A 118,599-nucleotide genomic window follows, 5' to 3' on the forward strand; every position below is an offset into this window, starting at 1 on the left:
GAGATGGGACACCTGGGGGGCGGACCCTGGTGGCCTGTCAGGCAGACATCAAGAAACCCACTGGGTATTGGAACCCCCTCCTGGAACCTCATTGGCCGGAAGCCAGAGAAGTTTCTGGAAAGGCAAGCAGGCTGGGGGATAAAGGGACACACTTGGAGACACACAGGAGCGAAGATTCGACTAAGGAGATGGCCTTGCCCATTCGGAAGAATGACCGAAGAAGGAAGGAAGGAAGAAGCTGCCATCGAGACTCACCTTCATGACGACGGACCAGAGGGACTCAGAGAATCGGGCCTGCAGTTCAACCAAACCATCTTTACGGGTAGTATACTCGAATCTGGGGTATCCTCTTGTTTTATGTGGGTAATTTAAGGGTTAATAGTGTTATTATTAATAAACTTGTTGAACCTTTACTTGTGTTTGTCCTTTGTCCATCTTGCAAATAAGAACACCGGGGTAAAACCTTAGAGTAAGCAAACTGGTCGAAAGTATCTGAGAATTAGCAGGCACAACAGTCCTTAAATATATCAGCCTTGCCAGGTCTGGGCTACATGTAACATTTAAGAGTCGACATGTGGTTGACTCTTAAATGTCCTCCGAATTGATTTCGCAAGCCATTCAATTTGTGGGCAATTAGGGATGGATAACAAATGCTGGCCTAGCCAGCAATGCCCACATCCCATGAAAGAATAATAAAAGCAACTGACTCGCTGTATTTTTCAGATGATACATTGAGACAAAAGTGGCAAATGTAGTCCTCAGCTAACGAAAGAATAAAAAATGCTGAACATACAGAGTAGGACAATTGACATCTAATTGGGAAAGATAACTTAATGTTTACAGGTGGGGACCTTTATCTCAGTTCTTTTGTAGGAAAGAGGCAAACTAAATGGTGCTTTTGTATTACTCTAACACCATGAATATCTGACTTGTGGATCTCAGATAATCAACAAGAAAGTATAAACGAGCTGGCCTCCACTCACCCAATGGCAGCAGTAACCCATTAAATCATGGACTTCTTTATCCAACATTAGAAGAATCTATAAATGGGCCAAGCTTGCACAATGTTGCCAAACAGTAACACAATGCCATTGGACTGACCTTGTATCAGACGAAATAGGAAGGAAAAGAAAAGCTGCACACCACAGAGAATAACATCCTCTGAAGAAAATATAATGCTGTCATGTGTCATCACTCTCTGTAGATTCATTGCAGGAGGCAATGAAAAGATAGCAATGAAACCGATTCCTGTGTCTATTACACCCCCTTTGTGCCCATGCATTAGGTATAAAGGACCAGAGAAACAGGCAGAATCTCTGCCCCTTTAACAAATTGACTCAGAGTTCTGTGTAAATTCGAGATTAAAACTTCCTTTTAAATATTGAAAATTGGCTTGCATGAAATATCTCAACAATGGTATATATTGGACATGATGTGGAGATGCTAACGTTGGACTGGGGTAAGCACAGTAAGAAGTCTCACGACACCAGGTTAAAGTCCAACAGGTTAATTTGGCAGCACGAGCTTTCGGAGTCTCAGGCTCTTTCTTCAGATGAGTGAGGAGTTGTGTTCACAAACAGGGTATATACAGATACAAACACAATTTACAAGATAATGATTGGAATGCAAGTCTTTACAGGTAATCAAGTCTTAAAGGTACAGATAATGTGAGTGGAGAGAGGGCCAAGCACAGGTTAAAGAGATATGAATTGTCTCCAGCCAGGATAGTTAGTGAGATTTTGCAAGCCCATGCAAGTTGTGGGAGTTACAGATAGTGTGACATGAACCCAAAAATCTGGCGTCTGTTTACCTGTATGTCCATCATGGACTTGTCGAGTCTGTGAGGCTTGGCCTGGTCCAGGATGATTGACGCCACCGTTGGTTCGTGGGTGCAACTGCAGGCAGCTGAGATGGTTGATGACGGCCCCTGCTGGTCATTCGCGGTCGGTGCCGACCAAAATGGCTGCCCCCATAGGTCGCACGTGGACGATGGCGCCAAAACCTGCGGCCCCTGCAGGTCACACGTGTCTTGCGACTCTGTCGTTAGGAATGGCGATGTCCTGGAATCGCACGTGGTGGAAGACCTCGAAGACGCAGAAGCCAAGGAGGCCGGCTTCGGGGAGTCACACGCCGCACTGCTGTTTTTGGAGGGAGGTTTGGTCCGGCATACTTTGGAATAATGTCCCTTCTTGCCGCAGGCGGAGCACAACACCGCTTTAGCTGGACATCGCTGCCAAGGGTGTTTCACCCCCCCCACAGAAGTAACACCGCGGGCCACCTGGAGCTGCTGCCGTCGTCAGGTCCGAGGCTGGAAACGCAATCGTGCAGTTTTTCGGTCCCGCTGAATAAAGTGGAGTCTGCGGCTGCCCCTGCCACAATGTCCCCACGCGGTCGTCAGGGTACATCTCCAGACTTTTGGAGGCCATTTCTAGAGTGTCAGCTAACTCTATGGTTTTAGTGAGATTGAGGTTACCTTGCTCCAACAGCCGAAGGCGGATGTACGACGAGCCGATTCCCGCCACGAACGCATCTCGAACTAAGTCGCTCATGTACTGGGCTGCCGACACTGACTTGCAGTTGCAGGCTCTGGCTGGCTGCTGAAGTTCACACACGTACTGTTCCGTCATTTCGCCGGGCTGCCGCCGTCGAGTGGCTAGAAGGTGTCGAGCATGGATCTCATTCGACGGTTTGTTGTATCGCTTCTTGAGAAGCTCGAGGGCCCCTTTGTAGTCGGGGGCCTCACGGATCGCTAAGTATACAGCGTCGCTTACCCTCGCGTGGAGGACCCGGAGTCTGTCGGCGTCGTCGGTGACCGCTGTGGAGGCGTCGAGGTAATCTTGGAAACACTTCAACCAGTGGTTGAAAGTGTTCGATGCTCCCGCCACACGTGGGTCCAACGTAAGCCGTTCGGGTTTCAGCATTTGCTCCATGTTTTCTTTTGTTTTTTTTTCAAAAAAGAATTTACTTGTTGGCAATAAAATTGATGTGTGATAAATCACACGGGAGGCAGGATGTACCCGGGAAATAAAGGCTTTTATTGCCAACAATAACGGAGCTACTATATCTAATATACAATCCCAGACTAAGGGGTCACCAGGCAGAGCAGTGACCTTTATACCTCTCCCAGGAGGCGGAGCCAACTGGGGTGTACCATAGGACTATATTAACAGGTAGAACAGCCCAACCCTAACTCCAACAGTAACATATCTACAGACTCATAGTACTGGCCAGACCATGGCTCAGCACTCCTGGTGGTAACCAACAATGGTTCACCACACCTGTAAAGACTCACATTCTAACCATTATTTTGTAAATTGAGTTTGTGTCTGTATATGCCCTGTTTGTGAACACAACTCCTCACTCACCTGAAGAAGGAGCCTGAGACTCTGAAAACCTGTGCTGCCAAATAAACCTGTTGGACTTTAATTTGGTGTTGTGAGACTTCTTACTATATATTGGACACTCAGAGCAGTGCAGGGTGAAGGCTCTGAATTTTCAGAGTTCCTCGGGGTAGTGTCCTAGGCCCAACCATTTTCAGCTGCTTCATGAATGACCTTCATTTCATCATTAGGTCAGAAGTGGGGCTGTTCACTGATGACTGCACAATGTTCAGCACCATTATTTGAGATCCACCAGTCAGATATTCATGGTGTTAGAGTAATACAAAAGCAACACAACTCCTCAACTACTGAAGCAATCCCTGTCCAAATGCAGAAAGACCTGGACAATATTCAGGCTTGAGCTGACAAGTGCCAAGGAACATTCATGCCACACAGAGAAAACACTGGAAAATCTCAGCAGGTCTGGCAGCATCTGTAAGGAGAGAAAACAGCTGACGTTTCGAGTCCAGATGACCCTTTGTCAAAGCTGAAAGGCATAGAAAGTGGGAAATATTTATACTGCAGGGAATGAAAGATGAGTCATAGCCACAGAAACCAAGGGCAAAGACTGTCTTTTCCCCTGGTTTCTATGGCTATGACACATCTTTCATTCCTTCACCGTGCAGTATAAATATTTCCCACTTTCTATGCCTTTTAGCTTTGACAAAGGGTCATTTGGACTCGAAACGTCAGCTGTTTTCTCTCCTTACAGATGCTGCCAGACCTGCTGAGATTTTCCAGTGTTTTCTCTTTTGGTTTCAGATTTCAGCATCTGCAGTAATTTGCTTTTATTCATGCCACACAAGTGCCAGGCAATGACCATCTCCAACAAAAGAGGATCTAACCATCGCCCCTTGACATTCAATGGCATTACCATTGCTAAATCATTCATTATCAACATTCCGGGGGTTCCCATTGACCAGAAACTGAATTGGATTAGCCATATAAACACTATGGCTACAAGAGCAAGTCAGAGGCTTAGAATCCTGCAGTGAGTACCTCACCTCCTGACTCCCCAAAGCCTCTCCACCATCTGCAAGGCCCAAGTCAGGAGAGTTATGGAATACTCTCCACTTACCTGGATGACTGCAGTTCCAACAACATTCAAGAAGCTTGACACCATCCAGGACAATGCAGCCTGCTTGAATGGCACCTCTTGCACTAACATTCGCTCCCTCCACCATGGACAAACAACAGCAGCCATGTGTATCATTGACAAGATGCATTGCGGATACTCACCAAGGTTCATTAGACAGCACCTTACAAACCAAAACCACTACCATCTAGAAGGACAAGGGCAGCAGGTACTTGTGAACACCACCACCTGAAGGTTCCCCTCCAAGCCATTCACCATCCTAACTTGAAAATATATTGCTGTTCCTTCACTGTCATTGGGTAAAAATCCTGGATCTTCCTGACAGCACTGTGGGTGTACATACACCACAGGGATTGCAGCGGTTCAAAAAGACAGTACACTACTATCTTCTCAAGAACATTTAGGGATGGGCAATAGAAGCCAGTGACACCCACATCCCATAAATTAATTCAGAAAATCTGTCCATGGTGGAGGAAGATTTTGTGGTGTTGTAAAAGGAAGCATCAATGGGATCAGTGAGATGCACAAATGGATGTAGTTTGAATAAGGCTTGGATATTTTGAGAGCAAGTCCGGTTCTAGACCAGTACCTTCAACCATTTTAGCAGAACCCTTATCATGCAACACACCTTCAAACCAACTTCCTAATCTGCTTTGTGCACTGAGCGCATCATCGCTACCATTGGTGTTGTGGAGCTTTCTTTGATGTTCCACCTGTTAATATTTACTACTTTGATCCCTTCAAGTAGCCAGACAAAGTCACAGAGTGTTTCACAATGGTGGTTTATTCTCCAGCCATAGCACTTTGGAAGGTCAGCTGCAGTCAGCTGGAATACAGAATTCAGGAATACACAAGCAGATATAGTTTCAGATTCAATTACAAGAATTTAACGCCAATCAAGGTATAGGAGTTATCTCGATCCACGTACAACTATTTATTAGGTTACATCATGCATAAGATACAAATGTTAAACACCAATCACTACCACCACACACTTGCTTAATGTAATATCCAATCACCATGAAGACTAAGCATGTTAGCTAATTCATTATTGTTACAAGTTATCCCTGGTGTCCCAGTTTGTGTCTGTGTTTGTGGATATCAATCACTCCTCCCATTTCCAGATGTCTAATTTAATGAATTCCGTCAGACTAAGGGCCTTGACGCTTATCTGGGTTGACTTTAATAAAAACCTCTGGTTTCTCTCAAAGCAGCTAATGTGATTTTTAAATTTGTGTGATTATTAGTCCTTTCAACTGGCATAATGCTCAAAATTGCCTTTGGCACCTTCCATGGGTGATTCATCGTCTCCGATATTGAGCTCAGAGGGCAGACATGCTGGCAATCTCCAATGTCATCTCAACTAATTGAATAGCTCTCAGCCACATTGACTCACCCCCAGTCTGGACTATCTCTCTGATGTTGTGAACCTTCTTCTCCTGCAATTACAAAGTACAGACTGATGTAAGCCTACCCTATCCTGCATCCAGGAACAAAGCTCATCAATGTGATGGTGGAATGCAGTGGGCAATCACATGTCACCCCATAACTACATGGACTTACATGATTGCCTTGGCCATACCTCCCCTATAAAAATGGATGAGATATCTTTAAAGTGTGCTCCGGGTATGTAGGTCATTCAGCTGTCAACTATCACAGTGACAGGGACGTCTGTGTGCTTCTGTCAAACAACTCACCCTTGCCAGAAAGCACTGTGTCATAGAACTACTTTCAGCACTGGATCTATCATCAATGGTATTCCCCTGCTGTGCTCACTATGGCTGTTATCGCCTGCCAAGCTCACTTGCTGACACTGGGAGAGTTCCTCTTTCCTCTTGGATATAGTACTACCCTCCCTTGTTGCACCTCCTAGATCAGAATCTCAAGACCCTGGTCACAGAATGGAGGTGTCATCCCTCCCACACTTTCTGGAACTGTCCTCTTCTCTGATATTCAATGAAGAAAGCACACGGACAAGTAAAGTTTCTTACTTCATTTGAGGCAACATATGTCCAACCACATGCAGGAACCTGATTATCTGGTTGTTCACAGGCAGATGTTGCTGGGGGCGGTGGGGGAGGGTGGTGCAGCATGAATGCTGGGGTGTCTGGCATTTGCTGTCTTCATTCTGACACGTATGGTGCATTTCCGATGGCACATCTCCCTTCTGGTCTGCTTCCTCTGAGTCACACACATCTGCAATGACAGTCTGTCATTGTCAAGGTAATGTACAAAGCACGGTAGGTTGCCCGCACATGTAAAAACCAGCCACCGAGACATTATGACACACTCACTAAGTGCAGAGTGCTGGGACCTGTTGAAGCTGCCAGGATGCTGCGATCTGCATGGCTGGGTTTTATGGAGCTTAACTTTCTGTTGTGTGGTCCCTCATTAAACAAGGTTAATTGGCAACATTAATCTCTGTAGTTTCTTATGGGAGGCCCATGATCTCTTTCAGTGCAACTAATCAGTTGATTAACAATTTCAATTACAGGACGGCCCTTTACATCGAGTTCGAGGTGTGATTCCCCCCTCCCCATTATCAGTGCCCACCTCCCCTCTGATCTGATTCTGGGTTCAGGGCGGACCCTGATGGCCAAAGACGAATGACCACATCATGGGCTTGACATAAAGGGCCACCCTGGACATTGTTGATCATGCCTCTGACACCCAGTGGAATGAAAGTGCACAAAGAAGAGCTCTTTTAACTGAGGCAGGTCTGCCCAAGTCGACGATTCTCCTGATTCAGCTACTCGCCTTGATAATGGAATTCTGGCCCTCGGCATAAATGACATCCACTGAATAACTGTCCATGGATAGTAAGGCCTGCAAAGTGATTTGGAGGTTCCTTTACAGTGCACAGTAATATCAAGATCATTAGGAGGATCTAATGAGCTCAATTTACTGAGCTAAACTACTCAGGAGACGTTTCAATTTCCCCACAAGCATCATTATTGTAATGAATGTGTTTTCCAGTAGGAATCACTCATTTCAGCCTTTTGGAAGAAGCAAAGGACCAAATGCAACGATACCAAGCAGGCCAGGCTGCACTGGAGGAGGTCTGTGCCCACTTGCCAGCAAATGTGCATTCTTGCAACCGCTTGCTAGTTTACTTGTCATATGATCACTGCGTGCATTATATCCTATTCTCAAAGGGAGTCTGTGAGGAACAGAATCAAGGCCACAGATATGAATTAAAGTCTGATTAACTCTGATGTTGAGAAAGCTGCCTGGACACATTCCAATCCTGTCATGCTTTCAGCGATAGTGCACAGAAGAAGGTAGGCCAGAGCGATTACCACGAACTAAACACAGAATGCCTACAATGCAGAAACAGGCCATCTGGCCCATTGACTCTCCAAAAGAGCATTCCTCCCCTTCGCCTTATCCCCACGCATTTACCATGGCTAATTGCCTGAACCTACACATGTTTGGACACTGAGAGGCAATTTAGCATGGCCAATCCACCTAACCTACATATCTTTGTATTGTGGGAGGAAACTGGAGCACCCGGAGGAAACCCACACAGACAGGGGGAGAATATGCAAACTCCACGCAGTCACCCAAGGCTGGAACTGAACCAAGGTTTCTGGGGCTGTGAGGCAGCAGTGCTAACGACTGCGCCATTGTGCCTCACATTTACTATTCTTAGAATCATAGAATCCCTCCAGTGCAGAAGGAGGCCATTCAACCCATTGAGTCTGCACCCACAACAATCCCACCCAGGCCCTATCCTCTTTATGGAGGATTTTAAGTTCGGTAAAGATTGTGTACTGCTGTATGCTACAGAGCAGTGCAATCAGATATGTAAAAATATGTGAAGAAGGTTAGCATTTTGATTTGGAGAGGGAAGCAATGAACTGTTGGGAACAGGAAAAACCTACAGAAAACAGGGGGGAGGAGGGTCAGTTTGCTAGTGTCTGAAATGGATTGCAATTCTTAGTTCTGTGCCTTTCCATTTTCTGTTTTATTTTCAGATTTCCAGGATTCGTGATTTCATTTTTTTTTTACAATTGTTTTCAATCAAAATAAAGCTATTGGTTCTGAAGGCCGATCATCCCAATACTATTTATAGCCCCAGTGAACCATAACCCCATTGAACAAATGGCCTTATATGTTTCCACTTTCAGAAATATGTACCCCGGGCACTGTTGCACCAAGCAACACTCACAAATATTTTACAAAATGAAAATGTTGGAAGTGCTCAGCAAGTCTGGCTGCATCTCTGGAAAGAGAAACAGAGTTAAAATCCTTGACCTGAAACGTTAACTCTGCTTCTCTCTCATGCCAGACTCAGCGGGCGGGATTTTACGGCTGTGCTCCGAGCAAGGCCGGAAAATCCCACTCGAGCTCAATGGATCTTTGCACGGTCTGTGTCCCAGCCGCTGCAATTCCCATGGCGGGGGCGACGGGAAATTTCGACTCAATGAGTATTTCGAGCATTTACTCTTTTCATTTCAGATTTGCAGCATCTGCCGTATTTTACTTTTGTTTTGCAGATGTTCATTCGGCTGCTATCAAAAGGGTTTAGCCAGGATAAAGACACTGATTGGCTGCAGAGAACAATTCATTATCAACCGCCTGGAGCAAAGTGTTGGGCCCAAATGTACAAATGTCCTCAAACTTCAATTAATCTGATTGCCAGAACTGAATTATTCCCTCTTCATTGATGGAAACCATTTCACTGGGTGAAGTGGGGACAAGCTATCATGGATAAAGTGAGGAGTCTGACTGAGTATGAATGTACATCATCAGTGCAACACTGCAATGGACAGCAGGGTAAGTAGCACAAACCTGTGAGTTTAAATAAGCAATTATCTCGTCACTGTCCGAACTATTGCTTGAAACATATTTGCCTTTAATCGGTTACAGCTTGGATTTCCTGGTGCAACTTTACTTTTTGAAGGGAACCCTTTGTTTTTGATGCGCTCATTATTGCTTTTCCAGAGGAAAAAAGCCCTCAATTCTCACTGTCCTGACAGAGAGGGCGTTTGAAATGTCTCCAAGTAACTATAGCAACGCGTGCTGCAAAGGCAGTGCAGGCAGCAGCTAGGAGCACAGCTGGGAAAGAAAAGAAATAATCAGGGTTAATACTTTGTATTTCAATTGCACAATGAATACAATGTCGAGCGAGGAGAACATGATTAAACTACAAAGAGAGCATTGTTTTAATTCTATCGCTATTCATGTGGTGGTGGGAGACATGATAAACTCCTCATTTTTTTGGAATGTTTTCATTTGAGAATAGGATGGGAAAGTATGGAGTTGAGGTCAAAGATCAGGCATCCTCTTATTGAGTGGTGAGGAAGGCTTCAGGGGTTACATGCTCTCCTTCGCTTTCCTGGTCCTTATGTTCTTTTTTGCACCAGACAAATCCTAAAAGCAAGCAGTTCATCCTAACTGACTTTTCAGAGGTTGATTTGTGTGTGTGTGTGTGTGCACACCAGTCAGCTTTTTCCTGATCTAGAGCCAGGAAGATGAGTGGCTTCATTGGCTCACTGGGCAAACTGCTTTTATGCATCTGGCACTAATGGTTTTACTAGTGTCATGTTCAGCTGCAGATCATCCTTCAATTAACTCCTGCTGGAGAGGGCCTCCATCCTCTCTCTCATTTTCTTTTGGGGAAATCAAGGACATCAACTCAGAGGTCTTGGAGCATGCTAATTCCATCAGCATACACTCATTGCTGGGCCAACAACATTTGCGCTGGCTTGGCTACACACATAAAGACTTTTGGTATGGTGATATGGCCATGATCTCCTGGGCATCCATACCTCCATCATAAGGATACCTGCAAGCAAGATATAAAGATGGCGGATGCTGACATTGACAACTGGGGGACAGTCACCGACAGCCATGACCTCTGGAGGGTCATTGTTTGGAAGGGCATTGGAAAAGGTGAGCAGCAACAAGAAGTTCAGCTGGTTGAGAAGGCGGTCCAGAGAAAACAGTGAATCATGCACCTTCTCAGCCCACTGTCTTCCACTGCAGCAAATGTGGCAAAGACTGCCAGTATGAAGGTAATAGAGTGGAAATCTAACAATGCTTTTCATCCCTTCTGCAGTCATATAACCAGTGATTAGTGAGGTGGACATGCATTTTCTTGGAGCTCAGCCAAGCATTTATGATGCGGGATATCTTTTTCCTTTGTGAAAATCTGACCAATTTTGCTAGATAGCATCATTATGAATGCCTGCTGAGCTCCAAGAATGACTGATAGACTCAGTCTGGTGGGGAGTTGTTTACACACTATTATAAAGGAGACTGCTAGTTCTGGTTGAGTAACAGTTTTATAGGCTTGTCATAAATTTATTTTTCTTTGAAGTGATTTTTCAATGCTTTGTGTGCTTAATTGTTTAAGATTAGAAGGTGTTAAGAGGATGAAAAGTTTCTTCAAAGAGACTTTCACTGGCTGTGCTTGATTGACAGTTTTATGAGAATGAAAGAAGGGAGGTTTTTTCAAAGAAAATGTTGAATGCCTGATTTTTTTTTGTAAATTCCATGAAAGTTTCAAAAACTTGCCAGTGTTATTATATAGCTCATGAGTTATGTACCGAGTAGATACTGGGTGAATGGGCATGGAGGATGCATGGTAGATTATAAAGAGGCAGAGGGGATGCATGAGAGATGATGACCTAACAGCCGTGAACTGAACTGGACCGATATCCCAGTAAACAGAGGTGGCCTTCTAACCTGCTAGCCTCACTATCCGCTCGCCTCTATTACTGTCTCAGGAGGCAAAAAGCCCGACTCCAGCCCTTACCCAACACCCAGAGACCAAAGTACTGGGTGAGTGGGCTGGGTTTTCAAAGTCAGGACTGTGACATCAGGAAATTATATGACTCGTGGTTCCTGAACTGAAGATGAAAATCCAGCCCATAAAGTCTGAGGCCTAATGATGCGAGTCATGAAGCCCCTGAAGAAGCACATGAGGAGTTTATGTTCATGCAAAATTGGGCCTTGGATGTTTTTCCACTTTTCACCTACCAGGAACATTAGAAGAGTATCCTCTCATTTATTTAGTTTGTACTAACTGGTAAAGAGCTACAGAGGAAGAGGGTCTCCGTGTGCGAAATGTAGTGCAATCATCACACACTATTTGGCTTGTAGTAGCTAAGTGGGGTGTGAGAGAAGAATACATATAAATGTTACAGTGAGGTTTTATCCTGTTGATACCAGGATGGGGCTGCAAAGTAATGGTTCAAAGAAGGTCCCAAAATATTTCCATCTGCTGTGGTTGAGATGAAGCCAACTTCAAACTTGTCTTGTGCCTAATATTGGAAATAAAATTGCCTGAGGGAAATTTTTACACCAGAGCACTAACTACTAACCTAATTTTCTCAATATTCTTGGGCAATTCTTCAGGGAAGAATATTAAACAGTTGTTCCATTTCAGCTGTTGCCACTATGGTATGACATGACTCATACATACTGGCAACAAGAAAATGATCTCTGACTTCTTCTGTACATTACCTTTTAGGATTCTTGGATATTCTGGCTGGGATAAATTCCTGCATGCACTACTTTCCATCATTCATTTAACAAGTGAAAGTGCACACACACAAATTTACCCAAATGCGTTAACTAGTCCAATGAAAATGGCATGCAGAAGAAAATGAAGGCCACTCGTATATATTACCAATAATTATTTTGTCCATAACACTCACCAATATAGATGTTGTTTCTGGTTGGAGATAAAGCATTGTAATTTTGGTCTAACGATCCTGACAATGCAACAATGATGACCGGATAGACTGTAAGTGTGTAGCGCACATACTTATCAAGTAAAAGATTTTCTAAACAGAACCTGTGGGCAAAAATAAAAATCGTTAATAATTTATTAGGCAATACAGCAGTGTGGTAAGATATATTATATCGCATTATTGCTATAGTTACTCTGACACAAGTATAGTGGCATGAAGCAGCAAGATTAAATTATACTGTAGCTCTATAGTACCCTGTAATAAAGGAAAAGAACAGCTTTGTTCATGTTACTATCTATGCAATATTATTCTAATTGTTATCCATTATCTGTGAATCTTTTAACGCAGTTCTTCATCCTCACCCTCCCTCTTCAGCTGATGGCATTGGTTCCCTCCGTGGTATGGGTACAGCTCACCATTTACTATCATCCCATTCTTCCAATAATAAATCAAATTAATAATAAATATATGACCCTCGGCAGTGAGTAACGATAGACCAAGTGATAGAGTCATAGAGGTTTACAGCATGGAAACAGGCTCTTTGGCCCAACTTGTCCAGGCCGCCCTTTTTTTTTTAAACGCCGAAACTAGTCCCAATTGCCTGCATTTGGTCCATATCCCTCTATACCCATCGTACCCATGTAACCGTCTAAATGTTTTTTAAAAGACAAAATTGTACCCGCCTCTACTACTACCTCTGGCAGCTTGTTCCAGACACTCACCACCCTCTGTGTGAAAAAATTGCCCCTCTGGACACTTTTGTATCTCTCTCCTCTCACCTTAAACCTATGCCCTCTAGCTTTAGACTCCCCTAGGCTAGTCTAGTCTAGGGTAGGCTAGTCTAATTCCAACATCCACATGACATGGATTACACAGAGGGTGTAAAACAGAATTCTTGGTCAATTTCACCACCAATTGTTTTGGGTTAGTTCCAACTGATCCTTCAGCTAAAATCAGCTGGGATAAAATTGAGCATTGAATAAAGATACTGGGCCTGATTTTACCATTTTGATTCTAAGTGCTGAATCTGGGCGTGATTCAGATCCGACATGTAAATGCTGTTCTCAAACGCCCCCATACGCACTCAACCTGAAAAAAAAGCAGCGATTCTGAATCGCGCTGCACAAGCCTGTGGGCGGGGCTTATCGCACCCGAAACGCTGCTTCTCCGATTGAAGCCTTCAACTGCGCATGTGCAGTAAAAAAAATTTGAAAAACACTCCCCTACCACATCATCTGTGGGGGCCATCTGTGGCCATGACATAACTGCCTCCCTATTTCCATGATGTGGACACTGGCATTAGCAGTCACGGGCATTCAGCCTTGGATCTTCAGGTAAGCGTTCTCCAAGGCGGCCTTCACGACACACGACAGCGCAGAGTCACTGAGCAGAAACTGATTGCCAAGTTCCGCACACATGAGGACGGTCTAAACCGGGATGTTGGATTTATGTCACATTATCAGTAACCCCCACAGCTTGACTCCTGGACTTGCACAATTTCACAAGCTGTACTGTCTGGAGACAATACACATCTCTTTAACCTGTGTTGAATGCTCCCTCCACCCACATTGTCTGTGCATTTAAGACCTGGCTGGCTGTAGAGATTTGCATTCTAATCAGTATTCTGTAATTTGATTTCTGTGTCTGTGCCCTGTTTGAGAACAGAGACCACTCCATCTGACGAAGGAGCATTGCTCCGAAAGCTTATGGTATTTGCTACCAAATAAACCTGTTGGACTTTAACCTGGTGTTGTGAGACTTCTTACTGTCCCTATTTCCACCCAGCCCCCCGGCTACCCAGACCGATCGTGACCCCCTGCCCCACGTCCCCCCCACCGATCGCCCACAGAGTGGCAGCAGAACCCCCATGGCCTGCCCCCCCCCCACCTCCCCCACCACCAGTGATCCATCTGACCCACCTCCCTCCTCCTCCCCCGAACCAGAGAACAATCTGGCCCGCCTCCTCCCCTTCCCCCACCAGAGAACGATCGGGCCTCCCTCCTCCTTCCCCCCACCAGAGATCCATCTGGCCCGTTTCCCTCCTCCTCCTCCCCCCGCCCCACCCCCACCAGAGAGCAATATGACCCATCTCCCTCCACCACCGATCTGAGTTAGAGAGCCGCTGGAAGCTCTGAACTTACCTCTTCAGAAGCTGGAGCACCCGAAACAGACTTTTGCCAAGCATGTCTGTTTCGTGCTGAATCTGGACGGGCGAACGCGATGGTATAGGGGGAAATACTGATAAGTTTGGGTGTCCAGCCCATTAAGTCAATTTAAATGTATACAAATGCATTTAAATTGCCGTCGCGGCTGTTTCAGGCGCGGTCCCGATAGCGTCCATTTTCGGGCCTTGGTAAAGGGGGAATCGGCGCAGGCGCGGATCATGTTATTTGCCTCGCGTCCGACTTTACCAGGTTTTCACGCCCGAAAACAGGCGCAGCGCAATGGTAAAATCAGGCCCACTGGCTAAAATGTAGCAGTATACTGGCATTGGTTAAAAGAGTACTGTCTGGGTGAGAGCAAGGACTGAGAGTTGTACTCGAGGGACCTGTGTTGGGCCAATTACTCTAATATACATTAATGACTTGGATTCTGGAATTCAATACAAATTGGTTGAATTTCAGGATTATACCCAAACTGGGAGGGACAGTGGAATTAAGAGGCATCTCAGAAATTAGAATGAACAGAACAAGATATGTGAATATCTGAACAGTGGCAGATTACATTTATAGCAGACATATTGCACATGGCATAAAAATTGGACAACATACATATTTCATGAATGGTGTTGAAGTAGCCAAGGATGAAACTGAAAGAGACTGGGGAACCTAAGTAGACTCTTTGCTGAACATGTGAAGTCAGGGTAGCGCAGCAGTCAGCAAAGCTAATAGGATGATGAATTATAGAACCAGACTGTAGAACATAAGCTAGAGGAAGTCATGTCCAAATTGTACAGTACTCTGGTCAGACCACATCTTAAATACTGTGTCCATTTCTCATCATCCAAAAATAGGAGAGACTTTCAAACAGCAGAGGAAGTGCCAAGGCTGTTCCATGATGTTATGAATTTGAATTACAAGGAAAGATTGGAGAGTTAGGCTTTCAGTTTGGAAGAAGTGGGGCGAGATTATCCGGCCTCCCAGTTGCATGTTTCCCATCGGTGGGAGGTGGCACATTGCTTGTTTGCGGTGAAATTTCCAGGTCCCACCGCTGTCAATGGGAATTCCCATTGATGTCACTCCATGCAGGCAGGAAACCCGCAGGTGAGGGTGCACTGCCGGCGGGACTGGAGAATCCCACCGGCGTGAACAGCCGGAGAATTCTGGCTGTGATCTTATAGATGTATAAAAAATAGTAAATGACTTGTAAACGTTTACTCCAGAATATTATTTGAAATCAAACTATGGGAATAGGTCAAGGTTCAAAACTAGTAAAGGCAATCTTAGGATAGATAACAGTTTGTTCTTCTTCATGCAGAGAGCGAGCAGCATGTGGAATGAGCCTCTGGTGTAGTAGAGGCAAAATTTCTAGAATCATTGAGGAACCAATTGCTGTAGCGATGGGGGAGAGGGGGGGAGAAATTGTAGGGTTGTTCTAGATAGACATAGAAGATGGGCTGAATGGCTTTCATTATCAGTAAGTATCTTGTGGTTTTGCAAATTGAGCAAAGGTTGTGAAATTTTATGCAGGATGATAGTGAAAACCATCTCAGCTTTGATCTCAGTGCCTGACAAAAATCAGCAGTTCCATAGCTAACTAGGCCATTAGGAAAGCTCTTCACTGTTATAAAGTCATTAAAACCCAATCTTTTAAACTTCTTAAATCTCAGCATTAAACTAATAGTCAGAAATCCTGCCTGTATTTCCCCTCCCCATTTCAAGGGCACTGTAGTAGTGGTGTCCCAATGGTGATAAGTGAACATGACAGACAAAAAAGCAATCCTAGGGACCTTCTGCTTTCTCAGGGTTAGAGTCACACATTGTGATCCATTCACTTACAAAAACCGAGAACTCTAGTAATGAAGGTTTTACTACCAGATAATTGATAAATAATAAATTGATACGGATAATCATTAAAATTGCACATACCATAAAACTACTTCAAAGGCCAGGATGGAAAGTGAAACTGTACCAGATGTTACAGTTGTAATACTTCCACTGTATGTTAGTACAATAGCAAAGTTAAGTAGTGTTGCTATGGTTGTCCACGTTGCATAAACTGCCACTCCATTCTGTATCTATAAAATATGCAGCACAATAACAGTAAGGAGACAATCTTTCTCAGTAAAGTATATGCATTTGTACAGTAACAATTATTTTTTGCTGCTGCTTTTGCAGAATAGCAGAAGAAGCAGAAAAGCAATTTTAATATCCTGAGAAGTTAAAACGTTCTATGACATAACTGAGATTTTCGATCCATGTGCAGATACGTCTTATGTTTCCCAAGCATCATAACAGCCTAGAAATTAACTGTTGACCATACCAGCAGATGGGTGCTTTAGATGCATTCAAACTATCTCTCTGTCCCCTATTAAGTGAGAGCATCATTTAAACTAAACAGATTAATGGCCATGTTATAGTCGTGAACAGCAGGATTTCATACAAATGTGTTCAGCATTAGACCATTAATATTTGCAGCAGTAGTTGACAGGTCGTCAGAATTTCATGAAACAATTTCTCCCTTCAAGAGGATCAAGGCTGTTGCTGGAAATCCCTCACAAGAACGTTAAAGCAGTTCTGTAACTAAATTCCGTAACATATTTGGGAAATGAGTTTTCCAGATTTCCTGACCTCACAAGAGCAGCCCCTCACCCATATCCAGGCCCAGGTTTCTGTCAAGGCATGCCTTATTTTAACGATTATTGGTCATCATTCTGTCACATGCCCCATTTTAACTATTGCTTCCAGATTCCTGTGTCTATGCTTTAAAAATTCATAGATAAAAATGTTGTACTTTGTTACCTATCATGGTCATTTTTTAAAAAGTATTTCCTTCACTATCTCCTAACTGTCCTAAGGCCCACAAGACCCAAGCTGGATATTTTAATATTTGCTTAATATCTTAGACACTTTCACTGTTCTTAACCCCTCCCCAGTATGGAATCATAAAATAGTGATATATCCTGAAATTTAACCCACCCCTCAATCAATTGCCCCAAAGCTCCCAGAGTACTCCTGGTGCACTCCCACTGTTAAATTATTTGTTCCTGGGATGTGAGCGTCACTGGGCGTGATAGCATCATTGCCCATCCCCCAAGAACAGTGCTGTGGAGTCACATGTAGACCAGGCCAGGTAAGGATAGCAGATTTCCTTTCCTAAAGAACATTAATGAACCAGATCAATAATGGTTACACACTCATCATTAGACATTTTTTAATTCCAGATTTTTACTGAATGCAAATTTCACCATCTGCCTTGGTGGGATTCAACCCAGGTCCCTGGAGAACTACCCTAGGTCTCTGGATTATTGTCCAGTGAAAATAGTACTACATCACTGCCTCCCCGACTGTGACAGGAGTGAAGGTCAGGCACCTCTAGAGCTACTACAGCCAGTGACAAAAAGCCTTTCTCTTTGGGTGGATCTCTGAAAATTCCGGCTTTATTTTTTAAAAATACCTGCGGCTCTCTTAAAAAGGGAGAGGCAGCTACAGAGTTCACAGCTTTCCAAGGTGGAGATAGTTTGGTTTACATAACACACACTGAAAACGTGGAATACCAGACTCAGCTGGATCCCAGGGGATGTGGGTACCTGTGATCCACTCCTGGTGGATTGGACTTCTGCCATCATATAAAACAGATGCACTCCCTGTGCCCTCACATGTTCTGGCAATCAGTAAGCTTAAGGTTCATCCAAAACTCTGCTGCCCGCGTCCTTACTCACCAAGTCCCATTCATCAAGCATGCTTGTGCTCCCAGACCTACATCTGGCTCTTCTAACTCTGGCCCCTTGAACATCTCTGATTTTAATTGTTCCACCATTCGTTGTTGGCCGTGCTTTCAGGTCCCTAGACCCCAAGTTCTGGAAATCAATCCGTTTACCTCTCCGCCAAAGTCTCTCTCTTTTCCCTTTAACAGCCTCTTTAAAACATAACTCTGACCAAGCTTTTAACCATCTGCCCTGTCATCTCTAATGTGGCAGTTTCAACTGTTGCTTTATAGCATTTCTGTGAAGTGCCTCCTATGCCCATTCTCCTGACCCTGTGGTTTACCCGGCTAAACCACAGAAGTTGTGGTGTGTTGCACGTGTTGTGTGGTGCAATATGAATTGGGTCCTCACAAAGCAGAGACCTGGGAAAGTAAGGCAAGGGACATGATGATGCCACTCACATCTAATTTATTTACTATTACCACCCTCACCCCTCGTCCAGGTAACGGGCTCCTCTCTCCCTGCTCTACCCTGCTTCTCCTCTCCGTCAACCACTGGAAGCCCCTAAGCAATGCAAAAAAGCATGAATGGGCATAATAGACCCAACTTTCCTCACTTTTGCATCCAGAGATGAGCGTTCCCTGGGTGGACATCATTCAAAACTGACTCTTGTTATTCCACAACAACAGGTTAAAGTCCAACATTATTATTATTTATTTGGTAGCACAAACCACTAGCTTTCGGAGTGCTGCTCCTTCATCAGGTGAGTGGGATTTCAGTTCACAAACAGGGCATATAAAGTCACAAACTCAATTTACAAAATAATGGTTGGAATGCGAGTCTTCACAGGTAATCAAGTCTAAAAGGTACAGACAATGTGAGTGGAGAGAGGGTTAAGTACAGGTTAAAGAGATGTGTATTGTCTCCAGCCAGGACAGTTAGTGAGATTTTGCAAGCCCAGGCAAGTCATGGGGGTTACAGATAGTGTGACATGAACCCAAGATCCCAGTTGAGGCCATCCTCATGTGTGCGGAACTTGGCTATCAGTCTCTGCTCAGTGACTCTGCGTTCTCGTGGGTCGTGAAGGCCGCCTTGGAGAACGCTTACCCGAAGATCAGAGGCCGAATGCCCATGACCTGAAGTGTTCCCCAACAGGAAGAGAACACTCTTGCCTGGCGATTGTCGAGCGGTGTTCATTCATCCGTTGCCGTAGCGACTGCATGGTCTCCCCAATGTACCATGCCTCGGGACATCCTTTCCTGCAGCGTATCAGGTAGACAACATTGGCCGAGTTGCATGTGTATGTACCGTGTACCTGGTAGATGGTGTTCTCACATGTGATGATGGCATCCGTGTCAATAATCCGGCATGTCTTGCAGAGGTTGCTATGGCAGGGTTGTGTGGTGTCGTGGTCACTGTTCTCCTGAAGGCTGGGTAGTTTGCTGCGGACAATGGTCTGTTTGAGGTTGTGCGGTTGTTTGAAGGCAAGAAGTGGGGGAGTGGGGATGGCCTTGGCGAGATATTTGTCTTCATCAATGACATGTTGAAGGCTCCGGAGAAGATGTCGTAGCTTCTCCGCTTCGGGGAAGTACTGGACGACGAAGGATACTCTGTCCACCGTGTCCCGTGTTTGTCTTCTGAGGCTGGAGACAATACACATCTCCATTCACATTGTCTGTACCTTTAAGACTTGACTACCTGTAAAGACTCGCATTCCAACCATTATTTTGTCAGTTGGGTTTATGTCTTTATATGCCCTGTTTGTGAACTGAAATCCCACTCACCTGATGAAGGAGCAGCGCTCCGAAAGCTAGTGGCTTGTGCTACCAAATAAACCTGTTGGACTTTAACCTGGTGTTGTAAGACTTCTTACTGTGTTTACCCCAGTCAGTTCCAACGCCGGCATCTCCACATCTTGTTATTCCCCGATTAATACACTAAACCAATAATAAATCTTTTTCCATCCCTTAAGCATAGAATCATAGAATCCCAACAGTGCAGAAGGAGGCCATTTAGCACATTGAGTCTGCACCAACCACAATCCCACCCAGGCCCTATTCCCATAAGCCCACATGTTTATCCTGCTAATTCCCTAATACTAGGGTCAATTTACCATGGCCAGTCAACCTAACACGCACATCTTTGGAGTGTGGGAGGAAACCAGAGCACCCGGAAGAAATCCATGCAGACACAGGGAGAACGTGCAAACTCCAGTGACCCGGGGCTGGAATTGAACCCAGTTCCCTGGCACTGTGAGGCAGCAGTGCTAGCCACCGTGCCACCATGCCACCGAGTGTTAAGTGGGACAGTTTTATGATATTCTGGAAACACTTACCAGTATTCTGACAAGCCACAAATCAACCTTTCTGTACTTTTGCATCCAGAGGCACTGAGTATGTAGGGCACGGTAGGAAAGGAATAAAACTACGTAATTGGTGAATGCAATTAAAGCCAGAAAAATGAGTGCCGTGATAATGCATCTGAAATGAAAGAAAACTCAGATCAAACACGGAGCTGATGATAGTGGAACCCAATGGTCGTTGGGAGGTCTGAATGATTGACAACACTTTTCAGGAGCAGGAACACATTTATCCTGTTCACTTACCTAGAAATACTCCTACATTTATTAGATGCTTCCTTCTATGTACAGTTGGGTTTCATCTATCCTGCTTCATGTTGCAGAAAATAAAAGACTCTCTCTGTCTCATCAATATGGTTGAACTTTAACTTTCTGAAACCATCTGGCTATAAATAGCAATTCAATTTCAACCTATGCCATCATAATATTTAACTGAGGGATGAGTTGGAAGTATATGTGAAAAGGATGTTCAACAAAAATGAAATTTACAATAGAGTAACCTGCATTGTTTTATACATGCAAAATATATTAGTAGCTCACTCACAGTTATTCCAAATTATTATAGAAATCATAGAATCCCTACAGTGCAGAAGGAGGCTATTTGATCCTTCGAGTCTCTAACTGATCACAATCCCACCCAGGCTCCATCCCCGTAACCCCACGTATTTACCCTGCCAGTCCCCCGACACTACAGAGTAATTTATCATGACCAACCCACCTAACCCACATATCTTTGGACTGTGGGAGGAAACTGGAGCACCCGGAAGAAACCCACACAGACACGGGGAGAAAGTAAATTCTACACAGTCACCTGAGGCTGGAATTCATAGAAATCATAGAAACCCTACAGTGCAGAAGGAGGCCATTCGGCCCATCGAGTCTGCACCGACCACAATCCCACCCAGGCCCTACCCCCACATATTTACCCGCTAATCCCTCTAACCTACACATCCCAGGACTCTAAGGGGCAATTTTTAACCTGGCCAATCAACCTAACCCGCACATCTTTAGACTGTGGGAGGAAACCGGAGCACCCGGAGGAAACCCACGCAGACACGAGGAGAATGTGCAAACTCCACACAGACAGTGACCCGAGCCGGGAATCGAACCCAGGTCCCTGGCGCTGTGAGGCCGCAGTGCTAACCACTGTGCCACCGTGCCGCCCATTTCCTTTCTGAAGACTCTGCTCCGTAATTCCGCAAGATTTATTTACCTCCTACCTCAGCTGATGTCAGACCTCAGCTCGGGTACTGAGTCCATTTCTGGGCACTACACATTATGAAGGAAACCTAAATCTTGGAAAGCCTGCAGGAGATATTTACTAGAATATTACCAGGGATGAGAATCTTATACGGAGAGACCAAAGCTGAGTTTAACCGTCTCTGTTCCAAGGAAGACAAAAAAGACTTAATAATGGTGTTCAACATGTTTTGGGGTTTTGATCGAGTTTATAGAGAGAAATGATTCCCACTGGCAAGTGGGTTGGTAATCAAAGGATTCATAAAAAGAAATTGGCAAATGAACCAGAGGGAAGAAAGATAGATTTTTTTTCCCCTCACTGAATTATTACTGTTAACTATCTCATCTGAAAGATGGTCACTTTCCAGTGCATTGGGGTGTCAACCTTTATGTTTTTAAACTCAAGTCCCAGGGTGGGATTTGAACCCGCAACCTTCTGACTCAGAGGCAAGGGTGCTACCGAACAGCCAAAGTTAGCACACACCCAGGACAAAATAAATCGAGATAAAGGGAGTAGTGTTAGGGTATTGGACCAGAATCCCAAGTTATATTAGGAAGCCAGACCCCAACAATTATTCCTTTTCAGCAAAATGTGAAGAGAGGGTACTTGGCCCCTGGATTGATTCCACTGACAAAATATGGATCTTTTATAGTAAAGCAAACTTCATTTAATAACACAGTGTAAATAAACTCTAACAAATGAATCAGCTGAACCATTAACAGTTGAACAATCCATGTCAGAAGAGTTATATACAACTCGAAACGTTAACTCTGTTTCTCTCTCCACAGATGCTGCTTGACCTGCTGAGTATTTACAGCACTTGCTGTTTTTATTTATTAAACATTTAAGAGCACTGATGAAAACTTGACTGAAAACATTATCCATACTGGAGAGGAAGCTCTAGTCCCCTTCAGCCTGTATATTTTTGCACTGCATCTTTCCATTAGTGCGAGCAATGCGGAGAGAGAAATAGGCAATTGGGATCCCAGTGAATGGTGGGACCAGTAAGAAGTCTCACAACACCAGGTTAGCGTCCAACAGATTTATTTGGAATCACAAGCTTTCGGAGAGCTGCTCCTTCATCAGGAGAGTCACCTGAAGAAGGAGCAATGCTCCGAAAGCTCATGATTCCAAATAAACCTCCTGAACTTTAACTTGGTGTTGTAAGACTTCTTACTGTGTTCACCCAGTCCAACAACGGCATCTCCACATCATGGTGGGACCAACAGTGTGCCTCCTTATAACTAATGAAATTTAAGAATTGTGGAAGAAACAAGAACAGAGAAGGAGGCTGAATTACAATCTGATGCAGCAAGAGAATAAAGAGAAGGTTGGATTAAGTGAGAGAGGGAGAAAATAAGAGACCAAGGGAAAGTAAGAGAAGGCTCACAACACCAGGTTAAAGTCCAACAGGGTTATTTGGTCGCACAAGCTTTCGGAGTGCTGCTCCTTCGTCAGGTGAGTGAAGAGTTGGGTTCACAAACAGGGCATATATAGGCACAGACTCAATTTACAAGGTAATGGGTGGAATGCGAGTCTTAACAGGTAATCGGGTCTTTACAGGTGCAGACAATGCAAGTGGAGAGAGGGTTTAGCAAAGGTTAAAGAGGTGTAAATTGTCTCAAGCCAGGACAGTTAGTGAGATTTTGCAAGCCCAGGCAAGTCATGGGGGTTACAGATAGTGTGACATGAACCCAAGATCCCAGTTGAGGCCATTCTCATGTGTGCGGAACTTGGCTGTCAGTTTTTGCTCGGCGAATCTGCATTGTTGTGTGTCTTGAAGGCCGCCTTGGAGAATGCTTACACGAAGATCAGAGGCTGAATGTCCTTGACTGCTGAAGTGTTCCCCAACAGGAAGGGAACACTCCTGCCTGATGATTGTCGAGCGGTATCCATTCATCCGTTGTCGTAGCGTCTGCATGTACATGTCAATGTACACTGCCTCGGGACATCCTTTCCTGCAGCGTATCAGGTAGACAATGTTGGCCAAGTCTCAAGAGGATGTACAGTGTACCTGGTGGATGGTGTTCTCACATGAGATGATGCATCCATGTCAATGATCCGGCACGTCTTGCAGAGATTGCTGTGGCAGGGTTGTGTGGTATCACGGTCACTGTTCTCCTGAAGGCTGGGTAGTTTGCTGTGGACAATGGTCTGTTTGAGGTTGTGCGGTTGTTTGAAGGCAAGCAGTGGGAGGGGGATGGCCTTGGCGAAATATTCGTCTTCATCAATTACATGTTGAAGGCTCCAAAGAAGATGTCGTAGCTTCTCCGATCTGGGGAAGTACTGGACGACGAAGGATACTCTGTCCACCGTGTCCCGTGTTTGTCTTCTGAGGAGGTCGGTGCGCTTTTTCACTGTGGCGCGTCGGAACTGTTGATCGATGAGTCGAGCACCATATCCTGTTCTTTTGAGGGCGTCTTTAGTGATCCTCCTCATCTGAGCAGATCCTGTGTATACGGAGGGCTTGTCCGTAGGGGATGGCTTCTTTAACATGTTTCGGGTGGAAGCTGGAGAAGTGGAGCATTGTGAGGTCATCCATGGGCTTGCGGTACAGTGAAGTGCTGAGGTGACCGTCCTTGATGGAGATGCGTGTGTCTGAGAATGCAACCGATTCCGGAGAGTAGTCCATGGTGAGTCTGATGGTGGGATGGAACTTGTTGATGTCATCATATAGTTGTTTCAGTGATTGTTTGCTGTGAGACAAAGGAAGAAAATGTCATCGATGTCTTCCTTTGGACTCACGGCGAACAATCACTGAAACAACTGTATGATGACATCACCAAGTTCCATCCCACCATCAGACTCACCAACTACTCTCCAGAATCGGTTGCATTCTTGGACACACGCATCTCCATAAAGGACAGTCACCTCAGCACTTCACTGTACTGCAAGCCCACGGATAACCTCATGATGCTCCACTTCTCCAGCTTCCACCCTAAACACGTTAAAGAAGCCATCCCCTACGGACAAGCCCTCCGTATACACAGGATCTGCTCAGATGAGGAGGATCGCAACAGACACCTCCAGACGCTGAAAGATGCCCTCATAAGAACAGGATACGGCGCTTGACTCATCGATCGACAGTTCCAACACGCCACAGCGAAAAACCGCACTGACCTCCTCAGAAGACAAAAATGGGACACGGCAGACAGAGTACCCTTCGTCGTCCAGTACTTCCCCAAAGCGGAGAAGCTATGACATCTTCTCCGGAGCCTTCAACATGTCATTGATGAAGACAAACATCTCACCAAGGCCATCCCCACACCCCCACTACTTGCCTTCAAACAACCACGCAACCTCAAACAGACCATTGTCCGCAGCAAACTACCTAGCCTTCAGGAGAACAGTGACCACGACACCACACAACCCTGCCACAGAAATCTCTGCAAGACATGCCAGATCATCGACACGGATGTCATCATCTCACGTGAGAACACCATCCACCACGGTACATACTCTTGCGATTCGGCCAACATTGTCTACCTGATAACACTGCAGGAAAGGATGTCCCAAGGCAGTGTACATTGGCGAGACCATGCAGATGCTATGACAACGGATGAATGGACACCGCTCGACAATCACCAGGCAGGAGTGCTCCCTTCCTGTCGGGGAACACTTCAGCAGTCAAGGGCATTCAGCTTCTGATCTTCAGGTAAGTGTTCTCCAAGGCAGCCTTCACGACACACGACAACGCAGAATCGCCGAGCAAAAACTGATAACCAAGTTCCGCACACATGAGGATGGCCTCAACTGGGATCTTGGGTTCATGTCAGACTATCTGACTTGCCTGAGCTTGCAAAATCTCACTAACTGTCCTGGCTTGAGACAATTACACATCTTTAACCTGTGCTTAACCCTCTCTCCACTAGCATTGTTTGCACCTGTAAAGACCCGATTACCTGTTACGACTCGCATTCCACCCATTATCTTGTAAATTGAGTCCGTGCCTGTATATACCCTGTTTGTGAACCCATCTCTTCACTCACCTAATGAAGGAGAAGCGCTCCGAAAGCTTGTGAACCTGTTGGACTTTAACCTGGTGTTGTGAGGCTTCTTACTGTGCTTACCCCAGTCCAACGCCGACAACTCCACACCAAAGTAAGAGAAAAGAAAGAATATTAAAATAAGCAGGACGTTAAGGAGATTCTTGAATCACGGTGTAGCTCTTAATCTTCTGAGATTGCTGGTTGAATAGTGCATTAATAAGGCTGTGTTAGTAACATGCCAATATTTATAGCAGGAATAGAATTGGCAGGAAAGTGGCTCTAATGATGAAGATAGGAACACTTGCCACAGACAGGACTGATGAATTAAATTTAAAAAAAGATTCACAGACAATCACTATGGCTGAAGATCAATAATAAGAAAGGGATTGTTATATTGGTGTGGTTGGACTTCAGAGAGAAGGTACTGGAAAAGGAAATCTGTAAACAGGTCTTTGGATTAATAGGATCTGAAATATTAAATTCAGTCTGGACACCACACCTCAGGAAGGAAATGTTCACCATTTAATTAGATCAACTCTATTTCAACTCCATTTACCCAGCTTAATCCAATACCCCTTGTTACCCCTACCTAACAATAAAACTATGTCTCTCTATCTTAAACTACCCAATTGTCTGAACATATACAGCATTTTAGGACAGAGAATTGCAGACTTCAATCACCAGTTGTGTTGATCTGGCACTTTCACAGCTGACCCACTGAATTTTCAATCTGCTACATCAGTGAATGCTTATTATCTGCATTGGTCTTATTCCTGCAGATCAGCCAGTTGGCCAGACTAAGTTGGTTGAAGAGGAGACTGCACAGGGATCAACCTGCTACAAAACACATAGGAGACATTATTTTTTCATAGAGGATAGAGTAATTAAAAACCTTAGGCTCAACCTTGGGTCTGATCCACTATTCTGAGTAATGTAACTAATAGGTAGGTCGCATACAATTCAATTGATTTCTCTATGGGTGACTTTCTTCCCCTTTCCCAATACGAGATAAATGGGAAAAAGAAGGCAGAGGTGAACTTTCCAGGGAACACCCATACTTTGAGATGTTCCTTTGTGCTTTGACTATTGCTTTACAGCACAGTCAATAACTTCATTTTGCTATCAGGCTTTCTGCATGTATAACTTGAGATAAGACCATAAGGCATAGTTGCAGAATTAGGCCACTCGGCCCATCAAGTCTGCTCCGCCATTCAATCATGGCTGACACTTTTCTCATCACCATTTTCCTGCCTTTTCCCCATAACCGCTGATCCCCTTATTAATCAAGAACCTATCTATCTCTGACTTAAAGACACTCAATGACCTGGCCTCCACATGCTTCTGCGGCAAAGAGTTCCATAGATTCACCACTCTCTGGCTGAAGAAAGTCCTCCTCATCTCTGTTTTAAAGGATCGTCCCTTTAGTCTGGGGTTGTGCCCTCTGGTTCCAGTTTTTCATACTAGTAGAAACATCTCTCCATGTCCACTCTATCCAGGCCTCACAGTATCCTGTAAGTTTCAATAAGGTCCCCCCTCATTCTTCTAAACCCCAACGAGTACAGACTCAGAGTCCAGAGATAAATAACATTGGGCGGGATTTTCCGGCCGTGCTCACTCCAATGCCGGAAAATTCTGCCTGAGGTCAATGGACCTTTGCATGATCCATGTCCCACCCGCTACAATTCCCGTGGCGGGCGGGACAGGAACATTTGGTCATTCTGTTTGCTTCCATTGCTAGGAGCATAATATGACTCCATCATTGTTGAATTAAACAGTAGATGGTCTGTTGTTCTACTTTTCGTTTGGGAGTACTCTTTCCCTCGCCTATCCCAATGTAAGTCTTTTGAGTGACAGCAAAGTTGTGCAGAACAAACTGCTTCAGTGAAAATGCAGTGTTATTTCCTGAGAGCACTGCTAAAATTGATGAAGAAAGTAATCATGTAAGCTCAAGCATTTTGGTCGAGTACTAACATGCAATGCTATATTTCAAGCAACCACATTTTCTACAAGAACAATCAAGATCATCTTATTGGATTTGGTGGAATAGCTTCCTGTACTTACTCTCTATCCCAGAGGAAAATCCAACCTATGTTCAAAAGATTGTTTATAATCCAAACTAGATAAAATGGACAGGGCAGTACAGAAGGCGTCCACGTGAAGGCATTCCTGTGTGAACAAACATCAAAAAGAAACAGGATATTAATGGCAATGGTGCTTTACTTTGTAAAACAAGGACATTTGTATATATTAAGGAACACATTGTATTTATATAGCACCTTATCATATCAATCACTTTGCAATCTAGGCAAATATTAATTTTAGTTGGAATAAATAATTACTCAAACTTCCTTATCCAATAATCTGTTAGATAGGTTCAATAAGTTGACTTATGAACCCAATTCAACTTTGAGTGAAAGGTGTAGATAAACTCTCCAGAATTATGCTGTTATACCTCAATCCTCAGCATCTCAGCAGCCAACATCCATCAAACAATTTTTAACATGAGCTACAGCCCATATCAATCATATGTGATACAGCATTATATAAGATCCTGTACACTCCATTTCAGCCGATGGTGCATTACTTTTGAATGCTCCTTCCTATATTCAATGTTCCTAAAGAATTTACCAGGTTACTTTCAGTATTTTCTCTCATCTTTTTAAAAGCTGTGTCATGTACATCTCAATGGTTTAACACATTACGTGTTATACAGCAGAGGTAGAATTTGGGAGTATGCTTACAGATCCAACCAGATGGTGAGTTCCTGATATTATTAGAAACATAGAAAAACTACAGCACAAAACAGGCCCTTCGGCCCCACAAGTTGTGCCGAACATATCCCTGCCTTTTAGGCCTACCTATAACCCTCCATCCTATTAAGTCCCATGTACTTATCCAGGAGTCTCTTAAAAGACCCTATTGAGTTTGCCTCCACCACCACCGACGGCAGCCGATTCCACTCGCCCACCACCCTCTGTGTGAAAAACTTCCCCCTAACATTTCCCCTGTACCTATCCCCCCCGCTCCCCCCCAGCACCTTAAACCTGTGTCCTCTTGTAGCAGACATTTCCACCCTGGGAAAAAGCCTCTGAGAGTCCACACGATCGATGCCTCTCAACATCTTATCTACCTCTATTAGGTCTCCTCTCATCCTATGTCTCTCCAAGGAGAAAAGACCGAGCTCCCTCAGCCTATCCTCATAAGGCATGCCACTCAATCCAGGCAACATCCTTGTAAATCTCCTCTGCATCCTTTCAATCTTTTCCACATCCTTCCTATAGTGAGGCGACCAGAACTGAGCACAGTACTCCAAGTGGGGTCTGACGAGGGTCTTATATAGCTGCATCATTATCCCCGGACTCCTAAACTCAATCCCTCGATTGATAAAGGCCAGCACACCATACGCCTTCTTAACCACCTCCTCCACCTGCGGGGCCGATTTTAGAGTCCTATGGACCCGGACCCCAAGGTCCTTCTGATCCTCCACAGTACTAAGAGTCTTTCCCTTTATATTGTACTCCTTCATCCCATTTGACCTGCCAAAATGGACCACTACGCATTTATCTGCGTTGAAGTCCATCTGCCACTTCTCCGCCCAGTCTTGCATCCTATCTATGTCCCTCTGTAACTTCTGACATCCATCCAGAGTATCCACAACCCCACCAACCTTCATGTCGTCGGCAAACTTACCAACCCATCCCTCCACTTCCTCATCCAGGTCATTTATGAAAATGACAAACAGCAAGGGTCCCAGAACAGATCCCTGGGGCACACCACTGGTGACCGACCTCCATTTAGAAAAAGACCCCATTGAGTTTGCCTCCACCACCACTGACGGCAGCCGATTCCACTCGCCCACCGCCCTCTGTGTGAAAAACTTCCCCCCAACATTTCCTATTCTTTTTGGACATTTTTGGTCCTTTTCAGAGCACAGTTTTTTGTATTTTATACCACTCCAATAGGCAAACCTTAAGGGCGATGGTCTGAATTTTAGGTTTGGGGTGTGCTTGAAGTCAATGCGATGGAAGCGGATCTCAAACCCACTCTCAGCCGGGATCACGTTGTTAACACGATATTATGCTGGGTGTCCAATTAAGGCCTCCCTAATGTGTAACATGTCTGCCAGCTAAGCTGGCACTGAGTGGGGGTCGGAACATGGCAAGGGGAGGGGGGGTGTGATAGTTAAAAACGGAGGAGGCAGCTCCCTGAAGGCTGCCAGGAGTTGAGCGGGAGGCTGAGGAAGCAAGTTATAATAACGTTCCTGCTCTCTGGCAATGGCATCAGCACCTGGTGGTCATGGAAGGCAGGAGGGCAAGTCACGTGGGCACTCTGCTCCCTGTTTCTCTAATGAGTGCCCGGGAGTTCTAGTGGGGGAGGTCAGTGCCAGGCAGCACATTCTCTTGGCCAGGGATGACAAGAAAAGATGGCCCCACCTGATCAAAAAGGCCTGGTCAGAGGTCACCGCCCAGATCAGTGGGCATAATGTGGTACACCAAACAGTGCTCCCGTGGCCCCAGGTTCAGTGATCTTCGGGGATGGGAAGATTACATGCAGCGATGGCATAGGCCTGTACAGAGAAGAGTGGCCAAGTGTCCATTTCCCTGTGTGCTCAGGGGTCTGTGTATGCATATCAACTGGCACTGAAGCCTGCCAAAGCTGGAATGTCAGCACAATAGGCCTCAATGCACCAGAGGTTGAGGTGTGCCACAGTGAAATAGCTTGCTAAATGCATGTGTTGGCGGAGGGGGGATCTGGAGTGATCCTTCAGGGAGATGGAAAACAAATAAGACTTTCTATTGTTCCCGGTCAGGAGGAGACTAATCACAGAGTGCCACAGGACTGGTGGAGGAGTGCCAGATTTCCAAGTGTGAACAAAGCATGAAAATGATGCACTGGAACTGGAGGTGCCACCAGCCAGCTCACTCTTCCGGTCATGGTGAGGCAGGGGTCTCGAATGAAGGTAAGAGTGCAGGTCCCAGATGTGTGCTGTGGGTACAGGAAACATCACGGGCGCCTCTTAACAAAAAGTAAACTATCACAGTCAGAGTGCCCACTGAAGTTCCAATGCACATGGCAGCATGCAACAGCTCTTCATTGTCTCTGCAGTCCATCACCATGCACAGTGATGATAGTGATTGAATTTACTGATCTTGTGCCTTCCTTGCACAGATACATCATCCACAGGAGCCCCCGGTGACCCCAAGGACCCCCATTAAGCTTCCAGGAAGACATCACTCCTGCATCAGCATCTCCCAGAACTAGGCATCAGTGGAGATACTCACACATCAGTGGGTATTAGGTTGTTGGCTCCAGGTATTGCACAGTGATAAGGGCACGTCACAATAAACATGAAAGGGTGGCAGAGGCAGAGAGGTCTGGACAGTGGGAGCACCAGGATCATGCTGAGTCTGAAGCAGATGACAACTCATGGAGTTGTTCATCAGGCAGCAGATGCTGGATGTCCTGCAGGATGTGTGGAGATATCTGGCTGAGATCCATGAGGGTCTGTGTGCCACGGAAGTTGACCTCTAATTCTGAACGTACAGCCTCCTCCACTGAGGTAGTGGCGACTCTCATGTAGAGGCAATTCCAGGAGCAGAATCAGGGGTTCCAGGGATGCTGCTTGAACCTGAAATCCAACACACCGGCTCTGATCTCAGGAGGTCACTGCCATTGTGACAGATGGATGAAGCACCTAGTCTCTCTGCTAAAATGAGCAAAAATTACTACATTCTGCACCCTCTCCTTTCCTTCTCTACGAACGGTATGCTTTGTATAGCACACAAGAAACAATATTTTTCACTGTATACTAACACGTGACAATAATAAATCAAATTAAATCAAATCAAACAAATACTGCAGATGTTGGAAACTGAACAGGTCAGCAGGTCTGGCAACTTCTGTCGGGAGAGAAACAGAGTTAACATTTCGGGCCCAATTCTTTTTTCTCTTTCTACAGATGCTGTTATACCTGCTGAGTTTTTCTGTTTCAGTCTCATTGATAGGTGCCCGTTCTTCATGGTGAGCAGCAAGGTCCAACAGCACCTCATCCTAGCAGACGAGAACTGGGCAAAGTACTCCAGTACCATTGTCGATTGTCAGAAAAACCCATCTGGTTCACTAATGTCCTTTCGGGAAGGAAATCTGCTGTCTTTACCTGGTCTAGCCTACATGTGAGAGCCACAGCAATGTGGTTGAGTCTTAACTGCCCTCTTAAATGGCCCAGCAAGCCTCTCAGTTGTATCAATCGTTACAAAGTCTCAACAAAGAAATGAAACCGGACGGACAACCTGGCATCAACCTGGGCACCGGAAAAGACAACGGCAAAACAAACAGCCCTGTCGATCCTGCAAAGTCCTCCTTGCTAACGTCTGGGGACTAGTGCCAAAATTGGGAGAGCTGTCTCATCAACTAGTCAAGCAACAGCCTGACATAGTCATTCTCATGGAATCATACCTTACAGATAACACCCCAGACACCACCATTACCATCCCTGGATATGTCCTGTCTCACCGGCAGGACAGACCCAGCAGAGGTGGCAGCACAGTGATGTACAGTCGGGAGGGAGTTGCCCAGGGAGCCCTTAACATTGACTCTGGGCCCCATGAAATCTCATGGCTTCAGGCTAAACATGGGCAAGGAAACCTCTTACTGGTTACCATGTACCGTCCTCTTCCGGCTGATGAAGCAGTATTCCTCCATGTTGAACAACATTTGGAGGAAGCACTGAGGGTGGCAAGGATGCAAAATGTACTCTGGATGAGGGATTTCAATGTCCACCACCAAGAGTGGCTCAGCAACAGCACTACTGATCGAGCTGGTCAGCTCCTAAAGGATATAACTGCTAGACTGGGTCTGCAGCAGGTGGTGATGGAACCAACAAGAGGAAATAACATACTTGACCTCATCCTTACCAATCTGCCGGCTGCAGATGCATCTGTTCATGATAGTATTGGTAAGAGTGACCACCGCACAGTCCTTGTGGAGACAAAGTCCCACCTTCACATTGAGAATAACCTCCATCGTGTTGTGTGGCACTATCACCGTGCTAAAAGGGACAGACTTCGAACCGATCTAGCAACTCAGAACTGGGCATCCATGAGGCATTGTGGGCCATCAACAGCAGCGGAACGGTACTCCACCACAATCTGCAACCTCATGGCCCAGCATATCCCCCACTCAACCATTACCATCAAGCCAGGGGATCAACCCTGATTCAATGGAGAGTGTAGGAGGGCATGCCAGGAGCAGCACCAGGCATACCTAAAAATGAGGTATCAACCTGGTGAAGCTTCCAAACAGGACTACTTGCATGCCAAATGGCAAAAACAGCAAGTGATAGACAGAGCTAAGTGATCCCACAAACAACAGATCAGATCCAAGCTCTGCAATCCTTCCACATCCAGTCGAGAATGGTGGTGGACAATTAAACAACTTACTGGAGGAGGAGGCGGCTCCACAAATATCCCCATCCTCAATGATGGAAGAGCAAAAGATAAGGCTGAAGTATTCACAGCAATCTTCAGCCAGGAGTGCCGAGTGGATGATCCATCTCGGCCTCCTCCAGTAGTCCCCAGCATCTCAGATGCCAGTTTCCAGCCAATTCGATTCACTCCACGTGATGTCAAGAAACGGCTGGAGGCACTGGATACTGCAAAGGCAATGGGCCCTGATAACATTCTGGCAATAGTACTGAAGACTTGTGCTCCAGAACTTGCCGCTCCCCTAGCCAAGCTCTTCCAGTACAGTTACAACACTGGCATCTAACCAACAATGTGGAAAATTGCCCAGATATGTCCTGTACACAAAAAGGACAAATCCAACCCAGCCAATTACCGCCCAATCAGTCTACTCTCGATCATCAGTAAAGTGATGGAAGGAGTCATCAACAGTGCTGCCAAGCAGCACCTGCTCAGCAATAACCTACTCAGTGACGCCCAGTTTGGGTTTCGCCAGGGTCACTCAGCTCCTGACCTCATTACAGCCTTGATTCAAACATGGACAAAAGAGCTGAATTCCAGAGATGAGGCTACCAGAAGGATGTGGAGGCTTTGGAGAGGGTACAGAAAAGATTTACCAGGGTGTTGCCTGGTATGGAGGGCATTAGCTATGAGGAGAGGTTGGAAAAACTTGGTTTGTTCTCACTGGAAAGACGGAGGTTGAGGGGTGACCTGATAGAAGTCTACAAGATTATGAGAGGCATGGACAGAGTGGATAGTCAGAAGCTTTTTCCCAGGGTGGAAGAGTCAATTACTAGGGGGCATAGGTTTAAGGTGCGAGGGGCAAGGTTTAAAGGAGATGTACGAGGCAGATTATTTACACAGAGGGTGGTGGGTGCCTGGAACTCGTTGCCGGGGGAGGTAGTGGAAGCGGATACGGTAGTGACTTTTAAGGGGCGTCTTGACAAATACATGAATAGGATGGGAATAGAGGGATATGGTCCCCAGAAGGGTAGGGGATTTTAGTTAAGTCGGGCAGCATGTTCCTGTGCTGTAAATGTCTTTGTTCTTTGAGGCGAGAGTGACAGCCGTTGACATCAAGGCCGCATTTGACCGAATGTGGCATCAAGGAGCCCTAGCGAAACTGGAATCAATGGGTATCAGGGGGCAAACTCTCTGCTAGTTGGAGTCATACCTGGTACATAGGTAGATGGTTGTGATTGTGGAGGGTCAGTCATCTCAGCTCCAGGACATCTCTGCAGGAGTCCCTCAGGGTAGTGTCTTAGGCCCAACAATCTTCAGCTGCTTCATCAATTACCATCCCTCTATCATAAGGTCAGAAGTGGGGATGTTTGCCAATGATTGCACAATATTCAGCACCATTCATGATTCCTCAGATACTGAAGCAGTTGATGTTCAAATGCAACAAGATCTGGACAATATCCAGGCTTGGGCTGACAAGTGGCCAGTAACATTCGCACCACACAAATGCCAGGCAATGACCATCACCAATAAGAGACACTCTAACCATCGCCCCTTGACATTCAATGGTGCTATCATCACTGAATCTCCCACTGTCAACATCCTTGATGTCAACATCATTGACCAGAAACTCAACTGGACTCACCACATAAACACAGTGGCTACAAGAGCAGGTCAGAGGCTAGGAATACTGTGGTGAGTAACTCACCTCCTGACTCCCCAGAGCCTATCCACCATCTACAAGGCACAAGTCAGGAGTGTGATGGAATATTCCCCTCTTGCCTGGATGGATGCAGCTCCAACAACACTCAAGAAGCTTGACACCATCCAGGACAAAGCAGCCCGCTTGATTGGTACCATATTTACAAACATTCAAACCCTCCACCACCAACACTCAGTAGCAGCAGTGTGTACTACAGTGTGTACAAGATGCACTGCAGCAATTCACCAAAGGTCCTTGGACAGCACCTTCCAAACCCACAACCACTTCTATCTAGAGGACAAGGGCAGCAGATACATCGGAACACCACTACCTGCAAGTTCCTCTCCAAGCCACTCACCATCCTAACTTGGAAATATATCACCATTCCTTCACAGTCGCTGAGTCAAAATCCTGGAATTCCCTCCCTAATGGCATTGTGAGTCAACCCACAGAACATGGACTGCAGTGATTCAAGAAGGCAGCTCACCACCACCTTCTCAAGGGCAACTAGGAATGGGCAATAAATGCTGGCCAGCCAGCGATGCCCATAAAGAACAAAGAATAAAGAACAAAGAAAATTACAGCACAGGAACAGGCCCTTCGGCCCTCCAAGCCTGCACCGACCATGCTGCCTGACTTAACTAAAACCCCCTACCCTTCCAGGGATCATAACCCTCTATTCCCATCCTATTCATGTATTTGTCAAGACGCCCCTTAAAAGTCACTACCGTATCCGATTCCACTACCTTCCCCGACAGCGAGTTCCAGGCACCCACCACTGTCTGTATAAAAAACGTGCCTCGTACATCTTTAAATCTTGCCCCTCGCACCTTAACCTATGCCCCCTAGTAATTGACTCTTCCACCCTGGGAAAAAGCTTCAGACTATCCACTCTGTCCATGCCTCTCATAATCTTGTAGATTTCTATCAGGTCACCCCTCAACCTCCGTCTTTCCAGTGAGAACAAACCAAGTTTCTCCAACCTCTCCTCATAGCTAATGCCGTCCAAACCAGGCAACATCCTGGTAAATCTTTTCTGTACCCTCTCCAAAGCCTCCACATCCTTCTGGTTGTGTGGCGACCAGAATTGAACACTATATTCCAATTGCGGCCGAACTAAGGTTCTATAAAGCTGCAACATGACTTGCCAATTTTTAAACTCAATGCCCCGGCCAATGAAAGCAAACATGCCGTATGCTTTTTTGACTACCTTCTCCACCTGCGTTGCCATTTTCAGTGACCTGTGGATCTGTACACCCAGATCCCTTTGCCTATCAATACTCTTTAGGGTTCGGCCATTTACTGTATATTTCCTATCTGTATTAGACCTTCCAAAATGCATTACCTCACATTTGTCCGGATTAAACTCCATCTGCCATCTCTCCACCCAAGTCTCCAACTGATCTATATCCTGCTGTATCCTCTGATGGTCCTCATTGCTATCCGCAAATGTACCAACCTTTGTGTTGTCCACAAACTTACTAATCAAACCAGTTACATTTTCCTCCAAATCATTTATATATATTACAAACAGCAAAGGTCCCAGCACTGATCCCTGAGGAACGCCACTTGTCACAGCCCTCCATTCAGAAATGCATCCTTCCACTGCTACCCTCTGTCTTCTTTGACCAAGCCAGTTTTGTATCCATCTTGCTAGCTCACCTCTGATCCCATGTGACTTCACCGTCTGCCATGAGGGACCTTGTCAAAGGCCTTACTGAAGTCCATGTGGACAACATCCACTGCCCTATCCTCATCAATCACCTCCGTCACTTCCTAGAAAAGCTCGATCAAGTTAATGACCTCCCCTTCACAAAATCATGTTGCCTCTCACTAATATGTCAATTTTTTTCCAAGTGGGAATAAATCCTGTCTCGAAGAATTGTCTCCAATAATTTCTCTACCACTGATGTAAGGCTCTCCGGCCTTTAATTACCTGGATTATTCTTGCTACCCTTCTTAAACAAAGGAACAACATTGGCTATTTTCCAATCCTCTGGGAACTCCCCTGTAAGAAGTCTCACAACACCAGGTTAAAGTCCAACAGCTTTATTTGTAGCGTTTGCTACAAATAAACCTGTTGGACTTTAACCTGGTGTTGTGAGACTTCTTACTGTGTTTACCCCAGTCCAACGCCAGCATCTCCACATCATAACTCTCCTGTAGCCAGTGAGGATGCAAAGATTTCTCTCAAAGCCCCAGCAATTTCCTCCCTTGCCTCTCTCAGTATTCTTGGATATATCCCATCAGGCCCTGGGGACTTGTCTACCTTAATGTTTCTCAAGAACCCCAATACCTCCTCCTTTTTGATCTCAACATGACTCAAGCTATCTACACACCCTTTCCCAGACTCAGCATCCACCAAGTCCTTCTCTTTGGTGAATACTGACTCAAAGTACTAATTTAATACCTCGCCCATTTCCTCTGGCTCCACGCATAGATTCCCTCCCTTGTCCTTGTCCTCTCCCTGGCTACCCTCTTGCTCTTAGTTAGTAGTTAGAAATAAATAGATAAGCAACTTTTTAACTTATTCATTCATGGGCTGTGTGCAGTATAGGCAGGATTAGCATTTATTGTCCATCTCTAATTGCCCATAACAACTGAATGGCTTGCTAGATCATTTAGTGGACAGTTCCTAGTCATCCACATTAGTGTAGATTTGAAGCGTAGCGTAGAGGCCAGACCTGATAAGGATGGCAGATCTCTTTCCCCAGAGAATATTCATTAACAAGATGGGTTTTAATGACAATCCAGTAGCTTTATGCTCATCATGGTTGATATTAGTTGTTTTAGCCATGCATTTGAGTTTGAAAGAAACACTAAGGTTTATACTTTGGACTCAATTGATAATACCAGCTCAAATCACACTGACGATATTCTACATTATGGATGTGACCAGCTAGGAAATTACCATTTTTTAAAGAGATAAGTCCTCCCCTGTCATTGGGACCTCAATTATGCCTCAAGAATAAAGATTTTACACCAACAAGAACATAGCATTTATGTTTACGGTCAATCTTAGTTGCTTGTCTTTCCTTTCTCTCATTTCCATTCATTTCTTAGAAAGGTAGAGGTTACAGGTCAGTGAGTAAACTTGGCAACCTACATTATGCTGAAGTAAAATAGCAGTTATAGTTCCCTCAACCTGACTTTATAGCTCAAATTGTTTGACACCCATCTATTGCATCGCTGTTCTTTTGGGCATATGTTGAACAAGAACAGATGATATTCAAAGAGTGATCTTAATACAGCAGAATAGAGATATGTACATCACTTGCAGCACACTATTACCTTCGGCATAATCCACTGCATACATAGACAAGCCACACAGCTTGCCAGATATAAATGACTCCCCAGATAGAGAAGGTCCATCCTGCAGGGGTGATTTCAGTGTTGTATTTCTTTGATACATTTCCAACAGACTGTAGAAAAGGACCTAGTAAATTGACAAATATTATTATTGTAGGCTGCATTAACACAGTCTTGTAATCTGAAGCAATACACTGACATTTTAAATCTAAACAGAAAGAAAATTACAGAATTGTTACTATGCAGAAAGAGGCCATTTGGCCCATCATGTCTGTACAGGCTCTCGGAATGGGTAAATCACCTGTGCCATTCTCTCTTTCCCCCCGCCGTATAACCCTGCATATTTCTCCTTTTCGGAAAACAGCCTAATTGCCTTTTCAATGACTTGATTGAACCTACCTCCACCACACTCTCAGGCAGTGCATTCCAGACTCAATCACTTGCTGCGTGAAAAGGTTTCTCCTCATGTCACTTTTGCCTATCTTACCAATTACATTAAATCTATGCCCTATGGTTCTCGATGCTTTCACAAGTGGGAACAGTTACTCCCTACCTACTCTGTATTCATGATTTGGAATGCATCTATCAAATCTCCCCTCAGTTTTCTGTTCTCTGCAGGGGTTACTAATACTTGAGCCAACTGGTGCAGGACTTTTTAATGGATAAAATCAACTTAATTTAATTTTAATTAAAGGAATTCAGGACATTTATTCACACTTGGGTCTTTTCACAGTCAGAATGCCAGTGCTGGCTCCAGTAGACCTTCTCATAGATTTGGGAGAATCTGAGACAAAGACTGATTGGAGAGCAAAAGTGCTATTAGACAGGACTTTATGCTTCTCAGGAACTGGCTTGGCAGCTGGGCGGGGGATGTAAATAATGCCATGGGTGCCATTCCCCAACATCTACACATCCACCTCTGACCTCGTTGCAATATTACGCGCACCAAGGTAGTCATCAGGTGAGCCACCTGCTAGTGGGCCAGTTGAAGCCCTCTAGTGGCCCTCTCCCTGGCCTGGCACAATTTTTCCATGATGGGTGAGACAGAGGGAGAGCCGGGTATGAACCCTGCCAGGTACCATGCCTGGAGGTACTGGCAGGAAAAGCTGGGGGAGGGTTGGGTTTCCTCACTTACATGCCTACTAGGCAAAGTGAGGACTTTGTCGATAGTGGAGGATATTTTCAAGTTGAAATGGTTGAGAGTTGAAAACTGAAACTGAGCAAGGACGGAAAACTGGAACTAAGCAAGGATGGTAGTGATAAGAGACCTGAACTTGGTGCGCTAGAATCACAACCAGCAGAGTCAATCTGGGGACTTGTATCAAAGCTGGAAGAGGTTTCCCACAAAATAGTAGGAACAGCTCAACGTGGCCATACCCACAGAATTACACCTTTCAACCAAAATCTCTGACACCTCCATCACCATCCTTGGGCCTGTCCTATTCCACTGGCAGGACAAGCCCACCAGAGGTGGGCCCACCGGGGGAGGCGATGGCCTAGTGGAATTATCGCTAGACTATTAATCCAGGAAACTCAGGGGACCCGGGTTCGATTCCTGCCAGGGCAGATGATGGAATTTAAATTCAATTTAGGGCGGCACGGTAGCACAGTGGTTAGCACTGCTGCTTCACAGCTCCAGAGACCTGGGTTCGATTCCCGGCTTGGGTCACTGTCTGTGTGGAGTTTGCACATTCTCCTCGTGTCTGCGTGGGTTTCCTCCGGGTGCTCCGGTTTCCTCCCCAGTCCAAAGATGTGCGGGTTAGGTTGATTGGCCATGCTAAAATTGCCCTTAGTGTCTTGGAATGCGTAGGTTAAAGGGATTAGTGGGTAAAATATATGGGAGTAGGCCCTGGGTGGGATTGTGGTCGGTGCAGACTCGATGGGCCGAAAGGCCTCTTTCTGTGCTGTAGGGTTTCTATGATTTTTTTCTATGAGGTGGCTGCACAGTCACACCCACAAAAGAGCGAGTGGCCCCGAGATTACTCAACATTGATTCGACACAATGGGAAGTCTCATGATATCAAATTAAACATGGCCTGCAACAGGTGGTGAGAGAACTAACACGCGGAAAAAGCGACTTGACTTCACCCTCACCAATCTAGGTGTGGCAGAGGCATCTGCCCATGAAAGTATAGGCAGGAATAACCACTGTCAAAGACCCTTCACATTGAGAATACCTGCTGTCATGTTATGTGGCCCTACCACCACAAATCAGCAGAATTGCATTTCATCACAACCTCATCTTTCAATTATCTCCCACTCCACTATTATCACCAAAATAGAGACCAACCCAGGTTCCATGAGGAATTCAGGAGAGCATGGTGAATCTACAACACAGGACTACATGCGTGTCAACAGCAGAAACTGCATGCGACATACAGAACTAAGCGATCTCACAGCCACCAAATCAGATCAAAGCTCTGCCACATCCAGTTATAAATAGTGCTGAACAATTACATCGCTTATGGGAGGAGAAAGCTCCATGAACAATCGCATCTTCAATGATGGAGAAGTCCAGTGCTTCAGTACAAGTCAAGGCTGAAGCATTTGCAGCCATTTTCAAAGCCAATTTGGTTCAACCCTATGCAATGTCAAGAAACAGCTGAATGTGTTGGAGACAACAAAAGCTATTGGCGCTGGCAACATCCCAGCTATTGTACTGAAGACTTGTCCTCCAGATCTAGTGACACTCCTGGCCTAACTGTCCCAGTATAGCTGCAACTCTGACATCAACCAGAAACTGTGGAAAATTCCTCTGATATGTTCTTTTCTCAAAAAGTAGGACAAATTTAATCAACCATTCACCACTTCATCAGTCTACTCCCATTTATCTGCAATGTGATGGAAGCTGTCATTGTCAGTGTACTTACTCAGTAATAACCAGCTTACCAATGCTCAGTTTGAGTTCTTCAGGGGCACTTGCCTCTCGACTATATTGTTTAAATGTTGGCCAAAGAGCGGAGTTCAAGAGGTGAGGTGGGAGCAACAAGGCAACATTTGACTGAGTATGGCATCAAGGAGGACTAGCAAAACTGAATTCAATGAGGATAGAGCGGGGTGTCACCATTGACCAGAATTTTAATTGGGCCAGCAACATAAATAACACAGACGCTGTGGCTACAAGAACAGGTCAGAGCTTGGGAAATCTTTGGAAGTGTCTCACCCCCTGACTACCCAAAGCTAGTATGGTACACACTCCACTTGGCTGGATGGGTACAGCTCCAACAAAGCTCAACATCATCCAGGACAAAGCAGTCCACTTGATTAGCACCACATCCACCAGCTTAAATATTAATTATCTCCACCATTGACACACACTGGCAGTAGTATATACCATCTACAAGAGGCACTGCAGCAACTTATGAGCCTCCCTCAACAGTATCTTCCAAACCTGTGACCTCTACCAACTAGAAGAACAAGGACATGGGCACGCATCGTCTGCAAGTTCCCCTGTAAGTCACACAATATCCAGACATGCAACTATATCACTGTCACTGAGTCAAAATCCAGGAACCTCCTCTCTCTTGAACAGCACTGTGAGTGTGCCTACACCACACGGATTGCAGCGGTTCGAGAGCCAGCTCACCACCACCTTCTCAAGAGGACTTAGGCATGGACAATGCTAGCCTTGTCAATGATGCCTTTATCCCACGAATGAATATATGTTTTAAACATCTTAATATAGGTGCTATAATGGGAAAAGATTACAACAATTTATGCTTTGTGTGGTGTTAAAATGTTCCCAATTTGGCTGTGGTAAAGCAAACAGGGCCTTGTTGCATGCCACTTGTGGAAGTTTAGCTATTGCAGTTGATGTTGGGTTTATGACAAAAGATTAAGGTTTTAAATTGCAGCATCAATCTGCCGCCCTTGAGAAATCTGATTTTATGTCATGGAAAATGACTTAAAATATGCACAAATCTATTATATATTGGAACACAGTAATGAGTTCATTAAAAGAAAAGGTTGGAAATGTATCAATTAATGCCCTTATACTCAAAAGTTCCAGCTTAATTTTTGGAGCCTCCTCAAAGATCTCCAATTGGAGGACAATGGTGATTAATTTAAGCTGGGGGATGCGGCCACTTGTGTGAGCTAGACCAGCTTCCAGGAAGATTTCTTTTAAAAACCAGAGCTGTTGAGTCAGTATGGGTTGTGTCAGAGAAACCAGCGCAATTGATTGGCAGCTCCAGAACAAAATGCTTTAATTCTACTAATGGAAGTGCTTTAAGTGACCTCGGATGCATCTGGATCATGTGCTCAGGTGTTCTCAAGCTTCAGACACTTGAACCAGTTTTGGTATTCCTTACCTGATCCTCTCCCTGCAAGACCGTTCAGTACCACAGCGATGATGTAGACAACTAAGGCAAGGACCACAAGGTAATTCTTACTCAGGCCCATCTTCGATTGGGGAATCCTAATTAAACATTTTCATTAAATGGGAAGAAAAGACAGAAATGCACAAGAAAAAACATTTGTCATTAACTGTGTACCATGTTCTTCTGTATTATAAAGCACCAATATAAGTTAATTTTCAGGCATAGATTACAATAGTGCAGTATTTATTTATTAGTCTCACAAGTAGGCTTACATTAACACTGCAATGAAGTTACTGCGAAAATCCCTTAGTCGCCACACTCCAGCGCCTGTTTGGGTACACTGAGGGGGAATTTAGTATGGCCAGTGCACCTAACCAGCACGTCTTTGGACTGTGGGAGGAAACCTGAACACCCGGAGGAAACCCTTGCAGACACGGGGAGAATGTGCAGACCCTGCACAGTGACCCAAGCCAGGAATTGAATCTGGGTCCCTGGCGCTCTGCGGCAGCAGTGCTAACCACTGCACTACCGTGCCACCAGTAAGCTGAGACTCCAACCCAATTTATTAAATAGTGATAGTTCATTCTTGTATTTTTGCCTTTCTCACATGTTTTCACATTTTTGCCACACTATTCTGAGGATTGGTACTGTGCAGAGCCTTGTTATTGTACCATAGCATGGGAATATCGGATTGGAAGTCACTGTTCGATCAGGATGGTGAGCCTACAAATACTCGTCATCTTTTCTGACAATAGATTGCCCACATACTCATTTTGCTTTGAAAATTATCCCTGATATTCCTGTGAAAGCATTGACTCCTGGCTATGTTAGGTTCCACACGTGAAGTTTCTTTCCAGTGTTCATTATTTATGTATACGTTCATTAAGTACAATAATCTAGGTTTTATGTTTAGTCAATGGTCACTGACATGCAATTCCAACAAGTGCTGGTGGTTGGCAGCAAGAATTTCTTCTACATTATCCAACAATCCCAACTTTTCTATCTCTGACCTGGTTAAGATCAACCAAGAGCAGATTAATTTTGGAACTTGGGACCTCAATGGCTCTGCTACTCATTTAGTAAACTCACTGTATTCCATTCACTTAAACATAAAGGATGCAAAAAGGGGAAGGTAAGAAGATATTTTAAAATGTAGATATTAGTGCCTACAATGGCTTACTGGTTTAGTACAAAATATATTGTGGTACTTAGCGATCAAGACCAGATAGAATGGTGCTGTTGATTTTCGCTGGGTCAATGGTGAGATACTAAAATTGATCTGTGTCCCAGACTAGGAAAGGGAGAATATTATTTTTTAAAAATGAGTTTAGTCCCTTACTTGATAACGATGCAGTGGAACATAAATGTATCCTTATGTCAGGCAAGAGGGTCCCTTTTGATTGTGACACTCTCTAGGTTAAATAGACTACCAGCATGCGATGTTTGAACTAACACGAGAAAGTTATCTCATAGTATCATGTGACACTATCCATTTTTAAAAAATGTATCTACACACACGCATGCACACGCATGCACACACACACACACACACCATTGAGCCATATTATGAATGTTCCTCTCCATGGTCAACAAACCCTGGCATTGAACTTGAACCAGCAGTTTATGCTCCAGAGGTAGGGCACTACCACTACACCACAAGACCTCCAATAATCCCTTGCCACCATTACTTTCAGTGAAGGGAGAAAAGGAAATTTATTTAATTGGGAATTCCCGCCCAGATATTTTGTGTAGAAATTCAAGGTCTTTTCTGGACGGTGGGTCAGAGTTCCTAGCAGCAATGTCGGAAGATCTGTTTCCAACCCATGGTCTTCAGGCATCAGACTTCCTTGCTGGGAATGGTGAGCTAGATTTTGTTGAAACAACACCAGTATGTGAACAATGTACATTGTTATTGATGTGTATGTGGGCCAGCAACTTGATTAATGAAGAAGTGCTGCATGAATTGTGAATCACCACAAGTTGCTGGTTGAATTGTGTTATTACCTTTGCAAAAATGGCATTTTGGGCTTCACCTCAGTTATTTTCATCAAATTCCCAAATTAATAAATTAATTGCCCATTAAACTCACAACAGAAAGATGTCTTGTAATTAATTTGGCAAGCAAACTTTTAATGACCTGATAATAATTAATGATTACTAATTCTCAAAAGTGAACAACTGCACACATGTATACAGCTTCATTCCCATGAACTATTATAGGAGATTTTAAAATGACCATAGAATAAAAAAATGTTTCTTTATGTGTTTTGTTCCCTCTTTGTCTTGGCCCAATCTTTCCTTCTGTACCTGATTTAACATTGAATTCACCCACCACACCCCCTTCCCCCACCCCTTTTCTCAGTCTTTCCTCTGTTTAGGTCTCAATCCTTAAATCTCACTGTTTGAGAGGATACACTGTCTGTCTCATTCTTCACCTAGGTTACAGATGCCCTGTTACTCAGACTGGGCCATTATCAGCAAATCTTTAGTCAGAATATTTTAAAGTCCAAACTTAAGTGGACAAGTCTGACCAATGGGGTGTGCCATGAGATGGCCTGATCCAGCAAAATCTACAGTAGCGTTACAGAAATAAATATTTACTCCAGTGCTACCATTCACACACATTTAGTTATTTCAGCAAATATCATCATTTTGAGAAAAAAAACTATCTATTATTCAAATTGTAAAACTAAGGACCCAAAATTTGCAATCAGTGACTCTCACCAATTTTTACAGATGCATCAAAGAAAGCATCCTTTCCAGATGTATCACAGCTTGGTATGGCTCCTGCTCCTTCTCAAGACCGCAAGAAACCACAAAGGGTTGTGAACATAGCCCAATCCATCACACAAACCAGCCTCCCATCCATTGACATTGTCTACATTTCCCGCTACCTCGGGAAAGCAGCCATCATAATCAAGGACCCTACGCACATAGGACTTACTCTCTTCCACCTTCATCCATCAGGAAGAATATACAAAAGTCTGAGGACACGTACCAACCTACTCAAGAACAGTTTCTTCCCTGCTGCCATTAGACTTTTCAATGGACCTACCATATATTAAGCTGATCTTTCTCTACACTGTATCTGTAACTGCAACACTATATTCTGTATCCTCCTTTCCTTCTCCCCTATGTACTCTATGAACGGTATGTTTTGTCTCTATAGCATGCAAGAAACAATGCTTTTCACTGTATCCCAATACATGTGACAATAATAAATCAAATATCATTTGCTATGCTTACAGTTGCCCGCAAACTTTGTGAATTTTTGAGTGGTAACATATGGTATTTTGAGATAATTGTCAATGTGGCGCCTTCTAGAGGGAATGTATGAGCAGGGCAAGCAACAGAGTGGCTCTTCAGCCCGAGTTAAGTATCCTCACTGAACCAATAAGAATCTAGACTGGGAAGTATTAATTATAATAGGCTATTCCGTGTAAAATCATGTATAGGAAGTGAAAGAGAGTGAAAGCAAAATAGGATTGAGATAAGGGATAGAAAAAAATCCTTAAAAATTATATACATTTTTAATTTTTTAATAACATTTTCAACCATAATAAGATTCTGAAAGAATGAAAATCCATATTTATGAAAATAGATTTTCAGGGACAGAGAGGTTGACAGTAATTAAGACTTAATATGCCATTAAAAATTTACTTACACTTGACAGCACCAACCGTGACATTTTCTGGCATGTTTACTGGGCAAGTACAGTAACTTCACACCCGCCGTGTGTCTTAATCTTTCAGTAAAGTCCTGCTTTAGGGAGGATCGTGGCAAATTGGAGAGCAACTTCTTTCCGCACTTAACTGTGCTTAAGCATTGTTAATCTCATCATTACTCTTTTCATAAAACCTGGGCTAATAGGTAGATAGTCTCTGATTACTACTTCTGGGGAAATAACAAACCTTTTAAGAATACAGGAATTTTTTGTTACATTTAGGATGTCACTAACATCTAGTAACCAGAAGAAATCCTCACCTCCCATACATCTTCATTTAATTAACCCATTCAATACTAGTGAAAGTAGAAAAGTTAGAAAAGATAACTATGTTAAAAACCAGCCACGCCACCTCACTGCTGCTTCAGGTGTACTTTATGTCTAAAAGTCCGCTGTCAATGAAGAACTGTAAAGACATTACATTGACAGACTGTATTAACTCTTTGGCCAGTCCTCAAGAGTTTTCTGTTCTGTTCATATTTTGGCAAGTTTGGCAGCACATTTAATTGCTGGGAATCACTTGTTGTGGTCAGATGAAGAGAGTACAGATAATGAAGGTCATTTGGACTGTCTTAGTCAGACAACCAAAAGGAGAAAACCAAAAGTCTACAAATAAAAGTTGGTATGTCAGATGAATTAATATATATGGCATTCCTCCATTTACTACTTTTTCATGAAGATGTTAATCTGTTATACTTTAAATAAAGAGGAACACCATCTGACAGATAAGGCATTCATTTGCTGATATTAGCAACAATAAATCTTTCCAATTTAATGGCCCAGTATAGCATCTAACTAACCCTTGAACCATTCCAGGGCTTTCATGTGACTTGGGAGTGTATTCCAAGTGATCATTCTTTGTGTGAAGCCATGCTCCCTGATGCCAAGCTCAGATTTATCTTTCAGTGGTTTGAGTCTATTCCCACTTCTCTGAGATATCTTCAGTACTACACATTCACAATCGAGGTTGACAGTATTTGATTCGTGACATTGCTCATAGTAATTCAGATAATATGCTGTTATAGAACAACTGATATGTGGAGTACTTTGAGATCATAATGTTTAATTGTCTTGAAATAAACCCAGTTTAAGGGTACTTAATTGGTGTCTGGTCAGGAAACCTTTGCAGCTCAGAATGGGCCTGTCAGCTTCAAACTGTAATAACCAGCCTTTTAAGAGTATTTTACATCTTCCATGCTGCTGTGATTTCTGTACATGCTGCACAGTATTAATATTACTTGTTGGTTCGCCATAGTGTGATGCATAAGATATAAGAGATGTGCTGATGTATTCTGTTATTGCAAATTTAATGTTAAGAGGGCGTGAGAAAGTAATGTAACACTTTTTACAACATCCCAAACAGATTTTCAGTCAATTAAGTACTTTTCAAGTGTAATCATTTCTATTAGGGGAAACCTGACAGTGAATTTGTGCACGGCAATGCGATAATGACCTCTATGTTTCTTCAAAACAAGTCTATGGGATCTTTTACAACCATCTAAGATGGCAGATGTGGGGCTCTCTGTTTGAAAGATGGCACCTCCGAATATGCCACACCTCCTAAGTAATACATCAAAATATCAGCCTGCAGTTGGTCTTTAAGCTGGACTTAAATCACAAGTTTCAGACTCACGTCAGATTACTGGCACTAAGCTACACCTGATGCACTGACATTGTCAACTGCAGTTTTGGGCTGTTTAGCAATGAATTAATATAATTAAGGGAGAGACTAAGTTGGATATAAATGGTTTCACTGGTGTCACAAGTAGGCTTACATTAACACTGCAATGAAGTTACTGTGAAAATCCCCTAGTCGCCACACTCCAGACCCTGTTCAGATACACTGAGGGAGAATTTAGCATGGCCAATGCACCTAACCAGCACGTCTTTCAGATTGTGGGAGAAACCGGAGCACCCGGAGGAAACCCAAGCAGATACAGGGAGCACGTGCAGATTCCACACAGACAGTGATCCAAGCCAGGAATTGAACCTGGGTCCTTGGCGCAGTGAGGCAGCAGTGCTAACACTGTGCCACCATGCCGCCCGGGTTTTGTGCTGTTTAGCAATTAATTAATATCATTTAGGAACAGATTAAGCTGGATATAAGTGGTTTGCTTTAAGAAAATCAATTGAAAATTAACTGTGTAAATTTAATGCACAAGATGGAGATGATGTACAATATAGAATACTATTTGATATGCTAGCGTGCAGTGAATAGTAGCTGTCTAGAGGCCATGTGTTTCCTCATACTTGATGTGTGCTATATCAAGTCATCTGCTGTGCACGCTGACTGTGAGGAAGGTTTTACCAATTTGTATTCTGTTTTTGACTTTTTTTATGAAGAGGGCAATTGTCATTTGGGTAGCCATGTGATGGGGGTAAACGAAATAAGAGAGGAGCAAGCCCTAAGCCGTGATTGTAAAGCAGTAAGCTGAAAGTTCATTGCTTAAGCCACAAATCAGCAAAGAGCTGCAACTTCCTGCAACCTGAAATTGTTGTTGTTCATTAAAGCAGGAACTGTGGCCCATCCTGGAAGTTAAAACAAAGCAGTGAGTGGGGAATGTGGTATAGTATCAGTGTGGAGAGGACAGGCATGGGAAGGGATTTCCTGGTCCTGCCAGTGGCAGGGATTGTCGCGGGCGGGTCAGGAGAGGTATACAAGACAGGGTCATATGGAGAGAAAGGTGTGCGAGCTGGCACATACACAGTGGGGTGTCAGAAAGCAGGAGCAAGCATTGGTGAGATTGAATACTAAAAAGAATTAAAATAGCTTTATTCTGGAAGGAGTCAAAAATATAAATTGCAAATCTATAATTGAATGCGAAGCAGTCACACAACTTCTCTAGCAATAATAAATGTTTAATTAGTTACATATGATGGTACAAGTTGAGAAGAAAACCATGATATCTTCACACAATCACCAGAATTTTCCACTCTTGTGGCCTAGCAATGCTTTCATTGTATCTCTGATTAAGATCACAATGGCCTTTTCATAACTAGATTGGGAAATGCACAAGTGTGGTTTGACCCCGACACCAGGAACCCTGTTTCATGCTGTTAGGTTAACAAAGCTGGGCAGTTATATTACTTATAAATGAAAGCTTGACAATACACTTTCAACACACAAAAGGAAAAAAAGGCTCTTAAGATTTAAAAGATCATGGATTTACATGTTGTATGTAAAAAGATGACAGAGAGAAGGACAGGTCATCAGAGAAACTTGACTTGATCTGTGTGATATATTACATCCACCCAGGAGATGTCTTGTTTTTAGGTCTCATCCGAAAGACAGCATTTCCAATAGTGCACCCTCGCTGAGTTGGTGAGATAGGGAGCGGGAAAGCATGAAGCAATTTGAAAACAAGGATAAGAATTTTAAAACTGAGGCATTACTGGGCCGGTAGTGGAATGCAAGCAGGTGGTGCGAATTAGAATATAGGCTGAACAGTTTAGGATGATTCAAGTTTACAGAGGGTGCCAGATTAGAGGCTGCCAGGCAACAACTCTAACAAAACTGCCTCACTACTGCACTGGTGAGTCAGCCTCATCTTTTGTGTGCAAGTCTTTGGAATGGGACTTGACTCAGCGGCGAGTGTGCTACCATAGAATCCCTAACAGTGCAGAAGGAGGCCATTCGGCCCATCAAGTCTGCACTGACTCTCCACCAGAGCATCTTACCTATCCCCATAACCCCCCATATTTACCCCACCAATCCCCCTAACCTACACATCCGAGGACACTTAGGGTCAATTTAGCATGGCCAATTCACCTAACCTGCACATCTTTGGACCGTGAGAGGAAACCGGAGCATCCGAAGGAAACCCACGCAGACACGTGGAGAACACGCAGACTCCACACAGACGGTCACCTAAGGGTGGAATTGAACCCAGGTCCCTGGCACTGTGAGGCAGCAGTGCTGTTCAACTGAACCACAGCTGATAGATACATTTTCTTGATGCTAAAACAAAGATTTTTCACGGTACAAAGGTTGTTCTCATTTTGGGGACGGGGAGGAGTAAAAAGCTCAAAGCATATGACTCAAATGTGGTTATAATTAAAACAAAAAAGAGAAATTAGATTTTCAAATGCCAAGTTTTAGTTTGGGGGGTCACCAAAACACCCTCATTGCCCGGGCTTGTCATCTGCTATGAAGGTATCAAGAAATGTGCTTAATAGACAAGATTTAATAGATTCAGAATGGCCCATCTACGATCGTGTAAGCGACACTGGACATTGTATTTGGCAACACAGGCACGGTTTACGGGTTTAAAGGTTTACAGCGAAAAGTAATACTCACACGAGTAAACACTAACTTTTCAGTGAAATGTCCTTTGGCAAAAGATTTTGCAGAAAGTGCGAACTGTTACCACTTTTCGCAATGAATCTGCGCGATTAAAAAAATCGCTGCTGACGTTGCATAAGAAAATTACTAGGTTTTATAACAGGCAAGAGAACGCCTCCAGCTAAGTTACACACGTCTGAGTGAGGCGGGTTCTGCAGCCTGTAACATTACGCCCAACTTTCACTGACATCACTCATTCAGCCAAGCAGAATTTCCTCCGGGTGCCACTGAGAGGAGCATCACGCCACTATGTGACAGCACAGGGCAAAGCTTCATCAATATTCAAACCATCACTCAGTGAGACAAGTACTGTACACCACTCCTGACCCAGTCACACTCTCCCAGTCTTGAACGCAGCATGTCAGCAGTGTGTGCAACACCACTCCCGACCAGCCCAATTCACATCCCCCCGTCTGAGCATCATGCCAGCATTGTGCACACCAGGTGAAGGACCTTTCCCCCTATTCAAAACATCACTTCAACGTTGCAGCTTGTGGATTACATAATGAAGGCAAACACCCTAAAAGGCTGATACAACTGCAGTATGAGAGAAAAGGTTAAAAAAAACATCTTTAAAATGACATAGCTAACTTTTTTTTCACAATTTCAATATATCACAAGCTCTTGCAATCACTAAGTCGGTGAATTCACTACTGCGCATGGTGTAATACTCAACAAAGCAGGTCAGGAAGTTCCTGTGTGCCATGTATGTTCAGTAGGGAGTTGGTAGGAAATGGATGGATTATAGTTGGTCTCAGGTTTGAGAGGAAAACTAAGCCAGGATTCCTGCTCTTTTAAAAAGTCTTTACCATGTTGTCCAGCAGTCCTAATTTAACCTGAAGTGATCCCCAATTTACCTTTTCTATTTTCTATGATAAACCAGTCACACCTCCACAAGCTTGTTTTCCAGTATATGAGAATATGACAGTGACATTCCAAAACAAAAATTACTAAAACTCTCATTTTCTTGACACATGCTTGTAATTATTTGTAAGACTTACAAGACACCACCAGAACTACCACAGATCTGTTCATACGTTTATCTATATTATCTAAAATTCATGGTAGGTCATTTATTATAACAGCAGAAAAATAGACCATATAATGTGCTATGTACTATAGTATAACTGGCAAAGACCTGCAAACATCTGTGGTGCAATTAGTATCTCTATTGCAGCAGTACATATTTAAGTCTCCATTGCATGTCATACCATCCTTCCCATGCCACCTCTCTCATACAACCCCTCACCCCACCCTTCTTCCTATGTCATCCCCATCCCCATTCCATCCCTCCCATCTATTCCCCATTCAAACCCTCCCCCCCCCACCCCCCCGCCACCGCCATTGCAGTTGCTCCTCTCCTTGTCCCATGCTGTCACCCCACTGTCAAAGAATCCCTACAGTGCAGAGGAGGCCATTCAGCCCATCGAGTCTGCACCGACTCTCTGACAGAGCATCTTTTCCAGTCCCACCCTCCGCCCTAGCCCCATAACCCTGCGCATATACCATGGCTAATCCCTCTAGCCTACACACATTTGGACACCAAGGGGCAATTTAGCGTGGCCAATTCATGCACATCTTTGGAGCACCCAGAAGGAAACCTGTACAGGCACAGGGAGAACATGCAAACTCCACACAGACAGTCACTAAAGCCTGGAATCAAACCAAGGTCCTGGCGCTGTGAGGCAGCAGTGGTAACCATTGTACCACCATGCCCCTGCTGTTCATCCATGTCATTCCACTCTCATGCTTCTGCCTTTCCATTCCTTCCCCCCATATGTGTCCATCCCTCTGCCTCCCATGCCCTTCATTCCTTCCTATGCCATGCCCCTTTCATGCCATTCCCCATACCCATGCCATTCCCCTGCCTCACCCTGCCAACACCCCCATGACATTTCCTCTCCCATTCCCTCCCCTTTTCTCCTCCCACAACAGTCCACCCCACACCCTCAGGCTATTCCACTTCTCACCCAGGCCATTCTATCTCCCTTGCCATTCTATCCCCCGTACTGTTCCATCCCTCTTCCCACTATATTTTAGCCCAATTCTACACCGTTCCATCTCCCAATCCCATGTTATTCCATCCCATCCCACACTCTCCACACTATGGCATTCCTGCCCTACCCAGACTATTTCACCCCCCTTTCCATGACATTCTCCCCATTGCCTACCAAATAAACCCACCAACAGACGCACTCATCAAACTGACCAACTAAATCTGTCATGCAAGCAAAACTGCAAATTATATTATTATAGATAGTTAGAGACATATTAATATCTGGATAGCCTTTTGCTATAAAGAGACGATTTGGCAGAAAGTTGTCCACTGTATCAAATATGGCCTGCCTCCTTAAGGCTATAGGATCTAATTGGGCCAGGGCAGAAATCTAATTGATCGACTTAATTATGACCCATGGTGAAGTGGACACAAAATGAGGTCAATTAGAGATTAATTGCTGTTGCTGAACTAAGGTTCTCATCAAACAAAAAGTCTGGAGCAACAACCCTTTGTTCCTGTTGTAGAATGAACTGCTGGCAACAGCTCATTTGATTTTTGAGGCTTCGGTGCATCTTATAAAAGAGGGAGGACAAGCTAGAACAGGCTTGTCCAACATGCAGCCCGAGGGCTGGATGGGGCCCTCAAAAACCCTCCACCCGCTCCCAGAGCAAATTTTCAAAATACTGCGCAAACAGGTTTGACTGGAAGAATCCGTGTGCAGCTACTCCTCCGTTCACAGGCTGTTTCTTCCCCATTCTTTCTGCTGATCAGGCTCATTAGCGAGCAGCAAACGTGGGAGGGAAATAGGGGGCAATTGTACCGGCTCGCCACACTGGTCGATCAGCATGGCAAACCGAGAAGATTATGGGCAAAGATAAAAAAATCCTATCCTTCTGACCCTGTTTTGCCGGCAAGATTGGCAAAAGAGTGCAAAGCCGATTAACGTAAATATCAGCTGACTTCCCTTCTCCTGCATGGCATCATCCGACCTCCCAGAATCTTCCTCCTTGTCGGCGAGATGTCACGCTGATGGGGATCAGTACTGATCTACATCAGCAGAGACCAGGTGCCATGGTCACGCCAGGTGGATTGGAGGCCATTGAACCCCCTAGGTGGTTGTGGGCAGAGGTGGGCAGTGCTCACCTGGCGGTGGCCAATTGGCACTGTCTTGTTGGGCACCATAAGTGTGCCAGCGGCAGTGCCAAGGGGACAGGACCTGAGTGGGGATCAGGCTATGATGGGCCATATACACAAAGATGCAGGGGCTTATTCATGGGGGGGGTTATTGCAAGGGGGGATATGTTGGGTGTCGATTCAGGCAAAGGGATGATTGTCACAGGGGCGTGTGTGTGGGGTGGGGGTGTCGTAGAGGGTTCGCTGGGGGACTCATTGGAAGGGTCTTGATACCAGCAACCTGTGTTGATATGGGGCGGTGACAATGCTGCCACTGATGCAGGGGTGGGTCCTGTGTCCATGGGAGAGTTGGCAAGAAGTCTCTCGGTTCACTGGGTGATCGGGGTGCCCTGCGCAATAGTGCCCGAACACTTTGCAGCCAGCTTCACTGGCTTCGCTTAGGCCGGTGTGGAATAATCCCGTTTTCAGACTTTTTTGACCCTTAGAATTTTTTTGGGAAGATCGCCCCCCATAAACTATGATTGGAGGAGTAGTGAACACCAGCAGCGGTGAGCTCAGGCCCAGAGAGCAAATGTGCCGGGGAACACGGCCCACTGGCGTTTGGACCAGGAGTTGAGAGAGTGTGGGTAGGTAGAGAATGCGGGAGCTGAATGAGTCCATAAGTTTGGCTCACTCCCTGTCTCTGGTTTCTCACACCCTGACGCGCACACACTACCATGCACTCTCACAATGGGTGAGGGTGACTGAGTGAGCACCTTGAGACTAGGAATGAGTCGAGCACCGACACTCCCACCCTATTTTATTCATGTTTATTCATTACTTATTGTGTTATTTTGCTCAGCAACTTGTTTCTTTTCATACTTCAGGTTGTTTTTTAAAAAAAATTCATGTTGAATGTTGTGCCAAACTTCATCTCCAAAATTTGCTCATCTGCCTCTTGAGTGAGAAAAGAATTGAAATGTGGCCCTCGACGCAAAAAGGTTGGACAAGCCCTGATCCTTCAGTTATCAATCGACAGGTTTCCTAACTATTCCACTCTGACTTCTAGAACATAGAACAGTACAGCACAGAACAGGCCCTTCGGCCCACGATGTTGTGCCGAGCTTTAGACTTCTAGATTGTTTTCAAATTAAGCAAGAGTGACAAACTATGTAGATTGTTTAAATGTAATTATATGTAGAGATAATTAAACAAATTAAGGTAATATAGCAATTTACTTCACTTCAATAGGAATGTGCATTTAATTGTAAAGCAAAGTCAAATGTAAGCAATTTTGGGATAAGTTGTTGGTCACTATGTCCAGTAGATTTGTAATTGGTAATGCACCACTAGTCCATTCCATAGAATCCCTACAGTGCAGAAGGAGGCCATTTGGCCCATCGAACCTGCACTGACAACAATCCCATTCAGCCCCATCCCCATAACCCTACATATTTACCCTGCTAATCCCCCTGACACTAAGGGACATTTTTTTTAACATGGCCAATACACCTAACCTGCTCATCTTTGGAGTGTGGGAGGAAACTGGAGCACCTGGGGAAAACCCATGCAGACACTGGGAGAACATGCAAACTCCGAGCTGGATCTGAAACTGGATCTTGCCAACAGATCTGAAACTGGGTCCCTGGCGCTGTGAGGAAGCAGTGCTAACCACTGTGCCACCATGTTGCCTCTAAAGGAAAGGGGAGATCCATTTTGCCTGTGTAGAAATTATTTTATGACTTTCATACCTTCCACGTTTGGTGTTACAAGGAGATTTGTGGCTTTGAGTACACATCACAAAAATAGGTAGCTATAGTATCACACAGAAATTATCTTTCGTCAACAACAATTACATTGAGTAAATAAGAAGATGACACATGGCTGCCTGGCTGGATAAACCAATGATCATTCAGTCATTGGAAACATGTTATTCAGTTAAGACCCCTCTGTCCTAGCTAACAACGGGAAAAAAAAACTAGGCATTTTATTTGTTAATTTTTTTTGTTCTTGGTGTTCCAATTTCCTTTGTAATTATCCCATTCATGTTAGATCTAAGATGGCCAGGTTGTGAAGGATAGAATGCTTCTACAAATTTTTTTTTGGTTTACAAAGATACCCATAACAGATCATAAACACCAACAACTATTCTTCCAGCCAGCTCTGATATATACAGTAGCACAGTTGATTTCCCCTTAAATATCCACCACCTGGTTACAATTAACCCCAAACTGATACACAATTAGCAACACATATCTCAGTGATTGGTTTTATCAGGCCCCTGGGCCACTTGTTCATGGTTGGTTCAATGTTTAATTGGATTGCATCTTCATGCATGTCACTATTGCAGTTTAGCTAGTGTTTTGTCTCAGGACTATAACACTCCATTCTGCTAACCCCATAATGACCAAGATTTGCCCTTGGTTGCCAATTGTCCTCATTTGATAGATAATGTCTGTCTGTTCCTTTACATTCCTGATTCTCAGTTTGCAATTGAATGTGGTTTAACCATCATTAAAGATATGTATTTCAAATTTCCAGTTTGTGCAGTTCTTCTTGTTAGGGATGTCTTAAGGCAAATTTATCCCTTTACCTGCCAGGTCGATAAGGGGCTGAATCACTAGCTTCCGATTTGTAAATAAATCCATTTAGTTTGATATTAGTGGGCAGATTGTTTCAAGAATCTGGCAGGAGAGTTAATGGTGATAAATTCTGTGTATCCATTCATGGATGAGGAGTGAGGCTGGTCTATCAGGTCAATTTTCAATCTCCCTGTGCAGATGGGGAAGCGATAACTGCTTAAAAATGAAAGCACAATGAGCCAGCCCAATCTGATTGCATTGACTGACAGAAATCTGTTAGGAAAATAAACATAGGAAAATGAAATCTACTCTTCTAGAACCAAATAATGCTTCCACGTCAATGTCTAAGTCTGTTTGAAGACAGGATTCAGCTACAAAGATCCCTTGTACAGATTGCAAATGCATTTGTTGATTCACAATATGTGCCTTAGGAGTAAAATAGAAGATTTTCTCCCTTGCTTGCAGATGGTCCGATTACAGTTGATGGAACTAGGTCTCTCAATAAAACTTGTGTGCGGCTTTCAGTCAATTTGAAATTCAAAATCCGTTTCTTATTTGGCATTCTGCTGGTACTAGGTTTTTGCAACGCGTGTTTTGTTTGCTACTATTTTATTGATACATGTAGATCTCACCCCCACCCCACCATGTAAATTTCAATCCAAGTATGAATGGTTGCAACATCAGTTAGCTAATTTATTAGTGTCACAAGTAGGCTTGCATTAACACTGCAATGAAGTTATTGTGAAAATCCCCTAATCAGAACTGATGTAACGGAAATGAAGAAACCTTGAGAATGGAGTGGAATTCCTGCAGAAATCAGAATGTGAGGAAGTGTAGTGGAATTAGTTGTGGGAGCCTGTAGACTTATAGTGAATAGTAGTTAATAGCCTGTTTCTAGGAATGGACACAGAAAATGAGTTGGAGATGGACAATATGAAGGCAAGGGAAATTGGAAGTAAATTTGATGACATTTTCCAGTTCAAGGCACGAGAAGAAAATTACACGAATCCAGTTATCAAAGTACTGGAAACAGGTGAAGAATCCTGAGTAGGACTGGAACAAAGAATGTTTGAAGTGTTCCACAAGAAAGGGAGGCATAATTACAACATGTAGAGACACCTATAGCAACAGCTTCCATTTGGAGGAAGTGAGTGGAAATAAATGAAGTTGTTCAGTATGAGAATGTTCAGCCAGGAGGAGGAGGATGTTGGTGGATGATGACTGGTTAACACTCCCTTCAAGGAAGAAGCAAAGAGCCCTTGGACACTTCTGGAGGTGGACATCGATTGAATGTTCACGGTGAAAAGGGGAATGTTAGGATGAGGACAACTGTTTAGATGGTATCAGAAAAGTCATAGATGTAGGTAGGAAGAGACTGGACAAGAAGAGGAAAAAATAGAATTGAGATAGGAAGAAATTGTTCAGTGGAGCAAGATTATTATGTAAGGGCAATAACTTTTCATGATTCTGCCATTCACACTTCCTGTAAACATTTTTTTTTCTTTCTTGTTTTCCTTGTTCCTTTTCCAACCTTTCCTTCTTTCATTTGTTTAAAACATGATATATATCTAACTTTTCCCAGCTCTGATCAAAGGTCACCTATCTGAAACTTTGGGCCAGATTTTCATACGCCTATGGGGTTGGGAGCTGGTGTGGGTGTCTATTCAAAATCCATGTCCTGGAGGTTGTTTCAGGATCCCAATGCTTCCAGGAAAGTTTGGAATTTTCAAATGGCTGACGTTATGGCGTCTTGCTGCTCATTAATGGGCCATTAAGGAAGTTGTTAATGTGACTCTCTGGTGGAGAATACTATTTTTAACAGTTATTTTGGCAAACAAAAACAGTCTGCTGTAAGTTACTGCCCAGCCATTGAGTTCATCATAAGGACATCTGGAAAACCTCCTACATTTCAGTAAAAACTGTACTTCTCATGAACCTATCTGCACTGGTTGGAGCGCTGAGCCTTCATTTTGCCTGCATAGCCCCTTTCATCCACACTAAACCTAAGGCCCTCTGAGGGGTTGCATGCTCCAATCAGCAAGTCACAGCAGGCTCCAACATGGCTGCCGCTTGTCTTTGCTCCTGGCACCAGGCGTGCAGCCTCCACCTCCCTGGAGGCATTTGGGGCCACAAATTGGGTGTCGAGCTGGTCTCCTGTCCAATTAGTGTGCTTGAATTTAAAAATAGCGTTCTGAGAGTGACACAGTTCAGATGCAGGATCAGGACCAGAATTCATCTGGGGGTCGGGTTCTCAACCCTACTTTGAAAATATGGCACACTAAAACTCTTGTTTCTGTCTCCATAGATGCTGCCAGGTTTGATGAGTATTTCCAGAATTTTCTGTTTTCTCCCTCTTATCCTTTTTAGTGATCATCTGTTTGGGGGTGGGGAGGAGCGGGAACCTAATGATGTTGTGATCTCTGTCGAGACCGATAAACCTTAACAAGGAATGTGATCTTTCAGTTAACAGCTAACACATCAAGATTTCATATGTTAAAACTTGTACTGTATCAAATGACTAAAAACACTCTTGACTGAACATTGTTTTCTTCTCCAAGCCGCTTGGACTTTAAATTGTAGAAATAAATGGTTCCATTGTACTCTCCACAGAATTACAGTTCATATTGCAAGCAGTTCACAACCGCTCTCAGCTTTGAATGGGTTACTTCCTTTTTATTTTCCCAGTGGGGTAACCTCTAATCCCTGAATTATTTCTCAGTGTCAGAATTACACTGTAAACTTCTTCCTCCAGCTTCAAGTCTTCCAGCCTTCTTTGACTCCTCACAAACTCTTCAGTCTTCAATCTGAGCTCCCACCAGCATTCTGTGTGGGCAATGATAGCTTCAGTATTTTCTCTAGTGCAGGCCTGACTGGTTCTATGTCTTGCTCTCTACTTCTCATTTGGCTACAGACCACGTGGGACAAAATTGCAATTGCTGTCTGTCTGTGATATTCCTGTGTATAGGGGAAACCTATAATCTGATCTCAAAACCTCAACTCTGTTCCTCATGGCAACAGTAAACACATTAGCATTGTATCTATCTAAAATGTTAATTAGTTATCCTTGATCATAGAATCTACAGTGCAGAAGGAGGCCATTTGGCCCATCGAGCCTGCACCTGCAATCATCCCAGCCAGGTCCTATCCTGTAATCCTATTTATTTACCCTCCTAGTCCCCCTGACACTAAGTGGCAATTTATCATGGTCAATCAACCTAACCCACACATCTTTGAAATGTGGGAGGAAACCGGAGCACCTGGAGGAAACCCACGCAGACACAGGGAGGACATGAAAACTGCACACAGATGGTGACCCGAGGCTGGAATCGAACCCAGGTCCCTGATGCTCTGAGGCAACAGTGCTAACCAACTTGTTCCCCACTTCCTCTCATTTTTAAAGTAAAGGAATAGTTTGCAGCACAACTGTTTGTAATTTAATATCGGGAAACCTTTCTGGGACTCTGGGAGATTTGGGGTGGGATTTTCTTGTCCCCACAGGGATGGGTCCTGCTGCAGTGGATGTGGTGAGCCAGCCAAGACTGTTGACTTCAGTGGCAGCCGAGACCAGAAGATTGTGCCATCAGGGTCTACTCTTCTTGTAGACATGGAAACTGCTGTCATTGCCCCCAAGTATCAATACTTTGTACCTCCTTCTTAATAAAATAATCTGAGTTTTACTCAGATTGCTGACAATTAAACCACCCAGGCTTACTCTTAAAGCAGATTTCATTGCAGGTCACATGACCCTACATTTAAAGCTACACCTCAAAATATGGAAATCTTATAAACCAAAAGATACAATCTTAAAACATAATCTTATAAACTGTAACACTTTTCTTCAGACTTTCGGTTGCTCATGTTGAATGAATAGAATACGCTTAGCCACAGATGAATAACAATTGTTAATTCATAGCTCCCCTTCACTGATGGGATGGCAGATGTTCCCTCTTCACTGTAGCCTCACTCTCCAAGGCTGCATTCCTGCCATAGTTTTTCAAACTTTGACGTGAGCGTATGAGTTATGCCTATCTCTTTCACGGCATACAATTAGAACTCTGACTTTTTTTGATTTTGATTTGATTTATTGTCACATGTATTAACATAGAGTGAAAAGCATTGTTTCTTGCGCGCTATACAGACAAAACATACCGTTCATAGAGAAGGAAACGAGTGAGTGCAGAATGTAGTGTTACAGTCATAGCCAGGGTGTAGAGAAAGATCAAATTATTGCAAGGTAAGTCCATTCAAAAGTCTGACAGCAGCAGGAAAGAAGCTGTTCTTGAGTCGGTTGGTACATGACCTCAGACTTTTGTATCATTTTCCCGAAGGAAGAAGGTGGAAGAGAGAATGTCTGGGGTGCGTGGGGTCCTTAATTGTGCTGGCTGCTTTGCCGAGGCAGCAGGAAGTATAGATAGAGTCAATGAATGGGAGGCTGGTTTGCGTGATGGATTGGGCTTGCTCTTGCTTCCAAGGCAGTGGGCTCTGGGTCCTGTCTCATTGAGCTGGATCCTGTCCACTGTAGCAGCACCAACAGGTGAGTATGAGTCCCAAGAAGGAGCTCCAGAGCCCAGCTTTATCATGCCCCTCCCAGACAGAATTGGTCATGCTTGTGATTTTGGAAGATGCCATTTTACCTGTGTCGAAATGGTGGTGCTGCCAGGACAGAGTTTGACCCTCCCTCCCTCACTGTTTGTGTGCCCCCAATTTACCTGGAGCTCCGTGATGTGCTGGAAGAGTTGCCACCTGTTTTCTCCAGACTCCCCACTAATACCAAGCGGATCCTGTTGTTGTGGTGGTGGAGGACATTGACACACTTCCTGCTGGAAGCCATCACCTGTGAGGCCCCCATGCCTCACGTGGACCTGTACCCACCCCATCTGGATGCTATGTGCACACTCATCTACAGGCTGTAAGTGCCCCTGTTACCATTACCATTCTCTCTGCAGCTCAGTGCAGAGCTGGCCACACCCAGAAACATTGATGGTAGGATAGCCCAGTACACCAAGCTGTGTATTTTTCCTTTGAACCACCCTTGCCCCTTCTGTAGCTGGGGTACACCATGTTTCCAATGATTGTTCCTGCTGCATGGCCACTGCTCTTCTGCACTGTCTCCTATCTCTGATATCAGACTGTGAGATCCTTATAGCTCCTGGACTGCCTGTCATCTATGACTCCTTTCCATTTCACAGCAGTGAACAGTTCCTACTGTGCAGAAGGAGGCCATTCAGCCCATCATGTGTGCATCAACTCTCCAATAGAGCATCTTACCCAGACCCTATCCCTGTGACTCCACATATTTACCCTGCTAATTCCTCCTAACCTACACATCTTTGGACCATGGGAGAAAACCGGAGCACCTGGAGAATTCCACACACAAATGATTAAAATCTAACATGGATATGGAAATTGGAATTCAGCTTCAGGCTTTCTCTGGGTCTGAGATCCCCCCATCAGACATTGGGTAATCTACAACTAACAAATCATCAACAGAGGACTTGGGGTTTTTCATTTACTCTGAATTATTTTTTAATGGTCACATTACTCTTCTTTTCAATAGTTTAAAATGGCACAGTCATACACATCAGCAGAAACTCCATTACCCAGATGGACTGGAACAAGAAGCTGTCGAGATTGACTTCATGCCTCTAGTGAATAGAATACACAATGCAGGAACTGCAGCAAGTTCCAGAGATCAAACATCCAGCTCTGAAAATCAGTGGGGGCGATTCTCCCATCCCACCGCACTAGTTTTTTAGCGCGGCAGGCCGGGAGAATTGCATGTCGGCCGATTCGCAAGATTCGCACATGTGTTCCTGTGGTGAACCATCGTTGGTTCCCACTGGATAGTACTGAGCCAGGGCTGGCCAGTACTACAAGGATGTACATATGTTACTGTTGGATTGTACTACTGTTGCTGTTGGGTTAGGGTAGGGTTGTTACACCTGTGTTTGTTACTGTTGTGGCACATCCCAGTCGGGCTCCGCCCCCTGGGAGAGGTATAAGAGTCCCTGCTCTGGCCGGGACCCCTTCAGTCTGGGATAGTGTATATAAGTTCTGATAGCTTCATTAATAGTTAATAAAAGCCTTCATTTGCTGAAGCTTCGAGCCTCGTGTCTAAATTGATGTGCATCAATTTTATTAACTATTATTAAACTCTCGACGGAAGAAAAAAAAAGGAGAGTATGGAGCAAATTCTCAAGCCAGAACGTCTGACGCTAGATCCACGTGCGGTGGGCGCTTCTAACACCTTCGACCACTGGCTGAAGTGTTTCGAAGATTACCTAGCAGCCTCCGCAGCGGTCACTACAGATGATGGTCCTCCATGCGAGGGTAAGCGACACAGTCTACCTCGCGATCCGTGAGGCCACCACCTATCCTAGGGCCCTCGAGCTTCTAAAGAAGCGCTATACAAAACCACCTAACGAGATACACGCTCATTACCTCCTCGCTACATGACGTCGGCAGTCGGGCGAAACCATGGAGGACCATGCCAATGAGCTCTTACAGCTAGCCAGGGGTTGTGACTGCAAAGCTGTGTCGGCTGAGCAGAGCATGTACGACCTCGCCCGAGATGCGTTTGTGGCTGGGGTCGGGTCATCATACATCCGTCTCAAACTGCTGGAAAAGGGTAATCTCAACCTTACCCAGGCCATCGAATTAGCTGAAATGCTCGAGTCGGCTTCAAAGAGCTTAGTCTTATATCCAGAGGACCACGTGGAGACAACGTGGCAGGAGCAGTCGCAAATCCCTCCTCGCCCCTCGGGCTCGAAGTGCTGTGTTATGGCGTGCTCCCATTTGGGCCAGACGACGGCGGCAGCCCCATGCGGCCCGCGGTGCTATTTCTGCGGAGGAGCAAAACATACCCGACAAAAGTGTCCCGCTAAAGCGGTAATGTGCACCGCATGCAGTAAAAAAGGTCATTATGCAAAGGTGTGCAGATCGAAACCCAGGAACGGCAGTGCGGCCTGCGATTCTTCGGAGCTGGGATCATCACCATCATCGTTGAAGTCGTCGCGGGGTTCATCCACGTGCGAGTCCAGGACGACGCCATTACGGTCGACGGAGTCGGAGGAGTATGACCACCAGGGGTCACTGAGTTTGGCGCCCTCACCCACGTGCGATTCATGGGGGCGGCCATGTTGGTCGACGATGACCACGAGCGACCAGCAGGGGTCCTCAGCATCGACTTCAGCTGCCTGCAGTGGCGTTCATGAACCAACGGTGGCGTCGATCATCCTGGACCAGGCTAAGCCTCATAGGCTCGATCGTTCAATGATGGATATCCAGGTAAACATTCATGTGCTTTATTGTCTGTTTGACAGCGGGAGCACTAAGAGCTTTATCCACCCTGACACTGTGAAGAGGTGTGGACTCCAGATTCAACCTGCCAAACAGACAATATCTATGGCATCAAGGTCCCGGTCTGTTGCCGTGCTAGGGAGTTGCGTGGTAACCTTGAAAGTACAAGGCACAGTTTACGAGCGCTTCAAGCTCCTTGTGTTGCCGTATCTTTGCGCGCCAATACTTCTCGGACTAAACTTCATGGTCCACTTGAGGAGTGTGATCCTACAGTACGGTGGGCCACTCCCTTCGCTGGCAGTGGGAGAACAGCTGCAGTCTCCAAATTGCCCAACAATCACTCTACGTTAAAGATCACCACACCCTCTTTATTTCAGAATCTGGTACCAGGCTGCAAGCCCATCGCTACTAAAAGTAGGCGTTACAGCACTGAGGATCGGATCTTCATCAGATCTGAGGTTCAGCGACTCCTCAAAGAAGGGATCATACAGCCCAATGTTAGTCCGTGGAGGGCACAGGTTGTGGTGGTCAAGAGCGGGAACAAACCCCGGATGGTCATTGATTACAGTCAGACCATTAACCGATATACGCAGCTGGATGCGTATCCTCTCCCGCGCTTATCGGATATGGTCAATCAGATTGCGCAGTACCGGGTGTTCTCCACCATAGACCTCAAGTCCGCCTACCACCAACTCCCCATTCGCCCAGAGGACCGACAATACACGGCTTTTGAGGCGGATGGTCGCTTGTATCATTTTCTTCGGGTTCCCTTTGGTGTCACCAATGGGGTCTCGGTCTTCCAGCGTGCTATGGACCGAATGGTGGACCAGAACAGGTTGCGGGCTACCTTCCCGTACCTGGATAATGTCACCATCTGCGGCCATGATCAGCAGGACCATGACACAAACCTCCAAAACTTCTTACGCACTGCATCTCGCCTGAACTTGACCTACAACAGGGAGAAGTGTGTGTTCCGTACGTGCCGTTTAGCCATCCTGGGATACGTGGTGGAAAACGGGGTCATTGGCCCTGATCCAGACCGTATGCACCCCCTTGCTGAACTTCCCTTGCCTGCTAGTGCAAAAGCACTGAGAAGATGCCTAGGCTTCTTCTCCTATTATGCGCAGTGGGTCCCCAACTACGCGGACAAAGCCCGTCCGCTTATTAAGTCCACGACTTTTCCACTCACGCCAGAGGCCCAATTGGCCTTCAAGAAATTGAAAGACGACATCGCGAAAGCCACGATGCACGCAGTAGACGAATCCATCCCCTTTCAGGTGGAAAGCGATGCATCTGATTTCGCCCTGGCCGCCACACTTAACCATGCGGGCAGGCCCGTCGCATTTTTTTCCCGCACCCTCCAAGGCCCCGAAATTCGGCATTCAGCGGTGGAAAAGGAGGCCCAGGCCATTGTGGAGGCCGTCAGACACTGGCGCCACTACCTGGCGGGAAACCGGTTCACCCTGATCACGGACCAGCGGTCCGTGGCGTTCATGTTTAACAACACGCAGAGGGGCATGATCAAGAATGACAAGATCTTGCGGTGGAGAATTGAACTCTCCACCGATAACTACGATATCATGTATCGTCCAGGGAAACTCAATGAGCCCTCGGATGCCCTCTCGCGCGGAACATGCGCTAGTATTCAGGAGGATCGTTTGAACGCCCTCCATAATGATCTGTGCCACCCTGGGGTCACTCGGCTCTACCACTTTGTAAAAGCCCGCAACCTGCCTTACTCGGTGGAGGACGTCAGGTCGGTAACAAGGAGCTGTCGGATTTGCGCGGAATGCAAACCGCACTTTTACCGACCTGACCGGGCACATTTGGTCAAGGCCACTCGTCCCTTCGAGAGACTGAGTGTTGATTTTAAGGGCCCCCTTCCCTCAACAGATCGGAACGTGTACTTTCTAAACATAATCGATGAGTACTCCCGGTTCCCGTTTGTTGTCCCCTGTTCGGATACATCCGCTGCCACGGTGATCAAGGCATTCCGTGATCTTTTTACCCTGTTCGGGTACCCCAGCTATATCCATAGCGACAGTGGCTCGTCGTTCATGAGCGATGACTTGAGGCAATTCCTGCTCTCATACGGGATTGCCTCTAGTAGGACCACGAGTTACAACCCTAGGGGTAATGGACAGGTGGAACGAGAGAATGCTACAGTCTGGAAGGCTGTCCTACTGGCGTTGAAATCCAAAGGTCTTCCAGTCTCCCGTTGGCAGGAGGTCCTCCCTGATGCGCTTCACTCTATCCGCTCCCTCCTGTGTACGGCAACCGATGCTACTCCCCACGAGAGCATGTTCTCATTCCCTCGGAAGTCTTCCTCGGGGATATCTTTACCAGCTTGGTTGACGTACCCAGGACCCGTCCTCCTGCGGCGACATGTAAGGGCCCGCAAGTCCGACCCCTTGGTCGAACTGGTCCACCTCCTCCACGCCAACCCTCAGTATGCCTATGTGGCATATCCTGACGGGCGAGAGACACGGTCTCGATCCGAGACCTGGCGCCTGCAGGGGACATAGCAACTCCTGTCGCTCCCATACCCCCAGTAACAAATCCATTATCTCTCATTTCTTCCCCGGACACGGCGCGGGCAGCATCGGGACCATTGCTTAACAATTTTACTCCAATGCACAGCTTGCCTGAGCCCCGAGGATGGTCGCCACTGCACTACCGTCTCATCAGGGTCAACCGGCCTGTGAGTCCGTGGAAGAACAGCTGGACGCCGTTTTGGGGAGAACGCCACTGCAAGTGCCTACTCCGGTGTCACCGCCGGTATTGAGGAGGTCACAACGACGGTGCGGTCCCCCTGACCGTCTGAACTTATAGACTGCTGACACCTTATTCTGTTTTTGTACCCCGCCGGCCTTTGTTCTCAAAGGAGGGGTGAATGTGGTGAACCATCGTTGGTTCCCACTGGATAGTACTGAGCCAGGGCTGGCCAGTACTACAAGGATGTACATATGTTACTGTTGGATTGTACTACTGTTGCTGTTGGGTTAGGGTGGGGTTGTTACACCTGTGTTTGTTACTGTTGTGGCACATCCCAGTCGGGCTCCGCCCCCTGGGAGAGGTATAAGAGTCCCTGCTCTGGCCCGGACCCCTTCAGTCTGGGATAGTGTACTAAAGTTCTGATAGCTTCATTAATAGTTAATAAAAGCCTTCATTTGCTGAAGCTTCGAGCCTTGTGTCTAAATTGATGTGCATCAGTTCCCGACGCACGCACATCTCCCAGGGACGGATATCCGACGCAGTCAGGACTATGCTGGAAATCAGCAGGAACAGCAGGTAAGTCATTTAAATCTAATTTTAATCTTATTTAAATGTGATTATCGGGCCCGGGACTGAAGTCTCAGGACCTGCTCGCATCTCCCACCCCGCCAGTACAATTTCACTCAGCCGGGTTTCAGACAAGCTCCACACTTTCAGGGAACTAGCAGCCTGACCCTGCTAGAGTGATGGGGAGGCAATCAAAGCCCCACGGGGGTCGGGCGGCAGGGGGGTGTTGTCCCCTGGGCATTGGCAGCCTGGCCGTGCCAGCCTGTGCCCCCTGGCACTGCCCAGGGGACAAAGTGCCCATGCTCAGGGGGACATTGGCACTGCCCAGCAGGCATGGGGAGGTGCCAAGGGGTGGGCCTAAGGGACAGTGCCAAGGGGATGAGGCCAGCTGGGGGCAGGGCCTAGGGGGTGATCGGTGGGGGTGGGGGGTCCCATTGCCACTCTGCATTGGGATCGATCTGGGCTGGAGGGAGGCCAGGGGCGGGGGAGGGATGTGGTCTGCTGGGGGGATCTGCATTCTGACGAGGGGGATCTGCCGGGGGGGGAATGTCACTGTAGGGGGCGGTGGGGTGCTGGAGATCAGGGCGCTCCTAGATGCGGGTGGTCAGGGCTTGCCCAAGAATGCTCATGGGAGCCGCGATCAGGCCATGGGGTGGGGAGAGCTGGGCGGACAGCACTGTGGGGGTCCTGGGCTGGCCAGCGATCGGGAGAATGACAGTTTGGGGCCACTGCGTATGCGCAGAACCCCAGAACTATCAGCCTTCCAGTGTGAATAGGCCCCGTCCCCCCGAGCTTTTAATTATATTCCCGATTGTGATCTCTGCACTTCAGAGTGTGTGAGATTCTAGTGTGAACTCCCACTGAAAAACAATCATGATTTACACCAGTTTTCCTACGCAATCAGCACTTCGAACGTTTTTGGGAGAATCGCCCCCAGTGTATCAATGGTATTGTAACTGTTGTGGGGCCCCAGTTGTGGAACTGTAAAATAAACAACGTGGATCATCACTAAATATCACAAGGTCAGAAATTATTCAGCCCAGGTATATCTGATAGGAGGAGCCTCAGACCCTGAGGAATCCAGAAAGTGAAATCCAATTTCCACAGTCATGTTAGATTTCAATCATTTTGCGCTGAGCTCCTGCATGCAAATGGAGGAAAGGAAGTTTATTTTTAAAAAGTAAGTATGATATTTCTCAGCTATAACGATCAAAAGTGCATCTTGTAGAATCCCACAATGCAGAAGAAGGCCATTCTGCCCATTGGGTGTGCACTAACAACAATCCCATCCTACCCCCGTATTTACCCTGCTAATTCCCCTGACGCTAAGGGACAATTTAGTATGGCCAATCCACCTAATCCACATCTTTGGAGTGTGGGAGGAAACCGGAGCACCCGGAGGAAACCCACGCAGGCATGGGGACAATGTGCAAACTCCACACACACAGTCCCCCGAGGCCGGAATCGAACCCGAATCCCTGGCGCTGTGAGGCGGCAATGCTAACAACTGTGCCACCGCGCTGTCCTTGAAGTGGACAGTTATTCACAGCAGGCAACATATCCAACAGTGTGCTGTAACTGATACCTGCATTTGAATTCTACCTCAGCATAGTTTGGACATGTCCATTTTTCTTATTACAGAGGCTGAGTAGTTTAATTTTAAATCGTGTGTGCTGGAACAGGAGCAGAGTGTTCCCACTCACAGGCCACAGCAAGACTACTTGCCAAAGTACACACACATATATATATATTCAGTCCATGAATGTAAGAAAATATCACTCATCAGTCGTGATTAACTGGGCTGAAAAATAAGTTGAAAATGTACAAAATCAAATAATATTTTTTTTAAATTAATTAAAGGTGAGTACATTCCTGTCAAGATGAAGGAATGAGCCGCAGATTTGTGTCAGACTGTTTTTGTTTTAATCTGCCTGACAAATTATTTTAAAGAAACAATTTAAATCCATTCCACATGAAACAATGGACAACCAAACAACAGCAAAATACTTGACTGAAAGTTGGTAGCACTCTGCTTCCTTTCTACATGTTTCCTGTTGGCTGTTCGAAACAGCAGCTTAATGTGGGAACATGATTGAAATGAGGCAGAGTCCTACTTTAAATAAATAGAATGTATCTGATGATGTCAGCAAGTGACCCCATTATTTTCACGGCCCAATCCCCCCCCCACACCCCCCCCCCCCCCCCCCCAACCTCTACGCACCTACTTCCCTGGCCTTGCTTACTCCAGTTAAAATTCAAGCCAACTTATTACTAAGCCAACAAGTCTGAAAAAAAATACAGAAATCTTATTTTGTGTATCCTGGCTCTCTTCATGCACCCTCTGGGATGGAATTCTCCAACCTGTAACCATAAATATTCTGGTAATCCAACCTTCAAAGCTAAGGTGACTCAGCCCCATTCACATTTGTATCATTTAGTAGTTTGTTTTCTTTGAACTTTGCAGATTTGCAGAATTGGAGAGGTCAGTCTAAGAGCTATTGTCTCATTGGTGGACAATCAAAGAAGCTCACTGCACAGCAAGAGGCCATTTGGTCCGTCATGTCTCTGTTGGTTTTTAAAAAGACCTCTGCTCCACACCATTGATTTTTGCACATTGTAAATTCCTCAGCTTAGAGTACTTATCCAAATCCCTTCGAAAATTGTTTATGCAATCAAATTCCACCACATTTTCAGGTAGTAAGTTCCAGATCCTTACAACTTTCTAAGTAGAATCGCTTTTTTTCCTTTCCCCTTTAGATCTTCTGATAAAAGTTAACATATTCCTTCTCTTAGGTGAAGGAGCTCCATGTGAAAGCCTATAACATTCATAGAATCATAGGATCCCTACAGTGCTGAAGGAGGCCATTTGGCCCATCAAGTCTGCACCGACAATATTCCCACCCAGGACCTATCACTGTAACCACGTATATTTACCTTGCTCATCCGCCTGACACTCAGGAGCAATTTAGCATGGACAATCAACCTAACCCGCACAACTTTGGCATGAGAGAGGAACACAGTAAGAGTTTTAACAACACCAGGGCACAGCCCTGTTTGAGAGCACATTTCCACTCCATCTGACGAAGGAGCAGTGCTCCGAAAGCTAATGGTATTTGCTACCAAATAAACCTGTTGGACTTTAACCTGGTGTTGTTAAAACTCTTACTGTGTTCACCCCAGTCCAACGCCGGCATCGCCACATCATGAGAGAGGAAACCAGGGCACCCGGAGGAAACACACGCAGACAAGGGGAGAACATGCAAACTCCACACAGTCACTTGAGGCTGGAATTGAACCTGGGTCCCTGGCATTATGAGGCAGCAGTGCTAACCACTGCCACTGAGTTGCTTTCTTTGTTTCTCTTTCTTTCCTTCAGAGGGTATGGGCATTGTTAATGAGGCCAGTATTTATTGCTTATCATCAATCAATGCCAGGGAGAGGAATCATGGACCCCTGTGCTTCTCCTATTTCCAGGCCCCTTATTCTACAATCCCCTCTCTCCCTTAACCCTCCCCTCAACATGCTCAATATGTTTTCCTCTTTTAAGATTCACCAAGCAATTCACCAGTCACAGCGAGATCTTGTAAAACGATAACACCCATTGTTGACACCTGGTTACAAATATCATCCAATATCTGTGCATGAATGGATCATTAATATTATCAGCAGCAATGATATAATGCGATGTTAGTTTGTGTGTGCCCTATAGGTGATCCCGCCATGGCTATACAAAGGAGTACAAATTTTACCTTAACAATATTGTACAATGTTATTAATTTGACAGGAAAATACTCCCTTGTTATCTCTAACATTGTGCAGATGGTGACACTGATTTTGGAGACAGCCTTAGCCCTCATTAACATGTTGTATACTGCGACATATGGAGATGATGGCAGTAAATTAATATTTAAGGGAAAGACTCAATACTCGCAATCCAGATAAACTGCACAAGATTTTTTAAATTCTCTAGAACATGTAGAAGACTTTCTCTTGCTTGGGTGCATATTATTCAATATAATTATTTAATACAGGGGACATAATTGGATTCTGTTTTATCAGTAATTTCACAGGGTAGAAGGATCAGGTGACTCCTGAGCAACAAAGTGGAATCATTGGCAAATATAGGTCTTCAGTCAGTGACATGTGTTGATGCCCTCTGGTGTCTTGGTGTGACCAAACTTTTAAGAAGCCAGAGCACACAGATGAAATGGTTTAAAATTCTATCTGGGTTTTCTTGATCAGCAAGTCTGAAGACTCTGCTCCTTCTCACTACAATATATTTTCAATAACTGCTATGCAACATAACATTATCTGAATATTTGATACCTCAAAAAATTTATAAAAGCACCAGGATAGAGTGGTATAATAGGTAAGTAGATTAAGGTGAAGATTGAAGTCAATGGAAAGAACTCTTGGGAATCACGTGCAGTGTAAAACAGGTTACTGATTCACTATGAGCTCATTATGCACTCTATCCTGGCAATTTCACTGCATGCTCACAATAAACTTCTATTAGCAACAAAATAAACAGAACTGAAGTCATGTTTCCACCTGCTGTCCACAAGATAATTATGGATGGCAAAGGCCATCGAGCCCAGTTAATCTCATCCATCTATACTTAATAGGAGTAGAAGTAAGCCATTCAGCCTGCTGCCTGCTAACAGTCGTTAGCACTGCTGCCTCACAGCGCCAGGAACCCGGGTTTGATTCCAGGCTTTGGCCACTCTCTGTGTGGAGTTTGCACATTCTACCATGTCTGCATGGGTTTCCTCCGGGTGCTCAAGTTTCCTCCCACAGTCTAAAGATGTGCAGGTTAGATGAATTGGCCATGCTAAATTCTCCCTCAGTGTACCCGAACAGGTGCCGGAGTGTGGCGACTCGGGGATTTTCACAGTAACTTCATTGCAGTGTGAATATAAGCCTACTTGTGACAAATAAATAAAACATAATACTGGTGACTATTATAGTTCAAAAGTACTGTATTGGTTGTAAAATGATTTGTCACATTGTGAAAGGTGCTGTATAAATGTAGGTCTGGTCTTTCTTTCATTACACCTGCATGCAGTAAGCAGAGCGACTGTCGCAATGGGGGAATTGGAAGCCCAGTGCTGATTCTCTCAGGATAATTAATCACGGAGCAATCAACTCATGTTTGGAAAGTGGCTACAAAGAAATCACTACATTTATAGAACAGTTCAACTCTGTAGCTAATGCAACTTATCATTCTGACTTCTCTGGCCTCAACCCACGATATACCATAAATAGCATCTGCTGCTTTTACATTAATGACATTATTCCCAGGATTTGCCAAACAATAGCTCATGAAAAATATAGCTTAAATTGTTGATCTCAATTTTTCAGAAAAGAATGATACTTGGTACAAATATTCAGTGCAGCTGTGATGATTCTGCGCTATTGAAATATTTTGGGGGCGATTCTCCCAAAAAAATTCTAAGTGCTCAAATCGCATAAAAACTGGAGTAACTCCTGCTGGTTTTTAAAGTGGGATTTTGAAAATGAATCTCCTCACTCTGTGCACTGCAGAGTGCCCGAGCAAGATTCACACTGAAAATCTGGGGATGCGGCTTGTTCCCAGTGGAGCGGCCGGCAGCATAGCACTGAGCGGACCACTGCCCATGCACCGATCTGTCAGAGCGGAGATCAGTACCCACACATAGCCAGCCTCCTGATTGCTGACCACAGCCCCACAACCCACATCACTGCTCTTCCGATTTCCCCCCCCCCCAAACACCCCCCACTCCAACCCCCCACCTCCCCCCCCACCCGATCACTGGCCTCCCAGATCTCTCTGGCCGACTCCAATATCCTCCCCCAACCTGATGGCCAACCCCGATCAGCCCCTTCCCTCCTTCTGTCACTGATCCCGACTGCAGAGTGGCAGCGAGATTCCCCTCCCCCCCCAATTGCTCCCCCCATAGACCCTGCCCCCTTGGCACTGCCTGATGCCCAGTGGGCATTGCCACTTTGCCTCTTGGGCAGTGCTAGGAGGCCAGGCTGGCAATGCCCAGGGAAACCCCACCTTACTTACAAGTTCCTGGGGGGCCTCCCCTTCACTCCAGCACAACCGGCCACCAGCTCCCAATTAATGGGGAGCTGTTGTAAACCCTGCTGGAGTGAACCACTCCTGGTGGGGGAGGGGGGAGAGAGGCTAGCAGGTCCGGAGACTTTAGGCCTGGGCCCGCTAATGATATTAAAATTGCGATTTAATATTTAAATCAGCTGTGTACCGATTTCCGACACGGAGCTGATGATGCCAGAAATCCTGGCCCCGAAGACACGCGAAAGCCGTGGCACCCAGTGGGAAGCCCACTAAATGGCCTCTGCTGATGTCTCCTGGCCTGATGCATTGCTAGAGCACCGCAGCGGGCCGGGAGAATCACCCCCTTTATGTTTGAGGGGGACTGCTTTAAGATTCAGTATTTTTCTACAAGCAATCAGTTTGTCAGGAGGGAAGGCAGCAGATGCTGAAAAAGCATGATAATAACTCATTCTAGCTAGGAATATGTTACTTTGTAGACTTAATGCACTTTTGTTTATTTAATTTCTCCTGGGAATTCAGACTAGGTTGACAAACTCATGTGAAACTAGAGATGAAAGGAGCTAGTTTTGAAACAGAGAAAAACAGGTTGTTATTCAGTTGGTGACTCGAGCTATTAAAAAGAAGAGGCTCTCTCTCAAGGTTCTAAGGCTGTTACACAATTCAGAGCAGGTATATCTGTGTTTTGCTAACTATATTTAAAGTGGGGTTTAAGTCTATATTGCTTAATTGAAACTGAAATAGTGGTAAGTTAGAAATTAAGAGTTGTTTATTTTCAGGTTTAAAGGTTGTTCAATGGTTGAGAGTTAAACTGTTTAATTTTGTTAGAGGTATATTTAAACTGTGTTATGAATAAAGTTTTAAAAAGTTCCTAGTTTGTCTGTGGAGTTACCCTTGAGGTGAGGCACCTTTTCCTCACAGTTATGCCAAGACAGAAAAGTTTTTGGGACCTAGTCTGGCTTCATAATTTACCTCGGGGTTCTGGTCTGGCACCCTAACACAGCCAGGAACTGTACTGTTATCTCTCAAAGGTTGATGAAATAAAGAAAAATGTGGATAAATGGATCTTTACCTGGTTGGCAAGATGTAACTCGTGGGGTGCCACAGGGTTCTGTCCAACTATTTACAATCAATATTAATGACATGGATGCAGGGATAGGATGTACTGCAGCCATATTTGCAGATGATACTAAAATAGGTGGGATAGTAAGTTGCGATAATGATAATGAATGAGTGAGTGGGCTAAATTGTGGCAGATGGAGTTTAACGTGGATAAGTGAGAGGTTATCCGTTTTGGTCAGAAAAATAGAAAGGCAATTTATTATCTAAATGGAGAGAAACTTCAGTGTGCTTCAGTGCAGAGGGATCTGGGTGTTTTTGTGCGCGAATTGTAGAAAATCAGTATGCGGGTACAGTAGGTTATAAGGAAGGCAAATGGAATTTGGGGAATTTATTGCTAAAGGAATAGAGTATAAAAGTTGGGAAGTATTGCTGCAACTGAACAAGGCATTATTGAGACCACACCTGGAGTATTGTGCCCAGTTTTGGTCCACTTACTTAAGGAAGAATGTAGGTGCATTGGAGGTAGTTCAGAGTGGGTTCACTAGATTGATTCCAGAGATGAGGGATTTGTCTTATGAAGAGAGATTGAGCAGTTTAAGCCTGCACTTTCTAGAGTTTAGAAGAATGAGAGGAGATCTAATTGAGGTATGTAAGATGATAAATGGGATTGACAAGGTAGAGAGGAGCTTTCCTCTTGTGGGGCAATCTAGAATGAAAGGTCACAGTTTTAGGATAAGCGGGGTAGCAGATTTAAAACAGATGAGTGGAAATTACTTCTTTCAAAGGTTGTGAGTCTGTGGAATTCACTAACCCCAGAGTGTGGTGGATGCTGGGACAGTGAGTAAATTTAAGGAAGATGTGGACAGATATTTAATTGATGAGGATTTGAAAGGCTGTGGTGAACGGGCAGGAAAGTTGAGGCCAAGACAAGATCAGCCATGATCATATTGAACAGCAGAACAGGCTTGAGGGCTGAATTGCCTATTCCTGCTCCTAGTTCTTATGTTATTAAACATGACCGGAGTTGTAACCTCTTTATTGGTTAGTGACTTTTTCTCGCTTAACTCCTCCACTCTTGTTAAATTATCAAACTGTTTATCTACCATCCAGTACATCAGTAGAAATTTCCACCAATTAAATTTTCCTCTCTCTGGCAACAGTCTGTTAAGATTAAACCAGTCCATTTGAAAACTCAGTGTTATTTTTCACCCTGAGATGAACTTCCGATCTCCTGTTCACCCCATCACTAAGACCACCTATTTCCACCTTCACACCATTGCCAAATTTCACCCCTGTCACATCTCCTTTGTTGCTGAAGCCCTCATTCATGTCTTTGTTACCTCCAAACTTCACAATTCCAATGCATTCCTTGCTCCAATGCATTCCCTCTGTAAATTTGATATAATGTAACATGTAACCACGCCTCTTAACTTGCATCAAATTCCATTTCCCTCTTGGCCCTGTGCTTGCTGACCCATTTTGGCTCCCAGAGTTTAAACTCTCTTAAACTTGTTTTCAAATCCATCCATGGTCACACCTGCATCCGCCCCCATCTCTGCAATCTCCTCCAGACCCACAACCTTCCGAGATATGTCCCCTTGAGCATCCCTGATTTTAAACAGTCCTAAGCTCTGGCATTCCCTCCCTCCACATCTCTGAGTCTCCACTTTGCTGTCCTCCTTTATCAACGAGTCATAGATTCCCTATAGTGCAGAAAGTCATTTGGCTCATTGAGCCTGCACTGACAACACAGCACACCCAACTTTACCCAACTGTCCACCCAACTGGGCTGTCCCCCTACCCGACCTGACTCTCTCCCTCACCCCCTCCCACCAACTGCCCACATAACCCAATTACCCTTCCCTGATTCAATGACCCCATCCAACCCAAGGACTTGGGGGAGGGGATGGATGGGGATGTCGGCACTGAGGTCCTCCCCACTACCGAGCTGAAAATGTTGTCTCTGCTTAAAGAAGTCCTGCTGCCCTCCAGATCAACCCCCTCACCTCTCGGCCTGACTGAACTCAGTGAACACCCCCTGCACCGCTCACCTCAACTTCTTCTCGGGTCTCCATCGGTGGCTGCTGCTGCAGTTCCAGCAGATTCCCGGCGGCACTGCTAGTGATCAGCAGCTCGAGAAGACGAGACCTTTGCTTTCAAAGGCCTGGGAACCCTGATTGCAGGCAGCAGACTGCCTGATAGGCATTTAATCACACTGGAGTTCCTGGAAAAGGCTGCGGCGGAGTTGCTTTCTGATTAGTGGATGGAACCATCTCCACAGCCATTAAATTGTGTCAGTAAATATGACTGCAACACGTGACTGCCTGCACTTCCTGTAATACTGCCAACATTGTGTGCATTGCTATTTTTAATAGCCTCTCACTTTATTTTTAAGCATCTCTTTACACTCCTGTTCTATTATTCCATTTATTCCCATGCCATTTATGTCCTCCCTTAGTTTATAGTCTGCCATCTGTTCACCTCTTCCCTTTAAGCTTGTCTCATTTTTGTAGATTCCATCCCCCATCTTACTCGCTTAAAGAGAATTAGTAATCTAGTGACTTACATTTGCTAACGTAAAAATATTTCTTCCATTTAGTTGGTTGAAGAATTTCTGTTATTGAGCTGCATTAACCCAACATTCATATGTGATCACCTGCTCTCAGAAATGGCATATCTAGTTAATTGTGGGACGAAGCCAAAGAAACATTGTGAAAAATGGCATACCTCTGTCAGACTCATTCATTTTCTGCCAAGTTGCACACACAAAGCCAACGGCAAGTGTGTTCAGGTGATGCATGACAGGGGAGGAGGTGGGGGAAGGGTTAGAGTCCAAAGATATGCAGGTTGGGTGGATTGGTCATGCTAAAATTGCCCTTTGGTGTCCCACGATGTGTAGGTTAGATGGATTAGCCTTGGTAAATGTGTGGGGTTACAGGAATAGGTTGGGTCAGAGAGCCTGGGTAAGGTACTCTGTCAGAGTCAGTGCAGATTCAATGGGCCGAATGGCCTCCTGGGCAATCTGGGCATGGCCTCTGAACACCTCACCAGCCCTTCCCTGCCAAGGTCCCACAGCCTCCACTATCCCCTGAGGTGCGACCCTCTCCATCCCACGCTGAGGTCTGAGCTCCCACCAGCCCCTGCAAGGGGCCTTCACAACTGCACCGCTCCCCCGAAGTTGGACCCACCCCCGCGCATGACATGGACAACCTTGACGCACCTGCCCCTCTTGATCTGTCCTCGCCTCCACTTAACTGCATTCCCTCCCCACCCCCGCATCCCTCAACCCTCCTTCCCAGGTTCAATCTCCTTTGCTCCCCTGCCCCCCACCCCGAGATCCAAAGCTGTGCAGCCTCCTCCCCCACTCCAAAGTCTGACATCCCTCCATCCCACCCAAGCTCTGACCCCTTTCATCCGCCCCAAGATTCAACCCTCTTGAGATCCAAGGTCTCTCCTAAGTAATCAGTTGCGCGTCTGTACCTGTTGACCTTCACGGATATCTCAGCCATTTTAAGTACATGAATTTCAGGCCACGTGCCATGCTGGCGAATACTCTGGGAGTGGGTGTGAGGTAGCTTTTCTGTGCTGCTGAGGGAAATACTCATGCTTTTCTTAGCTCCACGGGAACCAAATCTTTAAAAATAGAATAATGTCTGGTGGCTGTCACTGCTCAGGTTACAGTGACCGCTGAAGAATCCATTTGAATCCAGTTTCACAGAGTGTGGGCTTGAAACAGTCATTAGGCACTTCATTGACATGTGTGAGGAGCATGATGTCTCTTTTTAGGTGGCAATCAGGATTGTCGGAAAATATAGCCCGACTCAGCATCAGGTCAAACATCTTTCAGGAGTAATTCCTGAAGGGAATTTGAGGATTTCCTTATTTCAGGAGGGGACACAGGACATTCGTGCCTGAAATTGAGAATTTAATAATTTTTTGTGAAACAGATGCAATGAAGTCTGATTTCAGTTCACCAAGGGAATATTGGATTGCTCCTGTTTCTCGGGATGGGGGGGTCACAATTCTCAATTAGTCAGTACCCCACCCTGTTGCAGACGCAGCACGCAAACGTGGTGCTGCCTCCTCATTTCAAGGATTTCAGAGTGCAGCCCAACATGGAACGCACTGATGGCTGTGGCTGCATGCTTGACATGGCATGCGTGGCTAGTATGTGTTTTAGCTAGCTTGCACCAGCTCTCACAGGAAGCCTGCACTTCTTAAAGAGAATCATAGAATCATACAGTGCAGAATAGGCCCTTCAGTCCATTGACTCTGCATCGACACGTGAAACACTTGACCTCCCGCCTCATCCCATTTACCAGCACTTGGCCTATAGCCTTGACTGTTATGATGTGCCAAGTGTTCATCCAAGTGCTTTTTAAAGGTCGTGAGGCAACTCGCCTCTACCACCCTCCCTAGCAGTGCATTCCAGACCGTCACCACTCTCTGGGTAAAAATATGTTTCTTCACATCTCCCCTAAATCTTCACCTTGAACCTATTTCCCCTTGTGACTGACCCTTTAACTAAAGGGAACAGTTGCTCCTTATCCACCCTGTCCATGTCTCTCATAATCTTGTAAAGCTTGATCAGATCGCCCCTCAGTCTCCTCTGCTCCAACGAAAACAACCCTAACCTACCCAACCTCTCTTCATAAATGTTCCACCCCAGGCAGCATCCAAGTGACTCTCCTCTGTACCCCTTCCAGTGCAATCACATCCTTTGGATAATGTGGCTACCAGAACTGCACACAGTACTCTAGCTGTGGCCTCACCAAAGTTCTATACAACTCCAACATGACTTCCCTCCTTTTGTAAACTATGCCTTGATTGATAAAGGCAAGTGTCTCCCCCCACCCCCATATGCCTTTTTCAGCACCCTACTTCCTTCCCTTCCTCCCTCAGTGATCTGCGGACAAACACACCAAGGCCCCTTTGTTCCACAGAACTTCCTAGTGTCCTACCATTCATTGAATACTTCCTTGTCAAATTACTCCTTCCAAAGTGTATCACCTCACAGTCCAAATTCCACCTGCCATTTATCAGGCCATTTGACCATTCCGTCTATATCTTCTTGTAGCCCAAGGCACTCCGCCTCAGTGTTAATCACCCGTCCAATCTTTGTGTCTCCGCAAACTTATTAATCCTAGCCCCCCACATAGTTATCAGTGTCATTTATATAAATGACGAATAATAGGGGACCCAATACAGAACCCTGTGGTACGCCATTGGACACTGGCTTCCAGTCCTTAAAACAGCCTTCTGTCATCACTCTCGGTCTCCTACCACTAAGGCAATTTTGAATCCACTTTATCAAATTAATCTGTGTCCCATGTGCATTTACAGAAGCTGCATTTATTACACATATTCTGCTGCTGGCTGTATCTGCAGGAATTCAGGAGCAGGAAAGTATCCACATGGAGCAGCAGAGAAGAGGGAGGGCTCCCAGGTTTTCTGATGCGGCATTAAAGACATTAGTGCAAGAGGTGAAAAGGAGGAGCAAAGCAATGATCCCTGATGGCAGCAGGACGGGTAGATAAAGTGATTAAGAAGGCTTATGGGACACTTGCTTTTATTAGCCGAGGCTTAGAGTATAAGAGCAGGGTGGCTATGATGAAGCAGTGACCACCACCACTTCCCACATTCCACTGCACCCCCCCCCCCCCCGCACCCTCGGTAAGGTCGCAAGAGGTGAGAAATCGGCGGGACAAGAAGATCGCCCCGAAGCTTCAAAAACCATAAACCCTTGAAACCACTTAACTTATGTCAACAAGCATTATGAAATCAACCACAAAGATCAGAGAGCCTAAGCTGTAAATCAAACAATGTTTCATCTGGGAAGTAAGTGTTCCCATATTGTAAGAGCTGTCAGGGCTCGCATCCAAGCTTGGAGTGTCCAAAAGCTCAAGCACTAAGATGTTCCTTGTGTCTTTCATTGTCAATCCAAGCTTCAGTTTAAGGGAGGCTCAATGATCAGACTCCATGAGCAGATATTGGGTCACAGGTGCATCTCAAGTATCAGTGCTGGGTGCAAGGCACTGCAGTGTTACACATTGGCCCAGGTGTAGGCTTTGCAGCTCAAGAAACCATGGCCGTGATTCTCCCATCACAACCCACAACTTTTCTGGCGGGTCGAGGTGGGAAATGCATGTCGCCAGCCTTGTACTGGGATTTGCGCATGTGCCGGAATGCATGCGCATCTCCCAGAGCCGGCGAACAGTTGCCGGTCAGACCATGCTGGAAACTGGCGGGAAGGAAGATACGTCATTTGAATCTGGTTTTAATATGTTTTAAATATGCTTAGCAGTTCATTATCGGGAACTTTTAGGTCCTGATTGAAGCTCCCACCCCGCCAGGAGTACTTCATTCCGGCAGGATTCAGACTAGCTCCCCACGTTCGGGGAACTAGCGGGAGACCCTGATGAAATAAAGGGGAAGTCATTGGGGACCCCAGGGATTCGGGCGGCGGGGTTAGTGCCCCCTGGGCATGGGCAGCCTGGCAGTGCCAGCCTGTGCCCTCTGGCACTGCCCAAGGGGCAAAGTGCTTCTGCCCAGGGGTCACCTTGGCACTGCCCACTGGGCATCGGGCAGTGCCAAGGGGGCAGGGCCTATTGTGAGTGAGGCCTAGGGGATATCGGTGGGAGTGGGAGGTCCCACTGTCACTCTGCAGACAGGATCAGTCTGGGATGGAGGGAGGGCAGCGATTGGGGGGGGTGGTCTGCCTCCCGGGGGGGGGATCAGTGGGGGGGTGTGCTGGGGTGAGGATGGTGGGGGTATCTTCACTGCTGGGGGGTGGGCTGTGTATCGGGGCACTCCCGGACAGGGGGGGCCCAGGGCTGGCCCGGAAATTGTTGCGGGGACCACGATCAGGCTGTGGGGGTGGCTGGAGGGGCAGCACTGCGGGGGTCCTGGGCTGGCCAGCGATCTGCTGGCCAGCAAATGGGGATTCTGACAGATCGGAGCCACTGTGCTTGCGCAGAGTTCCAGAACTATCAAACTCCAGCGTGAATAGGCCCCGCCTCCCTGGGTTTTTAATGAGATTCACGACTGGGACCTCTGCAGTGCACAGAATGCGGAGATTTGGGTGGGAATCTGAACTGACAAAACAGTCGGGATTTAGAACAGTTTTCCTGCCAATTCAGCACTTTTGGGAGAATTGGCCCCTCCCCATGTATCAAACAGGTGTTATTGGTCATCTGCTGTACCCACTACTTTTGCATTTGCACTCCGACTGTCACAGGATGGGTTTCATGCAGTAAGCAGAGGTTTATGGAAGGCAGGGATATCGCATATGGTGCCCACATCATAAATTCAACCACTGACCGGAATGGATGGTGCATATGTTCTTAAAGGTGAATTATTAGTATTGCAAATAGGCTTACATTAACACTGCAATGAAGTTGCTGTGAAAATTCCCCAGTCGCCACACTCTGGCGCCTGATTGGGTACATTGAGGAAGAATTTATCATGGCCAATGCACCTAACCAGCACGTTTTTCGGAATGTGGGAGTAAACTGGAGCATCCGAGGAAACCCATGCAGACACGGGGAGAATGTGCAGACTCCACACAGACAGTGACCCAAGCTGGAAATTGAATCTGTGTCCCTGGTGCTGTGAGGCAGCAGTGCTAACCACTGTGCTACTGTGCCGCTCTTCAAAGAGCTGTTGTTGTGCAGTTATGAGCTTCACGTGATGTCATATCTGCATCTATGCTACAACATACAATCCTATCAGCATGTATAGGGATTCAATTCTAACTTTCTGTCACTCTCCGCATTGTGAGCATGGTTTGATAATGGGCAATCTGGTGGCACGGGCCCCTCATTTCCAGTCATTGGAGTTTATGTGAGGGATTAGGTTGTAAATGACTTATTACCATGTGTGTTTGTAATTTATTGAGGCCCATGATTATGATGATGAGGGTTTCAGCCATTTTGATATATGATGTTGATTCTCTCCCTTGTGGAGGATGGGCAGTCCCTTGTATAATTGTGGAGTCAATGCACAAGGTTCTTGAGGTGGCAGTATGTCACTAGGTATTAGCTCATGACAATTGTGATATGGGTAGACCTTATGAAAATTTAATTGGCATAAGAATTTGTCTGGCGATGATCCACTTCAGCAGAGTCAGCCCTGGCTACGTGGCCATGCCTCCCAGCTGCTTTGTCATTGAGGGCCTCCTCATCATCATCTGTTTTGGAATCTTCTGAATGGACAGAGGCTTCCTCCTCCTCATCATCTTCCTCTTCTTCAGAGTTGGTGCTCTGCTAATGGCATCATCATCATTAATTTATTTGCAAATGTTGTGCAGAATGCAGCACATCACTACTATTCTCGATACCCTTGCTGGGGAGATTGGAAAGTTCCATCCGAGCAATTGATACATCTGAAATGCATCTACCAAATGCCAATTTCTTGCTCAAAGTTATTGGTGGTGATGACATGGCTGCTGTCTTAGTTACACTCTGAACCATTTATGGGATCCTAAAGAGGGTTATTATAATTTCATAAGGGGTAGGTAGCCCTTGTCCTCTGGAAGCCAATCAAAGATTTGCATTGGTGGCTGAAATAACTGAGGGAAATTCATTGTACGAAGGAATGGTAGCAGCTGCCAGGGAACCTTGTCCACACATGAAGGAAAGACCTTGTGGTGGTCACAAACCACACTGAGTGAGTGGAAGGACTTTCTTGCCAAAAGTGTCTGAATGTTGAGTTGGAGCCTTTATAGCAACAATACCACCCTGCACCTGAGAATAGCCTGCTAACTGGGGAAAGGTGCTGACTGTGTGCTGCTGACTGGGATATACCTGACAGATCTCCTTGCTGATCCCTCGAAAAATCATGAGGCATTGAAGTTGAGAGTGATGGTCATTGAAGTTGAGAGTGATGGTTACTTTCAAAGTCACTGGCAGGGTATGAGAGTCAATGAATTGTGGCCTGAATTACTCCTGGATCATGTGACGATGTCTGTCACCACCTCACGACATAGCCCCAGTCGCCTTCACCACTGCTTCTTCATAACATAGAGGTAGGATATCTTGGGTCTCTACACCTTCCCACTGGTTCCCCTGCCTCTCCTACTCTTTCCTGGTGCATGTGCAGCAATCTCTTTCTTCTGCTCTCCTTCTGTGGCCTCAATGTGCGAGGGTGCCATGCCCAACTTCAATGTTCCTTTGCACAAAGCCCTATGCATCCTTCTTCAGCACACATTTCTTCCTGGCCCCTAAGCGCATGAGGCAGTAAGGATAACAAATAATTACCCTGCGAGTCCAGGAGCCTCACCATCCTACTCCCTTGTGTTAAGGGAAGACAGTTTGGAATTTGTTTCATGTTGCCTCTGGGACAGTGAATAAAATTTTAAGACAGGGGTACCGTACCTCTCCAAAGAGATCCCTTGGCTTCCCAAAAAATCACACCAAGCTCAGACCTGACACTGACAGGTCTACTTTGCACACATCAGCTTTCACACTCCTAGACTACCAAAATCCAACTTGAGTGGAGAAGCTGATGATTTAAATGATCAGCTGCCTCCATAACATGTACATGCCTGAAATGTGTCCTGCCCCACAAAACTGGAAATAGAGGTGAGACTTACTGTTTTCTGGCAGTTCAGCTATTTTTGCCACAATGGAAAGGCTCTCCACCAAGGTGAAAATCTAGGCCAGTGAATAGTAAAGGCTCTAAACTCACTTAAAATGTAGTGTGGCTAGAGGTTACATAACGCAGATGGCTGTTTTTGCACTTTATACTCACCATAAAATTGTGTGACACCTGGCCTCTGTGGTTCTGTAACAGCCAACATTGAAAAAGACACACCACCACATCTCCTGCAAGTATAACAGGTACTTGAGGTTTTTTTTCAATACAAACAGGGTTGTATATGTAAGGATAATGGTCTCTTTCTGTTAGCTGTAGGGTCTTGCATGAAATTAATTTGGGCAATTTCAAAGCAGTTTTAACCAGATGCGTATAAACAGGAACAACACTCGCTCAATGGCTGTGGTGTAGGAGATGAAAACATGATACCGGTGTAGATTAAATACTTTTCTGATCTTAGGGCAAAAATTGAATGTCGTGAAAGCATAAAGGGAGATTTAAATTACCGGCAGTTCATCATGCTGATTAAAAGCTTAATGCCCACATTGACTACCTTACGTGGGGAGTATTTTGCTCCTCAATGCTCATATTCATTGCTGTAAAGACAAGAGACATTAGAAGAGCATGGTTCTGGACAAGACAAAAGTACCCCGCTCCCCAATACTAAGGAAACCATTGCAGTAGGGGGTTTGCACAGAGAGGTGTGGATGAATATGTCATCTGCCGATATAAAGTTTACTTCATACTCATTATACAGTTGAAATACACGGTTGGAAGTGTTTTTAAAATAATTCAGTGCAACCTATGCAATTCTTTCTGTAGTGTTACATTTCCTCAGAAATGTTGCAGACAGCCTGTCCCAGAAGCTGGACTCGTGTAAGAGCTCCTTAATGAGGTCTCTGAAGCTGACTTGGAGAAGTAGAAAGTATGTTATGGAGTTCATCATGTGTCTGTCTGAGCTCCATTCCCCAAGGATCTCTAATAATTTAGAAAAGTCATACAGTTCAATCTGTCAAGTGCCTCTTACTCGATATTACAATCACTTATTTTATTGATGCCACTTTTTCAGATCATAAATGCCACTCCTACCACTTCCATGATGTTGACAACTTTTATTAAGCAGCTGGAAATAAACCAGTGTAAAACTGTTCTAGCTGCATTTGTGGAACAAGTATAAATTAAAATTGTGGCAAAAAATTAGGACTGCAATTTCATGGTGTAAGAACCCTGGTATTTGGGTAATTCTTGTGTCTGCAATGCCAGTCAACTGTGTAGGTGCAGAAAGGGAACAATTTCAGACTGTGGAATCTCACTCTGGCAAGCAGTAAATTGCTCCAAAAGGTTTTTAAGTGTGCTTCACTGTCTCTTAATCCAATCAATCTTTCTTGCTCCCTATTTTGTGTTTGTAGTTAATTTGAGTCTAGTTCACCCTGGGTGGCACAGTGACACAGTGGTTAGCACTGCTGCCTCACAGCGCTAGGGACCTGGGTTCGATTCCCTGTCTGTGTGGAGCCTGCACATTCTCCCCGTTTCTGCATGGGTTTTTCTCCGGGTGCTCTGGTTTTCTCCCACACTCTGAAAGACGCGCTGGTTAGCTGCATTGGCCATACTAAATTCTCCCTCGGCGTACTTGAACAGGCGCCGGAGTGTGGCGACTCGGGGATTTTCACAGTAACTTCATTGCAGTGTTCATGTAAGCCTACTGGTAGCGCTAATAAATGAACTTGAACTATTTCCTTCTCCATCATTGAGTTTAGTTCTTTCTCGAGCCTTACATTTCAATAGTTAAGGAGATTTTATCCCTTTATTCACCTGGATTGGCCATTACCATTATCAGCTTGCATTCCTGGCAATTTTCAACATGAAAATAATTGCAGCTGAAGGGTTAGGAATCAAAATCGACTCACAACACAAGCTGCAAGATGTTCTGCTCTAGCAAGCTTAGGCCAATGTGTTTTTTAATGTGTGAACTATAATAGAAGTGCAATTTTAGCAATCCAATTTGAACAATGGCTCTTTAATACATTTAATGATCCATCTAACGTGAATGATGGCTGTTCAATTGACTGGAATCCAAAGCTCTAAAAGGACAAACGTCAATATCTTAAATAAATGAATTCTGGGTAAGAAGTTGTTGATCAGTTTCTGGCATATTTCCTTTAGATTGTATTGTGTTTCTGTGTACTGATGATGTGGCTCAGTGATTTTAATGGGTTTCTGATTATTGGCAACAACTTGATAATTGAGATGTAATTTGCCCTGGATGTTTCTCAATCAGTTGACTTCTATTGTAATAAGCTTTGCAATTCTCTATGGCTGCTATTATTCCTATCTCATTAAATAATCTGCTTCCTCTTTACTCAGCCCGCCTTCCCCCATCTCCAGGCACCTAATATTGAAAAGTGTATTTCTTCCCAGTTTTGGCATAAAAATATCTGCTGCTAAACATATTCATTCTGTGAAAAGCCTTTAATAAGATACATTAATATTGAGAAATATTTTTGAAGAGATTGTTTACTCTTGTGCACTCCCATATGATCAGTCTGCCATTTTGAGAGAAAAACCCATCCTAGACCCAACATGAAGGAAGATAAAAGAAAGATCTTGCATTTTTAATAATGCCCTTCATGGCCTCAAAAAGCCTTAAAGAACTATATAATGACTGAAGTTCTTTTGAAGAGTCATTACTGTTGTAATGTTGCAAAATGTGGCGACCAGTTTGGGCACAATAAGATCCCACAGATCGTAATGAGATGATTACCAGATACTTTTATTTTCTTGTGCTGTTGGTTGACAACAGAGAACCATGTTGAAAAAGTTTCAATGATGTGGAGATGCCGGCGTTGGACTGGGTAAACACAGTAAGAAGTTTAACAACACCAGGTTAAAGTCCAACAGGTTTATTTGGTAGTGGCTTTTGCTACCAAATGAACCTGTTGGACTTTAACCTGGTGTTGTTAAACTTCTTACTGAAAAAGTTTCAACCCAGGGAGAGACAGAGAAGGGGATCTGAAAACAGCTAGTGGTCTCCAGTCAAGTAACTAGACAGCTAAAAGTCCTACATCAGCAGGACAGAAGTAAGGAATCCACTCTCCTCCCTGTAAACCAGATTCCACCTACGAAACTACCTGTTAATGCAACCTCCAGCAATTCAACAGTAGAAACCATCGCTGTTTCAGATACAATCCTGCAACTTCAAACGTTCACTTCAGACAACACAATGGGTGGAATTTTCCCGTCCTGTCCACCACGGGAATTGTAGCAGGTGGGACAGGACCATGCGAAGGTGTGTTGACCTCTGGTGGGATTTTCTGATGTTGGGGCGAGCATGGTCGGAAAATCCCGCCCTACATCTCAACTTCAAAGATATCAGGCCTGTACTGAATATGGACTGAGCTGATCCAATTTTCTAAGTATCCTTTTATCTTCATCTGTAACTATTCTTTGTATAGGTGTGTCAGTCACTTCATCCTTTTTCAGTAACTTCCAGAGCAATAACGTGAAATAAATTAACCTTCCCTTTTTCTTAAAGTAAAAAGACTTTGCTGCTGGATTATTTTAAATTGAACTTCTCATTTCACAGATAACAAAAAATACACATGCACATACCTACAATACATTGTTCACAGGTGATAACCTTTGGGGAAACACCTTTTAATGCGCCCATGACATTTCACTTTGTATCACTGAATTAGGCTCCCAGCCTGCAGGGCAGAGTTAAGGTTGAAAGATGGCACAAGTCAAAGTCTACCGGAGTGATTTTGAGCCCGCGATTTCCATCTGTGGGAATGGTGGCGCGTGCTCAAAATCTGGAAAGCGCGATTCGTGCTGGCGAGTTTCCGAGTTCCAATCTTCATGTCCCCTCGCCAATGGAGTAGTGTGCAGTACGCCACGGGACCTTAGAAAGCTCATTTTAATACATTAGCATGTCATTAGTGAATACTCTCTCCAGGACTCGCGCCACTCCCCCCACCCACCTCACCGGATTTCAACGTGCGCCGGCATGATGTCACACTGGCACAATTTACAACAGGTTCACCTAAACACTCTGTCGATGGCTGTTTGTGGGGCGTGGTGGTGGTGGTGGTGGGTGCCGGTTCATACTGTGGAAAGGGTATGGGGTGTGGAAAAGGGGCTGATGATCGGCCGGGGGGGGGGGGGGGGGGGGGGCAAGGGACCAATGATTGGGGCAAGAGGGCAAGGGGCCAATATTGGGTTGGGATGGGGCAGTAGAAAAGTGCTGACTCTGATCAGGGATGCGCAGGGGTCCCCCAAGATCTCCATGGTGGGCTACTGGGGGGAGGTTTACTCAGATTCTGATCGGAGCACCCTTTAAAGATGGTGGCCCGATCTCTGAGCAGCCGGGCTCTGCCAGTGTGTTGAGACCCTGCCCCCATGTATGACGGCGTGAAATTTGCTCCCTTGATTTTTTTGACAGTGTCATAAGATCTGGAAAGAAAACCAACCGGTTTCTCTGGAGAGAAACACATCGGCTTTCTTGCCGGAAACAACGCTTTATCCTTTTTTGGTAAGATTTTGCCCCACATTTGGCTGATATGACACATCACAGACATGGCTTCACCCTCTAATGGCATTTGGTTAGACTCAAAACAACAATGCATTTGCAATTGTGAATATAAAAGTTAATTGAGTATATTATTGCCTGACTTACAAATTGGCTGACCTCAGAGTGATGGGATGGTCCTACCCCATGACCCTCCGACTTGCTGCCCCCCATAACTGCCTATCCTAAATCTTACAAATTACTACATAATTTTCTCAGCACTTGCATTGATACCATTAACCTTTAAGTTATGTTAGACTTTATGATACGTAGTTCTGGTAGGAATCCTTAGTCACTGGGAGGGGGGGGAAGATGTCAGAAAATTTCATATTCAGCCCCGGTGGATGAGGAAGACACTTGCCAGAATATTACCCCCTCACCCGTCCGAGGCTCGTAAGATCCCACTTGAGACCAACGGAGAATGCCGTTCTGCGAGCCTCGCCCGCCCTGATTCTGGGGCGGGCATGCCAGCAAAATTACGGCCACTGTTTCTCAAAGATACTGAGCATGATTATCTGGGATTCAAGGGATGAATCCAATGGGGAGGATGCCTGCTTGGGTTAGACATGGACTATACAGGAATGTAAATAAACTATACATTGGAATGGTGAAGGAGTGATATAAAGTTTTGGATGCTATCCAATACAGCAAAATTAAAGGCTGAGAAATGCTCAGCTCTACAGAACTACAACATCACTAACTCCATCTATGAAATTGATCCAAGGGCGAACATAAAATGGTACTCTCCAGTCTCTCAGCCTCAAGAGGGTGCATGTGAATAAAGGTAATCTGAGACGGACAAAAAGAATGTACGATACTCCAGCTACCTTACAGTGGTGTCAACTCAGAAACACTCGGTGTTCCGATTTACAATGAGAACTTCCAGGGAATGATCATTACAGGCCGGGGGCAAATTTTACCATCCTGCCCACCATGGAAATCGGAGCAGGCGAGGGGAAGATCATGGAAAGGTCCGATGACCTTTGGCGGGATTTTCCGGTTTTGGGGCAAGCAAGGCTGGAAAATCTCACCCATATCTGTCATATTGATATAGACAAAAAAAATAATCAAGGCCCCTTCTTGAAATAGGTGTTAGGTTCTTTACAGTTCAAATAAAGGTATTTAAAACTTATTTGAGGTGCACTGTGAAAGTTTGGGTTGGCCTTGCGTGTTCAGCGAAGCCAGCTCTACGTGCAGCCCAGCAGAGGTCACCACAAAAAAGGCATGTTTTAAAAATGTAACTACCTGAAGATGGAGTGAGGAAGTGCAGAATAGAATTACCCTCTTTCCATCCCAATGTCATTGCGATTTCTCCTCTTAAGCATTCCCCATTCCTGGCCGGGCCGCCTTTCCTGTGTCCTTTGGTCCTCTAGCCAAACTCTGGTTTCCTGTGCATATTCTCTTCCCTCTACTTCTCTGTTGGTTACAAAATCTTCAGCCTGTTCAACTTTATCCTTTGGAACTCTCTCCCAAACCTTTCCACTTTGTTACTTTTATTCCAACTTCAAAAAAAGATGTGACACCCATACAAATAGTTAGTGCTGAATAGAAGATTTTTACAGCAGCGTTAACACTCCAACGCTGCCAATGCTTATTATTTCATTCATTGTTTATTGATTTTTGCGCCTTTTGTTTTAATAAGTGTGATTCACCTGAATACAAGGGAGAAATAGAGACTTGTTCTCCCTATTTTCTATTTCTGTGAACTATGTATATTAAATTAATTATACAACAATCAAAAGATCATGAACAAAATTGCTTACAATGCTGCTACTTCCCAATCAGGTACACAGTGAGATGCACATAAAGCTCATCTCCCTATCAGAACAATACATTATTAATACTAATCACATAAGATCACTCCCTAATGCAACATTATTGCTCCTCACACTTATCTTTGTGACCATTCAGTAAATTACATACAGTTAAGTTCTATGCTCTTATAACCACCACTCATTGAATTGAGACCACCCAAATATATTTCACCCATTGTTTAAACTAACTGAGGTGGGAGCTTTTCATCTCATCCGTTTTAAAGAGCTTTTAATCCAGGTCTCAGAGGTGTTGTGGAAAATATGTTCAAATGTCACTGAGTGCTCTAAATAATTTATTTTCTTACAGAAGAAATACAAACCTAAAGGTTAGTAATAATTGCATGCTACTGTTCATATCAGGCAACTGAGGCATGTCTGCTTGTTGGATGCATCTTCTCTATCCACCTTCTCCCAAGCCTCCTAAACCAGACTCTTGCCCCCAACTTTCAAATGATTAGTAACAGATTCAAATTTCCCAATTGGGTATCTATTTCTTGTGTATTAGGACTAATCGTCAACCTTGTATTTTCAGTACTTTAATTGCTGCAAGAATGAGCAGCACAGATAATAAAATTACCATCCATTTAGATTTGGAATTGGGATTCAATTTGGATGGGGCTCCTTCATTCTAGTCAATGATTCTGTGATTGTAAGGATCCTGAGTAAAATGAATTTGCGCAGAATCAACTTGGATCCCATGTGGAGCATGGGAGAGATTGTCTCTGTACCTTTCATGTGTGCAAATGTAAACTCATAATGTACTTAAAGTGGAAACAATCGGTAGGGAAAATGGATTGAACTTTGGTGTAAATGGTAAAGTCCTAAGATTGCAGTTAAGAAAGGTGATTTTGGACAGCTACTCAAAGGGGTTGAGTACCCAAATTGCTGACGTATGCTCCCACCATGGGGATATTTATATGAATTTGCAAAGTTACTCATACAGATTATGCCTTTGTAAATCTAAATCATGCTATGCCTAACATCAAATCGCCCCATTTTCCAATGGCAACACTCACAATTTGTACAAAAACACACTTGAGTCTAGAAGAAATATTGAAATTAGTTTGTTAGTACTTTTCACTCCACTTTTTACTAATGATGCGGAGGATCTTGAACCAAATCCAGCTGAAATTAGTGTGAAAGGATAATAGTTAATTTGAAGGAAACTATGATTAAAATATGGTTATTAATTCTTTTATAGAATCATGGAATGAAGTAGAATGATTATAGCAGAGAAGGAGCTATTTGGCCCATCTACTGGAGCAACTCACCTAGTACTTGTAGGTGAGTACCCTGTACTTTTCCATAACCCTGTCGTATTTTTCTTTTCAGATAATTAGCCAATTCTCTCGAAAGCATGATTTAAATCTGCCTCCATCACATTTTCAGGCAGTACGTTCCTTATTCTAACCATTTGCTGTGTAAGAAAATATGTCCTCATGTTGCTGTTTCTTTTGCCAATCACCATAAATCAGTGCCGTCTGGTTCCCCATCCTTTCAATAACGGAACCGATTTTTCCCAATCTAGTCTAATTTTGAATACTTTGGCAATTGCTCCATGTTCAGCCATGTTGCATTGCCTTCAGAATACAAACCAAGGCATTAACATTACAAACCTATGAAGACTGACGTTTAACATACTGACAAATTGTTGCCTATGTAGGTCAGATGTCCCTTTGCTGCCTTCATTTGTCAATGACTGGCAATCATGAAGTGTAACTTTGCAATATACCCTCTGAAGGAGGATGCCCTAACACATACAGACAATATCAATTGTATAAAACATAATGTGATCTGTAAGGACTCCATTCCATTCTCCCAGACCGCTATCAGGTGTTCCTGATGTTATCCCTTTATTCAACATATGCCCCTATGTCTTTATCCCAACTCAATACATACTCACTTTCTACCCAGCCAGCCTCTGTATTCAACAGATCATTTTCCATGATTCTTTCCACCTCCAGTGTGATGCCACAACCAAACCTATCTTCCCTTCCCTCGACTTTCTACATTCCAAAGAGACTGTTCCCTCTGTGGTACACTGGTTCACCCCTCCATCACCCTTGAGACCCTTTCCCCTTCCCAAGGCACCTTTCCATGCAAAACAGTAGGGGTCCTATTTTACCATTTTGATTCTAAGTACTGGGCGGACTTGAAACTGAGAGTGTTTCAGATCCCACTTTTAGACCCGTTCTCAGGTGCCCCGATATGCACTCTGCCTGAAGAATTATCAGCGAGTCTGAATCACGTTGCAGAAGCCTGTGGGTGGGGCTTAACACGCCCAAAACCCTGCAGCTCCGATCGGCACCTCCACTGCGCATGCACAGAAAAAAAAATGATAGAAAGCAGCTCCCCTGCCACATCCTTTCTGGGCCGGATAATGCCTCCACCTGGCCCCCACAGACATTGCCCCATTCCCACCTTATTCCCCCCCCACCCCCCTGCTGCCCAGACCAATCGTGGGTCCCTCCCCCTTCCCCCCCACTGATCATAGGCAGAGTGGCAGCGGACCTCCCTCCCCACCAACTGATCTCAAGTAGAGAGCCGTCGGACGCTTGGCACCTACCTCCTCACTAACTGGAGCGCCCAAATCAGACTTTTATGGAGCATGTCTGTTTTGCGCCAACTCTGGATGGGCGAACGTGGTGGTAAAGGGGGAAGTGCTGGTAAAGTTGGTCATGCAGCCCATTAAATCAATTTAAATGCATTCAAATGCATTTAAATCGCCGTCGCACCCATTTTGGGTGCGGTCCAAATCGCGGCTATTTCCGGGCCTCGGTAAAGGGGGAACCGGTGCGGAGGTGGGCGCGGATCACACTACTCACCCCATGCCCGATTTTACCAAATTTACCAATGCGATGGTAAAATCCGGTCCCTAGATGTAATATCCTTTTACTTCCTCTTTCCTCACTATCCATGATCTCAAACACTCCTTCCAGGTGAAGCATATGTAAATTCTTTAATTATAGCCTGCAGTATTTACTGTCCACAATGTGGTCTCCTCTACACTCGGGAGACCAAACACAATTTCTGCCTAAAAACTCTGTCTACCTATTTTGTTTCCCTTTCTTTGAATGTGTCAGTTTTTCTTCTATTTTCACTTTCAGTCAGCAGTACACCGACTCCAGACACATCTTTTGCTTATTTATTTATTTTTTTGCACCATCACCATTCCCTTTAGCTCTGGAAGATGAACTTTTCTGTCAATCAATCACCCCTACTTTCCATCCTATCACAGGCCTTTACTTTGTCCTTGCCCCACCCACCCCTTGCTCAAAACATCTCTAACTTTTCCCGTTTCTGATGACAGGCCATCAACCTGAAAGGTTAGCTCTGTTTCTCTCTCCACAGATGACGCCTGAACATTGTCAGCTTTTTCTGTTTTTGGTCTCCAAAAAGATACATTGTCCTTGAAGGCAATGCAACACAGATCCACCAGGATCAAACCAGAGTTTATAAGACTGGATTTTCATGTTCGAGGTGGGTAGCAGGATTCAGGAAATTTTCCTTCTGGATCTAAGATCAAGTGTAAGCACCTAGGGTAGCCAATGAGGTTAAACTGCGGCTACACCTGATGCAATTTCAAAGCCATCTGGGCCTTTTAGCTATGAGGAAGCTCAGATCAAGCCCTGGAGAGGGTGTAATGTCTCATCCTGCCACCTTGGATCTTGGTGAATCGAGCCCAAGATGGGATGTATATCCAGTCTTATCAGCTTGGATCTGGTTTGTTCCTCACGTGGGGACTCTGATTGGACTTAATTGGCTTTTTGATTAGGAACAAAGTACCAAAAGGTACCAAACAAAAAGGAAATTTTCCTGTTTGGTGGAAGCACAATATTCCCTTTGGGCAAGGGGTCATGCTGGAGTGGGGCCTGCTTCCCTTGTGAATAGTTCAGAGGTAGCCATGCCAATGCGGGCTGGTTTAAAGGTCCGTTGAGTCCTCTGAGAATTCAACCCAGTAATTTTATTCAATATTGGGCCCTCTAGCCTTAACTCCTTAGCTCCACCCACTCCACGCTCCATTCGTATCAACTCTTAGTACACCCTTGCCTATTCACCCAGTATACCTTTGTACAGAACTAAGGAACTCGGTTATGACAACGGCATGTGTAGAAAAACTTTTTAAAAAATCATAACTTTCTTTAAAAGAACTGCTATTATTGCAACACTATCAAAGTTTCAATCAACCAGATCTTTAAAGTTTCAATAATAGAAACTATAAGCGTTTGATACCTTTTCATCCTGTGTAAATAAACAAAGTGCAATTGGCAAAATAGATCTAAGAGAAAAGGCTGTCAATCAAGCAAAGTTTTCTGCAGTTTACACCTGTTGCAACAGACTAAAGGATGTCTATACTCTCTGCAAAACTGGTTCCATCCTTATAAATTTACTCTGCATCCTCTCCATTGCCTCAATATCTTTTTTATAATATGGCAACCAGCACGACACGCAGTAATTTGAGTGTTTTCTAACCAAGGGTCAATACAAGTTTTTAATCCCAAAGTGCAAAATTGTGAGCGGCTGTGGTCCCAGTACGGATTCTTGTGGAAAACCATTTTCCATCTTCCAGCATTCTGAATAACCAGTCTTTATTCCTACTCTTGCTTTCTGTCTAGAAGTCAGCTGGCAATCCATTCTGCAACTTGTCTCCTGACTTGGCATTCTCTGTTATTAATTATTAATCTATTATGAAAAATCTTATTAAAGACCTTTTGAAAATCCAGATAAATTATATCTACTACACTACCATTGTTTATTCTCGCTCTGTCACCTCCATGGCAAGATAGCTGGATGGCATCGTTTAACAAGTTAGAATAAAAGACTGAAAAATTGGAGTAACTGGAGTAACAAGATTCCCAATGCAGGAATAACCATCATGCACAAAGCCTTCCTTCTGCATACACTTTTCTCTAAAGCCATAAATGTCTGAAAGCTAACTGAGATTTGTTCGTACAACGTAATCAGTGATCAAGGAAATTTGATTTGATTTATTATTGCCATCTGTATTAGTATTGTTTCTTGTGCGCTATACAGACAAAACATAGAGGAGGAAAGGAGAAGGTGCAGATTGTAGTGTTACAGTCATAGCCAGGGGGCTGAGAAAGATCAAAAAAGTAGCAAGGTAGAAAGATAGCATTCAAAAGTCTGACAAGAGCAGGGAAGAAGCTGTTCTCGAGTCAGTTAGTATGTGACCTCAGACTTTTGTATCCTTTTCCCCGACGGACGAAGGTGGGAGAGAGTATGCCAGGGTGTGGGGGGTCCTTGATTATGCTAGCTGCTTTTCCAAATAAACCTGTTGGATTTTAACCTGGTGTTGTGAGACTTCTTACTGTGCTTTTCCGAGGCAGGGAAAGTGTAGACAGAATCAATGGATGGGAGGCTGGTTTGCGTGATGGACTGGGCTATTTTCATGACCCTTTGTAGTTTTTTTGCGGTCTTGGATAGAGCAGGAGCTATACCAAGCTGTGATAATCCAGGAAGGATGCTTTCGATGGTGCATCAGTAAAAGTTGGTGAGAGTCATAGCGGACGTGCTGAATTCCCTTAGCCTCCTGAGAAAGTAGAGGTGGGTGGATAAATGTGGTTGAGATATGGATCAGTCATTAACCAATGAATTGGCGAAATAGATTTGAGGGGCCAAACGGCTTACTCCTATTCCTATGTATCCAAATATACGGAAGAAGACAGCTGAATTGTTTAATAGCAAGGTTTATAACAAATGTCAAGAATCATTATTCTCGTGTATCCAGTACATATGACTTATGTAGAACTTCCATTTGACTGAATGAACGAATATATTTAGCAGTCTTTGGAGAGTTTCACACATAGGTAATTGTAGCTGCTTTCTTGCATTTCATTTTAACAAATGCCACAGTATCAGTAGGTGGCACTTGTGTAACAAGTTTTTTTTTGTTCAATGCCACCTGAGCTGTTTCCTACTTCCACTGAAGTAATATTTAGTCCAGGCTGTAAAACTACCTCTCTCAGCCAAAATAAATAAGTCAATGTGCTGCCTGCACATAATTTAAAAAAAGAATTTAACAGGATGTGGGCATTGCTGGCTAGGCTGCATTTATTGTCCATAAATGTCCTTGAGAAGGCAGTAGTGAGCTGCCTTCTTAAACTGGTATGGGTGTAGGTATACCCACAGTGCTGTTAGGGAGGGAGTTACAGAATTTTGACCCAGTAATAGTGAAGGAATAGCAATATATTTCCAAGTCAGGATGGTGAGTGACAGCATGACAAAAGTGACACACAGTTCTCTTGATTCTGCCTCCTCGCAAATTTAAATAAACCTTGCTAAACACTTATTTTAGTTAGACCATGCTCCTTTGAAGTATCAGAAATAAGCAACAACAACTTGCATTTATATAGCTCCTTAAATGTCATTAGCTGTTCCAAAGGAATTGTAAAATAAAATTTGATGTTGAACCACATAAGGGAGGTATTCGGGCTGATGAACACAAGCTTGGTCAATGTGGTAGGTTTTAAGGAGTGCCTCAAAAGAGGAAAGTGAGCTGGAAAGGTGTTGGAGGGTAATCCAGGGTTGAGGGCCCAGGGATCTGTATGAATGGCCACCTACGATGGAGCAGCTAAACTCCTGGCTAGTGAAGATGCTGGAATTAGATGAAAACAGAGATCTCAGAGGTTTGTAAGCTGGAGGAGGTTGCAGAGATACGAAATGATTTGAAAACAAGTGTGAGAATTTAAAAATCAAGGCAGTGCTTAAATGGTAACCAGCGTAAGTTATTGAACATAGGGCTAATGGATGAAAGGAATTCATTGCGAGTTAGGACGCAGACAACAGAGATTTGGATAACCTTAAGTTTAAGGAGACTAGGATATGGGAGGCCTGTAAATAGTACAGTATAAAACCCAAGGCTGGAAGTAACAAAGACATGGATGAGAGTTTCAGTAACAATAGAAGTGAAGCAGGAGCAGAATAATTGGGCAATGTTATGGAGGTAGAAATGTGCAGTCTTAGTGATGGCGTGGATATAGAATCATAGAATAGAATCATAGAATTCCAACAGTGCAGAAGGAGCCATTCAGCCCATCGAGTCTGCACTGACTCAGAGTATCTTACCCAGGCCGTCTGCCTGCCCTATCCCCATAATCCCATGCATTTCCCATGGCTAATCCTCCTAACCTACACATCTTGGGACACTAAGGGGCAATTTAGCACGGTCAATCCACCTAACCTGCACATCTTTGGACTGTGGGAGGAAACCGGAACACTCGGAGGAAACCCACGCAGACACGACGGGAATGTGCAAACTCCACACAGTTAACCAAGGCCAGAAGTGAACCCGGGTCCTTGGAGCTGTGAGGCAGCAGTGCTAACCACTGTGCTGCCCCAATGTGGTGTAAATTCATCTCAGTCAAATATGACACCGAGATTATGTGTAGTATGGTTCAACCTCAAATGGCTGTCAGGAGAGAGATAGAGGTCAATGCTAAAAGATAAAGAAAATTACTGCCCAAGTATTTGATAGAAAACCGATATATAAAAATCTCCAACATTTAGTTTGCTGTGTTTTTTCCATGTTTCAGATTTCACAAATTGTGTTGTTAGTTTTAAAATAAATAGCCTAGAAATTACCATTGATGATATAAATGGATGGATGCCTAACACCTTCATATGCAATCCATTTGTGTGTTAACATTCTTTAAAAATGATCAGCCTGCGTTAAATTGCAAAAGACTGTCATCACGTCGATGCATCAAATGTTCGTCCACTAATTGTGGCAACAGTGATTTCCAGGCTTATATTGTTCTCAGTTTTCTTCATGCCTGCTTCTGGCATGGACATTGACTAGGATATGGTTCTCCCCGTGGCTCCTGGCAGCTCCCCACTGGGTTGCTCAAGTGGCCATTCTGCATATGATCTGAGACAGTGAATGCCCAACAGATTTATTTGGTAGGACTAGCTTTCGGAGTGCTGCTCCTTCATCAGGTAAGTGGGAGTTCTGTTCACTGTGTTCACTATAAAAGAAAAGGGCATATAAAGACACAAACTCAATTTACAAAATAATGGTTGGAATGCGAGTCTTTACAGGTAATCAAGTCTTAAAGGTACAGACAATGTGAGTGGAGAGAGGGTTAAGCACAGGTTAAAGAGATGTGTATTGTCTCCAGCCAGGGCAGTTAGTGAAATTTTACAAGCCCAGGCAAGTTGTGGTGGTTACAGATAGTGTGACATGAACCCAAGATCCCGGTTGAGGCCGTCCTCATGTGTGCGGAACGAGTCGAATTGGACTCCTCCGGAAGGCCGTTGCCCTCGACTTGACATGTATGCCCAAGCCATCAGGAGGTGCGTCAACACCAGATTCATCAACCGCACTCACAAGACAGCCCCGAACATCACCCAAGCACAACGCAACGCCATCCGCACTCTCAAGACCAACCGCAACATTGTCATCAAACCAGCAGACAAAGGAGGGGCCATCGTCATACTGAACAGAACGGATTACTGCAAAGAAGTGTACCGACAACTGAACAACGAGGAACACCACAGACAGTTACCCGCAGATCCGACCAAAGAACACACCTGTCAACTCAACAGACTGATCAAGACCTTTGATCTGGACCTTCAGAGCACCCTCCGTGCTCTCATCCCACGTACTCCCCGTGTTGGAGATCTCTACTGCCTCCCGAAGATACACAAGGCAAACACACCCGGCCGTCCCATCATATCGGGTAATGGAAACCTGTGCGAGAACCTCTCCGGCTACGTCGAGAGCATCCTGAAACCCATTGTACAAAGAACCCCCAGCTTTTGTCGCGACACTACGGACCTCCTACAGAAACTCAGCACACATGGAGCAATTGAAGCAGGAGCACTCCTTCTCACAATGGATGTCTAGGCACTCTACACCAGCATCCCCCACAACAATTGCTGCAACTGCCTCAGTACTCAATGCCGACAACTGCCAATCTCCAGATACAATTTTACAACTCATCCGCTTCATCCTGGACCACAAGGTCTTCACCTTCAACAACCAGTTCTTCATCCAGACACATGGAACAGCCATGGGGACCAAATTTGCACCTCAATATGCCAACATCTTCATGCACAGGTTTGAACAAGGCCTTGTCTCTGCACAGGTCCTTCAACCGATGCTATACACTAGATACAGGTTTAGGGCGGCACGGTATCACAGTGGTTAGCACTGCTGCTTCACAGCTCCAGGGTCCCGGGTTCGATTCCCGGCTCGGGTCACTGTCTGTGTGGAGTTTGCACATTCTCCTCGTGTCTGTGTGGGTTTCCTCCGGGTGCTCCGGTTTCCTCCCACAGTCCAAAGATGTGCGGGTTAGGTTGATTGGCCAGGTTAAAAAAATTGCCCCTTAGAGTCCTGGGATGTGTAGGTTAGAAGGATTAGTGGGCAAAATATGTGGGGGTAGGGCCTGGGTGGGATTGTGGTCGGTGCAGACTCGATGGGCCGAATGGCCTCCTTCTGCACTGTAGGGTTTCTATGATTCTATGAGATACATCGATGACATTTTCTTCCTTTGTTTCACGGCGAACAACTATATGATGACATCAACAAGTTCCATCCCACCATCAGACTCACCATGGACTACTCTCCGGAATCGGTTGCATTCCTGGACACACGCATCTCCATCAAGGACAGTCACGTCAGCACTTCACTGTATCGCAAGCCCACGGATAACCTCACGATGCTCCACTTCTCCAGCTTCCAACCTAAACACGTTAAAGAAGCCATCCCCTACGGACAAGCCCTCCGTATACACAGGATCTGCTCAGATGAGGAGGATCGCAACAGACACCTCCAGATGCTGAAAGATGCCCTCATAAGAACAGGATATGGCGCTCGCCTCATCGATCGACAGTTCTGATGCGCCACAATGAAAAACCGCACCGACCTCCTCTGAAGACAAACATGGGACACAGCAGACAGAGTACCCTTCGTCGTCCAGTACTTCCCCGGAGCGGAGAAGCTACGACATCTTCTCCGGAGCCTTCAACATGTCATTGATGAAGACGAACATCTCGCCAAGGCCATCCCCACACCTCCACTTCTTGCCTTCAAACAACCGCACAACCTCAAACAGACCATTGTCTGCAGTAAACTACCCAGCCTTCAGGAGAACAGTGACCACGACACCACACAACCATGTCACAGCAACCTCTGCAAGATGTGCCGGATCATCGACACAGATGCCATCATCTCACGTGAGAACACCATCCACCAGGTACACGGTACATACACTTGCAACTCGGCCAATGTTGTCTACCTGATACGCTGCAGGAAAGGATGTCCCGAGGCATGGTACATTGGGGAGACCATGCAGACACTACAACAACAGATGAATGAACACCGCTCGACAATCACCAGGCAAGAGTGTTCTCTTCCTGTTGGGGAACACTTCAGCGGTCACGGGCATTCGGCCTCTGATCTTCGGGTAAGTGTTCTCCAAGGTGGCCTTCATGACACACAACAATGCAGAGTCGCTGAGCAGAAACTGATAGCCAAGTTCCGCACACATGAGGACGGCCTCAACCGGGATCTTGGGTTCATGTTACACTATCTGTAACCCCCCACGACTTGCCTGGGCTTGCAAAATCTCACTAACTGTCCTGGCCGGAGACAATACACATCTCTTTAACCTGTGCTTAACCCTCTCTCCACTCACATTGTCTGTACCTTTAAGACTTGATTACCTGTAAAGACTCGCATTCCAACCATTATTTTGTAAATTGAGTTTGTATCTTTATATGCCCTGTTTGTGAACAGAACTCCCACTTACCTGATGAAGGAGCAGCGCCCCGAAAGCTAGTGATACCAAATAAACCTGTTGGACTTTAACCTGGTGTTGTGAGGCTTTTTACAATGTTTACCCCAGTCCAACGCCGGCATCTCCACATCACAGTGAATATTACCAGGCCGATTTCTTTTTCTCCTTAGCTCAGAGCATTGCGGTCAGTTGCACGGCCCTGCTGCCAGTCCAGCCAAGATCAGTTAATTCAGAACAAGATGGGAATTAAACATGGACCTTCATTGATGCCTATGGTTTCAATGTCAGACCATTGCAATTGTAGGAGAATATGCAACACAGAAACCATCGAGATGAACCAGAGTGATGGAGGAGGCATGTGTGGAGTATAAACACAGGCATGGATCTTTGGTCTCAATTGAAATATCAGTTATATGAATTATATCCTGAATGGTCTTGATAAGGTGGATACAGGAATGATGTTTCCTTGTGTGGGTGAGTCCAGAAATAGGGGGCACGGTTTTAAAATTAGGGGAGCACTTTTAGGACAGAGATGAGGATTTCTTTTTAGCTTTATGCCACTTCGGAACTCTCTCGCTCAGAAGGGGGTGGAGCTGGGGTCATTGAATATTTTTAAGGTGGAGGTACATGGTAGAGGTCGACAACACTGTAAAAGGCCCTTTGACCTTACTAGGCAAGGGAATCAAAGATTACTGGGGGTAGATGGGAATGTGGAATTTGAGACACAAACAAATCAGCCATGATCTTATTGAATGGTGGAGCAGGCTCAGTGGCTGAGTGGCCTCCTTGTACTCCTATTTTGTATGTTTGCATGGTCTGTAATATTATGTATGTTTCCTTCAGAGAGCAATTGAGAGAGTACTTGGTGTTTTCCCTGGATTTTTAAGAACAAAGTCTGGAGTGAGAAAAGGCAACTCTGCTGTTAGTCCAAGTGTCTTTATTCTATTACTAACTTCCCCCACCGACAGCACCCCACCCCCACCTCAACCTCCCATCCTCTTAGGCTCAATCGTGTTAATGTATGCCCATTTTCCTTTGACAGTGATGTCATGGGTGAAATCAGTGATCAATTATTGTGCGGTAATAATGTTCTGACTGGAATGTCAAACTAAGAACATGAAATAGGAGCAAAAGTAGGCCATGCAGCCCATTGTACCTGTTCCTCCTTTCACTAAGGTCATGGCTGAACTTTGAGCTCAACTTCACTTGCTAAACTGATCCCGATATTCCTTGACAGAGTAAAATAATCTGTCAATTTTAGCCCTGAATATACTCAAGAACTGAGCAGCCACAGACCTCTGGGGTGGATAATTACAAAGATTCACAATCCTCTGAGTGAAGAAATTACTTCTCATTGCAGTCCTAAATGGCCAACCTATTATCCTAAGCCTATGCCCTTAGTTCTAGACTGTTCACCCAGGGAACACAATCTCTCAGTATCCATTCTATCAAGCTTCTACAAATCTTATGCTTCCAGGAAATCTCTCATTCTTCTAAACTCTAAAAGCAAAACTCCATTCTTAAAGTTACACAACCAATGAGCAGAGCGAATAAGGCAATCGATCTCCTTGCTTGCTCCAAAAACCAATTCAAAATTCAAATTGATTCCAGTTCATGGTCCCCACAAAAGAGACAACAAGGCCCAAGCTGGCAAAAAAAGGAATTGCACCTGATCTTGGGGTTGATCTGACATTTGATCTGAGCCAAAAGGCCTAGAAGCCAAAGGATAGACTGATACTACTCAATGCCTCTTGTAAGACAACCTTACCATCTCAGGAATAAACTGAGTAAATTTCATTGCAACCCTCTAAGGCAAGTATAACTGTATGGCACCTAAAACTGTATCGAGTACTTCAGGTCTGGGCTTAACAAGGCCCCATACAATTGGATATTGAAATATTAAACCTATAGTTGATCATTACAATTCATAATATATTACATCTTGTATGATAGTAATTTTGTTCAGGGTTTTTTTTGGTGAGGGAAGTGAGCAAATGCTACATTTCATCTTTGTGAACCTTTCAACTGATAGATCAAAGATGTAGGAAATAAAGCCTAGCTTACTATGAGAATATCTAAGTTGCTTCGAAGTGTGATTTACATTGCCAGTTGGGGCTCAGAATTGACCAGTTCACCACATTGCTTCCTGATATCTAATAGCAACTTCACCTGCTAGACCTTTCCTAACATAGGCCATAGCTGTAAAATACAGATAGTACTGAAAAAAGTCACAACTTGTCGGAATTTTTCATCTTGCACTCATCAGGACAATATGCAAGAATACAAAATGTAAAGGAACAACAATTTATACTGCATGAGAAGAGAATGTTAATTGGTTTGCAAGTGGACTCTGATTGGTAGAGGCATGCCAATTGGCTAAGACACCAATTAGAGTCCACTTGCCAACCAATCAGCACTCTCTTCTCATGCAGTACAAGTTGTTGTTCCCTTTACATTTGGTATTTTTATGAATAATCCTGATGAGTGCAAGATGAAAAGTTTTGACAACGTGTCTCTTCAGCAATAGTCAAGTTCTGTACTACCAAACCACCAAATTAGGGATGTCTATTTGTGTTCGAGGTTAAGAGGCATTTTTGGGATAAAGTTGAGGGATTTATGCGATAATGCTAAGATCTCTTCAGGCGCAGTCAAAGTCATCATCCAGCATGCATTAATTCATGAATTGGTGGCTGGATAGTTTCCTTTGCCATAATGCAGAGAATTGAAATGACAGATTCAAGGATGATGTCAAATTAACTTTAATTTTCAATATCTCTATCAAGTCCTTTTTTAACCTTGACCAGATTGGTGGGCAATTTACATTGAAAACACCCCTTCCTTTCTTTCAATTCTGATTAACTGAATCCCACTTCAATTCACTGGAAATTGTTGTTTACATTGCCAGGAAGAAAATTAAAATACTTCAAAGTCAATGAGATAATAATACCTCAATAAGTGTGGTAAAGAGAATAATAGCGTAATCAAGGAGATAATGAGAAAATAACTTAACTAATCATGAGTTAGAAAGGGATGAGCATAAAATAGGTTTGTCCTTTAGTACAGAAAAATTAAAATGTACTTTACCTTGAAATTTTCTCCTTTAAATACCGTTAGATTTAATGAATAAATGACATTTATTTTCAGAGAATGGTTTTCCAGAAAATCAACCTGGCCCATGATAATTTACATTGCAGTAAATATATTTGTTGATGTACTGAACCAGACTGATTTTAAATGTTCCTTGCTGAGAAATGTTCCCAACATGCTGAAAATTTCAGTGGAATGAGCAAATAACAGATCAGGTGTAGTGTGCTGATTAAAAGTCTATAGAGAGCACAGTGGTGCGAGTCGATGTTTCGATTTCAGGAGCGCCTTCTGTTCCCATCAATGAATCAGAGCAAAGCAAATCCAAAAACAAACGAGTTGGAGAGAATTCAAACTAAGCTTCTGCTCCGAGGTGACAGGAAAATTTATTTGCATCAGAGTAAATAGCAATTACTTGGACAGACATCGAAACTCAAAGCTTAGCTCATAGCGTTACAATTTATAACATCGACCACTATCTTGTAATCACATCCAAGCCCCCACTATTCACTATATAATAGCTGCAATCTCCAAATCCTTTTAACATTAATAATCATGGTGCCAGTGGCGGTACCTTCTTCCTTCAGCAGGGATTGTCCACTCTAAACAGTGGGTTTTCTGTGGTTTCTCTATCTTTTAGCTGGTTCTTCGGTTCCTTCTCATTTTAGTGAAATATTTTTTAGGCAGTTTAAGCACACAGACTGGGAAAAATGGGAGCGAGCCAGGATGTGTCATTGAATTAAATGGTGTAGAAATCTCTACATATTTGGCAATTGTAGGAAAGCTGGAAGTGAGTGAGAAATATCTCTTACTACTTTCCTTCTCTTTCAGGTACCATGCCCTAATGGGCACTGGGAATGATGGACTTCCATTGGATCGCTCCATGATTCTGCTTGGCAACTGCTGGTATCTCCCCCTTCTGTAGCATGGCTGACTAGGAAACACTTCCACTCTTACCGGCTACCTTCAGGCATATTGGCAGGGCTTACAGACTGATAGTCAAGTTGTTTGGCCACCTTATGACCCACCTTCCACAGCCATCAAACCTTGAAGTGGGACTTGAAACCAGAGCTTCAGATACAGAGTCATAGAGGTTTACAGTATGGAAAAAGGCCCTTCAGCCCAACTTGTCCATGCCGCCCTTTTTTTTTTAAACCCCTAAACTAATTCCAATTGCCCGCATTTGGCCCATATCTCTCTATACTCATCGTGCCCATGTAACTATCTAAATGCTTTTTAAAAGATAAAATTGTACCCGCGTCCACTACTACCTCTGGCAGCTTGTTCCAGACACTCACCACCCTGTGTGAAAAAATTGCTCCTCTGGACACTTTTGTATCTCTCCCCTCTCACCTTAAACCTATGCCCTCTAGTTTTAGACTCCCCTACCTTTGGGAAAAGATATTGACTATCTACCTTGTCTATGCCCCTCATTATTTTATAGACCTCTATAAGGTCACCCCTCAGCCTCCTACGCTCCAGAGAAAAAAGTCCCAGTCTATTCAGCCTCTCCTTATAACTCAATCCATCAAGTCCCGGTAGCATCCTAGTAAATCTTTTCTGCACTCTTTCTAGTTTAATAATATCCTTTCTACAATAGGGTGACCAGAATTGCACACAGTATTCCAAGTGTGGCCTTACCAATGTCTTTTACAACTTCAACAAGACGTCCCAACTCCTGTATTCAATATTCTGACCGATGAAACCAAGCATGCCGAATACCTTCTTCACCACTCTGTCCACCTGTGACTCCACTTTCAAGGAGCTATGAACATGTACCCCTAGATCTCTTTGTTCTGTAACTCTCCCCAACGCCCTACCATTAACTGAGTAAGTCCTGCCCTGGTTCAATCTACCAAAATGCATCACCTCGCATTTGTCTAAATTAAACTCCATCTGCCATTCGTCAGCCCACTGGCCCAATTGATCAAGATCCCACTGCAATTGGAGATAACCTTCCTCACTGTCCACCATGTCACCAATCTTGGTGTCATCTGCAAACTTACTAACCATGCCCCCTATATTCTCATCCAAATCATTAATATAAATGACAAATAACAGTGGGCCCAGCACTGATCTCTGAGGCACACCGCTGGTCGCAGGCCTCCAGTTTGAAAAACAACTCTCTACAACCACCCTCTGGCTCCTGTCAAGAAGCCAATTTTGTATCCATTTTAGATACCTCACCCTGGATCCCATGAGATTGAACTTTATGCAACAACCTACCATGCGGTACCTTGTCAAAGGCCTTACTAAAGTCCATGTAGACAACATCAACTGCACTGCCCTCATCTACCTTCTTGGTTACCCCTTCAAAAAACTCAATCAAATTTGTGAGACATGATTTTCCACTCACAAAGCCATGCTGACTATCCCTAATCAGTCCTTGCATCTCTAAATGCCTGTAGATCCTGTCTCTCAAAATACCTTGCAGCAATTTACCCACCACAGATGTGAGGCTAACTGGCCTGTAGTTCCCAGGCTTTTCCCTGCAGCCCTGTTTTTAAACAAAGGCACAACATTTGCCACTCTCCAATCTTCAGCCACCTCACCCGTGACAATCGATGATTCAAATATCTCGGCTAGGGGACCCGCAATTTCCTCCCTAGCCTCCCACAACGTCCTGGGATATACCTCATCAGGCCCTGCAGATTTATCTACCTGGATTCTCTTTAAGACTTCCAGCACGTCCTTCTCTGTAACATGTACACTCCTCAAGACATCAATATTTAATTCCCCAAGTTCCCTAACATCCATGCTTTTCTCAACAGTAAATACTGATGAGAAATATTCATTTAGGATCTCACCCATCTCTTGTGGATCCACACATAGATTACCTTGTTGATCCGTAAGAGGCCCTACTCTCTCCCTTGTTCCTCTTTTGCCCTTTATGTATTTGTAGAAGCTCTTTGGATTCTCCTTTGCCTTATCTGCCAAAACAATTTCATGTCCCCTTTTTGCCCTCCTGATTTCTCTCTTAACTCTACTTCTACACCCCCTATACTCTTCAAGAGATTCACTTGATCCCAGCTGCCTATGCATGTTATGTGCCTCTTTCTTTTTCTTGACCAGGGCCTTAATAGCCCGGGTCATCCAGGGTTCCCGACTTCTGCCAGCCTTGCCCTTCACTCTAAGAGGAATGTGTTTACCCTGAACCCTGGTTAACACATTTTTGAAAGCGTGCCACTTACCAGACGTCCCTTTGCCTTCCCACAGACTCCCCCAATTAACTTTTGAAAGTTCCTGCCTGATACCATCAAAATTGGCCTTGCCCCAATTTAGAACTTTAACTTTTGGGACAGATCTATCATTATCCATAGCTATCTTAAAACTAATAGAATTATGGTCACTGGTCCCAAAGTGATCCCTCACTAACACTTCTGTCACCTGCCCTTCCTTATTTCCCAAGAGGTGGTCAAGTTTTGCCCCCTCTCTAGTTGGGCCATCCACATACTGAATGAGAAATTCCTCCAGAATACACTCAATAAATTTCTCTCCACCCAACCCTCTAATACTATGGCTGTCCCAATCAATGTTGGGAAAATTAAAATCTCCGACTATTACCACCCTATTTTTCTTGGAGCTATCTGTAATCTCCTTACATATTTGCTCCTCAATTTCCCGCTGACTATTTGGGGGCCTATAGTATAACCCTATCAATGTGATTTCCCCCTTCTTATTTCTCAGTTCTACCCATATAGACTCAGTGGCCGAACCCTCTGATATATCCCCTCTCAGTACGGCTGTGATGCTTTCCTTAATCAAAAGTGCAACTCCCCCTCCTCTCTTACCTCCTGTTTTATCTTTCCTATAGCATCTGTACCCTGGAACATTGAGCTGCCAGTCCTGTCCCTCCCTTAGCCATGTTTCAGTAATTGCTATAATATTCCAGTCCCACGTACCCATCAATTCCCTGAGTTCATCTGCCTTGCCCGCCAGGCCTCTTGCATGGAAATAAATGCAGTTTAATCTGGACTTCCCTTGCTCTCTGTCTTGCTTCTGTCTGATCTGTCTGGTACTAGGATTACCGACACTGCCTTTACTAATTAATGTGCTCTCTTTAACCTCCGTGCTGTCCTCAAACTTCTCTTCTGTCTCCCTACTGCTTTGGATCCCACCCTCCTGCCAAACTAGTTTAAACCCTCCCGAGTGGCTTTAGCATATCTCCCCGCCAGGATGTTAGTGCCCCTCCAGTTCAAATGTAACCCACCCCTCTTGAACACATCAGCCCTTCCCCAGAAAAGATCCCAATGATCCAAAAATCTAAATCCCTGCCCCCTGCACCAGCTCTCAAGCCAGGCATTCATCTGCCTAATCCTCCTAATCCTACTCTCACTAGCACGTGGCACCGGTAGTAGTCCTGAAATTACTACCTTCGAGGTCCTGCACGTTAGCCTTCTGCCCAACTCTCTATATTCACATTTCAGGACCCCATCCCTTTTCCTACCTATGTCGTTGGTACCAATATGTACAACGACCTCTGGCTGCTCACCCTCCCCCTTAAGAATGTCCTGCAATCACTCAGAGACGTCCTTGACCCTGGCACCAGGGAGGCAACACACCATCCTGGAGTCTCGATTGCGGCCACAGAAATGCCTGTCCGTGCCTCTAACTAGCGAGTCCCCTATTACTACTGCTCGCTTGCTCTTTGCCCGACCCTGTCCCACAGCAAAACCAGCTGTGGTGTCACAGGCCTGGCTACTGCTGGTATCTCCCCCTGACAGGCTATCTCCCTGAACAGCATCCAAAATGATATACCTGTTTGAAAGGGGAATAGACACAGGAGACTCCTGCACCACCTGCCTGCCTCTCCTGGCAGTCACCCATCTACCTGAACCTGTGGTGTGATAACTTCCCTGTAACTAGTGTCTATCACACTCTCTGCCTCCTGTATGCTCCGCAGTGCATCCACCTGCCGCTCCAACCGAACAGTGCGGTCTGTGAGGAACTGCAACAGGACACACTTCCTGCAGACAAAGTTGTCAGGGAGACTAGATTGCCCTCATCTGGCAAGAGGAGCATACCACCTGCCATTTTGCCCTTATACGGATAAAAAAAAATTGCAACTCACCTCTCCCACCTACGGAGGTAGAGATGTTACCATTGCACCAAAAGATCTCCTCCCTACTACTTTGCCCACTAGATTATTTTTATTCTGGACAAAAAGAGCCCTGAGGTATTTTTCCAATACAGTCTGTTCGTCAATGGTAACGAAATAACACTAAATCCTCTAACTAACTCAATGGTATCCTGTAACTGCTATCAGAAAAACATTAGGAAATGCACTGCCCTGTAAGGACCAGTGTTTTTGAATTGAAAACAGGCTGTAAATGGAATTCTGTAGCCAATCTAAACACAAGCGACCATTCCACGCGGAGAACATTAGACAGGAGGTACATGAAGCAAGGCACTGACGGCCTGCTTCATTGCAAAACACCGAAGCCAATTATACAATACTCAATTTATTCAATAAACCTTATTCACCTGCAGGGCGGTTTATGAACACAGCTTTCTGCTGGAACCTAATGCACCAAGTGTAAACACAGACAGGTTCACCATAATTACCCATTCATCGGGTTTCCAACAAATGAAACTGCACCAACAGTTTGACACTGGCGAATAGGCAGTGCACATTCTGTTGTGTAGTGTACTGCACAATGACCAAAGATAGACATTAATAATGAAAGGAATACTGAGGGGCATTTATACTGAAGGTGTTTGATATGACAGTTTCCTCGATATTTGTGGACAGTAGGGGTCATTCAAAGGACATCTCAGACTGTTAAATGCATTTTGGACAAGTGTTTGACTTACCAGTTTTCCAACCTGCACTAGTGTTTCTGCTGTTGCTTCTTCATTTTCACTGTCTACTTTTTATTCTGGCCTAGATTCCAGATTGAAGTTACCTTCTGCTCCTTCGTGGTTAGTCCTTTTTGTAAAGGAAAATTGTGGAGAATGCAATTTATATCAACATGACCGTGAAGGAGCTTCTGACCTGTGCAAAATATGAACCTCCCTTTCAAGGTGGTAACTGTATAAATAAGATTGATGCTGGTGGTACTATGGGTCACATGGACCTATGAAGAGGAGCAGGGGTAGTAAGCCATTTGGCCCATTGAACCTGTTCGACCATTCGATAAGATCATGGCTGATCTGGCTGTGGCCTCAGCTCCACTTTCCCGTCTGCCCCCGACATCCTTTCTCTCCCTTGTTAATCAAGATTCTATTTCTTCTGCCTTAAAACTATTCAATAACCCTGCCCCCACCAGTCTCTGGGGAAGAGAGTTCCACAGACCCCTGATCCTCCGAGAGAAGAAATTTCTCTTCATCCCCCAATGGGAGACCCTTTATTTTTAAGCTGTGTCCCCAAGGCATCAATCAATAGCAGCACAAGATCGATTTAGTTCCTGGCCCTAGCCCCAGTCCCACAGTGGAGGGACCAGAAATGACTGCTTTACCCAAGATGCTCACGGTCATTCATCAGTTGTGTTGTCAAGGAGACAGCTTCCAGTCTCAATAGGTGCAATCCATTTGTTAATAATGGACAAATTGAAGAAGTGAGAGCTGGTAATTCTGCCAACACCATCAGTATTCATCAGCTTCAGTGGCAACATTTAGTGAGAGTCTACTAACTTCAGTCATATGTAGTAGCACAGTGGCTATGTTATTGGACTAGTAATCCAGAGACCTGGACTGATGATTTAGAGATACAAGTTCAAATTCCAAAATAGAATCTAGGGAATTTAAATGTAGTAAATTAAATAAAAGCTGGTATCAATAATGGTCACTATGAAACTATTGCTGTGAAAACTCATCTGATTCAGCAATGTCCTTTAGGGAAATAAATCTGCTGTCCTTACCAAGTCTGGCCTATGTGTGACTCCAATCCCATAATGGTGTGATTGATCACCATCGTTCCTCCGAAATGGCCAAGTAAGCCTCAGTTATATTCAATAAAGGAGGCTCAACCACCATCTCAAGGGCAATGAGGGATTAGCAGCATTTAGTAAAGGTTCATCCTCAACCTTCATAACTTCCTTGCTTTTGTTCTCCACCTATAATGCCTCTATCTACAAAGCTCAGGATTGCATATGCCTTTTAAACCACTTTCTCAAGCTGCCCTGCAAACCATCAGCGATTTGTCCCCCAGCTCTCTAAGTTCCTGCACCCTCTTTAGAATTGTACCTTTTAAATGATATTGCCTCTCCACATGCTTCCTACCAAATTACATCACTTCACACAGTCAGTATGAGATGGAGCATATCAATGTTAGATATGAGTCCTTATTATTAGAGATTGTTGATAAGTGAGTGATGAATAGATCAGCAGCTGAGGTTGGTGGTAGAGTTGGTAGGATATGGCACTTGATGTACTCCCCTGGAATTCTCTTGTAATGTCATTAATAGGGTTTTGGATGCTCCATTGTTGAGTATTTTTAAGACTGAGATGGCTAGATTTTGAGCTCAGCAAATTATGGGATATTGAAAGTGGGAGGCAGAAGTTCATGCAGCCGGGATTGTACTGAATGGAGGCATTGACGCAAGAGACCATATGAGCTACTCCTGCTTCTATTTCCTTCTTATGTTTATGCAGCCCTGCAACCAGGTCCTTAAGAGCTAAATTTTTGGATATACGTCTGTTCCCTCTGCCTTCTCCCTCTTTTCCACATCCTCCACCAATAATTCCAGTGCAGCATTCCCAATAGGAAGAAAAAAACAATTTGCACCAGTATTCTTATTTCCCTGATTTTACTGTTTTTGTTTTACTTTCTGGGGTGAAAAACCTTGGTGCAGACTCTCTCCCACAGCCAGCCATTGTACAGCACTATTCCAAATGATAGCACTTCCACAAACTATAAGAGGTGTGGGTTAGCTTTAATCAGTGCAATCTTGCTTGAGGTAATGCTAGCAAGTCATGATATTGGGGCTTGTGTTGATGTATGCATCCAATGAACAGCACAATTCGCACTGGTTGCACATAGCAAGTTGATAGTGAGAAGACAGCATGAAGATGGCTTGTGGCATGCATTATGTTGAGCACGTACATATCATAAACCCTTTCCCATTTCAGGGACTATCTAATTTAGCCCCCAACACCTTTAACAGCAGCAGTATTTTGCACAAATTAAACTGCTAACACTGCTAATACCTTGCACCAAGTGTCTATGTGACCTGGGTTATGCTTTAGATATACATTTGCATTTTTAGACTGAACATCTGGTAAGCCAGTCAGGTCCCAGCAACTGGTTTCACAAAATGAAGCCTTTGGAGAGAAACATGTCTTTGGGCAATTTGATTTGTGCCACCCACAAATACTTTCATTTTACTTCAGTTCTACGGCACACTAAATGACAGAATTTTACAATGTAATTTTCTTGTGACACTGCTTCAAAAATTAAATGTTTTTAAAGGTTATTTTAATCATCACAAATCAGCAGGACAAATTTTTGTATTGGAGAAAGAAGAAAGATTTTTGTTTATATAACACCTTTCATGACCTCACAATGTTGAAAAATGTGTCACAGAAAATGGAATTGTGTAGTCACTGAGGTAATGTAACCAAAAATAACAGCTAGGTTGTGTAGGTTCCATTGACAGCAACAGGATAAATGACCAAATCTGTGTAAGTAATTTTGTTTGAAGGACAACACCACATCAAATAGTGCCATGGGATCTTTCACATACCCTGAGTAGATAGTTGGAGACTCAGTTTTGACATTCATAGAACCTGTGACAATGCAGCGCTCAGTGACGGCCTCTGGAAAGACACCTGAACCTACCCACAATATTCGGAGTTAAAGAAAAATTGCTACCACTGAGCCAAGGCAAACACTTGTATGCAGGTATTTGAACATATTGTAGAACTTCAAATAAAATTGTATGGCTTCCAAAACTGGGAAACAGACATCTGTACTAGACAAACATGGACAATAGTTAAAGATTAGTCTCTTAGCAGTGCAACTACTGTAAGTTCCAGACAATCAAACACACTTTGTTAATTTTTTTTTACAATAAATTAAACTATGAACTGAATAGTTCAGGTCCTCTTTTCATCTTTCATTTCACACTACTAGATCAAGGCACAGAAAATACCAAATAAGGGAACTGCATAAATAGATGATTGGTTAGTAACACTGAAAGATTTCTCCACACCCTTTCAGTTATTGCAATGGCACAGTTCCCCATTCATATTAATCAAGGACAAAAAAGCAAAAAATAAACAATTGTTAAATTTTGGTCTATGTTGAATTCTCATCTATTCATACCCTGCAGCTCTTGGGTTTCAGCCTTGCTGCTAACTCATGTTCCGTGTGTCAGAACAGGTAACAGAAGTTGCCATTTATTGGTAGGAAGTCATATGGTGACAAGATCTGCTGAGAACATAGCTCCTGCCATTTGAAAGTCCCATTATTATCATGAATAGGTTCCAGATTTGATTTGGTCTCAGAGTTTGGCAACAACAGAAAGCTAAAGTACACAGTCAACGCTGAATAAAAATGTATTTGCCAGACAGTGAATTATTATGATCTTCTTTATGTACCCCATCCCCTGCACCCTCCAATGCCCCAATAGGTATACATGGCGTGGTCCAGCTGCAATAGTTAATCTCATTCAAGGCACTGGCGAGAATGCTATAATTATCCAACATGTAGCTATGCTGAGGAGGAGAGAAAGATCCAGCTTCAGACGGCTATTTATTAATCTCCTTGCTGGAAATACATATACATGATGTCAGATGGAGGAGAGGATCAAGATGTATTGTACTGGCCGTTATTATTTAATAGCTTGTCAGCACCCACTGTTCAGTTGATGTGTAATGAATGGTCACCTGGGCAAGTTATGAAAGGCTTGTGAACACCTCCACCCTGGATGAAGGTGGAGAAAACTGACATTTTAAAAAGTGCAGAATTGTTCATAAAGAACGGCACTGTCCATGTTGTTAAAATATTCTGTTGGACTCTTCCATCTGTGTAGGGAGAAAGGCAAGATTTTCATATACTCTCCCTCTCCTCATGGCGTATTGTTTGAATGCAATCTCGTGTTAGGAGAAGAAACTGGAAAGGACTTGGCCCCCCACTGTCTTCCTTTGACTTAAGGAATGTATTTGGAGCCAGACAGCTTCAGGATAGAGGGTGAAGTTAATAAAATTATGTACAGGATTACAATTTGCATCACCTAACTTAATTGAAGGTACTTACTAAAATGAAAGTCTGAAGTAGACTGAAGAACCAAACTGTAAAGCATAACACTAGTGAATTATTAACCATTTTCCTGTTCCACTGACGATTCAAAGGACTTTGATCCAGTGAACACTGTATTTCACTCAACACAAGAATCTCCAGTCCCAAAAGTCCCAGCATCAAGTCCTATTACAATGATGTCTCGAAATGTCATACCTTTTCTAATAATGCTTAGGAAGCTCAAATATTAGCAAAGGCTTGGATTGAAATTCTAACCCCCTCCAATGCAACTAGAATTTCAGCATGGTTCTCTGGATCTCCCATGTAATTTTGACAACAGATTGGAGAAACCCCAAGATAAATAGGATAAAAAGTTTCAAATGGGAGTTTATACTATGCCTTCAAAGTTTACTATGCCTTCAAATTCTGCTTTGAAGTTTCCCTGCTGGAACTATTTATTCTACCTATCCCACATTTTAAAAACATTTATTCGTTCACAAGATATGGGCATCGCTGTGAAGGTCAGCATTTCTTGCCTATCCATAAATGCACTTGAACTGAATGGCTTTCTAGGCCTTTTCAGAGGGTATTTAAGAGTCAACCACATTGCTGTAGATCTGGAGTCACATACAGACCAGACTAGGTGAGGATGGCAGATTTCCTTCCTTAAAGGACATGAGTAAACCAGATTGCTTTTCTACGACAATGAACAACGGTTTCATGATCACTGTTAATGAAATTACCTTTTAATTCCAGATGTTATTAATTGAATATAAATTCTACCAGTTTCCATGGTGGGAATTAAATCTAGGTCCCCCAGTGTATTAGCCTGTGCCTCTGGGTTACTAATCCAGTGATATTATCACTATGCCAATATCTTCCTTCGTCCCCGCATCATTGTGTGTGTGAATGCCTGCCACTGTGGAAGCTACTAAGATTCATTTGTTCTTCAACAACCAAAAATGCTATTCCATCATCTGAAGAAAGATGCTGAAAATATACTCAATTAAGCCTCAGGTGCTACACATATCATTATTGAACAGATCATCGGTATTGTGAAATATCACTTCAGCACAGCAAGGATGTCAAGATGTATAGTGGCAAGTGTAACTTTGCTGTTTAAAGGAATTGCATTTTGCATCTAAAGAAGATGAAGAGTGGGAAAGCAAAGGTTTCAGTCTCCTGATCATAACTATGGCACCCAGGAAAGACAGAAAGAGAGAAAGAGTGAAAGAGGCAGTCCAGTTGATACTGGCCAACTTGTTGCCTAAACCATGAGAGACTTATCAGGAAATTATCAACAATTCTTTCTGGCAGTGAGGATGTAGCGCATCTTCAGAAACTATACTGAATGTGACAAGACGTTGCTTTGCTGAGAAATAACCATTAATCAAACCTGTAATGTATTTTCCATTCTTTCAGGGAGAGAGCATTTGCTGAGATTCTTCTTTTTGAGGTGGAGATCTGGCAGGAGGGGATTTCAACCCACCCCTGCAAATCCTCTTCTCCTCCAATCTATTTCCCTGAGTGGGGGTAATTTATAATGTATAACCGTCACCTAGAAAGATTTCTACCATCAAATGGGAGTCCCCCAATATGACAGCACAAACCAATAGTACTGCTACCAAGGTGATGCTACAGCATCAGAAAAGGAGCAAAGACCATAGAGACACAAACTTCCTAAAGAAGGAATCAGGTGTCCTATTGAAGTCCTTGACCAACATCATGGCATTCATCTGATATAGTTTAGGAGCCAGACAAGGGAGACAGGACTTTCTCCACAGGGTGATTTCAGGAACTTTATGCCAATATTCCCTGTGACATTCTGCCACCATGAGAGGCACAGGAAGAAGTGGCAAGTAGGATGGATAGGTGGTTAGGATAGGAGATGGTCCTAAGTGAGATTTAACAAGTATTGCATTAACTGTTGCCCACTGGTGAATAATCCTATTTTTTAATTCGCACTGATGAAGCCCCTGTTCATCCAAAGCGTTGTCTTAAATTTTCTGTGAGTGCTTCTTCATCGTGCTCCCTCTTCACTGCCAGCTGTGGTGGAGGCAGGCTGCTAAATTTGCTGTCCCATGCCTGAGATTATGGTGACCGCCCTCTGGTTGTCCCAGCATGTGCAGAGGCCTCCTCTGTCATTGTGACTCCTTGAGGTACTAGTATCACTGGAAGAGAGGCTGAGGATATCCACATTCGACGTGCCCTGAGGGGTGCCCCTAGATATAGAAGTCAGCATCTCCTCCTCCCTTGCAAGACGTGGTTGTACCTCGCTGGCTACCTGAGATAGACAAGGACCTGGTGGTGATTTCAGGCACCAGGCTCTCCTTCTCAATATGCAACAGCCTCCTTGATCTCCATGACAAAGCGATCAATGTACAGCTCCTGCAGCCAGCAAATGATCTACTGGATGTAACTCTCTAGGAAAATTGCCAATCTTTCAATGGAGAAGGCCAGGACACAGACAAGAGGGAGATTGCAGCACACAAAGCCTGGATGGACTTCTCCACTATCTGAGCAAGCATGTATATACCCTTTGGAAGTTTCACCAGATCATCACGCACCGCATGCTGAACTCCCAGCATCTGCTGCTTATGGCCAACTTCAGAAGCTCATCATTAGCCTAGCTCTTAGCACGTGTCTAACCACCCACATTACCCAGACTGTCAGAGACCTCAGCTGTCACAACCTCTGACAGCTGGTTAAGGGCTTGTGTGGTGCTGGAAGCAGATATGACCCTGCATCCACTATCTTGCGCATATCCACTGAGGCAAAAGTTTCGGGGGGGGGGGGGGGGGTGCGCGAAATGATGTCACACTCTCTGAGGTGCCCTTCTCCTCAAAGGTGGACTGATTTTCCCCAGAGTGGCATGGCCCAATGGTCCTCTGATTGAGCTGACTGAGAAAACAGGCCCATGTGACCCTCCAGACAGGAACCCACATATCCAGCTATAACTCAAACACATGTTTGTAAGTCAGAAGGTGTGACTATCCCTCATGCCCAACTTTCCCCATATGTGTTTCCTAGGCAACTCATCCTCATCAGACTGTACTACAGTCTCTCTGCCCACGATATGAAGCAGTCACCCTGGTATTCTGCCAACTCTAGTGCTGTTATGTTAATTTAATTGTAAAGAGCTAGAAGTGAATTATGTGAAAATATATCCCAGGTTGCCACATTTACTGCTGCATTGTACTCATGTGCCGAATAATAACCAGTCTAACAGCTACATAGAGAACTGAAAGAAATACATTCAATGACGCTCCAGCATTTTGAGTCTAAAGTGTGATTATTTCTAACTAATGGGAACCAGAAGACATAATACGGTGGCAGCGGTTGTTTGTGAGTAAAAAACACAAATATTTTAAAGAAATTTAATCCTGAAATAGATTGAAAAATCAACTGGAATTGGTGCCAGAGAAAGAAAATAACGGAGTGAATCATGGAAAAACAAAATGGCCACCACAACACTAAATACAGGGCTCCAACCCATGATGAATTGGGAGGTTGATTAAGTTGTGGAGGCATTTGAGAAGCTTAAACGAAAGTACAGACTAACAGTCAGCAGCTTTCTAAAAGGCACTAGCAAAGAGGAAGGGGTCAGCTGTGTCATTTTCTGGCAGGAGAGGGTTTATAGCTGGGAGCAGAAACTAAGACAATTTTATTGAAAAATTCAGCATAACTAAGGGTGGCATGGTGGCACAGTGGTTAGCACTGCTGCCTCACACACAGTACCAAGGCTTCAGGTTTGATTCCAACCTTGGGTGACTTGTGGAGTTTGCACGTTCTTCCCGTGTCTGCGTGGGTTTCCTCTGGGTGCTCTACTTTCCTTCCACAGTCCAAAGATGTGCAGGTTAGGTAGATGGCCCATTCTAAAATGGAAAAGATGTGTAGGTTACAGGGATTAGCAGGATAAATGCTTGGGGTTACGGGCATAGAGTAGGGTATGGGCCTGGGTATGATGCTCTGTCAGAGGGTCAGTGCAGACTCGATGAAGTGAATGGCCTTCTTCTGTGCTGTAGGAATTCTATGGTTCTAAATAAAAGTGTTCTGATATACTTTAAACATAGAACATAGAACATAGAACATTACAGCGCAGAACAGGCCCTTCGGCCCACGATGTTGCACCGACCAGTTAAAAAAAAACTGTGACCCTCCAACCTAAACCAATTTCTTTTCGTCCATGAACCTATCTACGGATCTCTTAAACGCCCCCAAACTAGGCGCATTTACAACTGATGCTGGCAGGGCATTCCAATCCCTCACCACCCTCTGGGTAAAGAACCTACCCCTGACATCGGTTCTATAACTACCCCCCCTCAATTTAAAGCCATGCCCCCTCGTGCTGGATTTCTCCATCAGAGGAAAAAGGCTATCACTATCCACCCTATCTAAACCTCTAATCATCTTATATGTTTCAATAAGATCCCCTCTTAGCCGCCGCCTTTCCAGCGAAAACAATCCCAAATCCCTCAGCCTCTCCTCATAGGATCTCCCCTCCATACCAGGCAACATCCTGGTAAACCTCCTCTGCACCCTCTCCAAAGCCTCCACATCCTTCCTGTAATGTGGGGACCAGAACTGCACACAGTACTCCAAGTGCGGCCGCACCAGAGTTGTGTACAGTTGCAACATAACGCTACGACTCCTAAATTCAATCCCCCTACCAATAAACGCCAAGACACCATATGCCTTCTTAACAACCTTATCTACTTGATTCCCAACTTTCAGGGATCTATGCACACATACACCTAG

The 118,599-nt window shown here is 44.6% G+C and overlaps 1 protein-coding gene across 3 annotated transcripts; it reads right to left on the reverse strand.

The window, feature by feature from the left end:
• Positions 1 to 5,245: 5,245 nt before the first annotated feature.
• On the reverse strand, positions 5,246 to 77,453 carry LOC144495904 (uncharacterized). 3 transcript variants are annotated; one of them, XM_078216700.1, is made up of 8 exons: positions 77,326 to 77,453; positions 42,376 to 42,482; positions 38,048 to 38,192; positions 27,695 to 27,799; positions 20,381 to 20,525; positions 16,268 to 16,416; positions 12,144 to 12,283; positions 5,246 to 9,537 (listed from the first exon to the last, which is right to left on the reverse strand). In XM_078216700.1, the coding sequence occupies exons 1-8, from the start codon at positions 77,448 to 77,450 to the stop codon at positions 9,437 to 9,439; spliced, it is 1,017 nt and encodes a 338-aa protein (XP_078072826.1). In that variant the 5' UTR covers positions 77,451 to 77,453; the 3' UTR covers positions 5,246 to 9,436. The 3 variants fall into 3 exon arrangements, with proteins under 3 accessions (XP_078072826.1, XP_078072827.1, XP_078072828.1); XM_078216701.1 differs by lacking the exon at positions 77,326 to 77,453 and adding an exon at positions 50,406 to 50,584; XM_078216702.1 differs by lacking the exon at positions 77,326 to 77,453 and adding an exon at positions 50,422 to 50,569.
• Between the last annotated feature and the right edge of the window lie 41,146 nt (positions 77,454 to 118,599).

Source organism: Mustelus asterias, chromosome 7 (assembly GCF_964213995.1).
Source record: "Mustelus asterias chromosome 7, sMusAst1.hap1.1, whole genome shotgun sequence".
Lineage (NCBI taxonomy): Eukaryota > Metazoa > Chordata > Chondrichthyes > Carcharhiniformes > Triakidae > Mustelus > Mustelus asterias.

Excerpts from the sequence above, each read along its gene's own strand:
- LOC144495904 (XM_078216700.1), bottom strand. The coding sequence starts at position 77,450 with ATGAGTATTTCCCTCAGCAGCACAGAAAAGCTACCTCACACCCACTCC. Across the intron at positions 38,193-42,375 it reads TCTTGCAGGGAGAGGATCAG|GTCCTTTTCTACAGTCTGTT; the intron begins GTAAGGAATACC and ends TCAATTTACTAG. Across the intron at positions 27,800-38,047 it reads TGCAGTGGATTATGCCGAAG|GAATGCCTTCACGTGGACGC; the intron begins GTAATAGTGTGC and ends TTGTTCACACAG.